This window comes from Quercus suber, unplaced genomic scaffold, assembly GCF_002906115.3.
Source record: "Quercus suber isolate HL8 unplaced genomic scaffold, Cork oak 2.0 scaffold_917, whole genome shotgun sequence".
In the NCBI taxonomy this organism is placed as follows: Eukaryota; Viridiplantae; Streptophyta; class Magnoliopsida; order Fagales; family Fagaceae; genus Quercus; species Quercus suber.
In genome coordinates, this window is record NW_027070340.1 from 1 (window position 1) to 144,179 (window position 144,179).

Here is a 144,179-nt window from a genome sequence, read left to right on the forward strand (position 1 = left end):
AAGGAAACTTTCCTTTTTTTTTTACAACAATAAAAGTCCTGCTTATAATAATACCTATCCAAAAAAAAAAAAAAAATTAAAATTAATACCATTTCACATCCCCAACTTGAAATATTCGAGAACAATATGTCACTTTATCCAGTGATGAAAAGTTTTCAATCTTCCAAGCCATAGTACGGTTAAGGGGGTCTTTTATCATAGTAAGAACCTCCCGCTTGGCATTGCGTTCATGAACAAAAAGCTCAGCACCAAATACGCAACAATCATTGACAAGATATCCTTGAGAAAGATAATCGAAACATTTAAGGGATAGAAATTTGTGAAAGCCCCATTCAGTCTTGATATCATGGAATCTTCTAATTACCCCATCGACATCTACACACACAAAAAAAGATGTGTTAGATTAATTTTTGAGAGAATTTAAAATTTAACATGGTATCAAAATAAAAAGTCCCAAATTTAAATTTTTCCTGTAACCTCCTCACATTCTATTTAAATTTTCACGTGTTGAGTCTCTACTCAATAGTAGCTCAGGTGTCTAACACGTGAATAAATTTGTCATCTCCTAATAGTTTAAGTTTTTGAGAAAATTGGTAATTTAACAATTTATACCAAAATACAATCATAAAAGATGAGTACGCATGTTTATGATTGTATTTTGGTATAAATTGGTATAAGTTGTTAAATTACCAATTTTCTCTAAAACTTAAACTATTAGGAGATGGTAAATTTATTTACGTGTTGGATATATATATATAAACTATGAGAAAGCAAACCTTGAATGGTCAAGAATTTGTCTTGTATTTGATCGAACAGGAACAATTTGAAGCTGACATAAATTTCCCAGCCAAGTGTGTACTTTTCGGTGTCAACAATTGCCAAGTAAATTGAGATGTGACCGCTTCCATTCATATTCTCGTTTCCTTTTGGATAAATAGACAACCTCCTGCAAAATAAAACTGACTATATTAGAAGTAAACATTTATGTTTGAATAGAAAAAATAAGAATTAGAATAATATTAGAGCCCACCATTTGTGTCCACTAACTTCAAAAACACCAGAGTCATACTTTTCCACCCCAGTATCACATAGTAAAGAGTATGACTGTATTTTAAGTAAGTAATGCGCTGGACGAAAATGTCTTTTTGTTCTTTTGATTGCTGCAAAGCCTGCAATACATTAGGAATATTTAAATACACTGTCTTATAACAATTGGGCAATGAGATATGGGTCAAGTTCGGCAACAATTTCAATCAAGCAGTGCTAAAGCATAATCATCATAGGTCAAAGAAATATTTAACAAAATAAATTAAGGCCAATGAAAATTAAAAAATGAATAAACCATATGTAATGATTGATGATACAGCATATTTCCTTTGTATCACCCATCATGACATGTTATTGTTTTCATCCTAAATTGGAACGTGTGGCTTTTCAAATATCATATTTTTCAAGATTTAATTGAATTTTTACAAATAAACAAAGTAAGTTAAATATATAGATCTTCTCAAAAAAAGAAGAAGTTAAATATATTGATGACTTTGTTTTTTGAAAGGAATAAATTGATGAATTAAGCTCATCCAAAGGCACACTTTGTATTTTCATTATTGCACTTAATTCATATTCTCAGCGCCAGCAAGACTCCTATCAAATTGTCCATAAAATTAATCACATAGATAAGAAAGCGATCTTACTATTGATCATGAATTGTAAACATAAAAGAAAAAATTAAGAAAAAAAATGATAAAAGTTTTATAATCACAAAATCAATTACTGAAGACATATTACATCCAGGGGCAGCACCAAGTGTAGTTCAGAGTGGTCACATGACCACCTTGACTTTAATATGTTTTTAATGTACCTTTAAAATTAATATGGGTTGTTGACCACCCTAAAAAAAATTGACCACCTTAAAAAAAAAAAAGCTTAAATACCTTAAATAACAATTTGAGTCCATTAAAATTAAATTCTTCCTCTTCAAAAAATTGCAAGAAATATTATGTTCGCAACATTTTCGTAACAAATCTTAAGTAGTAGGTTGTTACTGATAGACAAAAAAAAAAATTCAGTGGTATGTTCAAATTAAAATTAGTAAAAACTTACCATCTAAACTTTGTTGTGTAAGTTTTGCAAAAATATTGTGGACGTAGTACTTATCAAAAATTGTCCAAACAAACAAATTAGCCTAAAGGCCCAAATTAAATGTTTAATTGTGATTTTTTTTTAATTGTGTTTTCAAATGGCATATTTTAAGATTGCCATTTTTTTATTTAAAAATGCACACTTTTCAAGTAGTTAGTCTATTAGTACTTGATTTAGTCTTTAGCCAAATTTGTTGGATTTATGTGATATATTTTTTCAAAAAGATAATACATTTTGTTTATATTGTTACTTGTTTAGGCAATATGTTGGTAATTAAATGAGAGATTAGTATTTTAATAATTATTTAATCGTGTACATTGAAATAGATGTAGCTAATAATATTGATAGTGAAGTTATCATATCATATAATAATTTCAAAATATGAAAACTTCTGAAGAAAATTTTAAAACTTTATGTATTTGGGCTTTTTTTCTTTTTCTTTTTCTTTTTCTTTTTTGATGTTAACATATTCAAATTTTATTTTTATTAATTTAAGTTTTTTAATGACCACTCTAAAAAAAAATTCCTAGAGCAGCCACTTATTACATCTCTAACATTTTAAATTATTTATTTTTTTGTCCTCTTAGTCTATCCATGTTTGTAAAATATAGACATTATTTGTAATGTTGTTCTAATAACGTTATTTGTATTTTTTGAAAATACTTGTGAGTAAAAAAGTGTGTGGAAATACATATAATATTGTTTAAAAAGTGAAAACATGTGTTTAAACACATATACCAAACAAGCCCTAAGTTTTTTGGACTTTAAAATTATACATATAATATGTTATTAAATAGTAAATAACATTCATCAATCAAAATGAAATTTGACATGTTTGTTAATAATAAAGAAAACTTATAATTTTTATTTTTTTTTATTTTTATTTTTTTTTTGAGAAACAAGAAAACTTGTAATCTAATGGTGATAATTTAAAATATTAATATTAAATAATATAGCATTAAGGAAGAGTCATACCAAATATAAATATTTATATTTATATGCGGTGCAATACATATATACAAAATATTTATTAAATCAAATTGAACCGTTTTCATTAATAAGCCCATGTTAACTCCACATATTAAAGAAAATTAGGGGGATGGAAATCTTGATTAATAATTGTACAAGCATAGACATACTCTACAAAGAAAATGTATCGAATGTAGATCCCATTTGTTTTAGCAAAAACAAACAAACAAAAAAACAAAACAAAAAAAAAGGGAAAAGGAAAATTTTTCCTCATTTTTGGACATTTGAGATGGTTGAGAATTTCGGTTGAGAAACTTGATTAAACAAAAATAATTTTTTGGTGATCAAGAAACACACTATCTTTAAGGTTGATAATGCTGAAAATGTTTTACATGCCAAAAGGGGCTTAAAACGTTTTCAGCCTTAGGAGAATAGAACTTCCTTTCTCATGAATCTAAAACCCCCCTTATATCTTAAGAGAACATCTTGAAATCTTCAAAATGACCAAAACACCATGAAAGCATCTAAATTGAGAAATACTTCAAAAATTTGTAAATAATCAATATACCCCTAAAAACTTGAAAATGACTGAAATATCTTCTAAACCTTTAAAATAATTTCTTTTTAAAAATACCCCATAATAACCTCCAAAATGATAGAAATGGCCTCAAAATTTCTAAGATGACCAAAATATACTAAAAACCTTGCATAAAACATTTATAATGATTGAAATGCACACAAAACCTCTATAATGACCAAAATACCTTAGAAAAACTTCTAAAGTAACAAAAATACTCTCAAAACGTTCCCAATGTTTTCAAAATGACCAAAATACCCTTAAATGCTCACCTAAAACCTTTATAATGATCAAAATGCTCTCATAAGTTCTAAAATAGCCAAAATTCCACGGAAATATCTAATGTGATAAAAATACCCTCAAAATTTTAAAGACCAAAATATCTTAAAAACTTCTGCTATTATTGAAATGTCCTTAAAACCACCAACTAAAAAATATTGAAATGATGTAAATAGTAGCTCTTCAAAGCATTCAAATAACCATGATATGCCTCAAAATTATGGGCAAACGCCTTTAAAAGTTTTAAATTTTCCCAAAAAAAAATTTCAAATATTTTTTTTCCCGTTCTTTCTTTATTGGGAAAAAAAAGGTCGATAGTAGTTTCTTTTTAGTTGTTAGTTTTTCTTAATTTTTTTATTTTTTTATTTTTTTTTTGTAGCACACTTATTGTGCTTATTATTTTAATTTGCAATAATTTTATTTTGATTGTGTTTGTGTTTAGGTTGATTTTTATTCTACAGTAAACATTTTAAATTAATGTATAAAAATCTAGGAAAAATTTGATGTCGAAATAAACGAAGAGTTGTAGTTGAGATATCATTCCCTCTTCTTTTTTTTTTCTCAAGAGCAAGATTTGAAATAATATCCATTTGTTTGATGTGTTTGCATGGGGTTTAGAGAGTATGAAAAGCTTGATATTCCTTTATTATGAATATTTAAATTAAATAAATAAATAAGAAACAAAAATAATAGAGTAAACTAATAATCTTGGAAAGGGAAAGAGAACATATTAAGGTTATCGCTGAGCTTGGTTTCCTCCATGACTTCAAATTTTGGTGTTTACTGTCTAGAAATCACTTTCTTGAAAACTACAACCTAATTTGCATTATTTATAGGGTAATCAATAGGAATGTCCTCCACAACAATGCCATGGCACTTTACACACGAAACCATACGTGCGAATGTGATTCGTTCAAAGGAAAGAATAGACAAGGAATCAAGATGCAAAGAAAAAGAAGGATTGATGCCTATTTTGATTGGGTAGAAGAGGAGAATTGGAGAACTAGGTTTCCTTTTGGAATCAATGTACGAAGAAACCATGATAAAGACTTTTAGTAGTTTTTTCTTTTCCTCTTAGTAGGAGTTTTCTCTCTCACCTAGGGTGAGTTTTCTTAATGCTTTGCGTGGTTCTCTTTTTTCATTTTTTTCACTTTTCTTATTCATTTCACACTACTGCTTGCTAAGCCGTGGTACCCAACAAACTTTTTCTCCTTTCTTTTTCTTTACACACCGCTACTTGTTAAGCCGTAGTACCCTACAAACCTTTTTCTAGTTTTGATCCTTGGCTATTTCGACACTCACATGGACTCAGATTTCATTGAACGCTTGCACCACATAACCTTAACGGAGGATGAAGGGGAAGTTCTCACGGTTTGATCCACTCAGAGAGAAAAAATCCTAGAAGAATGCTCACTCAGTTTGATAGGAAGATTTCTCACATCTAGACCCTACAACCAAAGAGCGGCCAAATCACTACTAAGGTCGGTTTGGAAGTTTGGGAATGACCTGCGAATTGTGGACGTAGGGGATAGACTTTTCCAGTTCAAATTCACCATGTAAAGCCAGTTGAAGTGGGTCTTAAAGAATGGGCCATGGAGTTTTGATAATCAAATACTAGTACTTCGACGATGGGAAAGAGGCATGACAGCAAGGTCAGCTACCTTCACACACATCTCTTTCTGGGTTCAAGTGTGGGGGTTACCTTTTGATTTAATCCATGAAGAGGCAGGTTGGGACATAGCGAAAGGGCTAGGGAAGGTGATTGAGGTAGATAGTAAAGCTTTGGACTCAGAACAAGCTCGCTTCATCCGTATTCGCCTAGAAATACCCCTAGATAAACCCCTCCACAGAGGTAGTTATGTGGCAGACCCTGAAGGAGAACAGGTAAGAATTGGTTTCAAATATGAAAGACTGGTGGGTTTATGCTTCCAGTGTGAAAAGCTTGGCCATAAGATGAAAGAATGCTCACGACCAAGGGATGCATCCCTGGTTGAAAATCCATATGGAGAATGGCTAAAAGCAAGTTTTCGACGGAAAGACGATAACCAAAACAGGAGACCCCCACAGCACCAAAGGATGAATCCAAAGATAGGTAGGTCAAAGAAATATTTAAAAAAATAAATTAAGGGCAATGAAACTTAAAAAATCATTAAATAACATGTCATGATTGATGATACAACATATTTCCTTCGTATCACCCATCAATAAACAAACTAAGTTTTATTATTATTATTATTATTATTATTATTATTATTATTATTATTATTATATGAAAGGAATAAATTGATGAATTAAGTTCATCCAAAGGCACACTTTGTCTTTTCATTATTGCACTTAATTCATAGTCTCAACGCCACCAAGACTCCTATCAAATTGTCCAGAAAATTAATCTCATAGATTTGAAAGCGATTTTACTATTGAGCATGAATTGTAAACAAATACCTTCTCCAATTTTGGACATTTGAGGCGGTTGAGAAACTTGATGTCCAAACAAACAAAGAGCTATAGTTGAGATATCATTCCCTTTTTTTTTTTTTTTTTCTCAAGAGCAAGATTTGAAATAATATCCATTGTTTGATGTGTTTGCACGAGGTTTAGGGAGTATGAAAATCTTGATATTCTTTTATTATGAATATTCAAATTAAATAAATAAATAAGAAACAAAAATAACAGAGTAAACTAATAATCTTGGAAAGGGAAAGAGAACATACTAAGGCCATCGATGAGCTTGGCTACCTCCATGACTTCAGATTTTGGTGTTGACTATCTAGAAATCACTTTCTTGAAAACTACAACCTAATTTGCATTATTTATAGGGTAATCAATAGGAAAGTCCTCCACAACAATGCCATGACACTTTACACACGTAACCGTACATATGAATGTGATTGGTTCGAAGGAAAGAATAGACAAGGAATCAAGATGCAAGAAAAAAGAAGGATTGATGCCTATTTTGATTGGGTAGAAGAGGAGAATTGCAGAACTAGATTTCCTTTTGAGATTAAAGTACAAAGGAACCATGATAAAGACTTTAGTAAAAAGTAAACAACAACAAGAAAAAGTAAAGGAAAAAAAAAAAAAAAAAAAATGAATGAAGCCTTATTAAAGCTAAGGCAACCACCCCCATGACGTTTTTATGTAAAATGGCAAATTTAATTTCATTTATACTATATGAGTGGATCACAATATGAAAATTGCATATTGAATTATTATTTTTATTAAAATAAGTAAATAAATGTTTTAAGCATATATTATTATAAGAGCATTCTTATTGTGTTATGCAAAATAAATATAAATTCATTTTAGATGATGAATAATCATTCATTATGCACCGCTCTTCAAGTTTTTACATATTGCTACAATATAGATGATAATCATGATATTATACAACAACATATATATGATTTCTTCTATGTTTTTTACTCTCTCTCTCTCTCTCTCTCTCTCTCTCTCTCTCTCGTCAAATTACATTTATCACTGTTGTAGGATCATTGTTGTCATCGATCCTAGTGTTGGTGGGGTCAGTCATCATCATCCATTCTCGCACTCTCCCTCCTCCATCCTTTTCCTTATTTCATAGGCTCTACCTCTTAGATTTGGATTGTTGTGATAGTTGTCATGGTTGAGGTGGGTCATTGATGCTAATGTTGTTGGGTTTCGTTTTAGGTTTTGGTTCCAACAATTTTGGTATTTGTCGTGGCTAGAGAGGATAGTTAGTGTCAGTGTGGGTTTTTGCTAGGTCAAAGGTGGATTTGTTTTTGGATTTTGGGGCAATGGTGGGTTTGGCCGTGAGATTATGATGTTTTTTGGGTTCAATTATTATTTTTTTGTGTGAGTATAAAATATATTATTTTAATTGGATGAACTATAAAATAAAGAATAAAATGTATGATGTTTTGTTATAGCAGCTATATAAAATAGATAAAACGATATTTTTTGTTTTTTGTTTTTTTCGAGAATCAACGTAGTACCTTTTATTCAATGAATACTATCAAAGTTTGCAAAAACAAAAGAATGAAACTATGGTGGAACATCCTCCAACCACGCATTATAATCTGAAACATTTAAAGCAAAATGAGCTAAAACATGGGCAACCATATTACCCTCTCTCTTAATATGAGAATAGTGTAATTTACTAAAACATCTAGTCATAACAACACCAAACTATACCCTTTTTTTACATTTATCATCTTGAACTTTCATAATCCACGATTACTATCTTAAACTATAATTTATATTTCACTCTGCACCCTACCATCAATTGGGTTGTTAACTTGGATGGAAAAAGTATGTCACATGCAACTCACATGACCTTTGCATTGACACCACATAGAAAGACCGAATTAACCCATTTCAATCTATTAAATTGTATGAATCCAATGTAGTCTTATTCAGTTAAATTACTTATATAGAAAATTTAACGGATGTTCTAAGAGAATTTATTTAGAAAATATTTTTAGAAACTTTTTATAAGAAAAGAGAAAAAGTAACTTATTTTTTAACAACTTTTAATATTTTCCATAAAAACTATATCAAAACTTTCATAAAATAGTGCATTAACAAATGTACTAAAGACATCCATTAATAAGACCCTTACATAGTTCTAGAACATATCTTAATAGATTAGTTGCTAACAACCACACCAATCTATGCAATGTCTACACTCAGTTTCCCAAAAAAGCATAAGAAAAAAAATGTGCTTTGCTCAAAAGTTGGTGGCAACTTCTCTACTTTTTTCCTTGTTCCTACCTTGTACTTCTTCCTTCTTTTTCGTGCTTATTTATTCAGATGGGAAAAAAAATTAAAATAATAAATTGTATACAAAATGGCCCAATGGGCCTAAACTGTGTAAGTTGGTTTTTTTTCCACGAAACCTCACAAAGTAAAAGCATGGACAGCGGATCCAAGATATTAGCCGCGTTAAAACATGGCCAGCAGAACGACCCAAGATATTAGCCGCGTTAAAACATGGCCAGCAGAACGACGTCGTCGTTAGCTGATTTGATAAGCCGGCATGAACGACCCACACATAGACATGGCAAAACGGCCGGGTCGGGTCGGGTTCGGGTCGGGTCAATCGGGTTGCAGGTCGGGTCGGGTCGAGTTGACCCGTATTTTTCAAACAATTTTTTTTTTTCAATTACAAAAAGACTAATATCAAACTAAAAAGACTAAGTAAGAAGAGCAACTCACATTGAGAGTGCAAAAGATCTAGATTTATGTTCAACTTCAAACAGAAGCAAAACAACTACATCTTGATTTAATGCATGGAACTTAAGCTGTTAAGCACATATTTTTTCATATACAACTTACAAGCCTTCCACCGCCTTTGTCATCAAGTAACCAACTCAAAATTTCTGACAAGCATCTTTCTTTTTTCTTTTCTTTTTTTTTCTTTTTTTGATACCAAAAACAGGGAGTACAAAACAAATGACATTAAGAGTTCATATACAAAGCTGGATTCAACCAACACTGTTTCAAAGGCAGTAGAGTTGCCTGCTTAGCTACAATACTTATATGATTAACTAGCAAAGAGGGCACTAAGATCATTTTGTAGAGTAAGCCAACTTGAGCAAGAAAGTTAAGGTTAGCAAGCCTATTAGAATCCTACCAATCTCAAGCTCTCTTGCTGTTAAGGGTTGTAAAAAGTCCTCCACAATCACTTAAAAACAAAATTCTTTGGAAGTTATAAACAGTTGCAGTGAGACTAGCTTCCACCACAGCTTCCAAAAGGCACCTTGTTGCAGTCCTAGCTAAACAAAAAAAGTTAGATAACTTAGAAAGATAAACTAAACAAAAAAAGATTTAAAAATAAACATAACATATTAAGTAAAGAAGAATTACACCTCAATTTTAATCTACTCAACGTTGGTAGCAGATTCAGCACTGCAAATATTCATACTTGCAAATTGTAGCTCAAGTTGGCCAATTTCGTTAGCATCTTCATCTACAATACAATATTTTAATATAACTTAATGTACCATGAAAGCAAATCAATAAAGAATTAAAATTGTATAATTATGACTATAAAAAAAATTAAATTACCTTCAAATCCATATAGCCAACTTTTAGTACATAATGTAGCTTCCACATTATCAGGTAAAAGACGTGATCAATACGGAGTAAGAATTTTTTTCCCAATGCTAAAACTTGATTCAGAAGCAACAGTGGTTATCGGAATGCTCATGAGATCCCGTGCCATTAAAGAGAGCTCTGGAAACCGATTGTTATGCTGTTTCTACCAAGAGAGAACTTCCAACTTTGAATTTTCCTTTTTGTCAAGTCTAGGCTCTTCTAAATACAAGTCCAACTGAGATTTTTTTGTTTTGCTACCACGACCACTTTCATAATGATCAAATTCCTAATCATTAAAAAAAAATTGCAATGAAAAATAATACCACACAATATTACAATCTTTATTATTAAAAAAACATAACACAACATATACCAAACACAAAACAATTCACTTACATCATCTTCCTTATCTTCATCATCATCAGGATCATCCACAGCACCACTAGTATGACTAGAACTCCCAACACAAGATGAAACATTTTTAGTGGCCATAGGCTTGGGGCGTTCATATTCTGAAAAAAGCTTATATAATGTAGTCTCAATGCTCTCCACCTTCATTTCAGCAATGTGCTCAATTGGCTCTATTTTCAAATAAAGTCCACGTAATCCAACTTATACCTTGGATCAAGAACAATGGCACAAGCTAGCACCACACTATAACAATCCCAATATTTGTCAAATTTAACTTTCATCTGTCCTGCCATATTACTGATAAATGAATCTTGGCTCTCCATTTCTTCAAGTAAGAGCAATTCAATTCGAGACACTCCTTGAAAATATAGATTTGCTATAGGGTAATCAGTTCCAGAAAAAAGAGTTGTAATGTCATTGAAAGGTTTCAAAAACCGAGTTATCCTTTCAACTCTATTCCATTCATCCCTTGATGGACAATGCTTGAAATTAGCATCTTCCTCTGCTAAACGGTTCAACACAGAACGATATCTCATAGCACTGTCAATCATGTCATATGTTGCATTCCATCTTGTACACACATCTAAACGTAAACCCTTTGTTCTCTTCATACCAACTATCCTGGCACATTCATCAAATCTGCACATTCTACTCTCTGATCCTTTAAGATATTTCATAGTTTCTCGGATCTTAATCACCGAGTCATTTATTACTTTCAATCCTTCTTGAACAATAAGATTCAATATATGAGCACCACAACGCACATGGAAAAAGATACCATCACATAACAATAAACCCCCCTCATTAAGCTTTTGCTTTATGAAATCTTGGCAATTATCATTATTAGATGCATTATCTAAAGTAATGGAAAATATTTTCTTCTCAATACCTCATTCTTCCAAGAAACTTAAAATTTTCTCCGATAAAAGAGTTCCCGTGTGTGGAGGTGGCATATGACAAAAATTCAAGATGATGTTTTTTAATTTCCAATTCTCATCCACATAATGTGCCGTAAGACAAATATATCCCTCACTTGTAATAGAGGTCCATAAATCCGAAGTCAAACATATTCTACCAGGAATTGATTTCAACTTATTTTTAACATCATCTTTCTCATTCTTGTAAAGTTTTAGAACATCAGCTTTTGAAGTATTCCTAGAAATATGTTTAACATCTGAATTTAGATAGCTAAAAATTTTTCTAATGCCCTCATACTCAACAAAGCTAAATGGTAAATTATGTTTAATGATAGCCTCCGCTAACATCTCACGAAACTCTTGTTGAGTTATCTTGTTTTGTAACACACTAACACTACCCTCTTCTTCACCATCTTGTTTTACTTCTTTTCGTTTTAAGCATTTAAGAAGATGGCGATGCAAGTTTGATGTTCCATGATGACTATCCGCTAAAAACATTTTCCCACACCATTGACAAGTAACCTTACTTAACCCTTCTCCATCAATAGGCAATTTCACAAAGTCATTCCAAACTGTAGAAGTGTGTAGTTTTCCCTTTGTTTTTTTCCCTGAAACACTTTTTGGTTTCTTAAACTTTGATTTTGAATTAACTCTTAAAGATGGTGAAGGATTAGTAGAAGTATCCATAATTTCCGCATCATCATCACTTTCCAAATTTACAGCCGGAGAAGCCGCTGTACTCTAATTATCAAAGCAAAATATGTAATTAAAATTAAAATTCTAATCTATTTAAGACATCTAAAGAAACTGTAAACGGTAAACATAACTACATAAGACATTCATCCAAATGACACAGAGGCAGAGCAGAGGCAGAGGCAAAGGCAGAGTGCAACATGGATAAATCCATACCCTATTCCCCGCAATTGTATCAGGACATAGTTTAGTGCAAAGATGCTTACTAATACTTAAAATTACAAAAACATTGTATTAGATGTTTTTATTTTAGATTAAACCAATTTGATCCAACTTGTTTGACTTGACTTCTGGTTAGATAGATGGGAGTGATAAATATACTCTAGAAAGTTTGAAAAGGAACTCTTAAAATTTAATAGGCTTTGATATAAAAAGATTCAGAAGGTTTGGATTTGAAAAGAATTTCTGCATTCTAAACCTAACCGGTTACTACTCCTAGTCATGGCCAAATACCATTAGCAAAAAACAAGGTGTGACCACATTTTCCTTGCCAACATTAAACATTAAAACGAAAAAACATATATACACACACACGCATATGAATGACACAGCCATTCAACAATCAAACACACAAACAATTAAATATTTTTTAGCAGAGGCAGAGCAGTATACTATATTACTATATTATTATTGTTGCTAAATCATAAATTCATAATATTAAAAAATCAATCCAAAAAATAAAAATATTTAGGAATTGAAGAGAATGATGAGAAGGATTTAACTTACCTTCACCATAGTTGATGATTTGTGGTTGTGGTTGTGCTCTTCTTAAATGGGTCAGCAGCAGAGTAGTGTTGCCAGTGTAGGAGGGCAGAGGCCGAATGTGTGAAGACTGATTCACTGAAGAAGGGCAGAGGCTGCCAGGCCGGACTGAGAACTCTGGAGGCGCAAGAGATGAGAATTGAGAAGTAGAGGAAGTGAGGGTTTGTACCGTTTGTTACTTTCTTTGTATAATTGATTAATTCATTGTTTTGTGGCTTTGGACAATGTAGTGAATTGGAGTGGACTACAGCTAGCAGCCCATAAAACATTGAAATTGTGATAAAGCCTTCTGAGCACTTCTAAGCACTTGGCCGGTTGGCCTTTGACTAATTGACTTGCCCTTGGCCCCTTGTCACTTGTGTGTTGTGTTTGTAGACTACTAGACTTGTAGACTTGTAGTGACTTTACTGACTTTGTCTTGTCTTAGACTTAGTCTTAGTTGTCTACTGTCAAGATGGTTGTGCTTTATTAATTATTACTGGGTTTGATACTTTGTGCCTTATGTACAAAGTATCAAGACATAATTAAAATAAAAAAAAAATTTGGCCTTTTTTTTTAACGGGTCGGGTCACGGGTTATTCGGCTCGGGTCAGGTTTATCCGTAAAAAATCGGGTCGGGTCACGGGTCAACCCGTTTTTGTTTCGGGTCAAAAAAATTGGGTTCGGGTCGGGTCGGGTCAGAAAATTTTGACCCGTATTGCCATGTCTACCCACACATCGCTAGACGCGTTGGTTGACCGACGTGTTCCTTTTTGACACAAACATCAGCCGTCAAATCATCAAAAACGGACGTATTAGATCAGGTAGTAACCTTGAAGGAGACCCTACAAATTACAGTAAACTTCTCATTAGCCAATTGCTTTCACTACATCTTGCAGATAAATTTATCGTCTATTTTAGCAAAGAGAATAAATGACAGGTTGGGCTTGTTTGGATAAGCTATTTCAAAATGTGCGTTTTAAAAATGAGCGTTTTTAAAACGTGCGTTTTGAAAACTCCATTTTAAAAACCACAAATGAGTGTTTGGTAAAAATGTAAAAATCTGCGTTTTCTATTTTTAAAACCATATTAAGTGTTTGGATAAGCTGTTTTAAAAATAGCTGTTTTGAGTGTAAATTCCCAAAAAGGACTTAACTATTTTTTGAAGCTATTTTAAAAAGTGTATATTGTCATTTTTCTTGTGATTAGTGTTTTTTTTATTATTATTGAAAATATGTAATTAAGCTTAACAATTACATTAATAATAACAACAATAATGATGTTTTCATTGTTGAAATTCATGGAGAGAAATTTATCAAATTTAAAATATGAAAAATAAGTTATCAAGAAAAAGATATTAAACTGATTAGGAAAATAATTATATTAAAATGTTAATTGCCAACAATATCAATATTAGACAATCCATTATAATAATAAAAAAGTTCTTATCCGAAAAATTAAAAACCAAAACACCAAAACAGAAATGATAAAAATATTGTTTACAACCCGCAAATGGATCGAGCTATTTTGTCACGAACAAATTTCATCTCCTCATCCTGTATATTTTCAACGTTTGCCTGTCTGCTACTACCTTCTCCACTACTATTGCTTCTTGGTCTGTCCAAGCCATGTTCATCCCAATTGAATCCTTCATCTTCCCTATCATGTTTTCTAATGAAATTATGCAAAACACAAGTAGCAACTATAATGTTTCTTTGGTGCTTAATGTCATAAGGTGGCATTTGCTTCAAAATTTTCCATTTATTCTTCCACACTCCAAAAGTTCTCTCAATTGCACTTCTAAGTGATGAGTGAACATAATTAAACCTCTCTTCTATGTGATTCCCTCAAAGTAGCAACTATAATGTTTCTTTGGTGCTTAATGTCATAAGGTGGCATTTGCTTCAAAATTTTCCATTTATTCTTCCACACTCCAAAAGTTCTCTCAATTGCACTTCTAAGTGATGAGTGAACATAATTAAACCTCTCTTCTATGTGATTCCCTCGACCAGCTCGTCGAAAATCTGAAAGATGATACCTCTGTCCCTTATAAGGTGGCAAATATGCTTTCCTTAAGGGGTATCCAGCATCAACTAAATAATATTTTCCTAGTAAAAGAAAAAAAAAATGTAAGATGTACATAAATAATATCTTCCATACATATTTAATATATAAAAATTTTATATACCTGGTGGTGGTTTTGGAAAGTTGATAGATTGTCGATGGATAGCATCTAAAAAAATACGTGTATCATGTGCTGCACCCTCCCATCCAGCCATAACAAATGTGAAAAGTAAATCAAAATCGCATGCTGCCATCACATTAAAAGATGTCACGCCCTTTCTATTTACATGTAAAGTGATTCAATGTCACATGACAAACTAATAATAGTAAAGCATTTTTTATAGGTGTAATACATAATTGTCAATCAGTCAATATGAATTTCAAAAAGATGACTGACTTGCTATAAACTGAAAGTAGCTAAGGAAGCCTTTTTTATAAGTAGGGAAAGGTTTTATTAAAATCTGTAAAAAAAGGAAGATGCCTAACAATACACAAGCTGCGTACTGTATGGCAGCCTCAAGTACATTACAGCAATCAAATAAATCTTAGAAAGAGGAATGGGAATGGCAATGGAAGTACAGCCCTCCAAAGGACACCTGAACCCCCTTGGAGAAAGTCCCCATTTCAACACTCCAACAGCTCAATCATCCTATCAGGTATCACCCATTGCACCCCAAACAAACACAAAACGAGGGACCACAACTCCTTAGCAAATGCACAATGAAGCAACAAGTGGTCAAATTAAACATTTAAAATTGAAAGAAATGAGCACCAGGAAATTTCTATTGCAAGTCCAAGAGAAGGTACTGTTTACAAGAACCTTCACTTTAATTTCAAACATAACAGCGACCAACCGGTTATAGTTTTCATGTCAAACTCACCAATGAATCCAGAAAATACTCAAGGAAGTTATACTCCTCAATGAGTTCAGTGATAAGGAAAGCTCAATATCTTCAAAAGTTTCCAACCTTTGAAGTAGTCCTAACATCTCAGTCTTTTATTTGCAGGTATAAGGAAAACTTTTTCAGTCATAGTGCTGCAACTCACAAAACCTCAGTGTAAAAAGCTAGAGGGTGCATCACTAGCTGCTACACCAGTGCAGCTCAGCTTGCCTCACAGTGCAGCAGCTAGTGCACCAGGTGATGCAGCATCAACTGTCACACTAGTGCAGCACAACATGCCACCCAGTGCAGCAGCTCGTGCATCAGAGCTGCCCAGACATGCACTGGACCAAGCCAGACAAGAAAATCAGTTGCCAAATGATACAAGAACAAGTGAAACTCAGATTGAAGCTTCAAGTAGAAGTCCAGAGATCTTGCCTTGTGTTTTAGAGTATATATATAGTTGTATAGCTATTGAATCAATCAATGAAATCATAATTTTCAGCTTTCATCAAAATCAATTTCTCTTACTCAGTTCAGCTTGGAAGGTATTCAGTTCCTCAAAAGCCTTGGCAATTAATAAAACAATAAAATATTAAAAACATCTCTCTCTTCCATAAAACATTATTCAAAGGATAAAACATAAAACACCCTAAGTGCCAAAGTAGTGACCTCCCTAACAGCCACATTATTCAAATGATAAAACAATAAAACATTAAACATCTCTCTTCCATAAAACAAAAAACACCCTAATTGCCAAAGTAGTGCCCTCCTAACAATCTTGCCTCCTCTTGTAGAAACTTAAGTTGTAAATATGGTTCTTCCATCACTACAAACATCTCTCTTTTCTCTCGTTTTTGAAAAATACGTGTTGCCATGAGGTAGAGTTCGGAACCCTTCTCAATGCCATCTAAGGAGCACACGTGTTCCATGACATTACGAATAGTACTACTTGGTTCCACTGAAAAAGCTGAGTTCCTTAACTCCACAACATCACATATACGACTAAGCTGTTGTGTCAAATGTAATGTCGTTCCTCCTTTCTTCCCTTTGCTCTGTGTGGATGATGGTAAAACTCGCTTCTTTCCTTTCTTTTGTGTTGGGTTAGGTGGTTGTGTGAGGTTAGGAGTCTCGTCTTCATGGACGTCATCATCATCATTTGGAGAAGATGAGTCAGCAGAAGTATCACCTAACCCCTCCTTAGGTGTCTCAAGATCATCAGGTAACACACCTGAAGTGGGGGCCCTTGCTAAATCTCCTGTGGCCGCAATGTCCTTAAACATAATGTCTAATAAGTCAACATTTTCCAAACCTTTCTCTCGAAATTTTGCAGCTTCAGGAACCTCCTACAATTTTGAATATTTTCATAAATAACTCAAATAGCATGGTTTATCTACTAATAAAAAATATGCACAATGGGTTATACAAAACATACCATTAGTTTCCTCTCCCACCACTCATCAGTTGCAGCTATTGTTCCTTTGGCTGCATCCAATTCCAATCCAGTTTCACTTCCCTTCAACTTATTCCAAAGTACCCAATCTTTCTTCAAACTATCCCATTTATGCTTATACTTCGCCCTAGGATATTCCTTTCCAGTTTTCTTTTCAAAAGTTGCTATAATATTTGTCCAACCCTTTTTACTAAAGTGGGTATTAGGTCGATTACCCTTAAATACCTCATTCACACAAGCTTCGCAAAAGATAATTGTTACTCTTGATGGCCATTGAGCTCGAACATTTGAGCTACTTTGGGATGGCTTACCCATCAAAAAAAAATAAGTTTGTTACTATTAATGTTCAGCCAAATACAGCAAGTTCTACAACCAAACCCATGAGAAAATTGCATAGTGAGTAAGTTTCCTAGGTAAGTTCTACAGCCACAAAGAATCAAACAGTTTCAATATTAGAAATCACATCAAGTTCTTGTTCTGCTCCCAAGTCTTTGTAATATGCATGAATAGTTTAGGCTTATGCACAAACAATCTGCACAAACATTCATAAGTTTGTCCTCTAATGGATGTTCCAATTTTGATACACATGCATTGAAAGTTGAAACCACAAAATTCTCTTAAGTCACTAAAACTTGAAATTGAAATTCAGTAACAGAAGAAATTCATTTTGGAACTTATGCAGCATAAAGTTTCTAGTTACAAATATGTAATGGGATCAACTATTATAAAGAAAATAAGCAAGAATCTAATAGCTTTTAAATAAAACTATTTCATCAACTGAATCTTCCAAGATAAAGTGCAAGCAGTGTTCAATTACACTTCCATCACACTCATAATTTGGCCAAAGATCAAACCAGCAGTAGTGTTAAAAAACCCAGATTTGCAGCAAAGTAATACAGATTTATGCACTAAAATCAATTCTGAATAGTGTTTTAAAAAAAAAATAATAAGGAGTGTCGTGGCCCAGATTTGCAGCAAAGTAATCCAAAGGATAATAACAAGTCCAAGCATCAATTGGACATCTGCTCTAGCTTCTTGTACTTTCGTTGTAAACAACAAAATTATACCATAAAATTGGAAAAAAAAGATGCAGCTAAAGCTACTAGGTAGAGACAGAGAGACAGAGAAAGGTCTTACCAACAGCAACAACAAACAACAAATCTCTAAAACTCAAAATGCCAAAAGCCCAAATCTATGTCATAAATTCAAAGATGGGTAATGGAGAATAGTTACCTGGAATTGCGATGAAGAACGACGACACACGGAGCAGAGCAAACACGTTGAAGAGAGAACCAATCCTTGTGAAGCTGATGCTTTGAGGCAGAGGACTGAGGATATATATGGTGAAGGGAGAGGACTTGAGACGCAACGGTAAAGGGAGAGGACGGAGGCTAATTTTGGACTTCAGCAAAAAATTTTGGCGGAATCACGATTTGCAAATCGCGCGATATTGAAATCGCAGTGGGAAATTGCCTTTCCTGAAACGCGAAAATTTGCTGCTTCAAAAACGTAATCCCACAAATTTCGCCCAGCCAAACATATACTGATTTTTGCGATTTGATAAACGGGCGTTTAGCTCTCTCAATATGCCTAAACAAACGGGCTCTAATGTAACATACGTCAACGCATACACTCCTTTTAGGCCAACGAAAAAAGAATAAAAGAATGAATAGATTACCAAAATAAATAAATAAATAAATAAAGAATAAATAAATATAGTAAAATACTCAACTCCACACTTGTAGGTGGACAGATTAGATTTAGTGAAGGAAATTTTAGGAACATCTTGAGATAATACTCTCTTCTTACATTCAGAGTAAATTTTAATATAATAATAGTGTTTTAAACTGGATTTATAATACATTACATAACCAAAGTACAACTACAAAATAGCCTAATCTTTGTAGTTGTAGACTGACACTAGACACACGCAATCAATGTGACATAAACATCCTTATTTTCTTTTCTTTTTTTGAGTAAATAGTAATACTTATTAGAACACACACAAAACAAAATGGTCTAACATTTATATATATGTGACTGTCCATTCCAAGTCACTCTTCCTTAGGGTCTTAGAGCATAAATCTTGAAAGAAGCTACCCAACTCAAAATTCACATCAGATTAAGAAATATAGAGCTGGGTTCAAGTTTCACTTGATGTAACTCTAAAAAATATTGCACCACCCAATAACTTATTATTGAATTCATATTTTGAAAATTCAACCGTTGGATTACATTTTTTATATGTTCTTAATATGCATGCCAATTTTCATGCCAATCGGATGTAATTTACCATTTGATCTTTAAACTCATCTTTTATGCGTTATTTTAAACTACAAAAACTTGAATTAAAACAATTGATTGATGACATGACTATTAATCTTTTATTACTTTGAAATTTTGTAATCATGAAAAATATATGAAGATAATGTAATCTAATGGTAAATTTGTCAAAATTCACACTGAATTAAGAAATATAGGGTTAGGTTCAACTTATACCTGATGTAACTCTAAAAAATGTTTCACCATCCAATAACTTATTATTGAAATCATATTTTGAAAATCCAATCGTTGGATTACATGTTCTATATGTTCTTAACATGCATGCCGATTTTCATGTCAATCAAATGTAATTTACCATTTGATCTTTAAACTCACCTTTTATGCGTTATTTTAAACTACAAAAACTTGAATTTAAACAATTGATTAATGACGTGCCTATTAATCTTTGATCACCTTGAAAGCTTTTTTTTTTTTTTTTTTTTTTTTTTAGTTTTTAAAATTCAGAAAAATTTCTAGAGTTTTAAGACAAAATTAAGGAAAATTTACTATTCAAAGAAAATAATAATTTTTTACGGCCATATGTATGTTGGAAATCACCTTTTTTTGTGACAGATTTTCTTTACCGTCGCTAATACCTTCTTTTCTTAAGAAAATTTTAATTATTAACAATGACAAAATGTCAATCGCAAATAACAATGCAATATATAGTGATGGAAAATAACCGTCAAACACATGAAAAATAAGGGCATGCATTTCCCCCCTTTAAAAAAATTACAATTGACGATGGCTTAGGTTCACCGCAAATATTATTTACGGGAGGGATTCAATTCCATCACTAATACATTTTTTCTTTTAAAGCAAATTAACTATTTACGACGGTCAACTTGTTCATCACAAATACAAACTCAATTAGAAAAGAAAAAAAAAAATGCGATGGATAAATGTTGTCACAAATGTGAAAAGTAAGGGGGGAATTTTCCCTCCAAAATATTTTACCATTTTCGATGATTTCATGGCTATCGCTGACTCGTTAATACCCTCTTTTATATTTACAATGGAAGAATGTTTGTCACAAGTAATAACACCATAATTTTTTTTTTTTTTTTAATTTTTGACGCACAAAAGCCGTCACAAGTGTTAATAGTTTCGATGGTTTGTCTTTGATCATCGTAAATAATACTCTTTTTTATATTTACGATGGAAGAATATTTGTCGCAAATAATAACACCATAAAAATATATATTTTTTATATTTTCAACACATGAAAGCTGTCACAAGTGTTAATAGTTTCGACGGTTTTTCTTCGGTCATCGTAAATAATACCCTCTTTTATATTTATGACAGAAGAATGTTCGTTGCAAATAATAACACCATAAAAAATATATATTTTGTATTTTCGACGCGCAAAAGCCATCACAAGTATTAGTAATTCCGACGGTTTTATTCGGTTGTCATAAATAATACTTTATTAGCGATGAACATTTCTATGTCGTCGTCAAAAGTAAGGCGGGAACACTTCCCTCCAAAATAAATCATATTTTCGACAAAAATAATAGGCATTTTCGAAAAATTCATTTTGCCATCACAAATGTTTTAATATTTGGCGAGTATTTGCCGACGAAAGAGACTTGCCGTCGAAAAAGCTAGTTTTACCGATAGCTTTTTGTAGTCATCGAAAAAGTTTTGTCGCAAATAGCAATGTTTTTTGTAGTGATAATAACCTCCAAAATGATAGAAATTGCCTCAAAATTTCTAAGATAGCCAAAATATACTCAAAACCTTGCATAAAACATTTATAATGATTGAAATGCACATAAAACCTCAATAATGACCAAAATGCATTAGAAAAACTTCTGAAGTAACAAAAATGCTCTCAAAACGTTCCCAACATTTTCAAGATGACCAAAATACCCTTAAAACCTCACCTAAAACCTTTTATAATGATCAAAATGATCTCATAAGTTCTAAAATGGCCAAAATTCCACAAAAATATCTAATGTGATAAAAATACCCTCAAAATTTTAAAGACCAAAATATCTCAAAAATTTCTACATTATTGAAATGTCCTTAAAACCACCAACTAAAAAATATTTAAATGATAATTTGTAATAATTTTATTTTGATTGTGGTTGTGTTTAGGTTGATTTTTGTTCTACATTAAACATTTTAAATTGGTGTATTAATTTTTTTTAAATTAATGTATAAAAATCTAGGAAACATTTGATGTCGAAACAAACGAAGAGCTGTAATTGAAATATCATTCCCTTTTTTTTTTCTCAAGAGCAAGATTTGAAATAATATCCATTGTTTGATGTGTTTGCACGGGGTTTAATTAGGGAGTATGAAAATCTTGATATTCTNTATCGAAGACGATGCAAGGAAAAAGAAGGATTGATGCTATTTTGATTGGGTAGAAGAGGAAAATTGAAGAACTAGGTTTCCTTTTGGGATCAATGTACAAAGAAACCATGATAAAAACTTTAGTAAAAAGTAAACAACAACAAGAAAAAGTAAAGGAAAAAAAAAACAACAAACAAATGAATGAAACCTTATTAAAGCTAAGGCAACCACTGCCGTGACATTTTTATGTAAAAGGACAAATTTAATTTCATTTATACTATTCAAAAAATTACTCATCTTCCACATATGAGTGGATCACGATGTGAAAATTGCATATTGAATGATTATTTTTATTAAAATAAATAAATAAATGTTTTAAGCATATATTATTATAAGAGCATTCTTATTGGGTTATGCAAAATAAATATAAATTCATTTTAGATGATGAATAATCATTCATTATGCACCACTCTTCAAATTTTTACATATTGCTACAATATGGATGATATTATACAATAACATATATATGATTTCTTCTATGTTTTTTACTCTCTCTCTTTCTCTCTTTCTCTCTCTCTCATCAGATTACAACCATCGCTGTTGTAGGATTATTGTCGTCATCGATCCTAGTGTTGGTGGGGTCTGTCATCATCATCCACTCTCGCACTCTCCCTCCTCCCTCCTCTTCCTTATTTCATAGGCTCCACCTCTTAGATTGTTGTGACTGGGGTGGGTCATTGATGCTGGTGTTGTTGGGTTTCATTTTAGGTTGTGTAATTTCTCCTTTACACAACTATTCTTTAATAATATTAATTTGTTGACTTATGAGTAAAAAGTTGGTGGCAACTTCTCTACTTTTTTTTCCTTGTTTCTACCTTGTACTTCTTCCTTCTTTTTCATGCCTATTTATTCAGGTGGGAAAAAAAAATTGTATACCAAATGGGCCAACGGCCCTAAACTGTTTGAGTTGTTTTTTTGTCCACGAAACCTCACAAAGTAAAAAAATGTATGGATCCAAGATATTAGCGGCGTTAGAGCATGGACAGCAGAACGACGTCGTTGTCATCTAATTTGAGAAGCTGGCATGAACGACCCATATAAAGGTCGTCAATGGGCCAAGTCGGGCAGGTCCGGCTCATTTTTACTTGGTCAATGGGCACAATAGGCTGGGCATAATGGGCTATTAACTAGTTAATGGGCTGGGTCGGCCTGGGCCGAAAGAGAAAACCTTAGTCCATGACCCTGCCCATGGGCAATGCCCATTTTGTCTTTAGCAAGCTGGGCTATTGGGTCAGGCCTAATGGGTTACCCATAGGCTTGTGTTAGCCTATTATTTTATTATTTTTATAAGAAAAGAATCAATTTTTTATAAAGGAATAATCAATCTATTTTTTTAAAGGAAAGAATTAAAGATTTTAATATCTTAATTACAATTTTTTTTACAGTCGAATCTATTTAATTTTTTTATTTATTAAGGCTTTAAATAGTTTTTTATTTTTATCTTTAATAAAAAAAAATGTCAAATGGTTAATTCAAATCTGATAGACTATTAGAAAAATATATATTTAGTAAACTAAGTATATTTAGCAAACTAAGTTTAGCACAATTACTTTGGTTATCTTAGTGGTTAAGGGAGTTCTCTTAAGAAATTCTTCTATAATATCTCAAGATCAATCCTTCATACACTTCCTATATATTTTTGTTATGAATTATAAGTTATTAGGCCGGGCCAATGGGTTAGGCCAACAAGATGGGCAACGGGTTGGGCTACTAGGCTAGCCCACCGGGTACCCATGGGCATAAAAACTAGCCCACAGCCTGACCCACTGGGCTAGTGGGCTACCCATGGGCCTCAATAACAACAGGCCGGGCCGCCCATTAGCCCGGTGGGCCGTCGGGTTTCTGGGTCGGGCCATGGGCCGTGGGCTATTTGATGACCCTTAGACCCACATGTCACCAGACGCGTTGGTTGACCGACGTGCTCCTTTTTGACGCAAATATTAGCCGTCAGATCATCAGAAACAAACGTATTAGATCAGGCGGTAACCTCGAAGGAGACCCTACAAATTACAATAAAATTCTCATCAGCCAATTACATTCGCTTTATCTTGCAAATAAATTTATTGTCTATTTTAGTTTAGAGAATAAATTGCATATTGTTATTGACACAGTTACTAGTAGATAAAGAATAATTTTAGGTATGAGTTAAAATCAGAACTGGTAATAATTTATCACTAATAATTTATTAGGAAAATATTATAAAAATATCATGGATATATTACTTCCTTTTAGCATAGGAATTCAAGTCTATTTTAGGATAAAGAATACATGGCAATTTGTTACCGACGATTATTAGTGGATAAAAAATCATTTTTGTAGTGGGTTAAAATTAGAATTGGTAACTACTTACAACATATAATTGGATAGGAAAGTCTTTTTGTAAATTTTTTTTTTCTCTCTTTTAACATACCACAACTACTCGTATTTGCGCAAACACGGTAACAACATTTTGCACAATAAATCCTTAAGCTAAAGTCTATTTTTTGGGTTTATTAGACAACTTTTTGTTGGTTAAAAAAAAAAAGATAGAGAGGGCAACTAGTGTAACTTTCTTATCGAGGTGTGTCTATAGTAATACGCTAACCAATAGCTAATACCTCACATCATAGTCGCTGATGAGTTAGATGAACAACTTATTGGTAGTGTATAAAAAGTCACAATACACTCCCAGTGAAAAACTCAAAACCCATACTATATGAGCCATGTTGACTTAAGTCTTTACCACGAGGGGGGGAACCAAATGTCGGACAAAATAGGGTTTTTTTTTTTTTATCTCTCTCTCTCTCTCTCTCTCTCTCTCTCTCTCTCTCTCTCTCTCTCTCTCTCTCTCTCTCTCTCTCTCTCTCTCTCTCTCATCAGATTACAACCATCGTTGTTGTAGGATTATTGTCGTCATCGATCCTAGAGTTGGTGGGGTCGGTCATCATCATCCACTCTCGCACTCTCCCTCCTCCCTCCTCTTCCTTATTTCATAGGCTCCACCTCTTAGATTGTCGTGGCTGGGGTGGGTCATTGATGCTGGTGTTGTTGGGTTTCATTTTAGGTTGTGTAATTTCTCCTTTACACAACTATTCTTTAATAATATTAATTTGTTGACTTATTAGTAAAAAGTTGGTGGCAACTTCTCTACTTTATTTCCTTGTTTCTACCTTGTACTTCTTCCTTCTTTTTCATGCCTATTTATTCAGGTGGAAAAAAAAATTGTATACCAAATGGGCCAATAGGCCTAAACTGTTTGAGTTGTTTTTCTTTCCACGAAACCTCACAAAGTAAAAAAAATGTATGGATCCAAGATATTAGCCGCGTTAGAGCATGGACAGTAGAACGACGTCGTCGTCATCTAATTTGATAAGCTGGCATGAACGACCCACATGTCACCAGACGCGTTGGTTCACCGACGTGTTCCTTTTTGACGCAAACATCAGCCGTCAGATCATCAGAAACAAACGTATTAGATCAGGCGGTAACATCGAAGGAGACCCTGCAAATTACAATAAAATTCTCATCAGCCAATTACATTCGCTTTATCTTGCAAATAAATTTATCGTCTATTTTAGTTTAGAGAATAAATTGCATATTGTTATTGACACAGTTACTAGTGGATTGTTACAATTGCTTAAGAATTTCTACTTGTGTGGTTTCTGTGGCTGTCAATATTAGCAAAATTTGGAATTTGTTTATGAATAGGTATATAATCGTTGAGTTGTAAAATGTTTAGCAGACCGTGTTGTTGTTACACTCTAGTTTGTATGTAATAGCATGATTAGATGAGTTTAAGACTTCTTTTTAAGGTTTTTACTTGTCTCGAAAATTATTTTTCCTTTGATTAACAGGGAAAGATATATATGATATACAAGGTAATGGAAGAGGCATTGTAAAATTTCTTCAAATTTTGAAGTACTATACACTTTGAGATCAGTAATGCTAAGCGATCATTATTGAGCAACTATTTTTAATTATTGTTGTAAAACGTCCAAATTCGATTTTTGAATATTATTATTATTATTATTATTATTATTTATTATTATTTTTTTTTGGGTTGTGTGTGTGGAAGCCTATTCCTTGTAAAAAATAGTACTAGGTATAAAAGTGTTTGATGGGTTTGGGCTAAGAGGGAAGAATCATATAAGAATATGGAATGTATTTCTTCAAAGTGTAGTTCAATAGTTTTTGGAATTGAAAGGTACTCTCGTGTGAGATAATGTGAGTTAACGATTTTTCTATTGTTTGAGCAAGAGAACAGCAGGTATATTGGTGTTTTGGGCTTGTGATAAGTTTGTAAGTATGGAGTATTTGTTTTGGGATATGGGTTAGTTTGTGTTTATATGGATTACAAGCCCCTCTCGTAGGTGACGGCCAATCACTGGGCCCGGATGGCTAGGGCCTTCTTGTTGTACCTTCTAGGGGTGTACCTCTTTGCCAACAGAGGGCAAACGGTATCTTTGAGGTGGTTAGCCCTCTTCCGCAAGTTTAGGGAGGCTCGAGAGGCCAACTGGGGGCAGGCGTGTCTTGCCTATTTCTACTCCTCTTTGGATATGCTTAGCTGGGGGACTCTATGCCAGCTAGTGGGGCCTTGGAAGCTCTTTGAGGTTAGTTCCCTTTCCTTTTTCTTTTGTATCTCATGCATTTCCCACTCTTGCAATTATTTTCATCCATATGTCATTTAGGCTTAAAGAAAACTGTTCATCATGCTCTTGCAAACCACACCTATGCTTTTAGTTTGCAAACTATCATCTTGCAAATTGCTCACATTTGTACCTTGCAAACTGTATCTGATTTTCTTGCAAACTGTCATCTTGCAAACTATAACTACTTTTCTTGCAAAATATCATCTTGCAAACTGTCATCTTGCTGACTGTGCTTTCCTTTCTAGTGTTGGGCCATGCAATATAGTCTCATTGCTTGAGGAGCAGAGATAGATTTGAAGAGCTTCCCTTCAATTAGGGCTCATTTTAATGGGTTACCTTCCAATGAGGTTAGTTAGGGATTTAGTGCCTCTTTTATTTCCCTTACATGTTTCTTAGGGCATTTCTTCTAATCCTATGTGTTGTCACAAGTTATATGGAGCCCATGGGCCGACCTTCCCCCTTTTACGGACTTGAACTTGAAGAAGGATGCTCTTGTCGCATCCGGGATCAACCAGCCCTTCGAGGGTACTGGCTTGAGAGAACTCTACTTGACGAAGAGGGTATGCTGCTAGTTGGTGGGTGAGGATGCCCCACAAATTTTGATAGATCCTTCAACGTTTATGATTGTCCCACTTTCCATGAAGGATGCTGAGTACCAATTGTGGAGGAATGGCATTCCCTATGCCGAGCGGGTCACGGACGAGTTGGACTATGATGAGTTCAACAATAATACCCGCCTAATGCCCTTTCTCACTCTTGCGGTATATGTTCTTCCTCTTCTCATTTATAGCCATTTTTCCTTTGCATTGTTTCACATGATGATATTCAAATGGAATACTTATGTTAGGCTAGCCCTACTGCTGGTGCTCCTATTGACCCTCCTTATCTTCCTTGGACAATTTATGCCTACAGTCCTAATGGTTTTGCTCGTAAACATGTGGTGGGCCGCAACACAAATGTCATGGGTTACCCTTTCCCTGAGGGTACATGACCGGTGAGCTCCCTTCTACTCTTTGCCTTGTCTTTTCCTTTATCTCTCAATCACTTGTTCTAGCACTGTTTCTTTCTCAATTCAACCTACTATACAGGAGCACGAGGAGCTCATCTGGCTTACCAAGAACCTCAACCTGGAGGTGACCGAGTACTCTAGGCAGATGTATGGTCTTGGAGGTTTGGCCTACTCGGGTGACGGTGATGGTGATGATGGTGGTGGTGGTGGTGGTGGTGGTGGTGATTCAGAGACTACTCCCAGTTATTAGCCAAGGATGAGGCGTTTCTGATGATCCTGTAGACAGACAGATAGACAGACATAGACAACACTTTCTTTTTACTTTTTTTGCTTTTTTCTTTACTTTGGATTTGATTTGAGACATTGGGTTGTATTTTAAGAAAAATCTTTTACATTTTTGCTTGCTTTTTTTCCCTTTTTTTAAGGACATGTACTTAATTCATAACTCATGGGAATGATTGCATTTATTTCTTATACAATTTTACTTTTCTTGACCTTTGATGCTTGAAAATATGAGCTTAATTCTTCCTTGAATAGTCCCTTAGGTGGTAGGAATCACATGAGAAGTCTTGGGGAAGGAGTAACACTCCAAACAGGATTCGACTTTACCTTCTTCCCTGTGTATGCATACACAGGCCTGCATACGCAGGTGTTGATCGTGCATACATAGCCTTGACCCTGTGTATGCATAACATGGGCCAGAAAATCCTTGCCGCCTCATTTAAGTATAAAATAGCCGTTGGGGGCTTCTAAACCTTCACAAAATGTATTCTAAACTTAGACAACATCTCTCAAGGCCTTCCAGTAGCAGAATTATCTCCTTTAGAAGTTTTGGCATGGATGAAGAGGTTCCGCCCTAGTTTCAAAGATGCTCTTGTCCTTCTTGGCCTCTTTTGCATCTGTCCCTATCACCAAATCAAAATGGATGAGCTACTTCTTCATGCTACTGCCAAACTTTCAATTCTTACTTGGTATGTTTTCCAATTTAATGGTATGGAAATATGACCCACAATTAAAGAGTTTAGTGCGATCATGGGTGAACTCGATGTTAGCACTCTCATCCTTCCTACCATTAGTGAGGATTTTGCTGACTTGGTTGATGACCTTTTGGGGATTTCTTTGGTTGCGGCACAGCAATGGTATATGCTTAACAAGTTGAACATTCGCATGGTTTTTGCATACCTCTCTTGGTTGGCCATTCCTGTGGCTGGTAGGGCTAGTAAGGCACGCTCTCATTATCTCAATGCCTTCTATTTATGTCTTCTTGCGAGGTATTTCTTGGTGCATGAAACATATCGAGTAGATCAAAGGATGTGCTTGATGGTCAACAATCTAAATAAGGGAAGCCCCGTAGGCATGATCTTAGCTGAAACTCTTAATGGTTTGGATATTGTTCATAGGGAGGAAGCAACCTTCTTTGCAAGGAGTCCTCTCCTCCTTCAGGTATGATCCCTAATTTTTGCTTAGGCTCTCAACCTAGTGAGATTCCTCTAATTTTTGCATGGTGCTTTTCGGTTTTCAATCCATCGAGGCTCCTTATATCACCTTTGAATTATCATTTTTTGTATTTTATCTCTCCTTTTTCCTCTCATGCTTTCTTTTTCTTCCTTTTCTCTCTCTCTTTTTTTTTTTTTTTTAAAAAAAAAAAAAAAAAAAAAAAAAAAAAAAAAAAAAAAAAAAAAAAAAACCCTTTAGATATGGCTATATGAGAAGCTCGGATTGCTTCATCCTTCTATTGTCCCTCCTAGTCAATATCTCCCCAAGCATTATCATGACCGCAAGCTCAGAAACAATGAGATGGACCCCTTTAAGTTCACTAAATTCTTGAAGCGTCTTGCCACCTTTGATGTCTAATGGGTAGCGGAATGGTAGTGCATTACAACCATGGTCAACCACATCTTCAAAGACAACTATGTTCCTTTGGTTGGGCTTCTTCGTTGCTTTTTCTATTCCCTAGACCGCATTGCAAGGCAATTTGGAGACTGTCAAGGGGTTTCTAGTGATGATGGTGCCTTTCATATCTCGGTCTTCACTAAAAGGGTCTTGGGAAAGATCTGTGAAACTTGGTTGAAAAGGATGGTGGCTAGAGACATTTGTTTCACTCAGTTTCTCCATCCAACTTCAGGCTACAAAGCTTGGCTGACTGCTAGCATGAGATCAATTCATAGGGAAGAGAAGGATTACCAGAAGTCCAACATGAGGAAGATGGTCAACTAACTACCTTAATATGCTCCAAAGATTACTTTTCTGCACTTTATGGTTCTCATGTCTTTCTTTTGAGTTTAATAAAGGATTAGAACGTTCCAAATTCCCTATGAAAACAATTTATTATCTTTTAATTTGAGCAAAAAGAGAATCAATTATTTTATTATCTTTACTTATTGTCTTTATTTTTCTTTATTTTTTATTTTTTATTTTTTTTTATGTGCCATGTAATTTTTGGTAAAAACTATTAATTTATTATATGACAGTTTTTGGTAGTCCAAGTAAACAAAATGTTTTTGGTGAAAAACATTTATGGCAATTACTCTACTCTTTAGACTTTTATTTTTTATTTTTTATTTTTTTTGAATTCAACCGTTTAATTTCTTATTTAATAAACCGTTACCCATAGATTCTTCAATTTCCCCTTCCTTTATCAAGGTGATGCCTTTTAGGAATTAATCCTCACTAGGGGTGTCAATTCGGGTTAGCGTGTCGGGTTCGTGTCGTGTCGAGGTAGGGGTATTCGACTAAATGGCTCAACCCTAATCCGACCCATTTAATAATCGTGTCATAATCCTTCAACCCTAACCCGACCTGTTAATAAATCGGGTTGACCTGACCCAACCCATTTGACACGCTTAATAAACGAGTCGTGTTGGGTTGACACGAATGTAACACAACCCATTTCAACCTGCATAATATTAAATATAACATCTATCTAGAAATAATTATTTTGACATCCCAAAAAGCAGTGCATACACTTCAAGTCTTCAACCCACATTCAAAATAATATAATTCAACAAAAATATAACATTCATTTAGAAATAAGCTCTTTACACTCCAAAAGAAGTGCATACACTTTAACCCAAATTCAAAATAACAAAGTTTCACAAAATAAAATAACATAGTTCAACAAAAATATAATATTCTTGGAACTCGCCAAATGCTAAATATCAATATTAAAAGAATTTAAGCAAACAGTAGATTAATCCTGACTAGGACCACGATTATCATCCATAGATTCTTTGTTGATGTCTAAATTCATAACTTCTTCCACAAGCTCATCCAATTTCATTTGTGTAAGTTTTATGCCACCAAAAAAAAAAAAAAAAGTATTAGTAGTTCTAAGGTCTGTAAAGTTTCAATTTTCAATTATATCCCTTGTAAATTTTTGTAATTACTCACTTTTCTTTTTAAATTTAAAATATATGTTGGATATAAAAGGTATTTGACAAATCTAAAATAAAATAAATATTTATTTGTTATATGAGTTAAACTAGTTGTATTAAGTGGGTCATTTTAGGTTGACACAAATAAATTGGCGTGTCAAACGTGTCTATTGCGGGTTACGCGGGTTGACCCGTTTATGACCTGTTTCTTATCGTGTCGCTTTCGGGTCGACCCGTTTATGACCCAAACCCATTAAGGCTCAACCCTAACCCGAAAAAACCCGTGTCGGGTTCGTGTCGTGTTCGCGGGTTGGGTCGAACATTGACACCCCTAATCCTCACTACCCACAGTACATCTAATATTCAACCACAATTATTAGAAGTTTAGAACCAACCGTTGATATTATTTTCGTGAAAAAAATTTTTTTTTTTTTTTTTTTTTTTTTTTTTTTTTTTTTTTTTTTTTTTTTCCATTGATATTCTCCATAATGCTTTTCATTTTGATATAAATAGACCAAGCTCAAGTAGAAATTTAAAAGAGGCATTCTTGCAATTGAATATACATACCTTTTACCAAAAAAATACATACCTTCTTCAAATTCTCGTTTCTTTGGCCATCAAATTCTACGTGAAGTTGTTATGGAAACAAAAAATAGTGAAGGAGAGATGGTTTTTTATTAGGGTTAAGGAGGAGAACAAGTTCACGGTGGTGTGTGACAATGAGTTTCAGGTTCCATGTCAGAATGAATAGTAGGAATACATTGTATTTTTTTTTTTTTTGGGGTAAGTCCAACTTTGCTTCACATAGGATAGTCCAATTTTGTTTCCCTCTCTATTCCTATGCACTAACGTCAAACTTAAATGATCTACGTACTAACCTCTAAATAAGACTTTTTAGCTGCTTTAAGGCATCCATATTTGTCCATTGCAAAACTATTTTTTTATTTGGGAACAACAGTCATAAACTCATAATTATTATGGAAATACGAAATAAACCTGCCAAGATCAATTTGGTAACTATTATTTTAATTTTTTTCTTAAATACATTAAATAATTTACTATCAGTTTTATGCTACTCACACCCAAATTGACATGCCCTTAAATATCCACAATTAGCTACTTAAATTCCCATGTAAGGTATTCTCTCTCTATCTCAAATTGCTCTATCAAATATTGTTTGATCAGAAGGAGAAAATGGGCAAATGCCCCTTTCAAAAAAAAAAAATCCAGCATTTTGCCCCCCTTTCCCAAACTAATTTAGGAAATGTCCCTCTTTTAAAACTCGATTTTCTCAAAATTGAGTTATAAAAAATAAAAATTAAAAAAAAAAAAATTCTGGAGCCCTATAGTGACGTTTTAAGCAGCCTATAGTGATGTTTTAAGGACCTATAATGACGTTTTGTAACTCGATCACCATGATGTCGAGTTACATGCAAATTTTTTTTTTTTTTTTTTTTTTACCTATAACTCGATTTCATATATATCGAGTTACAAAACGCCACTATAGGTCTTTAAAACGTCACTATAGACTCCTTAAAAACGCCATTATAGGGCCTAAATCGATTTTGAGAAAATCGATTTTCAAAAGAGGGGCATTTCCTTATTAGTTTGAGAAAAATGGCAAAATGCTGGATTGTTTTTTTAGAAAGCGCAAAGACCAATTTTTTCCTTGATCAGGATGTAATAATTTTTTTTCTTAACTAAAATTTTGGTAATGCGAGGTGCAGATTCAAAGATTGATTTGGATTTGAATTTGAGATCTTTCATCTAAATATTGTTTTTTCTTTATTTATTAATGTACAGGTTATGTGATTAGGATTTGAGCATGATGATTCCCGCCAAATGAAGACAATTGGTGAAAGAGCCAGCACGCAAAAGACCAATTTGGTACAAATTAATGTCCTACTATTAAAAGAAGCAAGGGATGCTCCAAAAAAATTCAATCAAAACCCTTTAATTTCTTCTCTAATCTCTCTCTCACTCCAAAATTCATAATTTCGTCGCTTTGTATTTAAAGCTTTGAAGCTATTCTCTCTCTATTTTTACTCTTGATTCCAATTTGTAAATATCTAATATTGTTTGATTAAGACATAGTAATTTTCCTTTCTCATCTAAAATTTTGGTTCGTGTACATTCATTTTGTTAGGTGTAGATTCAGCGGTTGATTTTTAATTGAATTTTAATTCTTTCATCTAAATATTTAAAGTAATGTGTAGGTTGAATGATTGAGACTGATGATTTCCGCCAAAGGAAAACAATTAGTAAAAAGAACTTACTGACAAAAGGCTAATATTATATGAACGATCGAGATATTGAGTTGATATGTAATTTCCTAATGTTCAATTTTAAATATTATGCAAAAAAAGAAAAAAAAATTATGTATATTATATATATATATGTTGTGTGATTGAGCATAGCGAAACCGATTAAAGGAAAATAATTGTTGAAAAGAACCTGCCAACTTTATTTGTATCATGTTTTGCGGACAAAATTGCTAAATGCCCTTTTCTCCCAAACTAAGCAGCGTTTTGTCCCCTTTCCCAAACTAATTAGGGAAATGCCCCTCTTTTGAAAATCGATTTTCTCAAAATCGAGTTAGGCCTTATAGCGGTGTTTTTAAGGAGCCTATAGTGACGTTTTCAGGACCTATAGTGACATTTTGTAACTCGACTTCCATTAAATCGAGTTATAGGCAATTTTTTTAATTTTTTTTTACCTATAACTCGATTTCATATAAATCGAGTTACAAAACGCCACTATAGGTCCTAAAAACGTCACTATAGGCTCCTTAAAAACGCCGCTATAGGGCCTAACTCAATTTTGAGAAAATCGATTTTCAAAAGAGAGGCATTTCCCTAATTAGTTTGAAAAATAAGGCAAAACGCTGCTTAGTTTGTCCAAAAAGGGCATTTAGCAATTTTGTCCCATGTTTTGCGCTAAAAAAAACAATTCTTATTATTAAAGTCCAAATTTGATAATGATGAGATGTAAAATTCATGTTTTACATCATCCAATAAGTGATTTCCACATCAACTTTTACTTAAAACTCAATACATCTTACCACACAATAATATCTCAATCAACTCATAGTTAAGTTGAATTTTTAAATAGGTATTAAAATTGATTGAGTGTGGTTGTATCTATTCTTTAATATGTAATATGACAATATGGCATGTTGGCATTGGGTAGTAAAACTTGGGTTTTACACCACATCCTTGTAGAATTTAATCTCTTATTATTATGGCATCAACATTGATCAAAACTAATATTTGTAGCACAAGAAAAAATAAAAGTAAATTTTATTATATAGCAGTATTGACTACTATGCATTATACAATTGAGTGGGAAGACCACTAAGTATCACCAATCTAGTCTTTTAAGTGCACTTAATAATATCGTCGCCAACCTGGAAGTCTCTGTGTCTGACCCGGGAGTTGTAGTGCTTGGCCATGCGGTCCTGGTACCATGCGAGCCTTTGTTCTGCCGCTGTCCTGACTTCGTCCACCAGATCGAGCTGTAGTCGTATGGCCTCGTCATTTTTCCTTTCATCATGGTTGTGCACCCTGTAGCTCGTGAGGACGACTTTGGCTGGATGACTGCTTCACTCCCGTATGTTAGTCGAAATGGTGTTTCTCCTGTTGGCGTCCGTGCCGTAGTCCTGTAGGCCCAAAGTATACTCGGCAACTCTTCAGCCCATATACCTTTGCCCCCTCGAGCCGAGTCTTGATAATCTTCAGCAAGGATCGGTTCGTGACTTCGACCTGTCCGTTGGCCTGAGGGTGGGCAGGGGAGGAGTAGTGGTTCCGTATTTCAATTGCGAGCAGAAGTCTCGGAAGGAGTCGTTGTCGAATTGCTTCCTGTTGTCCGAGACTAGGACTCTAGGGATGCCAAATCTGCATATGATACATCGCCAGACAAAGTTCCGTACGTTCTTTTCCGTAATGGTGGCCAGGGCTTCAGCTTCCACCCACTTTGTAAAGTAGTCGATGTTCACAACTAGAAACTTCAGTTGTCGTATTGCCGTAGGGAACGGCCCCATGATGTCCAGTCCCCATTGAGCGAACGGCCATGCACCGTCATTGGGTGAGTTCTTCGGGTGGTTGTCTGATGACGTTGCTGAACCTTTGGCACTTGTCGTAGGGCTTTTACATAAGCCTCGGCATCCTTCTGCATGGTTGGCCAAAAGTACCCCGTTCGCACTAGCTTGTGCACTAATGACCTCGACCCTGAGTGGTTTCTGTAGATTCACTCGTGCACCTCTCTCATGACGTAGTCTACTTCTTCAGGACCTAAGCATCGTAGGTAGGGCGGGAGAAACCCCTTTTGTACAAGACATTTCTTATCAGAACGAACCTCGCTGCTTGGACCTTCATTTTCTTGCAGCTTCCTTTCCGTCTGGCAATATGCCTTTCTTTAAGTAAGAAACTAACAGCGCAATCCAGTCGCTTTCGGGACCAAGCTCGTGTATCTCCACCGAATTTATAAGTGGAGAGAATGAACGAAGGAGAGTACCTTACCAAGGTGGCATATGTTCGGCCGAAGTGGCTTTGGCTAGGCGATCAGCTTGCTCATTTCCCCCCCGGGGATCTGTATAATTTCGGCCTTTAGTTGTTTACCCTTCTCCTGGCTTGGTCCAGATACATCTTCATTCTTCACCTTTACACTCATATTCCCATTTATCTGGTTGACACCGACTTGAGAGTCACAGTATATGACCACTCTTTCGGCTCCTGCAGCTTTGGCGAGGTCAAGCCCTGCTATCAGAGCTTCGTACTCCGCCTCGTTGTTGGTGGTAGGGAACTCAAGGCGGACCATACACTTGACCGTGTCTCCTTCGGTGACGTAGTACGATGCCAGCCCCCCCAACTTGCCTGTTGGAGGATCCGTCCACATGTATGCTCCATTGAGGAGATTCTTCTGCCCCCTGTCCTCGCCATTTGTAAACTCAGCTATGAAGTCTGCAACGACCTGTCCTTTAATGGCGGTTCACGGGCGGTACTGGATGTTAAACTCGCTTAACTCTATAGCCCACAGTGCCAATCGTCCTGCAGCTTTAGGTACTCATCGCCTGTCGTAAAGGCTTGTCAGTTAGGACGATCATCCTGTAGGCTTGAAAGTACGGCTTGAGTTTGCGTGCTGCCGTAACTAGTGCAAATGCGAGCTTTTCCATAGGCGGATATCTTTCTTTGCTCTGCGTAGTGTCCGGCTGGTGTAATAGACGGGCTTCTGCACTCTTTCTTCTTCTTAATCAAGGCGACGCTGACGGCAGCTGAGAGACAGCAAATAGAGAAAAAGTTCTCCCTGGCTGCGAGGGACTCAGCAGTGGTGGGGAAGAGAGATAAATTTTCAATTTTTAAACGCTTGTTGGCATTCGGCGGTCCACTCGAAAGATCTTTTTAGTGTGCGAAAGAAGGGCAGGCATTTGTCCGTTGCCCTTGATACAAACCTATTAGTGCTGCTATCTTGCCGTTGAGGCTTTGCACTTCCTTCACATTTTTTGGTGGTGCCATCTCCACTATAGCCCGGATTTTGTTCGGGTTGGCTTCGATGCCCCTCTGTGACACCATGAATCCTAGGAATTTTCCTGCCGTCACCCTGAAGGTGCACTTTCCCGGATTAAGCTTCATGTTGTAAGACCAAAGAGTATTGAATGTCTCTTCGAGGTCCTTCAAGTGATCTTCCTCCCTTCGGCTCTTCACCAGCATGTCATCAACATAGACTTGGACATTCCTCCTAATCTGCTATGCGAACATCTTGTTCATGAGCCTTTGATACGTCGCGCCCACGTTTTGAGACCAAATGGCATTACTTTGTAACAGAAGAGGCCTTAGCTGGTTACGAACGATGTTTTCTCTTGATCAGCTTCGTGCATCTGGATTTGGTTGTAATCGGAGAAAGCGTCCACGAAACTTAACAGCTGGTGTTGAGCTGTAGAGTCTACTAGAGTGTCGACCCTTGGGAGGGGATAGCTGTCTTTTGGGCATGCTTTATTTAGGTCGATGAAGTCTATGCACATCCTCCACTTCCCGCTAGCCTTCCTGATCATCACTACGTTCGCTAGCCAATCGGGTAGTAAACTTCCCTAATAAAGTTCGCCTCCTGTAGCTTGCGGACTTCTTCAGCTATGGCCTGATCTCGTTCTGGGGCAAACACCCGCTTCTTCTACCGGACGGGTAGAAAGGAGGGTGACACATTCAGCTTATGCACCATGACAGAAGGGTCTATTCCCGACATGTCCTCGTGACTCTAGGCGAATACGTTCCGATTCTCTTTGAGGAAGGCTGTAAGTGCTCATCGAACCATGGGACTTGCAAGGGTCCCAATCTTTGTCGTTTGGTCAAGTCTGGAATCGTCAAGGGGTATTTCTTCAAGCTTCTCGACAAGCTCCGTCGCACTTCGATGTTCTTCTATGCTCATGGCCTGGAGGTGATCATCCATTTCCATCATAGCCACGTAGCATTCGCGTGCGGCCATCTGATTTCCACGTATTTCTCCCACTCCGTATTCGGTGGGGAACTTGATCATTAAATGATAAGTCGAGGTCGCCGCCTTCCATGAATTGAGGGTGGGTCGCCCTAAGATAGCATTGTAAGTGACGAGCAGTCGACCACGAGGAACGTCACATCCTTCGTGATCTGTTGAGTATAGTTGCCTACCGTTACAGACAATGTGATCGCGCCCAGGGGAAACACCCTTGTTCCTCCGAACCCGACGAGTGGGGCATTCGTCAGAATTAGTCGTTCCTGTCGATTCTCATCTGCTGGCATGCTGGGTAGTACAGGATATCTGCCGAGCTGCCATTGTCGACCAACACACGTGCAAATTGTAGTCCCTACTTGTAGGCTAATAACAAGCGCATCATCGTGCGGATGTGAAGGCGTCGCGCATCCTCTTCTGAGAACCCGATGATAGGACTTTCTCTTCGTGCCATTTTTTGTATTGAACCTATCAGCTGGACGTTCTGGACCATCCTGAGGTATGTCTTCCGAGCCTTTTGGGATGACCCGATAGCCGTTCCTCCTACAATCATTCTTATGTCGCCAATGGGAGGTCTAGGACGGTCATTATCCCATTGGGGGGCTGTTCTTGAGGTGGTGGATCCATTCTTTCCTTGCTTACAAACTTCTGTAATTTCCCTTGTCTTATGAGGGCCTCAATTTGCTACTTTAAGTCGTAACAATCGACTGTGTCATGGCCGTGATCTCGTGGAAGCCGCAGTATCTGTCTTTGGAACGCTTGCTAGGATCTCCCTTCAGCTTTCCAGGAAAGGTCGGTGCCCCCTCGTCCTTGATTTGCATTAGGACTTGATCTATTGGGGCGGTTAGCGGGGTGAAGCTTGTGAACCTTCCCCCCGAGGGTTTAGAACGCCTTTCATCTCTTCGATCTCTTGTCCTCGGCCTCTTTCGCCCTTGGTCTTGTCGTGCCTCTTCTTGCCTCTCCCTTTTTCTTGGCTTTTCTTCCCGGCCTATGGCACATCTTCAACATTCATGTACTTGGTGGCCCTGTAGAGTACTTCCGACATTGTCTTGGGGTCGTTTTTGTATAGTGAAAACAAAAACTTACCCTTTCGCAACCCATTTGTGAAGGCTGCTACAAGTATTTTGTCATCGACCTCGTAGATCGATAGCGCTTCCGTATTGAAGCGTGTTACGTAGGATCTCAGCGTCTCGTCCTCTCGTTGCTTGATGCTCATCAAGCATGCCATGAACTTCTTGTACCTGTGTCCCAATAAAGTGTGTAGTGAACTGAGCGCTTAGCTCCTTGAAAGTGCTGATGGAGTTCGGCGTTAGTCGGCTGAACCATACCCTTGTTGGGCCCTTCAACCTTGTAGGGAAGGCCCTATACATGATTTCGTTCGCTACCCCTGAAGGTGCATTAGAGTCTTGAAGGTCTCCAGGTGATCCAGTGGGTCCTTCACTCCGTCGTAACTGTCTATATGCGACATGCAAATTTATGTGGTAGGGGGAAGGAATTGACAGCTGCAGTAAATGGTGAGTCGGTGCGATTTACCAGATCGTCAAGGTCGCTGGACACCCGTCCCTTGAGGGCGTTCATCATGACCTCCATTTGCTCCTTTATTAGCTGTATCTCTGTGGCAATGTGTGGTTGAGTTGCATCTGTGAGGGATGGCATGCTCAGATTCTGTTGCTCCAGCCTACTTGGAGCGTTACTGCCTTCCTGTCTTCTCGTTCTCTTCTAACAGCGCTGGTGCCTTCTTGGTCCTGCTCTTGAGTGCCGTGACCTACATTTTCTGGTGTAGCTGTTCCTCTAGATCGTGGTTCTGCTTGGTAAGGCGCTCTACAACGGCAGCCAAGGTCTGCACCTGCCTTTTCGAGAACCGCTGCTCAGGTTTGTCTCCCTAAACGTTGTTCGTTGTTGCCATCGAGCGAGTCAGCACCATGTAACTCTTTTGTCCGGAAAGCGTTTTCTATGGCTCAGAAAATATCCTCACGTTTCCCACAGACGGCGCCAACTGATGATGCTGAAAATATCACCAATGAGCTGCACAAGCTTGTACCCTCGAAACGACACCTGCACAACAAAAAGGAAAAGACCTAACAGAGAGCACCGGTGTGGTGCCGGCCAAATACTCTCCGAAGGTCAAGTTAGAACTTGTTACCACTCTAGAGTGCTAGAGAGGGGTCAATTATGCGTACCTTGATTTGTGAGGGTATTGGGGCTTTTATAGTAGTACAGAGTTGACCTCTCTACCTGAGAGTAGAAGTCTTTTCCTTATAGGAATCCTTATGAGCGTAGATTGCGGAATCCTTTCTTATAGGACTCTAACATTGAACGTGGAATGCAAGTCATCTTTTGTTAATTTATGCGTGGGGGCCAAGTCATGGTTTTGTTAGAACCGTCAGCCTCAGATCCGTCAGTCTACTTCATGCCCTTCAGCCATGAAGGGTCGTCACCTTTCGGGTCTTCAACTTTCGTCATAACTATACCCGTCAGCATAAGCCGAAGGCTCAAAGGACAGGTTAGCTTTAATAATTTATACTCATCATTTTTTTTTTTTTTTTTTTTTTTTGCCGTCAGTTCCCCCTATGTGTTTCTTTTGCAGAGATGTACGCAGCTAAACAACGGATAAGGGATGCTGTTACCCGTCAGAAGGAGGAGAAAAAAGTAAAGGGGGAGATGACATCCTCGTCTGCCCCCCAGACCGTCACAAGGGGTTCCTTGAAAAGGAAACCCGACGGGGATGTCAACCATCCTCTGAAAAAGGCGGCCATCACTTCTGGGAATGAGCCCCCCGAGAAGTCAACCCCCAAGTCAGGTCATGGGGCAGGGAAGGGTGTGATGACTTCTTCTGGTCCCGTCTTGGAGGGGCCCCGTTGCCTGTTGATGCATAAGGACTTTGCCGTTGAAGCAGTAGAATCGCTTATAAAACCGACAGACATAGATCCTTGCGCTCTGTTGGGGACGGAGGAACTGGGGGCGTCAGCTGTGTTTGACTTCACACGGGTAAGCCGTCTCTCTTAACTGGCTTTTCCTTCTCTTTCCTATTTAGTGACTAACGATTGTATTTTTTCTAGGCCTTGGTTCGCGTAAAGGCGCTCCAAGACCGATGCGTAGCCAAGGAGGGTGTCGTCACTTGCATTAACAAACATAATGCTAATATGCAAAATCAGCAGGCTCAGTACAAGGAGGCCATGCGTGTTCTTAACGTCGAGCTGAAGGAAGTAAGGCAGAAGCTAGAAGAGGCGGGTCGTCAGAAGGATGAGTTAGAGAAAGAGTTGACGACTCTTCGTGATCAGGTGGAGAGAGCAGGGGCTGACGCGGTTGAGAAATTCAAGGCCTCAGACTCTTTCATTGATTCCTGTGGTGGATACTACGGCATGGGATTCGATGACTGTCTTAGACAAGTAGCGTCAGCCTTCCCTGAGCTGGACTTATCGGGGATCACCCTGGATGACGCCCCGCCAATGACGCCTGCTAATGACGTTGTCACTGTTGGTGATGATGACCCAGAGGATTCCCCCCCATATGGAGATAGTGGGGTTGTTTTGGCCCAGCCTGCTGCGAATCCTCCCGTCAACACATCAGTGGAGATCCTTGTCGTAGAAGACCCTCCTGTACCCGAGAAGTGAAAAGGTTTCAAGTGACGCTCCTTCCCAGCCGCAGTTTTTCTTTTTGCAACTATTGTATTTTGTTTCAAACAATGTTTTTAAGTGCCCCCTTGGTTTTTGGGGCTTTTATTTGAAATTAATTTACTTTTGCTTATGATATTTAGCACCTGTCGTTTTTGATTATGTATGTATGGTTATCTGCTCGAGTGCCTCATGTTTTGGTAAACTTAATTTATTTTCTTAGCTACAGGCTGAGGTCATCAGCCTTGCTGTAATTTAATGTGTTTATGACTTCGTCAGCTTTAATACAGCCGTTGCCCTCTTGCTAGGGGATTTTTAGCTGTTCTTTTGTTCGATGCTGGGCGTGTCTAGTTGTAGGTTATGATTTGAAAGAACGAAATCATGATTATGGACCCATTTAGTTTAGTGGCACCATCAGCTTTACCAAGCCGTCGGTTTCGACTTTACTTTGAGTTTTCTAGTGGAACCGTCTGCTTAATAAAGCCGTCAGTATTTGACCATTTTTATGGGTAGACGATCATTTTGGTGAGCCCGTCATTTTTATTGACTCCGTCTATTTTATGGGTCAAATAGGCTTGTCCTTTTCGTGGGCTAGTAATTTGTTGCTTGTAGGAGTTTTAACAAAATTCTATTATCCCGAGACAAGGTCGTCTACCTTATGGACTTAACCAGGTTTTGATTACCTTTTGAGATGAGGTCACTTATGTGGGACTGTCAGCTTTGTAGCTTTTGTCTATATTATGGATTTCAACCATTTTTTTATTAGATCATCCTTTTAATAGCTCCGTTCATCTTGTGGATTTGGCTAATTCGTCAGTCTTTTACCAGACCATCAGCTTAATAGCTTTTGTCCCTCTTGTGGACCTGGCCAGTCTTTTATTAGACTGTCAGCCTTATAGATTCGTCCACTTTGTGGACTTGGCCAACTTGTCAGTCTTTTATTAGACTGCCAGCCTTATAGATTCGTCCACTTTGTGAATTCGTAAATAGAAATTTCAGTAGTTCTGAATAAACTCCTCTTATTACCACACACTTATAAAAAGTAGTCTAAAAACAAAACCTGCCCTCTTGGGCTTATTGTAGCAAAAGCCAAAGTAAAAACCTGCCCCTTGGGCTTATTGTAGCGAATACTTAAAGTAAAATAATAAATCTGAGGAGTATAACTGAAATTTGCTGCGGTAAACTATAAATAAAAAGGGGGGGGGGGTGTTGTCTTTCACGTTGTCATCTCTACTGGTAGTATTTTTGCAAGTGTTCGGCATTCCAGGGATATGGTAACCTTCGTCCGTCTAGTGTCTCCAGATGGTAGGTGCCCTTCCTCTGCCACGCCGTGACTCGGTAAGGTCCTTCCCAATTTAGGCCGAGTTTTCCTTGGGTTGGGTCTCTTACTGCACCCATAACTTTCCTTAGAACGAGGTCGCCAACCTGGAAGTCTCTGTGTCTGACCCGGGAGTTGTAGTGCTTGGCCATGCGGTCCTGGTACCATGCGAGCCTTTGTTCTGCCGCTGTCCTGACTTCGTCCACCAGATCGAGCTGTAGTCGTATGGCCTCGTCATTTTTCCTTTCATCATGGTTGTGCACCCTGTAGCTCGTGAGGACGACTTTGGCTGGGATGACTGCTTCACTCCCGTATGTTAGTCGAAATGGTGTTTCTCCTGTTGGCGTCCGTGCCGTAGTCCTGTAGGCCCAAAGTATACTCGGCAACTCTTCAGCCCATATACCCTTTGCCCCCTCGAGCCGAGTCTTGATAATCTTCAGCAAGGATCGGTTCGTGACTTCGACCTGTCCGTTGGCCTGAGGGTGGGCAGGGGAGGAGTAGTGGTTCCGTATTTCCAATTGCGAGCAGAAGTCTCGGAAGGAGTCGTTGTCGAATTGCTTCCTGTTGTCCGAGACTAGGACTCTAGGGATGCCAAATCTGCATATGATACATCGCCAGACAAAGTTCCGTACGTTCTTTTCCGTAATGGTGGCCAGGGCTTCAGCTTCCACCCACTTTGTAAAGTAGTCGATGTTCACAACTAGAAACTTCAGTTGTCGTATTGCCGTAGGGAACGGCCCCATGATGTCCAGTCCCCATTGAGCGAACGGCCATGGCACCGTCATTGGGGTGAGTTCTTCGGGTGGTTGTCTGATGACGTTGCTGAACCTTTGGCACTTGTCGTAGGCTTTTACATAAGCCTCGGCATCCTTCTGCATGGTTGGCCAAAAGTACCCCGTTCGCACTAGCTTGTGCACTAATGACCTCGACCCTGAGTGGTTTCTGTAGATTCACTCGTGCACCTCTCTCATGACGTAGTCTACTTCTTCAGGACCTAAGCATCGTAGGTAGGGCGGGAGAAACCCCTTTTGTACAAGACATTTCTTATCAGAACGAACCTCGCTGCTTGGACCTTCAGTTTTCTTGCAGCTTCCTTTCCGTCTGGCAATATGCCTTTCTTTAAGTAAGAAACTAACAGCGCAATCCAGTCGCTTTCGGGACCAAGCTCGTGTATCTCCACCGAATTTATAAGTGGAGAGAATTGAACGAAGGAGAGTACCTTACCAAGGGTGGCCATATGTTCGGCCGAAGTGGCTTTGGCTAGGCGATCAGCTTGCTCATTTTCCCCCCGGGGGATCTGTATAATTTCGGCCTTTAGTTCGTTTACCCTTCTCCTGGCTTGGTCCAGATACATCTTCATTCTTTCACCTTTACACTCATATTCCCCATTTATCTGGTTGACCACGACTTGAGAGTCACAGTATATGACCACTCTTTCGGCTCCTGCAGCTTTGGCGAGGTCAAGCCCTGCTATCAGAGCTTCGTACTCCGCCTCGTTGTTGGTGGTAGGGAACTCAAGGCGGACCATACACTTGACCGTGTCTCCTTCGGGTGACTGTAGTACGATGCCAGCCCCCCCAACTTGCCTGTTGGAGGATCCGTCCACATGTATGCTCCATTGAGGAGATTCTTCTGCCCCCCTGTCCTCGCCATTTGTAAACTCAGCTATGAAGTCTGCAACGACCTGTCCTTTAATGGCGGTTCACGGGCGGTACTGGATGTTAAACTCGCTTAACTCTATAGCCCACAGTGCCAATCGTCCTGCAGCTTTAGGGTTACTCATCGCCTGTCGTAAAGGCTTGTCAGTTAGGACGATCATCCTGTAGGCTTGAAAGTACGGCTTGAGTTTGCGTGCTGCCGTAACTAGTGCAAATGCGAGCTTTTCCATAGGCGGATATCTTTCTTTGGCTCTGCGTAGTGTCCGGCTGGTGTAATAGACGGGCTTCTGCACTCTTTCTTCTTCTCTAATCAAGGCGACGCTGACGGCAGCTGGAGAGACAGCAAGATAGAGAAAAAGTTCCTCCCCTGGCTGCGAGGGACTCAGCAGTGGTGGGGAAGAGAGATAAATTTTCAATTCTTTAAACGCTTGTTGGCATTCGGCGGTCCACTCGAAAGATCTTTTTAGTGTGCGAAAGAAGGGCAGGCATTTGTCCGTTGCCCTTGATACAAACCTATTTAGTGCTGCTATCTTGCCGTTGAGGCTTTGCACTTCCTTCACATTTTTTGGTGGTGCCATCTCCACTATAGCCCGGATTTTGTTCGGGTTGGCTTCGATGCCCCTCTGTGACACCATGAATCCTAGGAATTTTCCTGCCGTCACCCTGAAGGTGCACTTTCCCGGATTAAGCTTCATGTTGTAAGACCAAAGAGTATTGAATGTCTCTTCGAGGTCCTTCAAGTGATCTTCCTCCCTTCGGCTCTTCACCAGCATGTCATCAACATAGACTTGGACATTCCTCCTAATCTGCTATGCGAACATCTTGTTCATGAGCCTTTGATACGTCGCGCCCACGTTTTTGAGACCAAATGGCATTACTTTGTAACAGAAGAGGCCTTAGCTGGTTACGAACGATGTTTTCTCTTGATCAGCTTCGTGCATCTGGATTTGGTTGTAATCGGAGAAAGCGTCCACGAAACTTAACAGCTGGTGTTGAGCTGTAGAGTCTACTAGAGTGTCGACCCTTGGGAGGGGATAGCTGTCTTTTGGGCATGCTTTATTTAGGTCGATGAAGTCTATGCACATCCTCCACTTCCCGCTAGCCTTCCTGATCATCACTACGTTCGCTAGCCAATCGGGTAGTAAACTTCCCTAATAAAGTTCGCCTCCTGTAGCTTGCGGACTTCTTCAGCTATGGCCTGATCTCGTTCTGGGGCAAACACCCGCTTCTTCTACCGGACGGGTAGAAAGGAGGGTGACACATTCAGCTTATGCACCATGACAGAAGGGTCTATTCCCGACATGTCCTCGTGACTCTAGGCGAATACGTTCCGATTCTCTTTGAGGAAGGCTGTAAGTGCTCATCGAACCATGGGACTTGCAAGGGTCCCAATCTTTGTCGTTTGGTCAAGTCTGGAATCGTCAAGGGGTATTTCTTCAAGCTTCTCGACAAGCTCCGTCGCACTTCGATGTTCTTCTATGCTCATGGCCTGGAGGTGATCATCCATTTCCATCATAGCCACGTAGCATTCGCGTGCGGCCATCTGATTTCCACGTATTTCTCCCACTCCGTATTCGGTGGGGAACTTGATCATTAAATGATAAGTCGAGGTCGCCGCCTTCCATGAATTGAGGGTGGGTCGCCCTAAGATAGCATTGTAAGTGGACGAGCAGTCGACCACGAGGAACGTCACATCCTTCGTGATCTGTTGAGTATAGTTGCCTACCGTTACAGACAATGTGATCGCGCCCAGGGGAAACACCCTTGTTCCTCCGAACCCGACGAGTGGGGCATTCGTCAGAATTAGTCGTTCCCTGTCGATTCTCATCTGCTGGCATGCTGGGTAGTACAGGATATCTGCCGAGCTGCCATTGTCGACCAACACACGGTGCAAATTGTAGTCCCCTACTTGTAGGCTAATAACAAGCGCATCATCGTGCGGATGGTGAAGGCGTCGCGCATCCTCTTCTGAGAACCCGATGATAGGACTTTCTCTTCGTGCCATTTTTTGTATTGAACCTATCAGCTGGACGTTCTGGACCATCCTGAGGTATGTCTTCCGAGCCTTTTTGGATGACCCGATAGCCGTTCCTCCTACAATCATTCTTATGTCGCCAATGGGAGGTCTAGGACGGTCATTATCCCATTGGGGGGGCTGTTCTTGAGGTGGTGGATCCATTCTTTCCTTGCTTACAAACTTCTGTAATTTCCCTTGTCTTATGAGGGCCTCAATTTGCTACTTTAAGTCGTAACAATCGACTGTGTCATGGCCGTGATCTCGGTGGAAGCCGCAGTATCTGTCTTTGGAACGCTTGCTAGGATCTCCCTTCAGCTTTCCAGGAAAGGTCGGTGCCCCCTCGTCCTTGATTTGCATTAGGACTTGATCTATTGGGGCGGTTAGCGGGGTGAAGCTTGTGAACCTTCCCCCCGAGGGTTTAGAACGCCTTTCATCTCTTCGATCTCTTGTCCTCGGCCTCTTTCGCCCTTGGTCTTGTCGTGCCTCTTCTTGCCTCTCCCTTTTTCTTGGCTTTTCTTCCCGGGCCTATGGCACATCTTCAACATTCATGTACTTGGTGGCCCTGTAGAGTACTTCCGACATTGTCTTGGGGTCGTTTTTGTATAGTGAAAACAAAAACTTACCCTTTCGCAACCCATTTGTGAAGGCTGCTACAAGTATTTTGTCATCGACCTCGTAGATCGATAGCGCTTCCGTATTGAAGCGTGTTACGTAGGATCTCAGCGTCTCGTCCTCTCGTTGCTTGATGCTCATCAAGCATGCCATGAACTTCTTGTACCTGTGTCCCCAATAAAGTGTGTAGTGAACTGAGCGCTTAGCTCCTTGAAAGTGCTGATGGAGTTCGGCGTTAGTCGGCTGAACCATACCCTTGTTGGGCCCTTCAACCTTGTAGGGAAGGCCCTATACATGATTTCGTTCGCTACCCCCTGAAGGTGCATTAGAGTCTTGAAGGTCTCCAGGTGATCCAGTGGGTCCTTCACTCCGTCGTAACTGTCTATATGCGACATGCAAAATTTATGTGGTAGGGGGAAGGAATTGACAGCTGCAGTAAATGGTGAGTCGGTGCGATTTACCAGATCGTCAAGGTCGCTGGACACCCGTCCCTTGAGGGCGTTCATCATGACCTCCATTTGCTCCTTTATTAGCTGTATCTCTGTGGCAATGTGTGGTTGAGTTGCATCTGTGAGGGATGGCATGCTCAGATTCTGTTGCTCCAGCCTACTTGGAGCGTTACTGCCTTCCTGTCTTTCTCGTTCTCTTCTAACAGCGCTGGTGCCTTCTTGGTCCTGCTCTTGAGTGCCGTGACCTACATTTTCTGGTGTAGCTGTTCCTCTAGATCGTGGTTCTGCTTGGTAAGGCGCTCTACAACGGCAGCCAAGGTCTGCACCTGCCTTTTCGAGAACCGCTGCTCAGGTTTCGTCTCCCTAAACGTTGTTCGTTGTTGCCATCGAGCGAGTCAGCACCATGTAACTCTTTTGTCCGGAAAGCGTTTTCTATGGCTCAGAAAATATCCTCACGTTTCCCACAGACGGCGCCAACTGATGATGCTGAAAATATCACCAATGAGCTGCACAATGCTTGTACCCTCGAAACGACACCTGCACAACAAAAAGGAAAAGACCTAACAGAGAGCACCGGTGTGGTGCCGGCCAAATACTCTCCGAAGGTCAAGTTAGAACTTGTTACCACTCTAGAGTGCTAGAGAGGGGTCAATTATGCGTACCTTGATTTGTGAGGGTATTGGGGCTTTTATAGTAGTACAGAGTTGACCTCTCTACCTGAGAGTAGAAGTCTTTTCCTTATAGGAATCCTTATGAGCGTAGATTGCGGAATCCTTTTCTTATAGGACTCTAACATTGAACGTGGAATGCAAGTCATCTTTTGTTAATTTATGCGTGGGGGCCAAGTCATGGTTTTGTTAGAACCGTCAGCCTCAGATCCGTCAGTCTACTTCATGCCCTTCAGCCATGAAGGGTCGTCACCTTTCGGGTCTTCAACTTTCGTCATAACTATACCCGTCAGCATAAGCCGAAGGCTCAAAGGACAGGTTAGCTTTAATAATTTATACTCATCAATCTCAATCAACTCATAGTTAAGTTGAATTTTTAAATGGGTATTAAAATTGATTAAGTGTGGTTGTGTCTATTCTTTAATATGTAATATGACGATATGACATGTTGGCATTGGGTAGTAAAACTTGGGTTTTACACCACATCCTTGTAGAATTTAATCTCTTATTATTATGGCATCAACATTGATCAAAACTAATATTTGTAGCACAAGAAAAAATAAAAGTAAATTTTATTGTATAGCAATATTGACTACTATGCATTATACAATTGAGTGGGAAGACCACTAAGTATCACCAATCTAGTCTTTTTTAAGTGCACTTAATAATATCTCGCATTCTAACATTTACAACTTATCTTTTCAAGGGCAATATTGACTACTATGCGTTATACGATTGAGTGGGAAGGCCACCGAGCATCACTAATCTGGTCTTCAAGTTCACTTAATAATTTCTCGCATTCTAACATTTACAACTTACCTTTTCAAGGGCAATCAAGTTTAGCTTCTTCTTACAGGAAAAAAAAAGTTTAGCTACAAATTAAAAAGAGGATTACACGAAATAATAATAAAAAAATTATTTATATAATAATAGATGATACTATTTAAAATAATTAATTTAAAAAAAAATTATGTCTACTTATAATATTTACAAATTTATAAATTATTAAAAAAAAAAAAATGAACCATGTGAAGCATGGGTAATGACTAGTATTGTCGATTTGGTAGCCATAATAAACCAATTGCCAATAAATTGCTTGTTAGGGCATGACATTTGGCGTACCCTTTCACTGATGATATACTTCGATATATCGTAGAGTTCAATTATACATATTGTGGAGCTCTTCAAAAAATAAGAAGATAAAAAATCATCTCATTTATATATAGTCCTGGTTTTATATTTGGTGTAAATGCACTTTTAGTTCCTACATTTTGAAGTTTTTCCATTTTAGTCCCTACATTTTATTTTTTCCACTTTTAGTCCCTAAAACCAATTTACGCCGTTCACTTTAGTCCTTCAAGCCCCATTCCATCACCAATTATCAGGGAAACTAACAGGATCTATAAATTTTTTTTTTTTTTTTTTTTTACGCACTGGTGAATAAAATAAGGGAATAAGGAAGAAATCAGATGAAAGCTCATCAATAACTCACGTGAAGCACTTTTAGTGCACTTACCTACCTCTGGCGCGCAGGTAATGACCTTTCCCAAATCAGACTTAAATCCCTAGCTCTCTGCCTCTGCCTCAAAGCCAATAGCCATCATCATCAACCTAAAGAAAATTCCACTTCTCTCTCAAACCACCATCATCATCAACCATCTCAAGATCTTCAACAATTTCGAAGTCTTTGATTAGATGGAAGCAAGCTCTTCAACCAGTTCAAGCTTAAGGAGGAGAGCTCCATTTAGGTGCTACTGTGATGAAAAACTAGTGTTAGTCATTTCGTGGACATCGGACAACCTTGGCAGAAGGTTTTATGGCTGTCCAAACTACTGGGTATTTCAATATTTGAGTATGTTTTTTAATTAATCATGTTTTTTCTACTAGGTAGCTCAAGCTTTGTTATTGATGTTATTCTATTTTAGTGAGATGGGGTTTTCTTCCTCTTCTTTGTTTTTGTTTTTTTTTTTTGTTTTTTTTTTTTTCCAATGTCTATTATTTTCTGAGAAAACTAGGGAAAATCATAGTGAGATGGGGTTTTCTTCCTCTTCTTTGTTTTTGTTTTTTTTTTTTGTTTTTTTTTTTTTCCAATGTCTATTATTTTCTGAGAAAACTAGGGAAAATCTAGGAAAATTGATTTTGAATCATGGGGTTTTCGTGTTTTTATTTTTATTTCATTGGGGTTAAGAGAAAGGGAGGAGGGACTTTCTGCATTTAGTTCGTTTTCCTGGGTTTGGAAGCAATAATTTTGGGTTTTTTTTTTCTTGTTTTACTAAGCTATTTGGTGGTGTAAAAAATGCTGCTAGTAGTTTTTGACACCTTGTTCAAGAGGTAGGATTTGTGCATATATTGATGCATGCAAATAGAGTGCAGGGTGAACATATGAACACATAAGGTTATTGTTCAATTGTGACATGCATTATGTGAGCATATGAGATTAAGTCTCTGGTTTATTGACTGCATTCACTTGTGAGTTGTTATGCATGCATATGGCTTGGGTTTGCGAAATTAAAACTCAATTTGTTGACTGGGGAATATTTTCCTTTTGTTGGTTGGGTTAGTTTATTGATCTTCAATGTTAATGTTTTCTTAAAAATTGGATTGCTGTGGTTATATATAAACAACAATGTTTTTTCAATTTCATATTAATTATACAGTCCTTATTGGTCATTAAGTAGCTTGATGGATGAAGAAATTGGTTTGCATTTCAGGTTGGGCGAAAGTGTAAATTCTTCCAATGGCGTGATGATGAGATATGTGAACGTGGTAAGGTGCTCATCCCAGAGCAAAGGCAACGGATTATCAGACTAGAGGCCGAGGTTGCAAGATGCTACAGGAGAGAGAAGTTTTACAATGTGGCTTTGGCATTCTTATTGGTGATATGTGGGATTTGTCTCATTAATTGTATGGGTAGTTAGATAGGTAGTGGAAGTTTGATTAGGCTGGGAAGTGTGGAAGTGTTTATGTTTGGTTAGGTGGGTGGTGGAAGTGTATGTTTGGTTAGCATGTTACATAGATGGGGGAGTTTCAATATCCTGTAATTGCTAATGCAAAGGGCTGGCAGTGTGTATATTTTTTGGTTGGGCAATTAGCATGGAAACACCTGCTGTTTTTTTTTTTTTTTTTTTGGGTACCATTCCTGGAATGAAATGAATACCCCTGTTTTCTAACTGTGTTGTTCAATGGTAAAATATTAATAATGATCCATTCTCTCCTTTGTAACTTTTTTGCCACATTGAATGATTTGGAATTTTTGTGTGCTTAACATTTGTTTTGTATTCATCAATGTGGGGCTGCTGAAATGTGTTTATGAACTGTATTCATACTGGTTTCAGTTTAATAAAAAATAAAAAGTTAAATAAACAATTTGAAAAAAGAGATGTGAATATGAAATTTTATAGTAAGTCTCAATTTCAAAGTCAAAAAGAGTAAATGATGACAATTTAGGGCATGTTGGCACAGACAGGCTACTTAAAAGTTCAAAAATTCCTTTAGACATAGAGGTGAGTTTCCATGTGTTACCAATGTTAAATGATTGTCTTCTGCACCCTTCTTGGCATTCGGATTTATATAAATCTTATTAAACCAGGGACTATAGTGATATTATTAACAATGTACAAACTTCTAATTTCTTAATTGGTCTAAAATTATGTAGACTTTTTAGTCATATTATTCCCTCTTATGCAGTTCAGTCACATCTTAAAAAAGATCTATTAAACATGTCCAACTTTGCATGTAATTGAGGTTTACTTAAAAGATCTACTTAAAATATCTATTAGGCATGACTGAGTCAGCTTTGCAGCTAACTCAATTAATTCCCATATAATATTACCCCACACGTTAGGCATGACTCAGATCAAAAGGGATCTCACTGAATCCTTTGAAGTGTATTGTTTACACACACTAGCCAATCTACAGCATATTGACAAATTGACAACAAAAATCCCAGTCAACAAAAAACCAAATTTGAACCAAACTTTTTGAGCTTGATTGACAGATTGACAAAGGCACAGATTGACAAAGGCACACTATCTACTGCAATACAAATTTCTGCATCAACACACAGCTGCAATACACATTTTTGCTGCAATACAAATTTTTGTAAATTTCTGCTGCAATCCAGATTTCTACAATACAAATTGCTGCTGCAAATTTCTGATGCAATAGAAATTTCTGCAATATTTCTGCTGCAATACACATTTCTGCTGCAATACAAATTTCTGCTGCAAATTTCTGCAATATTTTTGCTACAATACATATTTCTGCCATACAAATTTCTGCAATAAAAATTTCTACTTCAAATTTCTGCTGCAATAGAAATTTCTGGTCCTGGTAGCTGCAATACAAATTTCTGCTGCAAATAAAATATGCTCACAAGTCACAAGTCAGAAATTAGTCAAATAGTCAAAGTACAAAAGATGAGTCATAACTCAACTTTATATCAAATCAATACAAACACTTCCAGCAACACTACACGGTCAGACTTATTATGGCACTGTGCACAGCTCGGACTAGGCACAATGTTGCGTCGGTGAAGATTAACCAATGTTGGCAGTGCATTGTTACACATTCTCCACACAAAATGCCTTATTTTGTTGGGTACCCGAAGTTGCCAGATGCTTTTCCAGAATTTTTTCTGGCTGTCCGGATTTGAACTACCTGCACTAGAAGAGATATCACAGGAAACCAACATTTTATAGGCACTACAAGTTGTAAACATACCAGATGGCGTGTGTGCCCAAGTAATGTGATCATCAGGGCATCGAGAGCTCAACGGAATACCCAGGATAATGTCAAGTTCATGGGGCATAAATAGTTGCTGCACAACCTCTGTTCTCTAGGCTACCCTTTCTAGATCAATCAAAAAGCTAACTTTCACATCCGGGGCCATAGAAGGGAGTGGTGAAATGACTGAACAGTTTTCACGTCCAGGCAGCCACCTATCCTTCTTAACTCGCACTGCCTCACCTGTCCCTATACGCCACACCATTCCTTTTCGAATCATGTCTCGAGCACCAATAATACTCTTCCATGCATAAGACCCTGAACTTAAATCTTTTGCATCTAATATGGAACAATCCGGACAGAACCGAGCCTTAAAGACTCGATGGCAAAGAGAGTCAATATTATTGATCAATCTCTATACTTGTTTAGCCAATAAAGCATCATTAAATTTTACAATCTCTTTGAAGCCCATACCACCCACTTCTTTGGCTTCACATAACCGCTCCCATCTTACCCAATGAGTCTTTCGATGCTCTCCACTATACCCCCACCAAAATTTGCGGATCATGCTTTCCAATTCCCTTACAAGCCCCTTAGGGAGTTTAAAGCAGCACATGGTATAAGTCAGGATCACCTGAATTACTAATTTAATCAACACTTCCCTACCCGCTTGAGACAATAGTTTTTCTTTCCACCCTTGGAGCTTTTTTCACACCCTCTCTTTGATGTAAATGAAGCTTTGTTTTTTTGCCCTTCCCACCAATGCCGGCAACCCCAAATATTTCTCAAATTGGCAGATAGCTGGGACACCCAAAACTTGTTGAATCAGGACCCGAACCTTATGAGGAGTGTTCGAACTAAAAAATAAATTAGTTTTCTCCCAGTTAATTTTCTGACCTAAACCCCTCTCATAAATAGCCAGAATTTCAAGAATTTTCTGGCACTCCGCTTCCTTAGCACTGCAAAACAACACACTATCATCTGCAAAGAATAAATGAGAGACTTTTGGTCCATTCCTACATATAGCCACACCCCTAATATACCCTTTCACCTCAGCTTTATTCAAAAGACTTTGTAAATCCATGGCACACATAAGAAAAAGATAGGGTGACAGCTAATCTCCTTGACGTAAACCACGACTAGGTATGATATTACACACAAGTTGACCATTCAGAAGAACAGAATAGGAAACTGTGCTAATACAAGACATAATAAGAGACACCATCCTTTCCCCAAGCCCAAGGTGCCTCATAGCTTGCTCCAAGAGTTCCCATTCAACCCTGTCATAAGCCTTACTCATATCAAGCTTAAGCGCCATCTGACCCACCTTCCCATTGGTTTTTCTTTTAAGATAGTGAAGAGTTTCAAAGGCCACAAGTACATTGTCCGAAATAAGTCTACCCGATAAAAAAGCACTTTGAGTTTCCGGAATAGCACTAGCAAGGAATTTTTTCAAACGATTCACCAACACCTTAGAAATCAATTTATAGACCACATTACACAAACTAATGGGGCGAAAATCAGCAACTTTCTTTGGGTGTTTTACTTTCAGGATTAAAGCAATAAAAGTGGAATTTAATGACTCAGGTACCACACCGGAATTAAGAGCATTAAGAACCACAGATGTTACATCTCTACCCACAATATGCCAAAATGACTTATAAAAAATAGAGGACATACCATCAGGTCCAGGAGCAGTAAGAGGGGCCATTTGATCCAGAGCAAGCCTAACCTCACTAGCTTGGAAGTCACAGCTTAACAAACCAGCATCCTCCTTAGATATGGCCGAGTGAATGCCACTCAAAATCTCCTCAAAACCTGAAGGGTTGGATGTGGTATAGATGTCCCTAAAATAATGCTCAATGATGCCTCCCATTCGGCCCTCATCCTCCCTCCACACCCCATCATTATCCTCCAAGCCAGCAATAAAGTTTCGACAATTCCTTTGGTTAGCCCGACAATGGAAGAACCGAGAGTTGCTATCACCTTCCTTGAGCCAAGCATTCCGGGACCGCTGCTTCCACATGCATTCTTCCCTATTTTTCAGCCTTTGAATCTCTTCCCTCAACATGTAGATTCTCCTTGGGTTGGTTCTATAACTACCACCTTCTTCTGCTGCCTGTAATTCTTTAAGCTTCTTCTGTAAAGAGTTTCGAACATGCCCAAAACAATTTTTGTCCCACACATTCAGATTAAGTTGACAAGCCACAATCTTTTGCTGGAAACCCCAAACCGATTCAGACACAACTCGTTCACCCCAAGCATCTTTAATCACTAATTCACAGGAACGATCTTTTAACCACATTGCTTCAAACTGGAACGGTTTGCCCCTCCTATAAAATCACTTAAACTCAAAATCTGGACAAAGCAATAGCGGTTTATGATCAGAGTGGAAAGCATCTAAATGGTGAATACGGGTAGTAGGGAACTGCAAAATCCAGTCAATGGTAGCTACACCTCTATTCAGCCGGATCCAAGTATTTTGATCACCCAGCCTACGATTACACCAGGTAAAAGGGTAACCATTGAAACCAAGATCCTTCAGTCTACAATAGTCCAATGCATCCCTGAAACTTTGCATCTGGCGCTCTGGCCTATCCAACCATCCCATTTTCTCATCCGCAAACAAAATTTCATTGAAATCCCCCATACAAACCCAAGGCAAAGCTGAACGGTAACTCAAATCTCGAAGTAAAGACCAGGAGTTTTCCCGGCTGGCAGTGTCAAGGTCTCCATAGAAACCTGTGAAACGCCAAGCGTCATTCACTCCATGGTTAATAAAAGCATCAATGTGACGATTAGAAGAAGACTGAACATCCACATCAAGATCGGATTTCCAGTACAAAGCAAGACCACCACCTGAATTAATACGAGGAATAAAGAAAAGATTAGTAAATTGAATCTGTCTACCAACTCTTTCCAAAATAGATTTCTCAGCTTTGGTTTCCATTAAGAAAACCAATTTGGGATCTTTTGTAGTCACTAGGGCAACTACTTCATCCTCTGTCTGTGGGTTCCCAAGCCCACGATAGTTTCAGCTAAGGCAACTCATTGTGCACGGTGGTGCTGGACCCCAGCAACTACCTTTGAATTTTTGTCCTCCTCCTGACTACCACCTTCCATGCATTGCTTCTTCCCCTCTATCAGTTCATCTATTTCCATGTCCATACCACGTTTTCCAAAATTATTTTTTAATTCCTCCAAAATGGTCCCACACCCCACTTCAGGCCCTTGCACAGCGTTCCCCACCTCACGTGCTAATCTTTTCCACCCTCTTGTAGATTGAGGTGTAGGCTTAGAAGTGACAAAATTATCACCCAATAAACTCGGCTGAACATCACACAATACATGAGTGCCTTTAGCTGTGTGCTTTTCCCCAGTATCTTGGTGATCCGTGTCTTCCTCAATGGATAAGTTCACAATATTCCTCTCCAATCTCACTGATTGTTCTTCCAAATGCACCCTACAGTTGCTGGTTGCCATGCTCTCACTATCTGAAGTTCTTGCACACCCATCCTCCTCGGTTATGGGTGCTACAGGTTTGGCCACTACTTCTTCCTTTTCTCCCTTGTACTCCCTCTATTGCATAAAACCCGAACCAGTAAAGGAGTTTGTTTGTGAAGCCATCCCTCCCCTAGTGCCGAGACCATGGGCTTGTCGTTGCTTTTGTTTTGCCCATGGAGCTTGGCTATGTGCAGCTCCTGAAATCACAGTCACTGTCTTCCTAGTAGCTCTGACTGCATCTACCCTAAGCCAATCACCATATTGCTGATCTTCCCTTTTCAACCAGCCCATACTACGCAACCAAACCTCACAATCTCGCTCCCCATGGCCAACTCTCCCACACCAATAACAGAATTTTGGAAGTCGCTCAAATTTTAAGCCCACCCAACCCACAAGTTTACCTTCATTCCATAGCTTGCAACACCTAGGCAATGGCCGTGAAATATCAAGCTTAATCCTCACCCTTAAGAACTCAGCCACTGTTCCGTCGTTCTCGGAGTCTGCCACCTACAACACTATGCCCAACCTATTTCCAATCGATTCTCCGGTCTCCTGAGTAACAAGGTTCAGTGGTATATTATGGATTTGCATCCAAAAGGTGGTGGATGAATAATCAAGCAGTAGTGCCAATTCAGCATCAATAGTCCTCTGAAAAACCACCAAATTTCTATCATACGACCAAGGTTCATATTCAAGTACACGTTCCAGATCAAGGATATCTTCAAACTTAAATAGTAAAATATTATCCCCAATGTCCTGAAGCTTAAGTTCTCCAATAGGTTTCCACAGAGGTTTAAAAGTGCGAGCCACGACATCCACGTTCAGCACTCGCTTTGTGAGGAACTTACCTACCAACCTCTGAACAACCAACTCCTTTTGTCTTAAAACCTCAGCCCCACGTTCTTCCTCCCCTGACAGAGAAAACCTTGCCCACATCTCGTCTAAACCAGCCATAATGCCTCTTCTAACCCAAACCACAGCCCCACCATGTAACTATACTCACACAGCCGTCCATCCTACCAGTCTCCATGGAGTCTGAAGGGTGATAATAACCTAGACTAGGCTAGGTACGTTATTCTACAGGCAACGTGTTCAAGGAAAAACCCTAAACCCTAGCCGACCAGAGAAACTATGTCTAAATACATGAGATAAAAACACATTTTATTGATATCAAATTTGATGTGTATGATAAATATTGAAAGAATATTTGATTTAAAAATTTAATATAAAGATACTAAGAGATTTAATTTTCACAAAATTAATACTAGATATAACTTGAGTCAAAGCGTCTACCAATTTTGAGTATGATAAAATATTAAATCTATAATAAATTATGAAATAGTATTGCATTGAAATAAAGTTATATCATATAAAAGATGAACTTAACTTTTATAAATGCACACTTATTAGTTATTATGTACTACTAAGATGATTTAGAGCATACATATGTACATTCATTATATATATATATATATATATGTATGTATGTATGTATGTATGCACACACACATAATATATATATATATGTGTGTGTGTGTGTGTATGCACACACACATTTATATACATACATGTGTGTATTTATGTATATAAATTGCTAGCTAAAGAACGAATTTCCTTCATTGTTGATTTGGTAGCCATAATAAACCAATTACCTATAAATTGCTTGTTAGGGCATGACATTTGGCTTACCCTTTCACTAATGATATACTTCCATATACATCGTGGAGTTCAATTATACGTATTGTGGAGCTCTTAAAAAAAATAAGAAGATAAAAAATCATCTCATTTATATATATTGTTAGGTTCTAAGACTTTAGGAACTAATGTATTAGAACTTCAATTTGTATTATGTTGGTAAACCATGATTAAAACTTAGAGTCTAGAATTAGGCTGCTCAAAGTGTATTTATTTGTAAAGTTGGAATCAAGTGCACTACAGGATTTACTATGTAAATATGTAAGGCTCGATCGCCCTCAAGATCTCACAAGATATTCACATATACTTAGGGTTATCAAGAATCAAGATTATGTCAAAAGCTTGATGATCATTTCAGTTGCTGCATAAAGAGTGTCGGGGGCGGTTTTTTGCGTGTAGCCACGTGTCTTCTACTGGAAGTGTGACTTTGCTAAGCCCGAATTTGTTTTAGGGAGTTCAACCTGGAACTCAACATTGGGCCGCATAGACCAATGGCTTTCGGTGTATCTTTAAGCCTACAAAATAAATAAAGCCTAAAGTCTTAGAATCATGATAATGTTTGAAATAAATAAATAAATATGCTTGGCATGATAGCTTGGATTAAATGGTAAGTTGATACGTCATTATTATGTATATTACGTGATGTCCAATAGTCCATATCCAGCTGTCACTCATGGTTCATGTTTAACATAATAAGGTATGTCCGGCAATGGATCATGTCCTAATAAGGCATGCATCCAACAATGATTTATGTCCAAGTAATATACATCCAACAATGGTTTATGTCCAAGTAATATATGTCCATTGGTGGTATATGTCTGAATAATATGTCCAACTATGGTAGATTAATTTATTAATATATATTATCATTAATGAAATATTAGTGTGATCATGTTTATTAAATAGCGAGATGATATTAAAGTAACTTGCATCCAGCGGTAAGATAATAGTGAGTTAACATATACTTAATAATGTAACTTCAAAGATGGAGAAAAGTATTGACTTATCTTTTATGTTTCTGAGTCCTGCTATATAGCAACACTTCATTCTTTATACGATTTGTGGCTCGAGTTGTATGGCGTTAATGAGCTAATAACCTTCATATTTTGTAGCTCCAACTGTATAACATTAGTGGACTTAATATTTCAGCAACATGAGAAAATGAGTCCAACAGCATAATAACATTAATCGGGTGGTATAATGATAATGAATAAAAGATACTTAATAATATAAATTTGAAGACAAAACTATAATGACTTATCTTCATATTTTGCAGCTCCAGCCGTATCACATCAGCAGACTTAACATTTCAGTAGCATGATGAAGTGAATCCTTTCGTGGTGACTTCATGTTTGAAAGGGAAAATGGGTGCAACTGGAGGGAGAGAAAGCATGTCCAGCCGTATGCATTAGTTGGTTAAGTTTGTCCCCTTAATCATGCACTTAAATGATCTTCCTCATGTAATGCTCTTTTAGTTTTTAGTCAAGTATGAGTTATATTGTCTTTCATAAGAAGGGCTTTTAATTTCACAAGTTTGTGCCTTTCACAAGAATAGCTTTAAGTATTAGAAATGTATGTCTTCAATGAGAATGACTTCAATATGAAGTCTTTGTGCCTTTTAAGAGAAAGGCCTTAGTATTGATGTTCATATGTCTTCCATGAGAAAGGGCTTTTGTAATGTATTCTTGGAAGAGTGTTTGATATGTTTTAGGATGTGTGGAGATGGTAAGAAGTATATATATTTTGTGAGATATGGTGTTTGTAATATGTATAGGAATTATATGTGGATACTTTGTTGGACATGGATCTTGTATATGCGTACTTTGTGAGACATGGAATTTAAAGATGTATGAGAAGTATGTATGGGTATTTTGTTGGGAATGTGTTTGTAAAATATATGGAAGTATGAGATAGATAATATGAAGGTTAAATGTAGTAAAGGCTGCTGCTAGAGTTGTTTCTTGTATTATGACATTGGTTATGTTGCTTTCTAAGAAGAGAGGTATTGTAAGAGAAATAGAGAAAGAGATGGAGATGTGTTTTTGGGTAGCAAAATGATGATACTTCAAAATAATGGAGTGTGGGAAGGATGGGTAATGGTGTTGTAATATGTATGTGGTGTTGTTATCTATGAAGAAAGATTTTGTAAGAGAGATGGAGAAGTATGAAAATGTGTATGTGGCAGCCAAATGAAGTTTAAGAATAAATGGTGAGAGAGGGATCCCCCATGGTGTGTGGCTTGGTCCTCTCTATATAGAGCCAAGCATGTAACTAGATTAGAACTAGTTGAAGGGAAACTTAGCAAATAAGGAAAAATCTTTGACAAATTAAGTGGTCTTTTGTTTTTTGGCCAAAAGAAGAAAGTTTGAGACTTAATGGTGCTGTCACAACTGTTAGCTGTCAAATGATGCCATCTGAATGACATCTTTTGCTTGGAGGGAAAAATATTTGGCATTAAATTCATGGCTTGGCTAAAAATGGTAAGATAATCTTTATGAGATCCTTCTATTTCTGGTACCACAGCTGGAGCCACTATAGAATGTGCTGAAGCTGTGGCAGCTTCTGCAAAAGCTGTTTCTGCAGAAGCTATTTCTACTTTTGCTGGAGCTGCTTGCAGCTTCTGCTGAAGCTGTTTGCAACTTCTGCTAGAGCTGTTGTTAGTGTTTTTGGCTAATTTTCCTTTTTTGGAAAATTATGTGTTTAGTCCATATAAAATTTTGGTAAGTAATAGACTAGTTGGTTGATATTTAATGAAGTTTTAGAGATGTAATTATGGTCTTTTTGTATTTTAACCAAATCTTGGAGAGTAAGGAGAGTATTTTAATGCTAGATATGAGATATTAATATATATTTAGCCATGTGCTTGGAATTGATTTAGATGATAATAATATAATTTATATGAAATACTATAATTACATTTTTAAACTTATATTATATGATGAACATTAATTTTTATGTAAAGAACATGGGGAGTTTTGTCATTTTAAGTGTTATGTGATATGAGAGGCTTACCAAATGTTACCTATTGCACACCAACTTGTCAGAGCTTAAGGAATTGGGGAAGACATGCCAAGCAATATGCTTTCCCTTATCAACTTTGAATCACTAGAGCTTTACTGAACATACTTCTTGGCCCTCCAAACCACGACTCTCAAAATTCCCCCGATGAGACTCATAAGTTTGGATCATGAGCCAAAAAATGAGATGATGTGCTATGAGCTTGAACCATGGGCTTTGACACCTTTTTGTATAAATATGGGTTCTTTTGGGCTTTAAAAGAGATTTTTTTCAAAATCCATGATAGTGTTGACATGGTGCGGGTCGCCAATGAAATGAAGCCATGAGATGTGAAAAATTTGTCCTTAACAAAGAGCTTAAAGAAAAGCACAAGTGGGAGTTCTTGTGGTTGTTGTGAATCCAAGAAAGAAGTAGTCCGTAGACTCGGAGCTGTCACATGGTCGTGGTAGTAAGTTTCCTACTCGAGGTAGCAATAAGATGTTAGTGGTCTAAGTCGCTATTGTGTAAACTTCAATTCTTTCATAGTGGATCTATTTTACCTTGAGGATAACTAGGTTAAATCCTCCCCAGATATTTTACAGGTTTGGTTTTCCTAGGTTATCGTATCATTGTGTTATTTATTTTCCACACTGTTCAATGATATGATTTATATGTGTTAACCTAGATTTACATAATTTACCTAAGTTAATCACTTGGCTAAATAACTAGATTAATCTAGTTGTGTTTAAGGGGTCTAAAAATGCACAAGTGGTATTAGAGCGAGTTAGCTCTAGTGTTTGGATCCTTTGATCTAAGAGTTGATCATTGACCCTTGCTGTCATAGAAAACAGTCACTGTCATATTATCCCACCTCACTTTGATGGGAATAATTATGCTTATTGAAAAGTAAGGATGAAAGTATTCTTGAAATCTATTGATGATAGAGTTTGGAATTCCGTTGAATATGGATGGGAGAAGTCCACTACTCCTGTTAGTGAGTGGCAAACTTTTCATAAAGAAGCAGCTGCTTTTAATAGCAAAGCCATAAATACTATTTTTAATGTTGTTTCTATGGAGAAATTCAGGAAAATCTCTAATGTTGAGGTTACTCATACTGCTTGGAATATTCTCCAAACTGTGCATGAAGGCACAAAGGCAGTTAAGATTAACAAACTGCAACAGTTAACTACTAGGTTTGAAAGTATTAGAATGTTTGATGATGAAAGTTTTGATGAATTCTATGCTAAACTGAATGATATTGTTAACTCTGCTTATAATTTGGGTTAAATCTATATGATCAACCTAAAATTGTTAGTAAGATTCTTAGATCTTTGACTGAGGACTTTAGACCCAAAGTGACTGCCATCACTGAAGTAAGGACATGAACTCCATCCCTGTTGATGAACTTGTAGGATCTCTTCAATCCTACGAGTTAGACCTACCTAAGACAAGTAAATCCAAATCAATGGCTCTTAAGTCTGTTGATGATGTTGATGTGAATGGATTTGATGATGAGCTCTCTACTATAGAGATTGTCTATCTTGCCAAGAACTTTAGAAACTTTCTTAGGAACAACAAGAAAAGGGCAAGAGGTAAAAATAATGCTGAACCTAGAAATTTTAGGAGGAATGATCCCACTAAGGTGAATAACATTGAAAAACCTAAAGAGAAAGTAGGTCAACCTTCTAATAATTCTATAGGTCAACAATATTTTGGTTGTCAAGGGTATAGTCATGTGAAATCAAAATGTCCTACACTCTTGAGGTCTAAGGGTAAGGCTATGGCTGTAACCCTTAGTGATGATGAAATTTCTGACAATGAGTCTGGTAGTGATGAGGATGGAAACTTCATTGCTTTCACAGCTACTGCTGCAGTTGATGAAAGTGTTGTTGTTAAAGAGAACCCTTCTGATGGGGAACTCTCTGAGAATGTAGATTTGCAAGAAGCCTACAATAAGCTTTGCAAAGTTGCTATAAAGGATGCTATGAGTGTTGATTTAGGCTTAAAGAAAATTGCATCTCTTGAACTTGATAAGAAAATTTTGCTTTTGAAACTGTTTAATGCTAACGAATTGTTAAATAATGTGAAGATTGAGGACATGCTTTTGCTTGATAAAGTTAAGAATTTGGAACTTGAATTATCTGTTGCTAGAGAACAAACAAATAGGTCTGCTAGTTCCAAACTTGATCACATGCTGAGTGTTCAAAAGTCTCCCTCAGACAAAACTGGTTTAGGTTTTATAGAAAGCATCTATGTGCCTGAAACTCATTCCACAAATTTTGTTTCTTCTTCTGAGCCTCCAGTGAGTGAGATTTTCAAACCGACAGAAGTTACACCTCCTAGAAAGATTAGGGTTGATCTTCAAGAGTCTAAACCTAAGACTCCTAACCCTCCTAAGGGCAAGTTGCATGATATGCCTGCTAGGGTTTGTCATTTTTGTGGAAAGTTTGGGCACATTCAACCAAACTATTTCAAGTTATAAGCTGCTAAGGGAGCAAACAAACCAAAAGTACCTGTGCCTCAAGCACAAGATCCTATGGTACTTATTGGTCAGTTGGGCTTTAAACCTTTATTCCAATCCTGGAGTTGCTCAGCATTCTAATATGAATAATAACTCCAATCCAAGAGTTGCATCTAAAATGTTTTGGATGCAAAAGGCTCGATCTAATTAAGTCTTTCTAAGATAGTCTTTGTGACCATTCTTCTTTGATTGTTTTTTTGTTTTCATTTTTTTTCTAGGATTTGCATTGCATAACATTCATGCATTTCATTCTAAGTTATTTTTGTTATTCCTTTTCAAAAATAAATAAAAATAAAATAAAATAAGAGGGAAAAGGGAAGCAAAATGTGTTTTGCATTATTATCATGGATTTGAAATCAAGTTTGGTCATATCATCTTTACATAACATGTTTATGTACCTTGTTTAGCTTGGATGAACTTATTTATTGCACTTTACTAGTTTGAGCTTTGTATTGCATGTTGTGTGGGAAGATATTTACAGTTTTTGATTACTTTATCTTGATCTTGAAGTTATATGTTTTTGTTTGTTGGACTTGAACTTATTGAGAAATACATAAATAACCATCTCACCACTGTTTACTAGCCAATCATGAACACCTTAGTGCATATCATAAGATTTTGTGCTCGAGAAAGTGTAGCACATGCATAAAAAGAACACAAGATGTAGCCTCGGATTAAATGCTAAAATTGGTGTGTACATTATTGGGCTATAATAACTTCACAATTAAATAAAATTGTTGTGTACACTATCCTGACTATTTTAATAAGTTTAAAATCAAATAAAATTAGTGTGTACATTATGAGACAAATCAAGAAACTTACATGATTGCAGGCTTTTATTCTAGGAGATGTGAGATTTACATGATGTAACTTTTTAGGTGGTAGTCTCTTTCAAACTTATGTGATGAATTTTGTAGAAAGTGTGATGGATCACTATTTACTTATCACCTCACATGTATCTCATGTTCTTGCTAGTTACACACACTACACAAGTTACTCTTTGCTAAACTTGGTACATTATATTGTGTGTGATCTTATTATGGCTATCCAAGATTAAAAGTTTCTTGATCTTAATGCAAAATGTGTTTAATGTTTGAGATTTGAGGACAATTTGATTGAAAATTTTGTTTTTGGAAGAACTGGGTTAAACTCAAGGGTTTTTGGATTACTTTTTGATTGTTCAAAATGTGTGTAAAACACCTATGAACGTTTAAACCCTCAATTTACAAATTACCAACACAAGCTTATTATAAAACAATGTATATGAGGAATATGAAAATAAGCTAGAATAGAATTGGTAAAACAATCTAAACCAAAATTAATCACAACCACAGTAGTAATTAAAAGGCAAAGATTAAGGGAAGAGAGATGCAAACACAAAGACAATACAGCGATGTGTTATCGAAGAGGAAACCAAAGTCCTCAGCGTAAAACTTCTTTACCGCCCTCCAAGCAGTCAATAATCCACTAGAGAATAAAGTTAGGATACATGAATAGCAGAGGACCCTCCAAGCCTAATCTACCCAGTGCACCTAAGCCCTCCAAACTTCTTGCTCCAACAGGGTTAATGCAGAACCTTGTCTTCTCTAGCTTACCGGATCCCTCAATCGCCCATTGCATCAACCAAAATGAATTGGTCCCTTCTTAATTGCTTCCCTAGCACCAAAACACCTCTCACAAATATGGGTATGATGAGATAAGGATTTGGCTAATATACCTCTCCAGGACGTATCAATAGAGAGGGTGAGAGTAGAGGAATTTGAAGAATCAAAAGATGAAAATTGTGGATGAGTCAATCATGTTTTTCTCTAGAGTTTCTCTCTCAAAATTCTCTCTAGAAACTCTCTACAATACATGGGAATAAGGGTCTATATATAGTAGGGTATGTATGGAATGCGAAGAGTCAATTCTGTAACAAACAGGGTGTTCTGGCAACTCGACCTCACGACTAGAACGAGTCATGAGCTAACAGACTGGAAGTTTTGTCGTGTAGTGCAACAGCTGGTGTGACTCTTCAGCTCCCCTGCATGATTCACACGTGTGCCATCTTTGGCAACTCGCCAATCGCGAGATCCAGTTGCGAGGCCCTTCTTGAGTGCACACTCTTGAGCTTTTCTTCACACTCTCACACACACTACCCTTACATGATTCTCACCTAAATACAGGATTTCTAAATGCTGAATTACAAGCAAATTTGGCACGGAATAAAGCCAACAAAATGATTGAATAAATTCAACTTTACACTTTTCATCTCATACTCATGCATTTTATTCATAAAATATTTTGCTTTGAGAAGTTTCTGCATTAAAATGCTTTGTTTTTCAAAAATTTGATTTTTCCAAATTTTCGATCTATCAAACCTGTTGCTCGACCGATCGAAATTGCAATTAAAAATTTGGTTTGAATTTGCCTGGCTCAATTGATGCTCGATTGCTATTGGATCAATCGAATGTAATTTTTGATCGATCGAATCTATTTTTCGATCAATCAAAAATCGTTCAAATAGTTTTTTTTTTAAACTTAAGTTTTTCATGTGTTCTTCACTATTCAAAACTTTTCAAAAGGCACTTTCTCTCTCTCTTTGACCAGTCTAGATTCAAAACGAATTTTTTGTCATTTTCCCTCAATTTCTTTCAAGGGTTTTTGTCGTCATACACCGGTAAGACCCTTTTACCCTTCCTTTTTCAATTATTTTCATGTTTCATGCTTTTTTTTTTCTTGCATTTTAGGGAGAAATTTGAACCTATGAAAATTTGGGGTTTTTGTTGTTTTCAATCTTTTCTTTCAAAATTAATCAATGGGTTTTTGTTGTTGGATGATAATAAACTGATCTTTGTTGATTAATTTGATCAATTTGATGAATTGGGAAAAATTGGATTTTCTAGGGCTTGAAACTACCCGAATTGGGGTTTTTGTTTAATTGAACATTAATTGATGAAATTGGCTTGTTTGATTGATTGATTTGGTGATTATGTTCTATTATCTACCTTGTGTAATGATCAATTGGTCAATTTGTTGGGATTTTTGAAAGTGGGTTTTCAAAATTTGGGGTTTTTTTTATATAAACTCTATGCTCAAGCCAAATTCTGTGTTTTTAAAGTACAATTGAACCATTCTCACTGCATTAGAATATGCATCATGTGTTGATATTGTTCATGCATCATATAAATTGTTATTTCCTATATTGTTTTTGCTCTAACTGTGTCTGATGCAGTCTGCCCTTGGGTTTTTCTTTTGTTTTGTCTTTTGTCTTTTTTCTATCTATCCTTTTTGCTCTTTAGCATCATGGTTAGGAAGACTAAAGCCCATTGGACCTTCACTTATTCTTCTACTCCTTCTTTTGATAGTAAGAGGTTTCTGAGTGAGAAAAACCAAGAAATTTATGAGAAGCTGAACATTCTTAGGAATGTGTGGGCTAAACGTAAGGTAGTTTTAGATGAGCTTGATCCGGAGATTAGGAGAAACTTTGAGCATAGGGGCTGGTAGCCTTTGTTGGATGTTGACCATCCTCCTCCGGCTACCTTGATTAGAGGGTTCTACTCGAACCTCTCTATTTACTCCAATGATTCCAACACTCAATTTGTGAAAAGTTGGATAAGGAGTGGAGAGTACACCATTGCTCCTACAATAGTGGCATCTGCTCTTGGGGTGCCTAAGGTCCAGCATCCCGTTTATCCTTATGATGAGTCTCATTCCATAGATGACATTATATCATATCTTACTGGATCTTCTATCCAGTGGGGTTCTGATCCTTGGATCACCTTTCACGAGTTGACCGAGATTTATTATCTCTTTTCCGGATTTTTTGCCATTCTATCTGGCTCATTTCTCATTTGGATACTATTCCTATCGAGAGATGTGCATTTTTGTATGCTCTTGTCACTAACGCTCCTATGAGTTTTCCTCATCTTTTCATTCATTCCTTGGTTAAGGTTCATAGGAGTAGTTCTACTGCACATGGTCTCTTCTTTCCTGTTTTTATTCGTTGTATTTTGTTGCATTTAGGATTAGAGGATTTTCCTACTTCTGAGCCTGTACATATCATATCTCCCATAGGTGCCACCTTCCTTAGGCAGAGGGCTGCTCAGATGCGAGCTAGCTCTAAACACCCTAAAGTAGAGTCTTCCTCTGGTGCACCTCCTCCTCCTCCTCCTCCTTCTTCAAGTGATCTGACTGCAAATGCATATGTTGATCCGACTACTGTTGCTCCTCCACCTTCTGCTTCGGATGTTTTTAGCATTCGTCATTCTTTGGACACTGTCATAATCGTTCAGGCAGCTCATGGTTAGCTTTTGGTGGACGTGCTTACCGAGCTTCAGGCCTTAAGAGCAGATTTGGCGAGCATAAGACGGTCACCTCCACCACCTCCTTTTGATGATGAGTGATTGTCCTTTGGTAGTTCGTCACAAAAAGGGGGAGTACATATGGATGGAGATAGGGGAAGATTATTATTAATTTTTTTTTTTTTTTTGGAGTTTTGGAGCTGTAGATTGTATCTAGGTGCTTCACTTAGTACTTATTTTGGCTCATTATGTATCTATTTTTGATGTCTTTATTTTTATGAGTTGTATATGATATGGGGAGACATTGTTTCTTGTTTGCTACATTGTTTATTGATTTATATTTATGAGGTTATTCATGATATATGTCTTGTAGTTTATGTTATATGAAATCAAGAATTTATTCTGTTTTACTTGTACTTTCCACACATGCGTTTATGTGTTTGTTAAGTGTTACAGGAATATACAGGTTGATTTAGTCGTGCTGTTGTCTACACTTGCAACTGATAGATAGTAGTTAGATTGAATTTGTTTTTGTTGGGCAATGTTATTATAATGAGCTGTTTTTTTGTAAACTTTGAGCATTTTGTTTATTTTGTGTTTTGTCACGAATTGCCAAAGGGAGAGTTTGTTAGGTTCTAAGACTCTAGGAACTAATATATTAGAACTTTAATTTGTATTATGTTGGCAAACCATGATCAAAACTTAGAGTCTAGAATTAGGCTGCTCAAAGTGTATTTATTTGTAAAGTTGGAATCAAGTGTACTGCAGGATTTACTATGTAAATCTGTAAGGCTCGATCGATCGAAAATTAGACTCGATCGATCGAAGCTCGTGTAGATTGTTTTTCTGCAGAATTTTCCAACTCAGCCCAAGCCCGTATGACGTGTAGGGTTTTATGTTTTGTCTTAAGTATAAAAGGAAAAACCCTAACCATGTTTTGTAGTAGTTGTTTATGCTATGTATGTGAATCTCTTGTGAAATCTCGAGGTGTTTGATTTCACATATACTTAGGGTTATCAAGAATCAAGATTATGTCAAGAGCATGATGATCGTTTCAATTGCTGCATAAAGAGCTTAAAGAAAAACACAAGTGGGAGTACTTGTGGTTGCTGTGAATCCAAGAAAGAAGTACTCCGTGGACTCGTAGCTGTCACGTGGTCGTGATAATAAGTTTCCTACTCGAGGTAGTAATAGGATGTTAGTGGTCTAAGTCGCTATTGTGTAAACTTCAATTCTTTCATAGTGGACCTGTTTTACCTTGAGGATAGTTAGGTTAAATCCTCCCTAGGTTTTTTACCGGTTTGGTTTTCCTGAGTTATCATATCGTTGTGTTATTTATTTTTTGCACTGTTCAATGATATGATTTATATGTGTTAACCTAGATTTGCATAATTTACCTAAGTTAATCACTAGGTTAATCTAGTTGTGTTTAAAGGGTTTAAAAACGCATATATATAGATTAGGTTTTATATTTTTTGCGATATAAAAATGTATTATTGATTAATTTTTTATTGAGTTATTGCATAATTTATTGATTGAATAGTAAAACACATTTGATTGATATAAATTTTCATGTGTATAATAAATATTGAAAGACTATTTGATTTAAAATTTTAATATAAAGATACTAAGAGATTTAATTTTAACAAAATTAATAACGGGTATAACTTAGGGCTGTCCAGATTCATCCGAGTACCCGACCCACCCGAAGAACCAACTTAATCCGACCCAAAACCGGCCGATCCGACTACTCCGGCATGTCGACGGCGGGTCTTCATCACCAGAAACCGATTCCTTCAGGTCCGGTTTCTGTTTTCCTCCCTTAAAACCCAAAAAACCCGAATTGACCGAAAGATTTCCAGATTCCGGCCAAAATTTCCAAAATCTGGCGAAAAAACCCAGATTTCGGTAAAAAATTTCCAAAATCTGGCTAAAAGAACCTAGATTCCAGTGATATTTTTCTAGATTCCAACGCTATTTCCCTTAGATCCGGTGAGATTTTGACCGAATCTGGCAAAATCTCATCGAATTCGATGAGATTTTCGCCGTATCTGGCAAAATCTCATCGAATCCGATGAGATTTTTGCTGGATCTGTGTTTTTTCCACCATTTTCTCACCGTCCTGAATCCGACTGACTTGCCCGCCACCCGTAAATGTTCTGAACCACCCAACCCGATTACTCCGGCGAGTCGGCGACACGTGCCTTTTTTCTCCACCCGATTCCGGCGGGTCGATTCCAGGTTGGGCACAAACTAGACCCGGACCGATCCATGGACAGCCCTAGTATAACTTGAGTCAAAGTGTATACCAATTATGATAATGATAAAATATTAAATCTATAATAACTTAGGAAATAGTATTACATTGAAATAAAGTTATATCATATAAAAGATGAACTTAACTTTTGTGAATAGACACTTATTAGTTATTACGTACTACTAAGATGATTTAGAGCATACATACATACATGTATGCATACATACATAATTACATAATATATATATATATGCACGCGCGCACACACACACACATATATATATACATACCTATGTGTATTTATGTATATAAAGCGCATGCGCGCATGTGAGCGCACACACAAGCTTCAAAATAAAGAAGACAAATTTAAACTTTTTTAATATTGACATCTTTGCAATTACAATAATAATAATAATCCCATAACCTCCCCAGAAGCAATTCCGGGATAAAGAAGTATTTTTACAATATTTAAAGTATAGTTTTTGCTATATTTTCTTAGACAACCATTTTAGGGAATCACTTAACATTAGACATAACTTTTATTTCTCCTTCTACAATTAAAGCATCATTCATGAGAAGTCCCTTGGATGCATCTAGGAGATCCTTAAGAGGCATAAAGTGTGAGAAACCCCATTCATTCGAAGAGGTAGTGAACCAATGTTTTCCTGTAAGAAACAAAACAAAACAAAAAAATTGAGACAAAACTTACACAGGAACAAAACAAGGTGAAAGAGAATGGGAGGCACGTGTGTGCGCACACACACATATAAGCATACATACCTGTTTTTTCCACGTGATTTTCATTGTTAATTTGGTCCTTTATACGTATCTTGAATTCTGCAAAAAATTTGTGCTCAGGTAGAGCACAATCAACACAATCACAACATAAGAGGAAGAGAGATATCACTTTCATTTCTCCATTATAAATTCCTTTCACTACAAAAAAAATGCCTATTAGCGACCAAGAATTTATGACGGACCCAAAAAGCCCTCTCAAAAAATCTTGTTTGCGATGGCAAAATAAAGCCCTCGCAAATACTTGATAAAATGTGAAATATTTGTGACCAACAAAAAAAGCTGTCGCAATTATGTGTTATAGCCGTCACAAATGCTAATATTNGCTGAAACTTGTGTCGAAACAACAAAGAGCTATAGTTGAGATATCATTCCTCTTTTTTTTTTTTTCTCAAGAGCAAGATTTGAAATAATATCCATTTGTTTGATGTGTTTGCAGGGTTTAGGGAGTATGAAAACTTGATATTCTTTTATTATGAATATTAAATTAAATAAATAAATAAGAAACAAAAATAAAGAGTAAACTAATAATCTTGGAAAGGGAAAGAGAACATATAAGGATCGTGAGCTTGGTTCTTCCATGACTTTAATTTTGTTTACTTCTAGAAATCACTTTCTTGAAAACTACAACCTAATTTGCATTATTTATAGGGTAATCAATAGGAAAGTCCTCCACAACAATGCCTGGCACTTTACACACGAACCGTACATGTGAATGTGATTGGTTCGAAGGAAAGAATAGACAAGGAATCAAGATGCAAGAAAGAAAGAAGGATTGATGCCTATTTGATTGGGTAGAAGAGGAGAATTGCAGAACTAGGTTTCCTTTTGAGATTAAAGTACAAAGGAACCATGATAAAGACTTTAGTAAAAAGTAAACAACAACAAGAAAAAGTAAAGGAAAAAAAAAAAAAAAAAACAACAAACAAATGAATGAAGCCTTATTAAAGCTAAGGCAACCACACCCATGACGTTTTTATGTAAAATGACAAATTTAATTTCATTTATACCATATGAGTGGATCACAATATGAAAATTGCATATTGAATTATTATTTTTATAAAATAAGTAAATAAATTTTTTAAGCATATATTATTATAAGAGCATTCTTATTGGGTTATGCAAAATAAATATAAATTCATTTTAGATGATGAATAATCATTCATTATGCACTGCTCTTCAAATTTTACATATTGCTACAATATAGATGATAATCATGATATTATACAACAACATATATATGATTTCTTCTATGTTTTTCACTCTCTCTCTCTCTCTCTCTCTCTCTCTCTCTGCCGTTAAATTACAACCATCACTGTTGTAGGATCATTGTTGTCATCGATCCTAGTGTTGGTGGGGTCAGTCATCAATCATCCATTCTCGCACTCTCTCTCCTCCTTCCTCTTCCTTATTTCATAGGCTCTACCTCTTAGATTTGGATTGTTGTGATAGTTGTCATGGCTGGGGTGGGTCATTGATGCTAATGTTATTGGGTTTTGTTTTAGGTTTTGGTTCCAACAATTTTGGTATTTGTCGTGGCTAGAGAGGATAGTTAGTGTCAGTGTGGGTTTTTGCTAGGTCAAAGGTGGATTTGTTTTTGGATTTTGGGGCAATGGTGGGTTTGGCCGTGAGATGATGATGTTTTTTGGGTACAATTATTATTTTTTTGTGTGAGTATAAAATATATTATTTTAATTGGATGAACTATAAAATAAAGAATAAAATGTATGATGTTTTGTTATAGCAGCTATATAAAATAGATAAAATGATTTTTTTTTTTTTTTTTTTTTGAGAATCAACGTAGTACCTTTTATTTAATGAATACCATCAAAGTTTGCAAAAACACAAGAATGAAACTGTGGTGGAACATCCTCCAACCACGCACTATAATCTGAAACATTTAAAGCAAAATGAGCTAAAACATGAGCAACCATATTACCATCTCTCTTAATATGAGAATAGTGTAATTTACTAAAACATCTAGCCATAACAACACCAAACTATACCCTTTTTTTACATTTATCATCTTGAACTTTCATAATCCACGATTACTATCTTAAACTATAATTTGTATTTCACTCTGCACCCTACCATCAATTGGGTTGTTAACTTGGATGGAAAAAGTATGTCACATGCAACACACATGACCTTTGCATTGACACCACATAAAAGGACCGAATTAGCCCACTTCAATCTTTTAAATTGTATGAACCCAATGTAGTCTTATTCAGTTAAATTACTTATAGAGAAAAGTTAACGGATGCTGTAAGAGAATTTATTTATAAAATATTTTTAGAAACTTTTGGAATATAAAAGAGAAAAAGTAACTTATTTTTAACAACTTTTAATATTTTCCATAAAAACTATATCAAAACTTTCATAAAATAGTGCATTAACAAATGTACTAAATGCATCCATTAATAAAACCCTTACATAGATCTTGAACATATCTTAATAGATTAGTTGCTAACAACCACACCAATCTATGCAATGTACACTCGGTTTCCCAAAAAAGCATAAGAAAAAAAATGTGCTTTGCTCAAAAGTTGGTGGCTACTTCTCTACTTTTTTCCTTGTTCCTAGTTCCTACCTTGTACTTCTTCCTTCTTTTTCGTGCTTATTTATTCAGATGGGAAAAAAAATTAAAATAATAAATTGTATACAAAATGGCCCAATGGGCCTAAACTGTGTAAGTTGTTTTTTTTTTCCACGAAACCTCACAAAGTAAAAGCATGGACAGCGGATCCAAGATATTAGCCGCGTTAAAACATGGACAGCAGAACGACGTCGTCGTCAGCTGATTTGATAAGCCGGCATGAACGACCCACACATCACCAGACGCGTTGGTTGACCGACGTGTTCCTTTTTGACACAAACATCAGCCGTCAGATCATCAAAAACGGACGTATTAGATCAGGCAGTAACCTTGAAGGAGACCCTACAAATTACAGTAAACTTCTCATTAGCCAATTGCTTTCACTTTATCTTGCAGATAAATTTACCGTCTATTTTAGTATAGAGAATAAATGACAGGTTGTTATTGACGCGGTTACTAATACATAAAAGAATAATTTTACTTATCAAAAAAAAAAAAAATTTTAGATATAGGTTAAAATTAAAACTGGTAATAAGTTATCACCAAAAATTTGTTAGGAATGTATTATAAAAATACCATGGATATATAATTTCTTTTTAGTATAAGAATTCACATATATTTTAGGATAAAGAATATGTAGCAATTTGTTACTAATGATTATTAGTGGGTAAAAATATCATTTTAGTGGTATGTTAAAATCAAAATTAGTAACTAATTATAACTTATAATTTGTTAAAAAAGTGTTGTAAAAATGTTTTTTTTTTTTTTTCTCTTTTAACCTGCCATAACTACCAGTATTTGCACAACACACGGTAACAACATTTTGCACAATAAATCCTTAAGCTAAAGACTGTTATTTTTGGGTTTATTAGACAGCTATTTTTTGGTAAAAAAAATAAATAGATAAAATGGTAACTAGTATAACTTTCCTATCTAGGCATGATTATAGTAACACCATAATCGTTAGCTTATACCGCACACTACAGTGAAAACTCAAACCCCATACTATGAGTCATATTGACCTAAGTCCTTACCATGAGGGGAACCAAATGTTGGACAAAATTTGGCCCTTATGCTCTTTAGGGGGTGTTTGGTTTGTGTTTTCAAACAACCATTTTTAGTTTTCAAATAACATTTCACGCATTTTTACACATTTTTTCATCTCCACATAATTTCACAAATGATAATTTTCAGTTTTTAAACTCATCTACCAAACGGCCTTTAGCCTCTCAGATGCTCACACACGTGTGGCCCCCACTCAAACACACCACCACAATTCCACACCAATCACAGCACAGTAACACAAGACCAATCTCCCTACCGTCCTAAATTTCCCTTCCCAAGCGGAAAAGCTATTTCCACACCAATAAAAAAGCGCTTTTGGCAGTGAGGGGAGTGACCAATCAAAAAGAGGCAGGGAAGAGCCTCACATCTAGGGATGGCAATTTTTGCCCGACCCGCGGGTACCCGGCCCGGTCCGACCCTAATGGGCCGGGTTTTACCCGGTCCGATTAGGAATAGGGTCGGGTATGGGTTTTTAAAAAAAAACCCGAACCGGGTCCGGGTCGGGTCCGGGTTTTATTAAAAAAATCCGAAACCCGACCCGAGACCCGGCCCGAAACCCGACCCGTTAAAAAACCCGGAACCCTAAATTACGAAAATACCCTCCATATATATATAAACCTAATCTAACCCTAATCCCTAATCCAGTTATCCCTCTCCCTCATATCTTTTCTTCAGCCTCCCTCGCCTCCCTCCCTCATTTCAGCCTCCCTCCGTCCCTCGCCTCCCTCGCCTCCCTCCCTCCCTCAGCTCAGTCAGTCCCTCACTTCGACGTTTCAACGCTTCGACGCTCCCTCAGTCCCTCGCCTCAGCTCAGTCACGCCTCCGGCCTCATTTCGCCTCACTCCCTCACTCCGATCCGACGCTCCGACGCTCAGTCCCATCCCTATTTCAGCTCTGTCAAAGCTCAGTCCCATCCCTATTTCCGATCAGGTGCTTCTCACGCTGCTGCTGCTGCTACTTCCTCCATAAACTTGCTGGTACCCTCTTAATCTATTTCCCCAACACCCCTCTGCCTGTGCCTTGTTTCTCATTTCATATTTAACGGGAATCCAATTATGGGTTTCATTTTCATGCCTTTCTTTTAATTGTTTTCGTCATTTTTTTTTTTTTTTAAGGAATTGATTTGTCCAAGAACTAGGCTAGTAGTATAACTCCAATCATATTGACTTGGAATTTCTTTGTGAAAGAGTAAGAGATTTCTTTGGAAATGAGCAATTTCATTTCAAAAGAACGGTTATACAGTCAGTTCAAAAACTCAAACCAAATAGGATTGAATTCTATTAAGATAAGCAATTTCGTATCTTATTGAACAAGAACTCCTTAGGTACCTTTTTTATTTTTTTAAATCAACTCTTTAGGTACTTTTTTTTTTTTTTGGGGCGAAAACTCTAAAGGTACTGTGGTCTCCTAATCCCCTGTTGTCCTTAGGCTGTATCTACTATGGGACCTTAGCTTAGCTTAGTTTACTGTCAACTTTAGCGTTGCTGCAGTGCTGATACTAGTGTACTCTGTTGCTTGCTGCTATACTAATGCTGATGTGCCTGGAATTGAGCTTAGCCTAGTTGAGCTTAGATTTCTATAGTCTGCCTCAATTTCAATTTTTAAAATAATAATAATTACATGTACTTTCTTTTTTGTATCACTCTAATCAGATTGAATGATTTGGTAGTCAAATTTGCTTACTATGTTAGTCCTAGCCTAGGAATCTAGGGAGACCCTTTTCACATCAAGCTTAGAAGTTTTAAATACATGCTTGAAATAAGTAATATAAGAAGACATGGATGCTTTTTTTTTATCAATTTTTTCATCTATATTATTCAATAACACCTGTGCATACATTAACTGATTTATCTTATTAAAAATCCAAGTGAAATTGCACAGAGTCTTGACCACTTCATGCAAAAACATGTTGAAGGTAAGACATAATCCAGGTCCTCCCTGTTTAAACCCCATATAAGCATTGAGTTATTCTTGATCTCATCTATGAATTTGAAAGGGGATTTGATTGGAAGCGGATGAGAGGACTGCAATGAAAAAAATTAAAAGTTAAAGGATTGAATTGAGAGTTTGATGCAAAGATAGAGAGTGCAATTTGTAATTTAGCCAAAAATTTAAAACAATAACAAATTCCTGTACTTGATCTTATGCTCTCTTACTATATGTGGTTTGACAATCTATGTCTTTCTTTCATAAAAATGTTTCACAATCTGTAAAAATGTGTTTGTTGGATATTTATAAAAATGTTTCATAAAAATTATATGTTGGATATTTATATATTTATATATATATATATAAATATATATAAATTGTGGATCTGCAATACACTGTTGTTGTAGGTTCTTCAACTATATCTGGAGATAGTACATTTCAATCAATTCTTGATGATGGGGAGCCAAATGAAGATGATGGGAGTTGTGCCACAATTGATGGGAGTTGTATCACAATTGATGAAGATTAAACATTTTGTAATAATTTAGTAGTTTTTTTTAATTTCTTAGACTTGTTGGATTAATTTGTTGGTTTGTAATTATTCTAAACTTGTGGGATATATTTTGTAGCTTTTTAATTTCTTGGACTCGTTGGACTTTTGATACTTATTTCTTGGATTTGTAGGATTTATTTTATTTTTATGTTTAGACGGTGATTTTAGTTATGATTTTGTTGATTAATAATTAAATGGTTATCTTAGCTTGGTAATTTATTGATTTAAAATCTTAGTTATAATTTATTGAATTATGATTATGATATTAGTTATAATTTATTGATTTATAGATTTGTAATTAACAGGTGATTTATTGATTTATGATTAGTAGTTTATGATTGATTTGGACTGATTTGGTAATTGGGCCATGTAGGCAATATGCTGGCAAAAATAAATTTGGACTGATTTCAGTGATTTGGCTAATAAATTATAGGCTTAATGAATTGGACTGAATGCAGGCTTAGTTTCGGCAAAAAAAATCTGGGCTTAATTTTTTTTTTTTTTTTTTTTTTTTTTGAGGTTGGGCCACGAATTGGGCCCAATCTTAAACGGGGCCCGTGGGGCCCGCGGGGCCCGGCTGGGGCGGGTCCGGGGCCCGGAAAAAAACCCGGTACCCTAAACGGACCGGGTCTGGGTTACGGGCTTTGCCCCGCGGGTCGGGTTCGGGTATGAAAAAACCCGGCCCGAACCCGACCCGTTGCCATTCCTACTCACATCTCTGGCAATAGCAATTCCCATTCCTTAAAGAGCAAGGAGATCCCAACGATAAAAATTGAGTCCTTATTTCTTCTTCTTTCTCTACAACATCAAAAATCTCAGAGGAGAGACACAAAGAGTTCATACAAATACAAAACTCTCTCTCTCTCTCTCTCTCTCTCTCTAAAGCTCTTAAGGTACTTTCTCTCTCTAAACTTTTGATCTGTAAAGCTTAGATCTTTCGCATCTATATGTTAGATTCTTATGAAATTAGGGTTTTTATTAAATTTTTTTTTTTGGTGGCATTGAAAAAATTGGGCGTACCCTTTTGGTCAATATGAAGCTAATTGTGATTCAATTAACAAATTGATTAAAATTTATGTAAATTTATAAAGAAAAGTTTATTTTCGTGTTGCATATTGAAATTTGTATAAGCATTAGTTAAAGCTGCGGTTTTGATGTTTATTCTATATAGAAAACAAGCTGCAATTTTAAAAATCAAATAGGGTTTTTTTTTTTTTTACTTTTTATTGTTTCTCTCTATAGGGCTTGTTGTTTATGTTTGATGAAGATGTTATTTTGTTTGAATTTTTTTTCCTTGTGGATTGTTACAATTGCTTAAGAATTTGTACTTGTGTTTTTCTGTGGCTGTTAATATTAGCAAAATTTGGAATTTGTTTATGAATAGGTACATAATCGTTGAGTTGTGAAATGTTTAGCAGACCGTGTTGTTGTTACACTTGAGTTTGTATGTAATAGCATGATTAGATGAGTTTAAGACTTCTTTTTCAGGTTTTTACTTGTCTCGAAAATTATTTTTCCTTTGATTGACTAGAAAAGATATGATATACAAGGTAATGGAAGAGGCATTGTAAAATTTCTTCAAATTTTGAAATACGATACACTTTGAGATCAGTAATGCCTAAACGATCATTATTGAGCAACTATTTTTAATTATTGTTGTGAAATGTCTCAAATTTGTATTTTGAATATTATTATTATTTGGGTTTTGTGTGTGGAAAGCCTATTCCTTGTAAAAAAAAATAGTAATAGGTGTAAAGGGTTTGATGGGTTTGGGCTAAGAGGGAAGAATCTTATAAGAATATGGAATGTATTTCTTTAAAGAGTAGTTCGGTAGTTTTTGGGATTGAAAAGTACTCTCGTGTGAGATAATGTGAGTTAACAAACTTTCTATTATAGGTTAAAATAAAATAATAAAATATCATACTAGAACCAACCACAACTAAAAATAAAGGTATTGTGAAAAAAGAAGTGCTACATCTACAATATTTTTCACAACACTTTCATAACAAATCATAGGTGGTAAATTGTTATTAGTTCTAATTTAAACCTACCAATGTAGCAAAGTTTTTTTCTCACCAATAACAACCTGTAGCAACCTACTAATTATTATTTGTTATGAAAATGTCATAGACATAGCATTTTTTGTGTGAAAATGTTAAGATATCTTGTTGTCGTCATAATATTTTCAAAACTACTAATATGTCAATTCTTTACAAGTTAAAATAAAATATAACAAAATTATAAAAGTATTATGATAATGTTGTGTCATTCTGTTGTGTTTTTTTTTTTTTTTTTTTAAATTGTTGATTGATTCGCTTTGTTAAGCTAAAATTTACTATTTCACATACAATTTTCTTGAGTTGACTTTTTGTATTTTTTTTTTCTTTCATTGCACACCATTTTAAGTAAAACTACGTAATTTTACACATAAAAACAAAAACAAAAACTTAAAGGAAAAAAAAATTTCATCCTTTATGTTTGGGGTAGTTTACAATTCCTCCTTAAATTTTCAAATTAAGTAATTTTTCCCTGAATATTTTGGAAGAAAACAAATATGTCATATTGCTATTCTCTCAGTTAAATCCTAATAAAAAATTATGATTTTTAAAATATTTTATTGTATAATGTCTAAATTACTCCCGCTAAATTTTAAAATTCTAAAAAAAATTATAACTATTGCTACAACTATTTATATGGTAGGTTGTAATTGATAAAGAAAAAATAATAAGTTCATATGAAAGTAACAAGTTGCTAATCATAATCTGCTACGTAAAATAATCATAGAATTACGACTTTTTATTCTGTACTAAATTACTCTCCAACAATTGGTTTCCAGGTACTCAGAAGTAATTTAATTCTATATTACTATTCCTGTGTCCTAACATCTATCTAACCATGCAAACTCCCAAGTCATAACCATAAAAATCATAGTATTCTCTCTTCAAAGCCATATCTTCCAAACATTACTATTGATACATATACTGTCCATATGGAACAAAAACCTCGCATAGCTATTCTACCAAGTCCAGGGATGGGGCATCTCGTCCCTTTTATTGAGTTTGCCAAACTACTCGTTCTTCACCACAACTTCCACATCACATGTATCATTCCCGTATTTGGTTCTCCATCTAAAGCCATGAAAGAAGTCCTCGAAGCCTTGCCCACAAGCATAGACAATGTCTTTCTTCCACCAGTGAACTCTGAGGGCCTCGAAAGCTTACCACTCGGAGTCCAAATTGCTGTCACCATGACTCGTTCACTGCCATCATGACTCGTTCACTGCCATCTCTTCCAGAAGTGTTAAAGTCTTCTCGAGTTACTGCTTTGGTCGTTGATATCTTTGGGATGGATGCACTACATGTTGTTAATTAAGGAACTAAACATCCCACCTTACGTTTATTTCACGTCAAATGCTTTTACGTTGTTATTGCTTTTGCATTTGACAAAGATAGATGAGACAATTTCATGCGAGTATAGAGACCTACAAGAACCATTGAAACTCCCTGGGTGCATACCTATTCACGATAGAGATCTTCCAGAATCAATTCAAGATCGAACAAGTGAATTTTACGAAATGTTTCTTCTCAGCGAAATGGGCTGCGATTAGCTGAGGGTATTATCCTCAATACTTTCATGGATTTGGGAGAAAGTGCTATAAAAGCATTGTTAGAAGAACATAAAAATCTCTCACTTTATCCAATTGAACCCATTGTTCAAACTGGTTCAACTTCAAGCAATCAGGTTGAAGGGTCAGACTGCTTAAGATGGTTGGATAATCAGCCACATGGCTCTGTCCTATTTGTTTTGTTTTGGAAGTCGTGGGACCCTCTCATATGAACAAACCAATGAGCTCGCCCTTGGATTAGAATTGACTGGGCATAAGTTTTTATGGGTTTTAAGAAGCCCGAATAATAAATCTGATGTTGCATGCCTTGGAGACCAAACCCTTGAAAACAACCCTCTTGCTTTCTTACCAAAAAGGTTGGTAGAGAGGACTAAAGGGAAAGGTCTACAAGCCCAAGTGCTTAGCCATGGGCCTTGGACTAAAGTCTCACAATATCACCAACAAATACAAAATCATTTAATGGTAAGTTGTATTTGTTGGTGATATTGTGCACATTAATAGTATTCCAACCCGATCTCCGTAAGTTTTTTCTTTATTTTACTAATATTTGTTAACAAAAGTCATTACAAAATATAAAGAGTGGAGATATTTTTTTTTTTTTTTTTGAGAAACAAAAATAGAGGAAAGTTGAAAACCAATCACACTTGATGATCTAAATCATTCTTTCACATCGCAAGGAAGTTACAACAATTTAATATTAATTACTAGATTATTATAATAATGATGCTAGTGAATTATAAAAGTTAAAGTTTTACTTGGATAATGAAGCTATTTAACAAGCTATAATAATGTATGTTTATTAAAATCTTAAGTTAATAAGGAAAAAATTATCATTATTAGCAACGCTTTTATTGTTATTATTGATAATTTGATAGTAATATATCAACGACGAAACTAAAAAACTTTTCTTGATAAAGTATTTGCAACAATATTAGAGCATTCTTATCAAGGATGTTATAATGCTAAAATGCTATATTTGACATCCAAAACACCAAAATACCTTATACATCAAACATGCCAAAATTAAAACTAAATATTAATTTTTTAATCCCCACCCACACGTGCCAAGTCCATCTGCATTTTCTCACTCACACAAGCTGCCTCTTCTTCCTTTTCTTTTCTAGTTCAGACTCAACTTTAGTCTCCAGCGACCACAACTGCCGTTGTTTCTCGCTGCTCACTCAACTTTCATTGTTGCCCATCACCAACCACGATTCCTTGGCTGGAGGAGTCGACTAGCTCTAGTGACTATTTGTGGTCATCGCGACATTGCGCTGTTGTTGCTTGTCTACGATTTACTCCCAAGTCTAGTTGGTTTTTATCCAGCGATGCACGACGGCCCAATGGAGCTCCTTGCTGTAACCCCAACCCTCGTGTGTTTCTGGATCTCCACTCTTGGGTACCAATTTGATTTGATGTAATTTAACTTGATCCTCTTGTGTCTCTGGTTTGTTAGTGACTTAATCCTCTGTTTGGGTATTGAGGTCTCATGATCTAAAGAAGACATCATTTTATCACAAAGAAATTAAGTATGTGTTGGATATTTTGAAAGAAATTGGCTTGTGAATTGTGGAGGTTTTGGGTTGTGGTGGGTTGTGAGTTTGTTTTGCGAGTTTGTGGGTAGTGTTTGATGGTTGTAGTGGGTTGTTTCAATGGGTGGCAGTGGGGTGTGGGTTGTGGTGGGGTTGTTTGGGCTTGTTGCAGTGGGTTGTAGTGGCAGTTGGTAGTGGTAGTAGATTGTGGTGGCTGGTAGAGCAGTCGGAGAGGATGAGAAAGGTGAATTGGGTTTTTAAAAAAAAAAAAATAATTAGGTTGTTTATATTATTTTAATGTGTAATGTGTTAAAATAGAAGTTTTGATGTTGGGTGTATTTAAAAGTGAGATGTTAAAATGAATAAAGTGACATTTTGAGATGTTAAATGCTATATTTTTTAGCATTCTTGATGTGAATGTTCTTAGCAAAGACAAATGTCTGTACTAATGTCATGAAAGTGGACATTTAAAGCATATCAACGACGACTTTCAGTTGTTGCTAGCTAAAAACCAAATTTCCTACACTGATGATAAACCAATTGCCTATAAATTGCTTGTTAGGGCATGACATTTGGCTTACCCTTTCACTGATGATATACTTCCATACATATCATGGAGTTCAATTATACATATTGTGGAGCTCTTAAAAAATAAGAAGATAAAAAATCATCTCATTTATATATAGTTCGGGTTTTATATTTTTTGCTTTATAATAATGTATTATTTTATAATTTATTGATTGAATAGCAAAACACATTTTGATTGGTATCAAATTTGATGTGTGATAAATATTGAAAGAATATTTGATCTAAAATTTTAATATAAAGATACTGATTAATTTTAACAAAATTAATACCAAGGATAACTTGAGTCAAAGCGTATATCAATTATGAGTATGATAAAATATTAAATCTATAATAACTTATTATGAAATAGTATTACATTGAAATAAAATTATATCATATAAAAGATGAACTTAACTTTTATAAATACACACTTATTAGTTACTACGTACTACTGAGATGATCTAGCATTCTCATCAAGAGTGTTATAAATGCAAAAATGTTATTTTTAGCATTTATAATCACAAAAACCTAATTCATCAAAGATGCCATATGCTAAACAATTTGACATGTTGCTGCAATGAACTTTCATTTTTGAGAGCACATTGTAGCAAGATGTTATAAACTTATAATTTCTTAAAAGAGAGAGAGAGAGAGAGTAAAAAAATGAATAAAAAATAATAAAGAAAGAATATTTAAATGAAATGGTAAAAAAATAGAAATTTTGAAGTTAGGGGTATTGTAAAGTGATGTGTTAAACAATTTGACATGTTGCTGCAATGAACTTTCATTTTTGAGAGCGCATTGTAGCAAGATGTTATAAACTTATAATTTCTTAAGAGAGAGAGAGAGAGAGAGAGAGAGAGAGAGAGAGAGAGAGAGAGAGAGAGAGAGAGAGAGAGAGAGAAAAAAATAAAAAATGAATAAAAATAATAAAGAAAGAATATTTAAATGAAATGGTAAAAAAATAGAAATTTTGAAGTTAGGGGTATTGTAAAGTGATGTGTTAAATGCTATAAAGTTAGGTTTTTAAATACTAAATGCTAAAATTTTTAGAACTCTTGGTGAGAATGCTCTTAGAACATACCTACATTACATACATATATGCATACACACATAATTACACAATATGCGCGCGCGCACACACACACACACACATACATATATGTATGTGTGTGTCTATGTGCGCATGTGAGTGCATGCGCAAGCTTCAAAATAAAGATGACAAATTTAAATTTTTTTAATATTGACATCTTTGCAATTACAATAATAATAATCCCATAGCCTCCCCAAATGCAATTCCGGGATAAAGAAGTATTTTTACAATATCTAAAGTATAGTTTTTGCTATAATTTCTTAGACAACCATTTTAGGGAATCACTTAACATTAGACATAACTATTATTTCTCCTTCTATAATTAAAGCATCATTCATAAGAAGTCCCTTGGATGCATCTAGGAGATCCTTACGAGGCATAAAGTGTGAGAAACCCCATTCATTTGAACAGGCAGTGAACCAATGTTTTTCTGTAAGAAACAAAACAAAACAAAAAAATTGAGACAAAAATTACACAGGAACAAAACAAGGTGAAAGAGAACAGGAGGCACGTGTGTGTGCACACTCACATATAAGCATACATACCTGTTTTTTCCACGTGATTTTCATTGTTAATTTGGTCCTTTATACGTATCTTGAATTTTGCAAAAAATTTGTGCTCAGGTGGAACACAATCACCACAATCACAACATAAGAGGAAGAGAGATATCTCTTTCATTTCTCCATTATAAATTCCTTTGGGGTAAAACAGTAACTTCCTGCATGGATTCAATAAAAAGAGTCAAACAATAGGTTCTAAGTTTCAAAAAGGAAACTTTCCTTTTTTTTTTTTTTACAACAATAAAAGTCCTGCTTATAATAATACCTATCAAAAAAAATTTTAAAAAAAAATTAATACCATTTCACATCCCCAACTTGAAATATTCGAGAACAATATGTCACTTTATCCAGTGATGAAAAGTTTTCAATCTTCCAAGCCATAGTACAGTTAAGGGGCTCTTTTATCATAGTAAGNTTCTGGAATTCAATTAATTTCAACTTGAGCAGTTGTTCTAGCATTTCTGGCATATCGGTATCTAGGAAAGGATACACCTTTTGTTCCCATTCTTTAAGTGATGAGCGTCGTGTCTCACGCTGTTGGCTACCTCAGGCCTCTTCTCATTGGCCTTTACATTTCTTGTTGAAATTTTGATTGGGGCAAGGTTGACATTCATTGAGTCTTTGACATTACTTTTCGGATTCCTGTCATTTTTCCTTATTTCCGTCTTTCTTTCCTTTCCTCAGGTACGAGAGGCTTTGTATTTCCATGGCTAGAGATACTCAATTCCATGTCATGCACACGAGTTGCTAACTCCTCAAATGTTCGGGGCTTTATCCTTGAAGGATGTAAAGAAGTCCCCAATGCATGCCTTGGATGCACATCTCTACAGCAGATATTTCAGAAAGTCTATCTTGCAATCTAGACTCAAAGAACGCCACCGATTGATATAATCAACGACGGGCTCATCTTTCCACTGTTTGGTATTGGTAAGCTCCATCATGCTTACTGTGCGCCGTGTGCTATAGAATCGGTTGAGAAACTCTCTTTCAAGTTGTTCCTAACTATCGATTGACTCAGGTTCTAAGTCTGTATACCAATCAAAGGCATTTCCTTTCAGCGAACGAACAAACTGCTTTACAAAGAGGCCTCCTTGAGTCCCTGCATTCTCACACGTTTCTACAAAGTGAGCCACGTGTTGCTTAGGGTTTCCTTTGCCATCAAATTGTAAGAACTTGGGGGGTTGATACCCATTTGGCATCCTCATATTATCGATGCGCTTTGTATAGGGCTTCGAATATATAAGAGAACTTGTAGAAGAACCTCCATATTGTGCTCGAATGGTGTTCGTTATCATGTCCTGTAATTGTTGGACAGATATCGAAGCCATTGAGGTGGAATGTCCGTGTTGAGAAGTGCCTTCACCTCCTTTTCCCTTATCACCTTTAGCATTTTCTCCTTTCAAGGTAAAGCCTGGTGGGCGCTCAGGGCCATGACTTGATTCACCCGAATCTTCTACCTCCAGTTTGTTCATTAGGGTTGCAATTTTGACGTCCTTTTCTTCAAGTGATTTTGTGAGGAGGGTGATCCTTTGTTCCATTTCAGCCATCTTTTCTTCCATGGTAGAGGTGTTAGTCATCATTACTGGCATGACTTCTAGATATGATGGAGAAAATGATGAAATAGGATGAGTCAAAGGTACTGTATTCCTTAAGTTTCTCATCACAGGTGAAGAGTTGATAGAAAAGGTCTTTGTTGGGGATGATTCATTACTGCTCTCCAAATCTTTCGAGAGATATGAATCTTTAGTGGTAGCTTTCCTATTTGCAAGAAAGTCCAGAGAGATGACAGTAGGAGGTTGGCTTTCTTTGGTTGGTTGGGGTTGAAGTTGATCAAGAGCTTTGGATCGACTGCGAGTGATTGGGCCAACGTAATCCTCAGCATTGAAGCATCCACTACTGATTTTCGGGCATTCTTGCTAGAGGCCATTGAAGCTGGTAGCAAAATGATGTCGAATTTCTTTTCCTTTGAAGGAGAAAGAGATGAGAGGCAGAGAGGTCCACTGGGCGTGCCAGAATATGTAGACGACTAAATTTCTCGGTTTGAAATAAATCAAACAAGTAAAATAGTTTCACAAATGCGAATTTGTATTGATAATTGTGTGGTACAATTCTCTCTGATTACAAAAGAGTGATCCTCTGATTCGATCTCCTTGCAAGACTTATTTGATTTGGATTTGTAGTAATGTGATTGACTTGAACACAAAATATCCTTCAATTTGGTTGAGGGATGGATCGAAGATTGTTGAAACAGAATTACAATGAATCTCTGGCTATGAGCTTGTTAGAAATTCTTTGTTCTTCACGTTCTTCGTATGTTCTTCGTGTTTTGGTGCGTTCTTCGTGTTCTTGGTGCGTTCTTCGTCTTCGAAGGTTTGTGGTGGAAGTTCTTCGGTGCTTTAGAGGCTTGAATCCGTAGAGCTTCGTTGATTTGTGATTTGTTGATGTTTTTCGGACACTTTAGGCTTGATTCCCGTAGACTTTTGGATCTAGGCGGATGATTTCTCTTCGAATGTTCTTCGTATTCGAAGTGAAGTTCTTGAAGTTCTTGGAGGCTTTAGAGCTTGGTTCCGGCAGAGCTTCTGGACTTCTGAATCTTCTCTGATGCTGCTTGTGCTTCAGATGGCTTGATGTGTGTCCTCCTAAATGTCTTAGGAAGGCTTCTATTTATAGGAGTTTTTGGGGTGGATGAGCGACACGTGGCGGAGTCTGATTGGTGACACATGTCACAGTCTGATTGGTCCGCTTATGTCATCGCTTACACGTGCGAGGTTGCTTGGGTCATCGCTTACACGTGCGAGGTTGCTTGGGTCATCGCTTACACGTGCGAGGTTGCTTGGGTCATCGCTTACACGTACGAGGCTGCTTGTGTCATCGCTTGCACGAGCCGATGCATGATTGGTTCTTGCATGACACTTGGCAAATTTCTATTGGCTTCTGAATGGCAATAGTAAAACCTAGCAGCAGTATGTGGCGCTTTGTAATTGGCTGTATTTTGTGGTCTTGGTAGTGTGACGTGTCAGCTTGTGATAGGTCGGGAATTTTCCCTCTCTACACTCACCACCGACGTCTTGATTCACAGCTCACATCTCTCCAAACTCAGATGGACGAAATTCAACGGAAGCTAGAAGGGGATGACTAGCTATTCCATGACAAAAAGGGGGAGATGATGTCATTGATAGGGGGAGTATGGAGATAGGGGGAGAAGAAGTCAACAGTTTACTTGTTTTTGTGTTGAAAACCTTGATACTATGCTTTATTTAAGTTTTAGTTTCAGATGTTTCTTTAGTGTTACTCTCTATGCTTTGTAGCGTACTTTGCATGTACCCATGTTGCTTTTGTAAGCTTTAAGGGTTGTTTTGTTTCATTACATGTTATTTGTAGGCTTTTATGGCTTGTGCCATGTATTTGCAATACTTTGCTTATGCAGCCTTTATGCTTGTGCTATTGATGTTTAATGTCATAGTTTTACTTCACTACAACACTCTTGTGCCCTAGTAGGATTGTTCCTAGATGCAAATTCTTCTAGTATTTTGCATTGGTTGAGTGTTTGATGTGCAAATGGTACTCTTCATATGAGCCTATCATTCTGCATATCCAGATGTTCATTCCTTGTGTGAATGAGCAGAGTAATTGCTTGTGTATAGTGATTACTCGTTTGATCTTGCCATAATTTAGTGTTCCTATTTCATTCTGCTTGATCATGTGCTTATTGCTCCATATGCTTTTCAAGTTTTCTGCATACAATGATGATATTTTGTTGTTATGTTTCAGGAGTTACTTGTTCATATGTTTCAAGAGCTTATCAGAATCTAGAATTAGGTGTGAGTGAGTTTTGCCTGTGTTCCCAAACTCACGTTTAAGTCTAGAGTCTGTTTTAGGGTTTTGTCACGGAATAGCCAAAGGGGGAGATTGTAAAGTTGTGATTTACAACTATGTGTTTTGTTGGCTTTTATTTCGTGCCAAATTTGATTGTAATTTCTATCAATCGTTTTTACCCTGTATTTGTTGTGGGAATTGTTGTAAGGGGTGTGTGATAGAAAGTGTGTGAAGACTCAAGCAATCTGGATGCTGATGGAATCTCGCGGGTGTCTCGCGACTAAGCTTCCCGCGAAGTGAAGCATGTGCCCTGCACATGCTGGAATGCGAAGAGTCGCTACAGATGGAGACAGCTGTCTCTCGCGAGTATCTCGCGGGTAAGGCCTTCCCGCGAGACATGCTGTTCTGCCAGCCTGTACTGACTGACTCACACATTTTGCACCTATCCTATATAAACCCCCATTACCCACAAATGTTGAGGAATGCTTCAGAGAGAAAACCCTAGCCAAACACATTTGCAATTAGAGATTGTCATCCCCACCTTTCTCTATACACTTGCTTGCTTGTGGTATCTCCTCAACCCTTCCCTCTCTATTTTCCACACCATTGAGAGGTTGATAGCCCAAACACTTACCACACCTTTTGAGAGTGTTGTGTGACGTTTTGGTGCTGCTGGGAAGCATTGGAAGAAGCCTTGAATGGCAGATGCAACATGGAGCTTGTTGCGGGATCCGGATAACTAAGACAAGACACGGTTCCGAGAAGCCTTGTTGGAGTAGGAGCTTGGAGGGCTTAGGTACATCGGGTAGATTAGGCTTGGAGGGTCTCTTGCTTACTCATGTATCCCAACTGATTGTCTAGTGGATCGATTTCCGCTTGGAGGGCATTTTTTTTTTTTTTTTTTTGTAGCACACTTATTGTGCTTATTATTTTAATTTGCAATAATTTTATTTTGATTGTGTTTGTGTTTAGGTTGATTTTTGTTCTACAGTAAACATTTTAAATTAATGTATAAAAATCTAGGAAAAATTTGATGTTGAAATAAACGAAGAGTTGTAGTTGAGATATCATTCCCTCTTCTTTTTTTTTTCTCAAGAGCAAGATTTGAAATAATATCCATTTGTTTGATGTGTTTGCATGGGGTTTAGAGAGTATGAAAAGCTTGATATTCCTTTATTATGAATATTTAAATTAAATAAATAAATAAGAAACAAAAATAATAGAGTAAACTAATAATCTTGGAAAGGGAAAGAGAACATATTAAGGTTATCGCTGAGCTTGGTTTCCTCCATGACTTCAAATTTTGGTGTTTACTGTCTAGAAATCACTTTCTTGAAAACTACAACCTAATTTGCATTATTTATAGGGTAATCAATAGGAATGTCCTCCACAACAATGCCTTGGCACTTTACACACGAAACCGTACGTGCGAATGTGATTGGTTCGAAGGAAAGAATAGACAAGGAATCAAGATGCAAAGAAAAAGAAGGATTGATGCCTATTTTGGAGAACTAGGTTTCCTTTTGGAATCAATGTACGAAGAAACCATGATAAAGACTTTTAGTAGTTTTTTCTTTTCCTCTTGGTAGGAGTTTTCTCTCTCACCTAGGGTGAGTTTTCTTTATGCTTTGCGTGGTTCTCTTTTTTCATTTTTTTCGCTTTTCTTATTCATTTCACACTACTGCTTGCTAAGCCGTGGTACCCAACAAACTTTTTCTCCTTTCTTTTTCTTTACACACCGCTGCTTGTTAAGCCGTAGTACCCTACAAACCTTTTTCTAGTTTTGATCCTTGGCTGTTTCGACACTCACATGGACTCAGATTTCATTGAATGCTTGCACCACATAACCTTAACGGAGGATGAAGGGGAAGTTCTCACGGTTTGATCCACTCAGAGAGAAAAATTCCTGGAAGAATGCTCACTCAGTTTGATAGGAAGATTTCTCACATCTAGACCCTACAACCAAAGAGCGGCCAAATCACTATTGAGGTCGGTTTGGAAGTTTGGGAATGACCTGCGGATTGTGGACGTAGGGGATAGACTTTTCCAGTTCAAATTCACCATGTAAAGCCAGTTGAAGTGGGTCTTAAATAATGGGCCATGGAGTTTTGATAATCAAATACTAGTACTTCGACGATGGGAGAGAGGCATGATAGCAAGGTCAGCTACCTTCACACATATCTCTTTCTGGGTTCAAGTGTGGGGGTTACCTTTTGATTTAATCCATGAAGATGCAGGTTGGGACATAGCGAAAGGGCTAGGGAAGGTGATTGAGGTAGATAGTAAAGCTTTGGACTCAGAACAAGCTCGCTTCATCCGTATTCGCCTGGAAATACCCCTGGATAAACCCCTCCATAGAGGTAGTTATGTGGCAGACCCTGAAGGAGAACAGGTAAGAATTGGTTTCAAATATGAAAGACTGGTGGGTTTATGCTTCCAGTGTGAAAAGCTTGGCCATAAGATGAAAGAATGCTCACGACCAAGGGATGCATCCCTGGTTGAAAATCCATATGGAGAATGGCTAAAAGTAGGTTTTCGACGGAAAGACGATAACCCAAACAGGAGACCCCCATAGCGCCAGAGGATGAATTCGGAGATAGGTAGGTCAAAGAAATATTTAAAAAAATAAATTAAGGGCAATGAAACTTAAAAAATCATTAAATAACATGTCATGATTGATGATACAACATATTTCCTTCGTATCACCCATCAATAAACAAACTAAGTTTTTTATTTTATTTTATTTTATTTTATTATTATTATTATATGAAAGGAATAAATTGATGAATTAAGTTCATCCGAAGGCACACTTTGTCTTTTCATTATTGCACTTAATTCATAGTCTCAACGCCACCAAGACTCCTATCAAATTGTCTAGAAAATTAATCTCATAGATTTGAAAGCGATTTTACTATTGAGCATGAATTGTAAACAAATACCTTCTCCAATTTTGGACATTTGAGGCGGTTGAGAAACTTGATGTCGAAACAAACAAAGAGCTATAGTTGAGATATCATTCCTTTTTTTTTTTTTCTCAAGAGCAAGATTTGAAATAATATCCATTGTTTGATGTGTTTGCACGAGGTTTAGGGAGTATGAAAATCTTGATATTCTTTTATTATGAATATTCAAATTAAATAAATAAATAAGAAACAAAAATAACAGAGTAAACTAATAATCTTGGAAAGGGAAAGAGAACATACTAAGGCCATCGATGAGCTTGGCTTCTTCCATGACTTTAGATTTTGGTGTTTACTATCTAGAAATCACTTTCTTGAAAACTACAACCTAATTTGCATTATTTATAGGGTAATCAATAGGAAAGTCCTCCACAACAATGCCATGGCACTTTACACACGTAACCGTACATGTGAATGTGATTGGTTCGAAGGAAAGAATAGACAAGGAATCAAGATGCAAGGAAAAAGAAGGATTGATGCCTATTTTGATTGGGTAGAAGAGGAGAATTGCAGAACTAGGTTTCCTTTTGAGATTAAAGTACAAAGGAACCATGATAAAGACTTTAGTAAAAAGTAAACAACAACAAGAAAAAGTAAAGGAAAAAAAAAAAAAAAAACAACAACAAACAAATGAATGAAGCCTTATTAAAGCTAAGGCAACCACACCCATGACGTTTTTATGTAAAATGACAAATTTAATTTCATTTATACCATATGAGTGGATCACAATATGAAAATTGCATATTGAATTATTATTTTTATTAAAATAAGTAAATAAATTTTTTAAGCATATATTATTATAAGAGCATTCTTATTGGGTTATGCAAAATAAATATAAATTCATTTTAGATGATGAATAATCATTCATTATGCACTGCTCTTCAAATTTTTACATATTGCTACAATATAGATGATAATCATGATATTATACAACAACATATATATGATTTCTTCTATGTTTTTCACTCTCTCTCTCTCTCTCTCTCTCTCTCTCTCTGCCGTTAAATTACAACCATCACTGTTGTAGGATCATTGTTGTCATCGATCCTAGTGTTGGTGGGGTCAGTCATCAATCATCCATTCTCGCACTCTCTCTCCTCCTTCCTCTTCCTTATTTCATAGGCTCTACCTCTTAGATTTGGATTGTTGTGATAGTTGTCATGGCTGGGGTGGGTCATTGATGCTAATGTTATTGGGTTTTGTTTTAGGTTTTGGTTCCAACAATTTTGGTATTTGTCGTGGCTAGAGAGGATAGTTAGTGTCAGTGTGGGTTTTTGCTAGGTCAAAGGTGGATTTGTTTTTGGATTTTGGGGCAATGGTGGGTTTGGCCGTGAGATGATGATGTTTTTTGGGTACAATTATTATTTTTTTGTGTGAGTATAAAATATATTATTTTAATTGGATGAACTATAAAATAAAGAATAAAATGTATGATGTTTTGTTATAGCAGCTATATAAAATAGATAAAATGATTTTTTTTTTTTTTTTTTTTTTTTTGAGAATCAACGTAGTACCTTTTATTTAATGAATACCATCAAAGTTTGCAAAAACACAAGAATGAAACTGTGGTGGAACATCCTCCAACCACGCACTATAATCTGAAACATTTAAAGCAAAATGAGCTAAAACATGAGCAACCATATTACCATCTCTCTTAATATGAGAATAGTGTAATTTACTAAAACATCTAGCCATAACAACACCAAACTATACCCTTTTTTTACATTTATCATCTTGAACTTTCATAATCCACGATTACTATCTTAAACTATAATTTGTATTTCACTCTGCACCCTACCATCAATTGGGTTGTTAACTTGGATGGAAAAAGTATGTCACATGCAACATCTCTCTCTCTCTCTCTCTCTCTCTCTCTCTCTCTCTCTCTCTGCCATCAAATTACAACCATCACTGTTGTAGGATCATTGTTGTCATCGATCCTAGTGTTGGTGGGGTCAGTCATCATCATCCATTCTCGCACTCTCCCTCCTCCTTCCTCTTCCTTATTTCATAGGCTCTACCTCTTAGATTTGGATTGTTGTGAGAGTTGTCATGGCTGGGGTGGGTCATTGATGTTGATGTTGTTGGGTTTCGTTTTAGGTTTTGGTTCCAACAATTTTGGTATTTGTCATGGCTAGAGAGGATAGTTAGTGTCAATGTGGGTTTTTGCTAGGTCAAAGGTGGATTTGTTTTTGGATTTTCGGGCAATGGTGGGTTTGGCCGTGAGATGATGATGTTTTTTGGGTTCAATTACTATTTTATTGTTTGAGTATAAAATATATTATTTTAATTGGATGAATTGTAAAATAAAGAATAAAATGTATGATGTTTTGTTATAGCAGCTATATAAAATAGATAAAACGATTTTTTTTTTTTTGGGAGAATCAACGTAGTACCTTTTATTCAATGAATACCATCAAAGTTTGCAAAAACACAAGAATGAAACTATGGTGGAACATCCTCCAATCACGTACTATAATCTGAAACATTTAAAGCAAAATGAGCTAAAACATGAGCAATCATATTACCCTCTCTCTTAATATGAAAATAGTGAAATTTACTAAAACATCTAGCCATAACAACACCAAACTATACCCTTTTTTTTTTTACATTTATCATCTTGAACTTTCATAATCCATGATTACTATCTTAAACTATAATTTGTATTTCACTATGCACCCTACCATCAATTGGGTTGTTAACTTGGATGGAAAAAGTATGTCACATGCAACTCACATGACCTTTGCATTGGCACCACATAAAAAGACCGAATTAGCCCACTTCAATCTTTTAAATTGTATGAACCCAATATAGTCTTATTCAGTTAAATTACTTGTAGAGAAAAGTTAATAGATGCTCTAAGAGAATTTATTTAGAAAATATTTTTAGAAACTTTTTATAAGAAAAGAGAAAAAGTAACGTATTTTTAACAATTTTTAATATTTTCCATAAAAACTATATCAAAACTTTCATAAAATAGGGCATTAACAAATATACTAAAAACATCTATTAATAAGACCCTTACATAGTTCTAGAACATATCTTAATAGATTAGTTGCTAACAACCACACCAATCTTATACAGTGTCTACACTCAGCTTCCCAAAAAAGCATAAGAAAAAAAAAGTGATTTGCTCAAAAGTTGGTGGCAACTTCTCTACTTTTTTCCTTGTTCCTACCTCGTACTTCTTCCTTCTTTTTCGTGCTTATTTATTCAGGTGGGAAAAAAAAACTAAAATAATAAATTGTATACAAAATGGCCCAATGGACCTAAACTGTGTGAGTTGTTTTTATTTCCACGAAACCTCACAAAGTAAAAGCATGGATAGCGGATCCAAGATATTAGCCGCGTTAAAGCATGGACAGCAGAACGACGTCGTCGTCAGCTGATTTGATAAGCCAGCATGAACGACCCACACATCACCAGACGCGTTGGTTGACCGACGTGTTCCTTTTTGACACAAACATCAGCCGTCAGATCATCAAAAACAGACGTATTAGATCAGGCAGTAACCTTGAAGGAGACCCTACAAATTACAATAAACTTCTCACCAGCCAATTGCTTTCATTTTATCTTGCAGATAAATTTACCGTCTATTTTAGTATAAAGAATAAATGACATGTTGTTACTTACGCGGTTGCTAGTAGATAAAAAAATAACTTTAAGTATGGGTTAAAATCAAAACTGGTAATAATTTATCACAAATAATTTGTTAAGAAAGAATTATAAAAATATCATGGACATATAACTTCTTTTTAGTATAAGAATTCACGTCCATTTTAGGATAAAAAATATGTAGCAATTTGTTACTGATAGTTATTAGTGGGTAAAAATATCATTTTAGTGGTAGGTTAAAATCAAAATTAGTAACTAATTATAACTTATAATTTGTTAAAAAAGTGTTGTAAAAATGTTTTTTTTTTCTCTCTTTTAACATACCATAACTACTAGTATTTGCACAAACACGGTAACAACATTTTGCACAATAAATCTTTAAGCTAAAGTCTATCATTTTTTGGTTTATTAGACAACTTTCTTTTGGTAAAAAAAAAAAAAAAAATAGATAAGGGGACAACTGGTATAACTTTTCTATCCAAGCATGACTATAATAACACCCAAATCGTTTGCTTATACCACGCCACAGTCATTGATAAGTTGGATGAACAACTTACCTATAGGGTATAACAACACGTTCTCAGTGAAAAACTGAAACCCCATATTATGAGCCATATTGACCTTAAGTCCTTACCATGAGGGAACCAAGTGTCGGACAAAATTTGGCCCTTGTGCTTTAGGGGGTGTTTGGTTTGTGTTTTCAAACAACAATTTTCAGTTTTTAAACATTATTTTATGTATTTTCACACACTTTTTTACCCACACGTATTTTCATAAATATTTTTAAATAATAATTTTCAATTTTTAAACACATGTACCAAACGTGCTTTTAACCTCTCAGAAGCTCACACACGTGTGGCCCCCACTCAAACGCACCACCACAATTCCACACCAATCACAGCACAGTAACACAAGACCAATTTCACTACCGTCCTAAATTTCCCTTCCCAAGCGGAAAAGCTATTTCCACACCAATAAAAAAGCGCTTTGGGCAGTGAGGAGAGTGACCAATCAAAAAGAGGCAGGCAAGAGCCTCACATCTCTGGCAATAGCAATTCTCATTCCTTAAAGAACAAGGAGATCCCAACTATAAAAATTGAGTCTTTATTTTTTCTTCTTTCTCTACAACATCAAAAATCTCAGAGGAGAGACACAAAGAGTTCATACAAATACAAAACTCTCTCTCTCTCTCTCTCTCTCTCTCTCTCTCTAAAGCTCTTAAGGTACTTTCTCTCTCTAAACTTTTGATCTGTAAAGCTTAGATCTTTCGCATCTATATGTTAGATTCTTATGAAATTAGGGTTTTTATTTATTTATTTTTTTGTGGCATTGAAAAAATTGGGTGTACCCTTTTGATCAACATGAAGCTAATTGTGATTCAATTAACAAATTGATTAAAATTTATGTAAATTTATAAAGAAAAGTTTATTTTCGTGTTGCATATTGAAATTTGTATAAGCATTAGTTAAAGCTGCGGTTTTGATGTTCATTCTATATAGAAAACAAGATGCAATTTTAAAAATCAAATTGGGTTTTTTTTTTTTTTTTTAAAAAATTTACAACACCCTTGACCCAAAAAAATGAAAAATATCAAAGTCTCTATAGGGCTTGTTATTTATGTTTGATGAAGATGTTATTTTGTTTGAATTTTTTTTTTCCTTGTGGATTGTTACAATTGCTTAAGAATTTGTACTTGTGTTTTTCTGTGGCTGTCAATATTAGCAAAATTTGGAATTTGTTTATGAATAGGTATATAATCGTTGAGTTGTGAAATATTTAGCAGACCGTGTTGTTGTTACACTCAAGTTTGTATCTAATAGCATGATTAGATGAGTTTAAGACTTCTTTTTCAGGTTTTTACGAGTCTCGAAAATTATTTTTCCTTTGACTAGAAAAGATATGATATACAAGGTAATGGAAGAGGCATTGTAAAATTTCTTCAAATTTTGAAATACTTTAATTATTGTTGTGAAACGTCTCAAATTTGTATTTTGAATATTATTATCATTTGGGTTTTTTGTGTGGAAAGCCTATTCCTTGTAAAAAAAAAAAAGTAGTAATAGGTGTAAAGGGTTTGATGAGTTTGGGCTAAGAGGGAAGAATCTTATAAGAATATGGAATGTATTTCTTCAAAGAGTAGTTCGGTAATTTTTGGGATTGAAAGGTACTCTCGTGTGAGATAATGTGAGTTAACAAATTTTCTATTGTTTGAGTAAGGGAAAACTAGGTATATCAGTGTTTTGGGCTTGTGATAGTGTAAGTTTGTAAGTATTGATAATTTGTTTTGGGATTTGGATTAGTTTGTGTTTATAAGAGGATCTGTGTGTTTGTACTTTTTTTTTTGATAAGTTAATGAATCTTATTTTAAGGTGTGCGCTTGGTTTGTGAGAACTAGTTATGTGGCCATGGATGTAGGCATGGAGTAGGCCTAATCATGTTAAATATTATTGTTTTACTTCTGCTTCCTTAGGACACTGCCTTTGTGCTTTGGTTCCTTGTGTACTTTTGGTCTTATTCAATAAGTTTTATTTACTTGTCAAAAAAATATATATATTATCTTTATTTCATGTTTTTTTTGTTGTTTGTGTTAATACGCTTCTGTTAGCCTCAAATTTGAACAAACAAGTACTAGAGCTTCTAATATGCCAATAAATTGGTATCAAAGTTCAAGGTTGATCCTTGTGTGGATTTTGAAAATATTTTTGTATAATTTTGCAATTTATTCCTTATAAGCACGTGTGTTTGGCTTTAGAAAGCTTGTTTAGGTTAAGGTGGTTCTGTAGCCCAAAAAAAACAAAAAAATGGGAGAAGAAAATGAAAAGATTGCTTGGTGAAATTTGAGTCAAAGTGGAGATTTGTTGGAAATCGTCTTGATTTCCTACTTTGGTTTGGTTTTGGTTTAATTGGTAATGAAGGAAAATATATTCCTAGCTAAAAAAGTAATTTGATATTCCTTGTTCACAAAGGAATAGTTATTGAAGTGTTATATATTATCAACATTATAAAGATATGGTGGCTTTGGACCAAAAGATCATTTCATATTGGAAAAGGAGAAGACTCTTAGTTTGTTAGTTTTTTGGGTTGAAAGATAGTTGTGTGTGTGAGTTGATAATTTGTCTATTGTTTGAATGAGAGAGCAAGATTGGGTGTATTGGGGTTTTGGGCTTATAAGAGTGTCAAATTTGTGAGTTAGTGTTGATGATGCAGTGAGAAGAACTTAGATATGGCATGGAAAAAGGGTTTAAGAAGAAATTTTTAACAGTAAAGCAAGATTAAAAAATAGGATTGAACTTGGAATTCTAAAACATCCGTATTGTGATTTAAAACTCAAATTTAAAACTGCATGGAGTAGATAAGAAAAGACTGCCACAATGACTCAAAAGAGGTTATTTTTAATAGCTTTTAGGAACCCTAGAATCCTGATCCATCTTAAACACAACAATTAAATTGTAATCATCCAACTTCATTCACTTTTTAAATTACTTAAAGACAACAATGAATAAAACATAGCATAAAGAAATAAAATACAATGGATTAATGGGCCATTTTTTTTACCTTAGGCTTGAAACTTGCCTACATCAGTTTTCCCTGGGTTTACTTATCAAAAAAAAAAGGTTTTCCCTGGGTTGAATAAACTCGCCTTCCAGTTTGGCTTCAATTTTCAATGATCTATTGGAGTTACAAATTATATTTTCCTTCTTTTCTTTCTCTGTAGTGTTAAGTACAGCAAGGAATGGCTCATTGGCCTCAATATGCCAATAAGATCTTGTGCATTACAAGCTTGAGAAACTTTCTTCAGTTCGTAACATGAGCAAGTTATGTAAAACAAATTACCATTATCTAGAATTATACAACTTCATTCTAAAAATTGGATCAATGTCATCCTTGAACTTCTTGAATCTTGTCGAGTTAAGTCCCATTCCATAATTTTATTTCCAAACACAATTAAATACTGTCTTTACCATTGAAAAAAAAAAAAAAAATCTCATGATTAAACATTATTGTGTTTTTCTGTGGCTGTTAATATTAGCAAAATTTGGAATTTGTTTATGAATAGGTACATAATCGTTGAGTTGTGAAATGTTTAGCAGACCGTGTTGTTGTTACACTTGAGTTTGTATGTAATAGCATGATTAGATGAGTTTAAGACTTCTTTTTCAGGTTTTTACTTGTCTCGAAAATTATTTTTCCTTTGATTGACTAGAAAAGATATGATATACAAGGTAATGGAAGAGGCATTGTAAAATTTCTTCAAATTTTGAAATACGATACACTTTGAGATCAGTAATGCCTAGACGATCATTATTGAGCAACTATTTTTAATTATTGTTGTGAAACGTCTCAAATTTGTATTTTGAATATTATTATTATTTGGGTTTTGTGTGTGGAAAGCCTATTCCTTGTAAAAAAAAATAGTAAGAGGTGTAAAGGGTTTGATGGGTTTGGGCTAAGAGGGAAGAATCTTATAAGAATATGGAATGTATTTCTTCAAAGAGTAGTTCGGTAGTTTTTGGGATTGAAAAGTACTCTCGTGTGAGATAATGTGAGTTAACAAACTTTCTATTGTTTGAGTCAGAGAACACTAGGTATATTGGTGTTTTGGGCTTGTGATAGTGTAAGTTTGTAAGTATTGATAATTTGTTTTGGGATTCGGATTAGTTTGTGTTTATAAGAGGATCTGTGTGTGTTTGTATTTCTTTTTTGATAAGTTAATGAGTCTTATTTTAAGGTGTGAGCTTGGTTTGTGAGAACTAGCCATGTGGCCATGGATGTAGGCATGGAGTAGGCCTAATCATGTTATATATTATTGTTTTACTGCTGCTTCCTTAGGTTCGTTGTTTACTTTTGGTCTTATTCAATGAGTTTTATTTACTTGTCAAAAAAAGTATATATTATCTTAATTTCATGTTTTTATTTGTTGTTTGTGTTAATACGCTTCTGTTAGCCTCAAATTTGAACAGATAAGTACTAGAGCTTCTAATATCTCAATAAATTGGTATCAAAGTTCAAGGTTGATCCTTGTGTGGTTTTTGAAAATATTTTTGTATGATTTTGCAATTTATTCCTTATAAGCATGTGTGTTTGGCTTTAGAAAGCTTGTTTAGGTTAAGGTGGTTCTGTAGCCCCCCCCCCAAAAAAAAAAAAAAAGGGAGAAGAAGATGAAAAGATTGCTTGATAAAATTTGAGTCAAAGTGGAGATTTGTTGGAAATCGTCTTGATTTCCTACTTTGGTTTGGTTTTGGTTTAATTGGTAATGAAGGAAAATATATGCCTAGCTAAAAAAGTAATTTGATATTCCTTGTCCACAAAGGAATAGTTATTGAAGTGTTATATATCAACAACATTATAAAGATATGGTGGCTTTGGACCAAAAGATCATTTCATATTGGAAAAGGAGAAGACTCTTAGTTTGTTAGTTTTTTGGGTTGAAAGATAGTTGTGTGTGTGAGTTGATAATTTGTCTATTGTTTGAATGAGAGAGCAAGATTGGGTGTATTGGGGTTTTGGGCTTATAAGAGTGTCAAATTTGTGAGTTAGTATTGATGATGCAGTGAGAAGAACTTAGATATGGCGTAGAAAAAGGGTTTAAGAAGAAATTTTTAACAGTAAATCAAGATTAAAAAATAGGATTGAACTTGGAATGCTAAAACATCAATATTGTGATTCAAAACTCAAATTTAAAATTGCATGGAGTAGATAAGAAAAGACTGCTACAATGACTCAAAAGAGGTTATTTTTAATAGCTTTTAGGAACCCTAGAATCCTGATCCATCTTAAACATAACAATTAAATTGTAATCATCCAACTTCATTCACTTTTTAAATTACTTAAAGACAACAATGAATAAAACATAGCATAAAGAAATAAAATACATTGGATTAATGCGCCATTTTTTTTTTTTTTTTTACCTTAGGCTTGAAACTTGCCTACATCAGTTTTCTCTGGGTTGGATAAACTCACCTTCCAGTTTGGCTTCAATTTTCAATGATCTATTGGAGTTCCAAATTACATTTTCCTTCTTTTCTTTCTCTGTAGTGTTAAGTACAGCAAGGAATAGCTCATTGGCCTCAATATGCCAATAAGAACTTGTGCATAACAAGCTTGAGAAACTTTCTTCAGTTTGTAACATGAGCAGGTTATGTAAAACAAATTACCATTATCTGTAATTATACAACTTCATTCTAAAAATTGGATCAACGTCATCCTTGAACTTCTTGAATCTTGTCGAGTTAAGTCCCATTCCATAATTTTATTTCCAAACACAATCAAATATTGTGTCTTTAACATTGAGAAAAAAAAAAAAAAAAATTCTCATGATTAAACATTATGCTGAGAGAAGTCTTATTAAAAATCACATCTTTCCAAGTGAAAGTATATGTCTGAAGTCTTTAACCAAAATTTATTTCTAGAGTATTTTAAAAAGACATTTAGTAAGTTGTTGGATAGTTGGGATAGTTGGATAGTTTGAAAATAAGCTTACTTCTATCTTTGTCTCATGTTCAGCAAATGAGCTACCAAAAACTATGAGATGCCAAAACTCACTCAATATTTGAATATTTCTTGAGCTCTTTAAGCTTGTTGATCCTGGAGATTAATGTTTTAGAGTTCTAACTTCAATCCACTTTTCTTCTCTTAGTTGTAATCATGTTTTATTGCTCAAAATTACTTATCAAAAAAAAAAAAAAAATGTTTATTGCTCAAAATTTCTTTTTATACCCCTCTTCTACACCTTAACTAAGTTCTCATTGCATCAATTGGTATCAAAGCAAGAATATTAGATCTAAGCCACAAAATTCAGATTCAAGTCAAATGTTGCAACTTTCAGCTATGGTTGGTTGTGGTAGGGGTCGTGGAGGTGGAGGTGGAGGAAATCATAGCTAGTAGACAAAGATGACTGAGATCAGGCATATAGTTAATGATTTATTGTGAGTTGTACAAGCTTTTTAGTGGTGGGAACTAGCAGGAAATCATATGGAGATTTTGGAAGGCAACCACTACCAATTGGACATATAGGAAGGTGGTTTCAAGGATGAGAATGATTATATAAAAGACGAAACGTCCTTTCATGATGTTGGACCCATTGAACATTCGGCACAGGTGTGGCATGAGGTGGTTGCCTTCCTCCATAACATAAACAAATAATGATTTTTTTTTGTTTTTTGGGTAACTTGAATTCTCCTACTCATTTGGGAGAGCTGATTTTCATTGATTTATTGGGCTTAAAAATATAAGTTGGGCAGAAGTACAGTTTTAATTAGTAAAAGTAAAGTTTTAAAAATTTGTAAATAAGTTAAATAAGCTAAGTTAGAAAAACAAGTTGATTCTCAACAAAAAAAAAAAAAACAAAAAGTTGGAAACTAGTTCTAACAAACAAGCCCTTTAGTTATAATTTTATGCTTGATTGTGCATGTTTTTCCCATTATGCATGTTTGCATTTACTTAGTTATGCAATGTTACTACCAACTAGTGTCCTTGTGTTTTATATATTTTACAATTGTAGATTATGCAAAAAGATTTTGGAATTTTGTATTGTCCTTTATAGATTTGTGGTGTTCAATTTTTGGAGTTCCCCTGTTTTTTTGAGTAATCAGAGGTTTTAAAGTGCTTCAATCATGTTTGGACGTGGTCCGAAGAAAAGTGACAGCACTAAGTACTATGAGATTCTTGGTGTTTCAAAAAGTGCGAGTCAAGATGAACTGAAGAAGGCATATAAAAAAGCTGCAATCAAGAATCATCCCGACAAAGGTGGAGATCCTGAGAAGGTGGGTCCTCAAAGACTATACTGAGATGCATACATACATATATAGCTGCATATAAATGGGTATGTAGATGCATATACACTCTCTCACACACACTAGAAATTCTACATGTTCTTATGCAAATCATATAAATGATATTGGTGGACATGAGGATATAAGCATTATACCTGTTGAAGCCATGCGTTACTTTATTCCAGAGTTTCTTTTACTTCTTTTTAACACTACTCTACTGACATCCTGAGTCAGTTCAAGGAACTAGCCCATGCCTATGACGTTCTCTGCGATCCAGAGAAGAGAGAAATTTATGACCAATATGGTGAAGATGCTCTCAAGGAGGGAATGGGAGGCGGTGGCCCAGCCCATAATCCATTTGATATATTTGAGTCATTTTTCGGTGGAGGAGCCTTTGGTGGTAAGATTGCACATCTGGCCTTTCACTTTAAATAACTTAGTTATAAACTTATAATCAACATTTTAACTGGTATTCTGATTCAGGAGGCAGCAGCTCACGAGGAAGGAGGAAGAAACATGGTGAGGATGTGGTGCATACTCTGAAGGTTTCTTTGGAGGACCTATACAATGGCACAAGCAAGAAACTCTCCCTTTCAAGGAATGCTCTGTGCCAAAAATGTAAAGGGTATTTCACCTATCTTAGCTTATTATATTTTCCTTTGAATTGTTATAAAGGAGTGTTCACTTAATTTTTTTATGGTTCTTTGCTCCTCTTGTTGTAAAATTATTGCTGAAGTTATTTCTTCCCTCTCTCATTGTCTTGTTTCCTAAAAGTTTTTTTTTTTTTTAACTTGCCATTGCCAATATAAAAAATATGTGAGTATTGTTGTTTCTTCAATGTGTTGGATCTTGGCCCTCCTTCTCCATCCCTGCTTCACTTAAATGTTTATAGATATCAGAATACCTATAAATGGCAGTAGCTGGGACTCCTTCCCTAATGTCCCCAATTAACATGAAAGCATGTTTAAGGTAGATATATTGATGAAAGAAATGGCTCTCAATGGAGAAAACTATATGACTGTGAGGTCTAATTCCATCCCTAAATTTTCAGGAAAGGTTCAAAGAGTGGAGTATCTGGGAGATGTTATGGTTGCCAAGGTACAGGAATGAAAATCACAACCCGACAGATTGGATTGGGAATGATTCAACAGATGCAACATGTCTGTCCTGAATGCAGAGGCACAGGTACTTAACTGAGACACTTATGCTCCATAGTTCTGATGTTGGATTATACAGTTTTTAATTCTGGAAAGCACCTCTCTTTAATACAGGTGAGGTTATCAGTGATAGAGATAAATGCCCACAATGCAAAGGAAATAAGGTTACTCAGGAAAAGAAGGTGCTGGAGGTGCATGTTGAGAAAGGGATGCAACATGGCCAGAAGATTACATTTGAGGGACAAGCCGATGAAGCTGTAAGTGAAATTACATTTGGTATTGACTTCAGGGTTTTGGCCATTTTTTATTCTCCAGTCCTGGCTATAGATTACAAAGGGGCAGCTTTTATGGCATTGGCTGGTGTATTTCTTGTGAAACAACAGTAGTCCATATTTAAGTGTTGACTTAACTTTGCTCTTATTTCTTGTTGTTTATAGCCTGATACTATCACGGGAGACATTGTTTTTGTATTGCAACTGAAGGAGCACCCCAAGTTCAAGCGGAAGTTTGATGATCTTTATGTAGAGCACACCCTCAATTTAACAGAGGCTCTTTGTGGGTTTCAATTTGCTCTTACCCATCTTGATGGCAGACAGCTTCTGATCAAATCAAATCCCGGGGAGATCGTTAAGCCTGGTATTACTCAGTGACTTCCATGATTCAATTTCTTGCCACCGTAACTTTCTTAGTTCCTTTATTTACATATTAAAAAAAAAAAAAATAGTTCTTTTATTAATCGATTATGCTTAAATATAGGTCAATCCAAAGCAATCAACGATGAGGGAATGCCACATCACCAGAGGCCGTTTATGAGGGGCCGGCTTTACATTAACTTTAATGTGGAATTCCCAGACTCTGGAATTATTTCCCCGGAACAATGCCAGACTTTAGAAACATTACTACCCCCAAGGGCAAGCAAGCACTTGACAGACATGGAGCTGGACGATTGTGAGGAGACAACTTTGCATGACGTTAACATTGAGGATGAGATGAGACGTAAGAAGCAGCAACAGCAATTCCAAGAGGCATATGATGATGAAGACGATGAGCCATCAATGCCGAGAGTGCAGTGTGCACAGCAGTAATGCAATTCCATCTTGTTTGGTCACTAATAGCTTGCGTTATGAAATTATAACTACGTTCCTGATTCTCTTATAGTAAGCTTCCAGACCCATTTGTTGTGTTATTTATTTTAGCCAGTGTGGCAATATTTTTGTAGTTAAGTTTAGATATGTCATCTCAATCCAAGTTCAAATGGTTTATTTAATATATATATATATATATATATGGATGCGCATTCAGTACCTAAAATTGTTCAGCCCAATGAAGGAATGCTTTTTCATTGCAATTATTACCAAAAATGGGGGAAAATGGGCCTTTGTCCTTAATTTACAAATTGTGCAATGAAATGTCTCAGTTTTGAAACTATTTACTAAAATGTTATTATTTTTGAAATTCAGTTTTAACAAAATTGAGTTATTGGTTGAACTTGACATTAGCAATGTTGAGTTCTATGTATATTATGCAGCTTAAATTTTTTTGAAAATTTAAGTGAAACTTAATATTACTAATGTCGAGTTTCACTTAAAAATATACATAGAACTCGATTTTAAAGAAATCTAGTTTTACACCGAACTCAATTTTGCTAAAATCAAATTTAAAAAATAGGAGCATTGGGTTAAATTGTATCAGAACAAAGGGTTTTTTTTTTTTTTTTTTTTTTTGGGCATAGTTTTTAAATTATGGACAAATGTCTATTTCTCTCCTATTTTGAAACTATTTAGTAAAAATGTTTGTTTTTAAAACTCGACTTTAACAATGTCGAATTCTATACATATTTTGTCACTTCAATTTTTTTGAAAATTTAAGTGGAACTCAACATTAGCAATGTTGAGTTCCACTTAAAATATACGTAGAACTTGATTTTTAGGATATTAAGTTTTACACAGAACTCGATTTTATTATAATCAATTTTAAAAAATAGAGGCATTTTGTTAAATAGTTTTAAAATAAGAGCATTTTGCTATATACTTTGTAAATTATGGACAAAGGCTTATTTTTCCCACAAAAAATGATTCAGCCCAATACCTTCAGATTAATTGTGTTACCTGAGGTAAGATGTGAATATTCCAATAGACGTGGCAAAGATTTTGTAATTTTAAAGCAGTGGTGTTTTTGCCTTGTAATGGTAATTCATAAAAATAATCTTTAATTTCTTTTTTCTAGTAAAAAAAAAATATTACACTACTTTTTAAATTAAGTTTTATTAAAGTTTGTTAGCAAAAACAAAACAAATAAATACATTAAAGATAGAGCAAAATACAACTTACCCACATGTGATTTGACCGAGATTTAAGTTGCCTACTTATGGTTTGAAATTTGACATTGTACCCACTTGAGATTAGCACAATTAGAGTTCCATAACCCATTTCTATTAAAAACAAAGCTAAATAAGTAATTTTCCTTCACTTTTATATCTATCTCTTCCAAAAAACACAAAATTTATGAAAATACAAGATCAAATAAGATAAAAAATAACTTAGCGAAACATTTGCATCATAGGATTTTAAACTATAAGTAGATAATTTATATTTTAGTCAAACTTCAAGTGGATAAAGTGTCAAATTTCAAACTACAGGTAGGCAACTTAAATTTTGGTTAAACTATATGTGGATAAGTTGTAATTTATCCTTAAAGATATATTCGGGTAATCATTCAAGTGATGCTGCATCATTCCACCATTAGTCACATTTCACCATTAATTCACCTTTTTTTTTTTTTGAAAAGTAATTTATTAATTAATAAGTATAAAAAATTAAAAGTAAGATTAATAAACTTTTATTAAGAATGAAAATTCACCTGCACCAGACCAGATCGATTCTCAACAGAAATTCCTTTTCCATCATAGAATCAATGATCCTTCCCTCGAGCCAACACCCTCCACCTCCTCAAGGCCTACACTTCTATTTTGTTTTGAATGAAAATAATTTCTACCATACTTAACCTTGAAATATATTTCTGTAGTTATTAAGGATGCGAAAGCAGGCCTTGAAAAGCAGTACCAATTGTTTTCTTTATGGTCCAATGGGATCTGCCTAGCCCAAAAACAAAAGGAGATCTTTAAATGATAGAATGAAACGATGGAATCCCTTACACTAGCCCAAAAAACAAAGGGATCTTGAAAAGCAGTACCCATGGGCTAATAGTTGTGCTGTCAAATGGATAATAAGTTGGTGACCTCACATGCTTATAAACTATGGGTGCTTCATTAAGTGAAAATATTGAAAGGATTATTTTTTTTTTTATATTAAAAAAATACTTGGAAATATATACGTTAATGTTCTGCTAATCCAACAATTTGAATCCCTCCCCTCCGAACCATCAAACACTTGCCAATTGAACTACAAAACTCTTGACATATAGAAACGATTTAATGGTTGTGAAAAGCGAACATAATATATACAAATGTTTTTTTTTTTTTTTTTTTTTCAAGTTACAAATGTTATTGGAATAAATATATTAATATTAATAGTAGAGGGACCAAATTGATAAGAACCCCAAGGCAAGAGGGTGTAACTAGTATTTTAACAATTCTATCTTAAAAAATATATTTTTTTCTTAAACACGAACTTATGTCATTAATAAATTTTGACTAAATTAAAATAGTGATTTTTGTTTTTCCTTTTCTTTTTAATTACATTTAATATGTGTATGTCTTCGTGCCTGTATGTATGTTTATATGCTGATTAATGCATATGGAAATAAATGTATATGTTTAAAGTTAATTACAATATACAGAGTCTATGTGGCCTAAAAATAACCATGACGAATTTACAAACCAAATCGGTTCAAACTTGCCAAAATCCACATTGATGAGATACCCGGGTGGTGGGCCCTTGGTCTTGTTAAAAATTGATCTGGTAACAGCTTGGCAAAAACTATGCCTATTCATCACTAACGCTTTCAGAAATACAAATTATTGTCCCCATATGAGCGTTTCACTTTATACTCTACTAATATATGTTCTGTTTTAAGTAATACAAGTACTATTTTGGCATGTTGTTTTCGCCTTAGGACGTTAGGTTTTAGCCCTATTAGCCCAATTTTAGTAATGTCTCTCTCGGACTGCACTGGAGAATCCTTTTTTTTTTTTTTTTTCTAACATGAGTTTTATTTGGTTAGATATCCCCTGTGATGTGAGGTCACTATTACATATTCTGTACTTTTCCCCCAATTGATTCCTAGCACTCATAATTCATAGCCATAAGCCAATGGCCCCCTCACAATAGTAATAAATATGTCATAGACAATGAAGCAGTAGGGTATAGAGAGTCAAAGAACAACTGCACCATAAAACAACAACAATCACAAACATACAAGAGCAAGAAGACAAAGCAAATTTAAGCAGCCCACCTGCTACATCAGAAAGACAATAAAAACCCACAACCAAATTTGAGCGGCCCACCTGCTACATCAGCCCACCTGCAAACAGAACCGTACAAATTTAGCCACATTTTATATACACGTATATGACAAAAATCGCGCAATTTATGTATTAAATCAGTATTCTTGGTGATGTAAATTTGACATCACAATGATGTAGTGGTTGAGGGAAGAACTTCCTCAATCTTTGGTTTGTTATCATGTCACATTTAATTCTTATTTCAAAGACTTGTTAACATGTCACATATGAGAGCAACTTTCCAAAAAACAAAACAAAAAATTAAAAAAAAAAAAAAAAAAATTCATGGTGTAGGTCAAGCACCATGAAACATTTTCCTTCCCAATCATTTATAGCACAACAATCCAATAATTTTAATGAGGATCTAAATTTTCAAAGAATGTTTGTTTTGGAGATGATATTTGAGATATTTTTATATAATTTTTATAAATTGATATATATCACTAATAATAAAAAATGTAATTTGGTTAAACATCATTTATTATGTTATTGAAGTGATATGCCAATCATAATCGTTCCTATGTTGGTTTGTAAATATTTTATAATAAAATTATTAGTAACTTTAAAATATCTTCTTCAAAGGTGCTACAACTAAATATATATTGAGAATCATGTTACAACTATATTTAATTAATTAATTTGACTCTTTTTTGCTAATATTAAATTTTATAATTTCTACATTGACCGAATGATTACATTTTTTTTTTTTTGGATTGAAAAATGAATGATTACATATCTGATATTGTGTCAACATCCAAAGAATGCAAAACTAATGCAAAAAGGTTACCGATAAAGATATTTTATAAGGCAACAAACTGAGTGTAGAAGAAATTCAAGTCTCTAATTAAATAATTGTTTTTTTTTTTCAAATTTATTCTACGTCTACATGACTTCGTCCTAATCAACAGGTGCGTTTAGAATTATAAGAAGTCATTATAATTCAATTTGCCGTGGTACAATGCATTTTCTTTTGGGACCAACAAAGTATATGTAGAGAACCTTTCATGCTATTATAGTGCGTATTCCCATCTTAGTGTTATACAGAAATGTCCACTACAACGTATATGCTACAATTGTAGGGCATTCTAATACATGAACTCTCTCTAAACGCTTGATTTTTTTTTTCGTTACCAGCAATAGTGGAGGCCAAGTGACATGTGATGTGGAGTAAAAGAGATGTCAAAGAAACGAATCTTTTTTTTTTTTAATTCAGAATAAACTCATTGATTTAACGTCACGTGACAGTAATAAATAATGCAATATATACCACTAAAGGTTGGATGGAATTATTATCGTAAGCACAATACATTCGTTAAAGTGTCAATACTAAAAACGCTCACCTCCTATCATGCATTATATAAAACAATATGAGCACTACTCTTAGAGATCGTTTGGCCAGCGCGTTGGGCGTTGCGCGTTTACGTTTTCAGCTCTTTTTTTTCTTTTTTTTTTTTCATTTCATGCGTTTCTAGCTTTCCCAGCCACTTTTTTACTGTAGCAACACTGTTGCGGATACTGTTCATTGAACAGTAGCCGCAACATGTGACTTTTTCACACAACTTTTACTGTTTATGGACCCACAAATTTCACTTTTTAGCAACTTTTTTATTAAAAATGGGTCTCACAGTACTATTTACACATTTAAAAATTATTTACTACAATGTTTTTCAGTTTTCAGCTGTATCTAAACGGACCCTTAATACCAAACCACACCCGTCCGAAATATCATAGAAACGAACTAGTTTCATAATTCGTTTTCTGCAATAATTTTGTGTGTGTGTGTGTTTTTTTTTTCCCTTGCCCCAGTATAAAAACTACAGTATGGAACAGAGTGCAGAGGTTGTGCATCCTGTACGGACAGATCTATGAAAACTGAAAAAAGGATCTATGAAAAGTGAAAACACTCGCTTTTGGACCACGGAAGAGGTGGTTTGTCGTACGGACAGACTAGAATAGATTTACCTTTGTGGCCAAAATATGGAAGGAATAAATAAAAACAATTAACCATTCAAAAACAAGAAATATAATAAAATTTAAAACAAAATTAGTATATGAAATCTAAAAGTAGTATCTATTCAACATTTTGTTTGCGGAGAGAATTTTTTTTTTTTTGGTTGGTTATAAGGGATTTGTTATTGTTTTATTAGGGATTTTGATTGGAAGGGGCCACTGACCACAGGTGTGAGTTAGATAACCATTTTAATATTTGGGATTTTTGGGCCAACTTCAATTTTGAGAAGGGTTGATTTTCAACATTGGGGGTCGAGTTTGAATTTTTTTATTTAAACCCAGACTCTAAAATTTTATTTATTAATATATATTATTAAAAAGATTTAAAATTTCAAGGTGGCATTGTCTCATAGTCCTTCTGTAGTTTTGCCTCTGGTTGGTAAAATGGTGTTACACTCAATTTTAGGAAAGACATTCCCAGATTTATACCCTAGCACACTCCTTGGAAGGAGTGCATTAAGGCTTCATTTAGAGTGAGGGAATAGAATAGAATAGAAATGAATGAAAAGAATTATTTTAGAATATTATTCTCCTAGCTTTTTTTATTTGGAAGTTTTAATGGATTTTTTTTTTTAAATGGTCTTTCATTTTATTGCGAAACACATTTTTGACCATAGTTATGGTGGTTGTAAGTCAAAAATTGTAGTTGGCTTTCCCATGGTACACATAAAAATCATATTTATTATCTCATGGCTCCATTCTTAGGATTATTAATGATAGGGTTGAAGTCAAAGTTGTTGCTTAATAACTTATTTTACCGAAGCCGTATAGATCCCTCACTTGAGTTATCTCTATTTTGTGAGGCCATTTAGACCTAGTAGGAATTGGCTCCTTAACAAATCAGGTTACCATAATCATGTATAAGTAAGATTACCATGATCCATCTCCTCCCTTTTGCTTTTTATTTAGCCAAAAAAAAAATCTCAAAGTTTTTTTAAGTTTAAGAAAAGCACATAACTCTTTGATCATTATAATTTTGCTAAAATACTATTTACACACGAAAAAGTTTAAGGTTACTTCTAAAATCAATGCCTTAATTAGGAAATTTTTTATAATCTTACACTATCGAGTATTGCAACATTGTCAATATATCCCCTTTGTCAACATCCTTTAAAATCTTGCTATTAACCCACCAGGAAACAACATCATTTTGGATTAGGGAAAAAAAAAAAATTCTCTTTTTAGGCAGGCTAATGGTGAAAATGTGAAAACGTATAATGACAAGGACGCGTTAATATTGTTAAAATTGTTGAGCATGTAAATAATAAGTTTTCAAAGTTGAGTGATTGGGTTGAAAGACCCTAAATTTCAAGAGTGTAAATGCATTTGAGCTTTATAATTTTCATTTTCTTACTCTTTTGGGATTCATAGCACGAATGCATCATGGACCACATGTATCATATGTCCTTTGATTGAAAAATAAATAAATAAATAAATAAAACTCCATTTTTCACAAGTTTGACTTATATCCTATAGTTTTTTAACTGGAATATCGTTTTATTTTAATGAGAAACTTTTTATGATAGAATGATATGATAGTGAGTTTTAATTTTTACATTTTGTTTAGTTAGTAGATTATATGACAATTTCTCATTAAAGTAATAAAAAAATTCAATTAAAAAAATACTAAAAGTAAGCTGAAATAACTTTCCTTAGGCTCTGTTTGGGAGTTCATAAGAGAATAGAATGTAATGGAATAGAATGATCATAAGAGAATGGAAATGAATGGAATGTATTTAAGAAAGGGAAAAGAATGAAATGAAATGAAATTAAGTAACCTTGATTGGATGTTTTAAAATAAAAGAATGAAAATGAATGGAATGTAAATAATCTTGTTTGAGAGCAACATAGAGGGAATAGAATGGAATGGAATCATTTTATGACAATATTATTATTAGACCCCTATTTTAAAATAAAGAGTTGAATATATAGGAGTATTTTGGGAGTTTTAGTAAAAAAATCATTAAATCTAATTTCATTCTCTCCCATTCTTGGGGGAATGAAAATTTGAGATTTTAAGAGCATAGAAAGGAATGAGTATTTCCTCCTACCCATTCCATTCCCTCCCACTTAAACTCCTAAATAAGGGAATAAGCTTTTCATAAAAAATAAATAAATAAATAAAAACAATTATAGGAAAATTTATTACAAAATCTATTTAGATCATTTTTTTTTTTGGGATTTAAAATACCGTTAAATTCCATTTTAATTGGTGATTGAGTTCAAATGTATTAAGAAACAATTTTATTTATTTATTTATTTATTTCAATTTTGAATCTTAGTGTGTTTTTTTTTTCTTGAAATGTAATTATTTTTCTTATTTCATGCTTTGGCCTTCAAAGATGAAATTCTAATTTCATTCCGCATGGTACAATAGTTTCAGGCAATGTAGCAATAATCCCAAGTAGAGATAGCAAAATTCCTCTCTCACATGACCCATCCTACCACGTGCAGGATTTTTCTACCCAAGGACTTGACAAGGCAGGAATGATTTTGCTCGCCCCGCCCCAAAAGTGTACATATATGTTTTTATTTAATATACATTTAAATAATTTATATACATAAGTTCATCTTTCTAATATCTATCCTATTTATAATTTTATATATATATTTTTTACTTATTCTATAATATGCCCTAAAACACACTTCCTTTCTCTCCCATTCTTATAACTGTTCTTCCTTTTTTTTTTTCTTTTTTTCTTTTTTTCCATTCATTTTAGCTCATTAATGTTGAATTCATCTCATTAGAGATAGAAAAATTCCTCCAATTCACGCTGACTTGTCCCATTCCCATTTCAGAACAAGAATGAGACACCTCTAATTTGACATTGTCACGCCCTATTGTCATCCCTATTAAAGGTGGACTAACATGAATAATAGAAAATTAGCTTGATTCATAAACCTTGCATTCTTCACTTGAGTACGAATAGGGCCAGCACTAGGCTTAGGCCAATTAGGCCGTCGCATAGGGCCCAGTACTAGAGAAAGACACCCAAATTTTGGGCCCAAAAATGATTTATTTATTTTTTAAAATATTTTTTTGGAGATTAGAAGAAAAAAAAATTAGTTTTCCCTCTACTTTTAAGAAGTTCTAAAGAATTGAATAATGCTAGAAATAAGGCAACTTTAAATACATAGGTGTTACAAATATGTGTCACTAATAACAAGAAGTAATTCATATAAGAAAACAGTAGAAATAATATAAATTTTACTTCATAGCCTTTACAAATTGATGTGAATATTAATATGATTTCTAGACTTCAACAACATATTAAATGTATTTTTAAATTACTTTTTGTGATTGGTGATATATCTTTGTAAGTTTCATATTGTAAAATTTATAATATCCCTATTATTCATTAAAATACTTGTTTATTATATCATCTTAAAGTGCCATTGATCATATTCGTTGCTACATCATTTGTAAATTTCGTGTAGTAAAATTATTATAGCTCTAGCATTTTTAATTCCACCAAAAAAAATATATTTAAAAATAAAAAGAATGATTTTTTTTAAACTACAATATTAAACATCGATTATTATTTAAATGATAACAAAAATTTTCTATTTAAATATATTACCTTAGGCCTCCAAATTTGTTGAGCCGGCTTGAGTATGAACCAACCATTTTGTTTTGGACTAACTTTGAGGAGTACTAAACTACTTTGAAAAGAAATAATGTCATGCCACAATTATTGTGATATACACGAACATGATATCCTCCTTTCCTGTAAAACGAGTCACTTTTTGACTATTGAAATATTGTACGAATAGGGCTGGCACTAGGCCTAGGCCAATTAGGTCGTCGCCTAGGGCCCTATACTAGAGAAAGAACCCCAAATTTTAGGCCAAAAAATTATTTATTTATTTTTTAAAATATTTTTTGGAGATTTTGAAGAAGAAGAAAAATTAGTTTCCCCTCTTGAATAATGCTAGAGATAAGGCAACTTTAAATACATAGGTGTTACAAATATATGTGTCACTAATAACAAGAAGTAATTCAGATTGGAAAACACTAGAAATAATATAAAATTTACTTCATAGCCTTTACAAATTGATGTGAATATTAATATGATTTGTAGACTTCAACAACCTATTAAATGTATTTTTAAATTACTTTTTGTGATTGGTAATATATCTTTGTAAGTTTCATATTGTAAAATTTATAATATCCCTATTATTCATTAAAATACTTGTTTATTATATCATCTTAAAGTGTCATTGATCATATTCATTGCTACATCGTTTGTAAGTTTCTTGTAGTAAAATTATTATAGCTCTAGCATTTTTAATTCCACCAAAAATATATATATATATATATTAAAAAATAAAAAGAATGATTTTTTAAAAAAAAAAACTACAATATTAAAATAGCTCTAGCATTTTTAATTCCACCAAAAATATATATATATATATATTAAAAAATAAAAAGAATGATTTTTTAAAAAAAAAAACTACAATATTAAACACCGATTATTATTTAAATGATAACAAAAATGCTCCATTTAAATATATTACCTTAGACCCCCAAATTTGTTGAGTCGGCCTGCATACGAACCAACCATTTTGTTTTGGACTGACTCTGAAGAGTACTAAACTACTTTGGAAAGAAATAAGGTCATGCCACAATTATTGTGATAATTTGGTATCACATCACAATAATTGTGATATACAAGAACATGATATCCTCATTTCCTATAAAACGAGTCACTTTTTGACTATTGAAATATTATACAAATAGGGCTGGCACTAGGTCTAGGCCAATTAGGCTATCGACTAGGGCCTCGTACTAGAAAAAGACCCTCAAATTTTGGGCCAAAAAATGATTTTTTTTTTATTTTTAAAATATTTTTTTTGAGATGTAGAATATTAAAAAAAAAAAAAAAAAAAGTAGTTTCCCCTCTACTTTTAAGAAGTTCTAAAGAATTGAGTAATGGTAGAGATAAGACAACTTTAAATACATAGGTGTTACAAATATATGTGTCACTAATAACAAGAAGTAATTCAAATAGTAAAACACTAGAAATAATATAAATTTTACTTCATAGCATTTACAAATTGATGTGAATATTAATATGATTTGTAGACTTCAACAGCCTATTAAATGTATTTTTAAATTACTTTTTGTAATTGGTGATATATCTTTGTAAGCTTCATATTGTAAAATTTATAATATCCATATTATTCATTAAAATACTTGTTTATTATATCATCTTAAAGTGTCATTGATCACATTCATTGCTACATCGTTTGTAAGTTTTTTGTATTAAAATTATTATAGCTCTAGCATTTTTAATTCCACCCAAAAAAAAAAATTAAAAAATAAAAAGAATGAATTTTTTTTTTTAAAATTACAATATTAAACATCAATTATTATTTAAATGATAACAAAAATGCTCCATTTAAATATATTACCTTAGGCCTCCAAATTTGTTGAGCTGGCCTGAGTATGAACCAATCATTTTGTTTTGGATTGACTCTAAGGGGTACTAAACTACTTTGGAAAGAAATAATGTCATGCCACAATTATTGTGATAATTTGTGTAAGGACAAGTTTTGCAGCCTAAGCTCAAAATGTAAGGGATGTCGACTCAGTGAGCCCAATATAATAAATTTGTAGAGAGTGGGTCAAAGAACTAGGCCCTAATGAATTTAACAATGGCTAGTGTGAATTCAAAAGATGACCAAGCAAGAACAAGGAACAAAGAACTGAATGAATTCACTATCCGAGGAGGTAAATCTCCATATAGATCAATTAAACTGATTACAAATGTCACTTTGATTGCTATAGTATTCTTTCTCTCTTTTTTCCGATCCCCCTCTCATGGATGGTCTCTTACATTATATAAATCCCCTTTGACCATCTTGATCTTATACTTGTTGAACCTTTGAACCCTTACTTGAGTGTCTGTCCCATCAGTCACACCCTTTGGCTTTCTGTGAGTTGTGGTAGTCAAGGCAGTACTGTTCAGGGGTCTTCTCTACATAAATACGGCCAAAAAAGTAGCTGTAGTACATTTAATGCAGTAGTAGCAGTTTTCCCTTAGATATTTTTGGGTTTCCTTCCTTCTCGTATGTTCATGAGGCCCGTCCCTATCATTGGAGCTTCTTGGAAGGTCACTCTAATCGCTGGAATACATATATACTTGAGCTGCATTCATCATATTCGAGGAAAAGTTTCTTCTCAGACCATCTTTCATTCATTCTTTACTTGTGAGACTCTAAACTAAAATCTTTCATAACTATTTATTCCTCCTCAGACCATTCATGTTCTCGGCCAATGCCCAAAGCCCAATATACGATTTGGGCCCTTAAGCCTACAATTTGGTATCACAATAATTGTGATATACAAGAACATGATATCCTCATTTAATTTCCTGTAAAACGAGTCACTTTTTGACTATTGAATTATTGTACTAGGAGAATCCTATTCTTTCTTTTGTTTTTTATGGGATTTAACTTCTTCTTTTTTTAAATAAAGTAAGGCTGTATCCAAATTATATACATGCGCGACTGTATCTGTTTTAGTACGTACACTAGATATATCACTGCAAGATAAATACTACATTAACTTTGCAAGGTCAATTTAAAAAAAAAAAAAAAAAAAAAAAAAAAAAAAAAAAAAAAAAAAAACGTTCAAGGCCTAGTACATCATGACTTTTGACATGTCTTTTATTTCTCGATCCCATGGAAAGATTTTAATTGGTTTTGTGTAGTTCCCACAAAAATCTTCGACAAGAATCGTCAAATTTACTTCTTCAAAATCCTAATCTACCAATCAATATTCTATATACTTTTGGCCCATTTGGTAGTAATATTGCATTTTAGTTTTCAAAATAATGTGAAAATTGTGATTTAAAAAATGTACTAAAAACATGTGTTTTGAGTACTTATAAGCAAAAAAAAAAAAAAAACATATGTTTTGCACCATGTTTCTATAACATTTTTACAAAACCAGAAACACACAATTTAGTGTTTGGTATGTGTACATGTTTTCAATAAAAAAATGTGTAATTTGTTTTACATAAACAGTGGATTAATTAAGTATTATTTATTCAAAAAGGGAAAGAGAACTCTCATGCATAAGACCAACTAACGGTGCTCTCTCTGCTTCCTCTTTATCCTATCTACAATCCACAACCAAAAAACAGCATGAATTTTGCTTAAGTACTTCAAAGTGGCATCCAAATTAATAACTTTCCTAATGATTTTGATAAATGTATGCAAGTAAGTCATGTCACATATAGATTTCTTTGGCTTTATTATTTTTAAGAAACAACCCTACACACAAGAAAGAGGGAATATGGTTATAATATAAAAGCATACTAAAAACTCAACTAAAAAACCTTAGTAACTTTTAAAAGAAGGCGGGGCAAATTATACTATATACAAAACACTCCTTAAATGGGCTTCATTGTTTTAAAAGTGATATTAATGATACTACAGGTTTTATTGAATACATTTTATAAACTAATGTATCAACTTTTAAATACAATACAATATATATATATATATATTAAAAATTGTATTTATTATATTATTAATGTGACACTAAGGCCCTGTCTAGTTCACATCTCACCCATATCTCGTAATTCATATCTCAATTTTCATAACTTACAATTCATAACTTATTATCACAACACTTAATTCCTTAACTCAACTCCAATTTCTGTTTGGCACTTGATATTTTCTTAGGTATTGGTTTGTAAAAAGCAAAGTATAACTCAATTGGTGGGGCCCTTGGGATAGTTCCATTCTCTCTAGTAAAGGAGCAAATAGCTAGTTCCTAAATAAATAAATAAAATAGGAGCAAATAGTTGTTGGGGGCCCTGGAGTAATAAATACCGTCTGACTTGATAAGACAATTCATCACATGTGGGTTCCATTTTGTGTGTGTCATTGCGATTTTGCACTTAATTTTTTAAAATCAAAAAACTCACAAAACTTGTTTTCACATCTCATCACTCATTCTCACTTTTTTTAGTATTGAGTGATGAGAATTGAGAATAAAAATTAAGCCAAACAAGAAAATTATTGGTGAGGCCCACAAATTTTGAATAATGAGTGATCGGAATTGAAAATTGAGTAACGAAAATGACTAAACCGAACACCCCCTAATTATCTTCGTTGTCACATCATTTTATAAACTTTCTATAATAAAATTTGACAATAGTTTTAATTTTTTTCCCCCCTATTTTAAGTTATTTTTTGCTTAGTGATACTTTATGACAAAGAAACATACGAGGGGGATGATGTATTGGAGCTTGCCATCACAGTACATGTAGCATCTGGTTTAATCGTAATGCAATACAGCTCGAAAAGTCCAGCCAAAACGCTAGCATGATTATCTAGAAGGCGAGAATTTTGCTTGATGAGTTCCAGGTGGCCAATTTTCAATTATCTCAGCTTGTGGTGGAAGATAGTGGGTAGCGGATATGTCCTAAACCTCCTTGGTACAAGATTAACACTGATGCAGTAGTTTTTGAGTAGCAGCAAGCTATCGGGGTGGGTGTTGTGATTCATGATCATGAGGGACAGGTTGTAGCAGCATTAAGTAAAAAATTGTGGTATCCTTTGGGCCCCTAAGGCCGAAGCTAAGGCTTTGGAGGAGGCTATTGAATTTGCATGGGATGTTGCTATACATAATGCTCATTTTGAATACGATTCACTAGTGGTTACTGATGCTATGCGAGAACTGTGCTGCCCACCAGTTGTCGTCAGTAATATCGTTTCTGGCATATAGCAAGATTTGCGCACTGTGCAAGTATTGCACATGAGGTGAATAGGAAATAAACCAGTTCATTTGTTAGCTCAATATACTAGAAATTTAGAGTCTTATGTAACTTGGGTAGAGGAAAATCCAATTATCATTAAGTTGGCTAGCTCACAATGTATTGAATTTATCTTCATCTGAATAAAATTACATGTCTTTTCATAATTAAAAAAAAAAAAAAAAATATATATATATATATATATATATACAAGGGAAGTAAGACGCAAATGACTATGTAAACAAAATCCCCATCGAAATAAGAGTTAATTATCTCATTAGTTTCGTGACAAATTCTATTATTTTATTTAGAATTGAAACAAAATCCCCACGGACTAATATTATTTTATTTAGAATTGAAATGGTAACATTTGTTGATTTTTAGTTTTTTAATTTATCAATTTATTTTTCGTGACAAATTCTTCTTGTCAAATCTTGCAATGCATCTTCCTTTTTTTTTTTTTTTTTTTAGATTAAAATATATATATATATATATATATATTGTTTGATTAGTCTGTACTACATACAGGTGCGTATTAGGAGCTACTTTTGATTGTAGGAGACTTGAGTTTCATCGACTAATTGGGCAGGCAAATTTTTTGTAATGGATCAAACATGTTGTAGAGAAAAAAATTCCGAACCAACTTGAAGGATATTTGGTGTTTGAAATTTGAATCAAGATTACATTTCTACCATTCCTAAATCAACAAATCTCTCAAGAAAATCAAATCAGAAGATCATTCTTTTATAATTATGGAAAATTGTGTCACTTATTTATCAACACAAATTCATATTTGTAAAACTATTTTACTTATTTGATTTTTGAAACTTGAAATTTAGTGTTTACGCATGTTTTTGAGAAATTCAGCCATTACAATGCAGCCACTCTTAAGTCTTAACTAAAATGATAGACATGGCCTGACAAGCCAACTATAGGGAGTTAATATATGATACAAGTGCAAGATGGTAACTTCATCGTCAACACTTGTCAGCTAGGAAGAAGACCGGTACATGTAGCTAGCATGCAAATCAGCTCGGTGTGCCGTTTATTGTGGTTGATCTAGATAAACCCCCCAAAAGGCAGATTCGGAGGTCAAATAAGTAAGTTTTGCACTTATTACACTTACGCCCAATAACCTACTTAGCATTTGATGCGATGCTGGCTGTCCTCTAGATGAGAGTCTCGACTATTCTGAAAGAATGCTCAGTCTGGCAAAATGAACAGGGGCTTGTCACATTCGCAAAATGTAGCATGGGAGGGCATTGATGAATTCCCAAGACCAAGCACGTGCCCATTTGGGTATAAATATCCTTTTCAACTTTCCTAGATATATGTGTGCAACTCTAAACCCTAGCAAGTAATGCTAGGAACATACTCATTCTTATATCCAAATTCACACACTATTTGTATGTCAACTCTTGATTGAATTTTAGTATTTTGATATGGATCTACTACATGTACTTAAAAATTTTAAAATACAATTAAGAGATAACACATAAACATGTTGTGAAAACGTGGAAAATGACGTGTCAGTGTTAACTCCAACCCAAGCATTTCTTACTCAGTTATTGGCCTTCCACTGTAGTTACCTAATCTTCAGAGTACTTATCAGTTATCACCATTCACTGCTCCTGCGCGCATGCAGCAGTGCCGTGTTTACTGTGTCTGTGTCTGTGTCTGTGTGCAGGAATCTGTGAGACCGATCTGAGAGCTTCCATCAAACACCCTTCTCTATAATTTATCCCACACACCAACAATAATGACACACTGCAAATTTGATTATATTGCTTGAAAAAGTTCGTCATATGATATCTACAAACTTTAATGTCCCAATTTATCGGACATATTGCTTGAATAAATTGTGCTACCAACTTTGAAACACTGTTAATAAATCTTAGCAACTTCAACAACTTGGCTGTATAATTGAGTCAAATGCTCATATTGTCATAGATTTCGTAAATATATTAGGGCTTAGTTTTCTAGCACTAATTCCTATGTAATTGTTTGTGGTTGATACATGATCACCTACAAAATCTTAAGTGGTATCAACGTTCATTAAATATGTGACTAACGGGGTTTTGTGTACACATGATAACTCAACAACGGCCAAATATGCAAATTTTGAGTGATTACATATTGCAAATACAATTTGGAGTCCAAATACATTGTTTCCGTAAATAGTTTGAAGAAAGGCATTGATATGAATAAGCCCCATTAAGCAAAATCACAAATCAACCTTAAAAAATTATCAAAATAACTAGAATAGAGAAACTCAAATATATGTCTGAAATTTGTTGAAGATATTGGCAATTAGACAGAGGAGATTAGCAACAAAAAATAATAATAATTAGAAAGAGGAGAAAATAAAGAGAAGTGAGAGAGAAAAGAAACAGGAAGCACAACGAAATCAAGATAAGCCCTTAGCAGTTGTGGCACTCCAAACCGTTGCAGCCTCTAGATATCACTAAGCTCACCATGTGACTCATTATACATAAACCTTACAAACAGATGTGGCAATTAATGTGATTGGCAAGTTTTAACTACGTCATAGCTAAATTATGAATAGTCTCTTTCTAATACTTGTAGTGTTACTCTTTTTCGTATAACGTATCTTGAAAGATATTAGACCTACCTTCGTTGAATCGTAAGTCAAAGAACTTATGAGCAAAGACATCTCAACCTCCGCCACTAATCGTGGATAGAGACTGGCTTAAAGTTAGAGATGCATCCATGCATGCACAATAAAAAAATTAAAATATTACTAGTCAGTTCAACGAATAATCGGGACTGCCATAATTACTAGAGGTTGCTTTTAGATTTCATGCAAAATGAAGATGGCTTTTAACTTAATTTACTCATAAATCAAAATAGAGACTAGACTTTATCTACATTTGGAAATTCCGTGTGTGCGTGCTCTTTGTTCCTAAAATTTATTAGAACCCAAAAGGTTGATGACAATTTATACATGCGAGTTAACTATTTGATGATTTGCAAAGACAATGTTTTGTTTTTTTAGATAAGGTAAGTGGCGATGATGGGATTCAATTTTTTTTAAATAGATAATTTAAAACTTTGCGGTGTGATTTGAATCACAAATATTGAACATCACAAAAGATGTCATTATTAGGTTCTAAATGTTTAGAACAATTGGCAAATCATGAATACAAACTTGTCCAGATATAGATCCTAGAGTCTATAGGTATTATTAGATAATGCTCAAGGTGATACAAAAAGCTCTCTTATGTCTTCTACCGGTATTATTTCTTGAAAAATTTCAAGATCCGGTATTGTAGAAGTTGTTGCCTTCTCTAGTCATCAAATATGCTGATAATCTAAACCTTCAAGAGTAATATAAAAGTCATAAATAGGAGAGTTTGTGTTTTTTGTCACAAGTGTGGGTGCTTGTGTTGCAAAGGCTAAAATAAGTAGTCCATGGACTCAGAACTATCATGAGGTTGTGGTAGTAAGTTTTCTACTCAAGGTAATAATAGGATGTTAGTGGTTTAAATTCTATTGTAAAAATTTCAATTTTTTCATAGTAAATCTGTTTTTTACCTTGAGGATAGTTAGATTAAATCCTCCCCAGGTTTTTTACCAGTTAGGTTTTCTTGGATCATCATATCGTGGTGTAGTGTACTTTATATTTCCGTTTTATTTGCATAATATGATATTATTGTGTTAACCTAAAACTGAAGAATTTATTTAAGTAATCACTTTGCTAAATTGTTGGTTAAACAACTTGTGTTAAGGGGTCTAAAAATGAACAGTCACTATTATTAAGCTATCACTTAAACTCCTTGAAAAGATAATGTGAGAGCAATCTATTATATATTAAACCGAAAATGTTTCACTTTTAGTTAATCTCATAATATTTTATCACATAGATTTTGAGATCTCATAATTTACACACCATTATTCTAATATACATTAATTAAATTTAAATTTCATTCTATATTTAAACCCTCTTTTAGAAACAGATGTGACGATCCATGTAATTGGCGGGTTTCAACTACGTTATCGCTAAATTCCAAATAGTCTCTTTCTAATACTATTAGTGTTACTCTTTTTCGTATAACTTATCCTGAAAGATATTAGGCCTACCTTCGTTGAATCGTAAGTAAAAGAATTTATGAGCGATGACATCTCAACCTCCGCCACTAAACTAATCGTGGATAGAGACTGGCTTAAAGTTAGAGATGCATCCAGGCATGCACAATAAAACAAATTAAAATATTGCTAGTCAGTTCAACGAATAATCGGGACTACCGCGATTACTAGAGAATGCTTTTAGATTTCGTGCAAAATGAAGATGGCTTTTAACTTAATTTACTCATAAATCATAATAGAGACTAGACTTTATCTACATTTGGAAATTCCGTGTGTGCGTGCTCTTTGTTCCTAAAATCTGTTAGAACCCAAAAGGTTGATGACAATTTATACATGCGAGTTAACTATTTGATGATTTGCAAAGACAATGTTTTGTTTTTTTAGATAATGTAAGTGTAGATGATAGGATTCAATTTTTTTTAATAGATAATTTAAGAGGTTGCGGTGTCACTTGAATCACAAATATTGAACATCACAAAAGATGTCACTACTATTAAGCTATCACTTAAACTCCTTGAAAAGATAATATGAGAGCAATCCATTATATATTAAACCGAAAATGTTTGACTTTTAGTTAATCTCATAATATTTTATCACATAAAATTTTGAGATCTCATAATTTTACACACCATTATTCTAAAATACATTAATTAAATTTAAATTTCATTCTATATTTAAACCCTCTATTAGAATCTTAAGATGTCTTATTTTCTTTTATTGGTAAAATATGTAGCTACATATACAAACACAATCATAATAAATTTCTAATGATAGAATATTAGTTTCATATGTAAACATAATCTTGATAAATGCTTAGTAGTAACTATTATAATTATCAATTTTATATTTAGACCTGAAAAAAAAAAAAAAAAAAAAAAATTAGTAGTAACTATTATAATTATCAATTTTATATTTAGACCTGAAAAAAAAAAAAAAAAAAAAAGATGAGAAATTACATTAGAGTAAAACTATTTGTGTATTGCACGAATTATGGACTAGTTATATACTAATAGAAAATTATTGATACGACTAATTAATCAGTTTAGCTGAAATCTAGTGACAAAGTATTAGGTGTGATTACAATGATTTTAGATTAGCTTTTCACTGAAAGACTTATTTGCATATTTGTTGAATGTTGATAAAAAAAATATAATTGTAATTCAAAAAATTGGCAACCCAACTCAAGCCATCAACTCCTAAAATTCTACTCAACCCTCATTAGGGTTGTTTTGGTGGATCAGTGGGTTAGCTACTTGCCCCTAATGAAGACATAAACAACCACTAAGCCAGCCCGTTGGAGTTACCCTTTTCTATTTTTGGAAATTAATCTAAAACTTTTGACAATGATTATCTTCATATTGTGCCTTAAAAGTACTTGACTAAATTTTGTAAGACTAACCCTAATTCATCAATCAAAAGTCTATGGAGACGACAAGATCTCAATATTTTTACACTACCTTTATTTTAAGTTGTGATAGAGGTGTAATTTATTTTGTTTAAACTTATATAGTAAGCTGATACGTCAATTTTATGAAAGTATTGTAAGATTTTATTGTAACTATACAAGAAGTCTTTTATCAATATAAATTAAACCATCCTTATATATACATGTCTACTTCTTAAGCTATCCTTAACTCTAGCTCATGCATGGTTGCTCTCAATAAAGCACCTTGATTTCACATATAAGCGATGTTGAAAAGGAAAGAGCAAGGCAGCTTAATATTGAAAATTTGTTGTCAAACTATAGTACGTAATTGCATATGAAATCTTAATTAACTGGTTTGCTTTCCCCACCCAAAAAAAAAAAAAAAAAAACACCTTACTAGATTGCATTATTGTTAGTAATATTCTCATTTCTAGTTTCCAAGAAAGGATCTCCTAGAGTTGGGAGTTGGGACACGAGAGCTCCTACCATTTAAGGTAAATATGCAAGAAGTAACCTCAATCATGCATTATGAAATGACTCAATGGAGGAAGGTTTTGGACTTCTACAACAAAAATAGAGCTTAGATTTCTGAATCTGTAGGATCAGTTGTAGGTGAAATGACACATTCACAAGTCATCCAGGTAGCTTAATTACCGCTTTCCGATTCTTACACTAAGACAGTAGTAAGTAGTTACCTATGGTTTTTCATGGTCATCTTTTAATCCAAAATTTTAAAAAATTGTACTATTTTTTTAATCAAAATAATATACAAATTTACTTTCTTGTAAGATAAAAACGGGATAAACTTCTTAAAAGATGTAAATGAAGATCTAGCTACTGATCGAAATGGGAAAGGAATAAAGGAATATTTACTGGAATCATCGTTTGAATCGTTTCATGAAAATTTCATGCATGCAATCACAAAGTCATGATATATCAGATCGGCCTTCAAATGATCATGTCGGTACGAAACTATGCATGAAATTATGCACGATTATCCATTTAGTTTAATATTATTTTGGATTGGTTTTCATTGATGTGTATGTCCGATTGTCCACTAAATTTCTCAGTGCATGCATGAATGACAGAATGGAAGGTTGTGCCCAACATCATAAGCCCTGGACGAGGCTCTAATATATATATATATATATATATATAAGAACACTTCAGAATTAGAACGCATAAACTATTTCTCAATCAGTAATTCATCCAAAAAAGAAATTAGCAAACTTCTGTTAAAATAATATTAAAACATTAAGGATAATTAAAGAGAAGGTGAGACAAAGAAATAACATAGGGGACTTACATTCAAAATATAAAGTCCTTTCACCAATATATTTATTTGTCTTAAATTGTACCATTGATGTGCTTGTTTGTGCAATGTAATACAGCACAAATAACATAAACTAAAAATCATTGTAACACCATAACAAAATCGTAGTAACACATGGTATTTAGGGATTTCCTTTTGTATTCTAGCATTCCATCCTCAAAATACGGCTTGTATTCAATGCATTTTTGCATTGAATACGACATGATTTAGACACATGTCTGCATTATAGCATGTTCAATGCAAAAGAGGCATGGAACACAAGCTTCACCCTTCTCCTCAAACTGAAATGGAATCTTGAAGCAAATTAAGTTTGGAAGAAATTTGTCTCAACCGAAAAAACATAAATTGGATGTAAAATGGAACACAAATTATGAATGTGAGAGATATCAGCAGCCATCGAAGAAGTCAGTAGTAAAACATGTAGATATATACAGCACCAGGGGTAGTCAGCTAGACCAATGCATGAGGCACGTGGGCAACATGCCAACATGTACGAGCTGTGTTGTATAAATTGTCTATTGGCAGACGAAATTATATGATTCGTGACTTTAAAGAGCAGTAGATATAAGCGAATCTATAGAGGCTAGTATAATATAGCCTAGACAGTGCAAATTATTCGTAACACATCGCTTATCAATGCATAATGTTCTTTGACTCATTGGTACTCAGGACGGTGCATACTTTTTTTTTTTAAGTAATGTGAGATAATTACTATTTTTATAAGAACCAATCATAAGAATCATTTATCAATGCAATTGTTTTTTGACTCATCAGTACTTAGGAAGGCGCATACTCTTTTTAAGTAATGTTAGATAATTACTATTTTTATAAAAACCAAACACTCGAATCATTTATTAATGCATATTGTTCTTTGACTCATTGGTACTCAGGATGGTGCATACTTTTTTTAAGTAATGTGGTATAATTATTATTTTTATAAGAACCAAACACACAAAGAAACGAGATTTTAACACAAACACACAACAGATTTCAGTCAAAATAGAAAAACAAATGAGAGTTTTAAAAGCCAAGGGCCATGGGCCCCCTGTCCCTCCTTCCGCTAGTGCTAATAGGTGCACTGTTTGTAAGCGTGGACGCTGAGAATGAGGCCATGTTATGGCATGTGAGGATGAAATTCCTAGTAAGGAAGAATATTACTGTAGATGACGCAATAAAAATGGAGTTGGCTGAGGGATGGTGAGAAGATTGACCTAATAGCTTGGAAAGATGCTAACCATGATAGCATCCCTTTGAAAATTATGAATGATGTTCGGTCAATGCCCATAAAAGTAAAAATTCCGAAGAGGGTGTGTGTTTGTTTTTCAAAAAATGAAAGAAAAAAAAATGGTAATTTTCCCACATATATTACTTGAACTAGAGCTAAAATGTGTTATATGTAATATAATTTATCTTACTTTTTCTTAAAAGTTACCATAACTTTTTTAGTGGGATTTATACTTTGTAGTATTCTTTTGTGTTAGAATCTCATTCCATTTTCTTTGTGTGTATTTGTTACTCAAAAATAAATAAATAAATAAATAAAAACTATTTGGATAGGAAGAAAAGTTAAAACTTAAATTAACCACATGCATTTAGTCAAGAACCATGCAAAATTTTCAGATTGAATCCGGTGCCCTAAAACATGTTTTTAGCAATTTGCATTTTAGTTTTACACCAATTGCTATTTAATAAATTAATATATATATATATATATATATATAAACCCTCACACCCGGTGTTCTAACACTATTGAGATTTTTGCATTTTGTTACCGTAACATCTATAAATAGATGTCCATTGTAGCAATATCTATATCTTAAATAGTAAATACTATTACTTTATTTTATTTTACCCCCAAATATTTTAATCTCACAAAAAGAATAGAGTATAAGAATAGAATATGAAATGTAAGGTGTATTAATTGTTAAAGTAGTAATATAAAATAGAATTAAAAAAATATTTAATTAAAGTGGTAAGAAATTAAAGTAGAGTATACAATGTATGGTGTATGGTGTATTGTTGAACTGGTATTACAAAATAGATAAAGTAATTTTTTGTCAAATTTTTTTGAATTTCCAAATGTAAATGCTCAAATAAGTCATGCCAAATTGGAGGTGTATTATAACTATATTCTCTGCTCATCTCCTTTTTAGAATGGAAAAAAAAAAATCCATGCAAGATGGATTGGAGGTATATATTTTAGTCTCCACCTCAATATTGTAACAAGGTAGAGAATAAAAAGAAGGGGGAGGGGGTCCAAAAATGGACACATAAAAAAGAAAGCAAATATTTTGAGTATGGTAATAAAACATTACCCAAAAAAAATTATAAATATGTTATGTTTAGAATGATACATAGAAATAATTTAAATATATAAAATAATATCTTGGTATGCAATAGCACGATACAAGATGGGATAGGGTGAACAAAACCTAGTAATATAAAATCTTAGAGAGACTCTAATTAAGGCCTAGATATTAAGGCATGGGACGTCTTGAAAGCTTAATTTATCAACCTTCTTTTTTAGATTTTTTCCATGTGGGACTTAGATCTACTCATGTGTACGCGATGTACACAACAATTTTCACATGCCTAACTCACCTAAAATCCTTTGAACTTTAAGCTTCACCTATTTGCCGTACAATGCGTAATTGATGAGTGAACCCGGTACTGAAAAAGACGCTAGACAAAACATTGTGCGCTTTCGGTCCTCCATTTCTTTTCTTTCATACATAGGACTAAAGGCGTACAAAATATGCAGCTTTCCTGTAACAAGTATTGTCGATTTCATTGCTATTTTCCTAGCTTACTGGAACCAGATTGTGTCCGGCCACTTAAGTGAGTGACATTAAATACTCCATAATTTCTGCAACAATTACAATTAAGAATGAGAAAATGAAAACTTTGATTGTTCTAATATTTGCTATATGAAATAGCCGTTTGCTTAGAAAAAGATGTTGAACTAAGCATAGGATTGTAATTAAACAAGTTAAGCTGTGCTGAGTTCTGGCTTTTTTGGAGTTTAATTAGCTAGCTTGATCAATGTTATTCAAAGTCGAGCCGGGGTTCAGATTCTTCAGAATTCAAGTTTGAGCTCGATGCAAGCTCTGAACAAACTCAAGCTCAAGTTTCATGTGGTATTATATTAATAAGCGACCGAAGTCCAGCTTCATTTTTTAGTTCAAGCTCATACACGATTTTTACGATTAGGGTCACATACACACATGAGCACACAAAAACGATGTTCAAAAATATCTAAGCATGGTATTCATCATCGATATATACTTTGTTCGCTACTAATAGAGCTTGTTTATTAAATGAATCAAAAAATGGTATGCTAGAGTTGTTTATTAAACGAATTCAAATTCTCATAAATACAATTAATTAGAAAAAATCCGTACTCCTACAGCTTAAACCATGCATTTAAGATAAAGATAAGGTAAGAGCCTATAGCTAACCTGTTTGGATGCATTATTACTATTTTTAGGGATGTACAATCAATATATAAGACAATATAAAAGGACTAAATAATACAAATTAAGATCAAGTTAGGATGCATTATTACTATTTTTAGGGATGTACAATCAATAAGACAACATAAAAGTAATAAATAATACAAAGATCGCTTTTTTAAAGCAGTGGGATGCAACTCTAACATCGTCAAAAAAAGAAATGTTGGCAGAAGTGAATTATGTTAGCTCCATAGTTATAGTTTGGCAAACGGTAAACAAAATATGTGTTTTTTAGTGTCTTTGAAGTCTACTTGATGTTCAATACTTGTGCCCTCAATTGTTCAAGAAGAATTGAAGGTTCTATAATCATGACATAGTCGATCAATCGATAAATCGACACATAGACTACTTAAGTCAATCGATCAAGAATCGTGTTCTCGAAACCCAAATTAAGCCTAATCAACCATCCAATATTTAGGGTTTCGTGACCTCAATTCTAAAGTATAAAAGCACGCTCAGTGGATGACTAACCAACTTTTGGAGAGATGTGTTTTGTGGTAGGCTCTAAAAGTTTAGAACAATTGGCAAACCATGAACAGAAACTTGTCTAGATATAAATTTTAGAATCTATAGGATTTATTAGACAATACTCAATGTGCTACAAGTCAGAATACAAGAAAAAGGAAACTGTAGGTTCAAGAAATTTGAAACATTCCAGGTTCGATCAATCGAGAAGGCTTAACCGATCAAGATGCGTTTCTGCAAAATTTAATTAAAGCCCATCAGCCCATTAAGCCCATTAAGTGATTACGGTTTCAAATCTAATTCTCCTAATATTTAAAGGAAACCCTAATACACATTTTAAAGAGACTTTGGAGGTGCTCTTGTGAGATCTAAAAGGTATTGTGTCTTCTCTTTTCAAAGTCACTATTAGAATTTCATCTACACATTATTTGAATTGGTAGATCTGAAATTGCTACTACAAGATCATACATAACTGATAATCTAAAGTTTTGAATGGGATCTTAAAATCACAAATGTGGGTGTTTGTGTTCAACAAATTTAGATAGAAGAATCCGTAAATTTGGAATTATGTGTGGTTTCATGAGTAATTACTACAATATATAAATAGCTTTAGATTAAGTGAAAAATATATTGTAAAACTTTTATTCTATCATAATGAATTTATTGTCTAGAGAATAGTTTAGATTAAATCATCCACATGTTTTTTACCTTGAAATTGGAATGTTTCATTGGTTAACCTGAGTCATGATATAATTGTTTGTGTTTAACCTAGATCTAAATAATATGCCTAAGTAACAATTTGGTCAATTAATTAAATTAAACAATCCGAGTTTATAGGAGTCTAAACTAAATAACATTTTGTACCCCAGGTTCATGTAGTCAGGTTCTCTCAAAGTATCACCGAACATTAAATATTCAAGTTTTTATGATCAAGGTAAAGTTGTTGCACTCAAAACACAAATTTGATGCTACGAAGAATCTTCAAGAGGGTTCTTAGTCGCAAATGGAGTGTTCTTGTTGAATAGAGAACATGGTAGAAGAGTACAAGGATTCCAATCTACATGTAGTTACCTCAATAATAACTACATGAGATAGAAGTAAAGCTAGAGTTAATTCTATTTATATAAATTTCAATTTTATTTATTTAGTAGATTAATTTTTTCCTTAGAGGTTGCCAATAAATCGTTGTAGAGTTTTCCCCTACTAGAGTATTCTTTTTATAACCATATCGCATGTCTCTTTTAATTCCTACATTGCTTATTTATTTACTCATGATTTATTAATTATAAACTCACAACATAATTGATTAGTCTAGTCAAATTAGCTTGAAATTAGTTAATTTGCGACAAATGCGGTCTAAATTTTCCAGCAAACTATCTCAACCATCCAATATATATGCCACTTTATAAGTTGCAATTTGAAGACTTTCAGAAATGTTTTTATTTTTTTAAAGGATTGCTTCATTTGTATTTCCATTTCCACGGAGTTAAATCTGGCAAGGGCCCACTGTCATGTGCACCATGTGTGCCACGGCGACGTATATATACTCTATATTTTGCCATCTCATTCGATCCTCGTATACCTTAAAAAATTGAACAGCTGGTGATTAATTAGTAGATTTTATTATAAGAAAATTATTTATATTATCTATATATTTATCACTTGTATAGACTGATTATATACTGATTAGTAGGTTTCGTATAGGGAATATCTAATTGTTGTTCATGTGTTTTGATGTTACATCCATTGTCTTCATCTGTGAATATTCAATCTTACCCAAAGATAAATAAATAAAAATGTTCATCCCTACAAACCAAAACCCAAGAAGTTTCTATAAAAAAATATATGAAACTTCATCATGCTTCTAACGGATTCTATATCATCAGTCATATTCCAAATGGTTGTTTTACTTAATACACCTACTATTAAAACAAATTGGAAGGTCTAATATAATTTTTTCTATGTTCAATGAACCAAAAAGAAAAAAAGAAATAGAAGGGATTAAATTTTGAAGGACTAAATGACAAGGTTCTAGCAGAATCCAGATTGATCAGGTTGAAACACAGGCTCAAGTTGAAGCTGACATATCAATAAGCTCTGGTATACCCAAGTTTGATTATATGGGACTCTATGCTATGGTACCAGGGCACCAAAGACTCACATACAAATACAACAATACAATTCTAAAATCAAATAATACGGACCCTCAAATCAACGGTGTGAATGAATAATAGAGATGACCCTCCCCTAGGGCCCTTGCTAAAGACATTCACGTGAAATCCGTGGGGTTTAAATGAAGAAACATGGCCTATTGCACCAAAGTCTCACAACGCAAGGGGGTCACTAATTTGAGCCCAAATATAATGAAATATATATTTATAAACAATACACATGAAAAATGAAAAAATGAAACACGGTTTGTCATTAAATTAAGAATGGTACATGGCTGACGAAAAAAGACCAAAGGTAGGACCCAACTAAGAAATGGGTGTAAAAATATAATCTCAAAGCATGAATTATTCGATTCTCACATGGGAAAACAAATTAGATGAACTGTAGTCTTCCTTGTGTGTCAATGGACCCAAAGGCCTTCTTTATGTTCTTTTCCTTTCTTTTCTTTTCTTTTCTTTATATAATATTCCCAATTTCTTTTAATTGAGGATTATTAAAGCCCCAACACAAACACCTCAATTTTTATATGTACCAATCACTCACATAGTTTCTCTATCTCTACTGCACAGCTCTTGAAGAACCTCTATCATCATGGAACACCATATCAACCTAGAGAGTGATGCTCATGACAACTTGCTCAGCTCATCTTCTTCCTCTACCTCTACATCCTCTTCCTCCTCTTCTTCAACAACAAAAAACAATTCATGTACCAACAACCAAAACACAAAACACTCTCTAAGAGGATCAAAAAGAGCACAAGAGTCCAACGAAAGTGAGCATAGAAAGCAGCCTAGAACTACTAAAGATGACAGTGATGGCAAGCACCCCACATACAGAGGAGTAAGAATGCGCAATTGGGGCAAATGGGTGTCTGAAATCAGGGAGCCAAGGAAGAAATCAAGAATATGGCTTGGTACATACCCTACAGCTGTAATGGCAGCTCGAGCTCATGATGTAGCTGCTCTTGCAATCAAAGGTAGCTCAGCTTATCTCAATTTCCCTGAATTGGCTCAAGAGCTTCCCAGGCCAGACAGCAAGTCTCCGAAGGACATACAAGCCGCGGCTGCCAAGGCGGCTGCAGCCACAATCTTGGAGCCTAAACAGTGTGAGCATGGAGCCGAAGCCAAAGCCGAGTTGAGCCAAGCCGAGCATCTTCAACCTGGCTTGGATTCATCAACAATTTTATCCATGGACAATACACAAGATTCAACATTTTCACCTTCAACTGATGATGATGATACACTGTTTGACCTACCGGATCTTTTCGTCGATGGCAGGGATCGAAGTGACAATGGATTTTGCTATTATTCATCATCATGGCAGCTGTGTGCAGCTGATACTGGGTTTCGGCTTGAAGAACCATATTTATGGGAGTACTACTAGCTAGAGAATGTACTTTTTGTCAGCAACACCATTTATGTCACTGCATTCTCTAGACAGCAAGAGAAACCCAGCTGGGAAATAGTTGGCATTTGAGCATTTTCCAGATGGATTGGTTTCAAGTCTAGCTATTTTGGCTCAAATTTTGATTATGCAAAGACTGGAAAAAGAGTGTAAATTTTACATCTCTTGTTTGCGTGCATTTGCCCATAAAAGAGAGGGCTTAAATCTTTCATTCCACTGTAATATATCAGCATAAGTACAAATAATAAATGGGAATTTAATCTATGAGTGCAATTAGGATTACTATCCCATGTAATTCTTTATTTATGGAGGGTTTTTTGTTCGCGTCTGGATGAAGTTATTTTTATTAGTTTATTTTGTTTTTATATAAAGTGTAAAAACACAACTATACTTAAAAAAAGTAATATTTTAAAAAGCTACACATATTAGTAAAAATAAACTCATTTGGCTATTAAAAATAGAAAATAAACTCATTCAAACAAAACTTTTGGAGTCCTACTATAGATTTTTTGCCCACCCCACCTTTTTTTTGGGGTGGGGGGAGCCATTTGGGGTAAATGAAACTGATTTACAAAGTAAACCAGCTTGCTAGATTTAGATCCCATCGTTTTGATGAAACTTTAGTACAATTGACCCCTAAAGTGACCATTCTTGATAAATTTAGATACCCTCAGATTTGAACTTCCTTTTCTTTTCCTTTCTTTTCTTTTCTTTTCTTTTTAGTTGGAAAGACACCTCGAGCATGAAATGCATCCTAGTGTAATAATTTCTACACAAAATCTTTCCCTTTATTATGTTGCAAAATAGAAAGATAACAGTGTGTCACATACATTTCGAACATGGTGGAATATCTTTTGCCTATTTCACTTTTTCCTCCATGATTAAGCAGAAGAAAAATAACTATGATTCCAAAGCTGCAGAGTGACACTTATGTAGGTACCCAAACTTGGTGACAAAATCATCAAACCATAGAACTTTTGGCAAAAAAGAAAGATAATGCATCTCTTCAGTGGGTTTAATTTTCCCAAAGAAAAGGTCAAATATGCTCCCAATAGACCTTTTATTTTAATAGAGAAAGATAGTTGTAGCCCAATAGACTTATGTAAAGCCACTATGTATTAGTGATAAGTGATGTCATCATCATTATCTTCCCCATATTCAATTTCTCTATCATTTTTGCCACGTGTCGTTTTCCCATTTACTAGAACAAAAGATAATTGATTCTTTTGAATTAAAAAAAAAAAAAAATCTTTTGTCCCTCTTATAACTCTTGCATACATTAAGAAGCTATAGTTATTGACCCACTAGATATCTAATTGTTAAGCTCAGTTTGTGAATTGGAACCAAAATTAATGGGGGTTGCAGTTTTCACCAATTTGTGCAAAATGGTGAAGAATGTGACACGAGTAAAGACAAAAAAAAGAACAATGTTTTGGAATCTGACAACTGTATGGGGGTCAAAATCAAAATAAGCATTCAACAAGCTTTCGAAAATTTTTTTTATGTGCTTGACAATTAACTAAAAGGTTGTTAAAATGTTAATCATATTGATAATGATACTAGAGACAAACTTTGAGTGCTGTGACTAATTATTGGAGGTATGTTTTTATCTTTTTTATGTTAGTCAATCAATCACGTCATGATAGAGAGGTTTCAGGTTGAGAGCTTTACAGTTTCTTGTACAAGACGTACTTAATTAGAACTATTTATGTGCTTGACAACTAAAAGGGCGTTAAATTTTAATCACATTGATTATGACATTAGAGAATAGAGATAAACTTTGAATGCCGTGACTAATTAATTATTAGACATGTTTTAATCTTTTGTTAGTCCATCAATGACAAGACATCATGATAGAAGCTTCAGGTTGAGGGCTTTAGTTTCTTGTAAGAGACGTGTACTGTTTTTTGTTGGTAGAAAAGGAACTGCATTATCAAAAAAAAAAGAACAACAAAAGGGTTAGGACAATGCCTAACCATTCAAGTCAGAATCAAAAATACCTAACAAGTTTACAGGCCGACTATCAATCAATATAAAATCGATCGCTATTGGCATCCATTCTGGTTAACCCATTAGCATGTCTATAATTAGCTTCACGAAAATAATGGTTAATGCAAATTTGGGAAAGTTGGAAAACCAAAAATCTACAATCATCTACTAGAAGAAACAACATTATTTGAGTAATTAGAAACAACAATATAAAATCAATCACTATTGGCATCCATTCTGGTTAACCCATTAACACATTTATAATTAGCTTCACGAAAATAATGGTTAATGCAAATTTGGAAAAGTTGGAAAACCAAAAATCTACAATCATCTACTAGAAGAAACAACATTATTTGAGTAATTAGGATTAGCTATCAACTCGATTTCTATAGCGGTTAAATGGAGGCTTTGACACTTGAGAAGGCCATCACGCAACGCCCACTGTTCAACTAGTTAAGAAACTAGTTGCTGTACAAGAAGTACTCAGTAGTCAGTGGTATTTACATGTGGGCATTACATTTATGGTTGATTTGTCAACGAAATCTCAGACAACGCACATGTACAATTTTTACACTCTTCTTCCTCTTGCCTTAATTTCTTAGTTTTCATGTGTTTGTTAGACTCAAGTGATTATCTATACGCTCAAGCAAGAAAGTGTGTAGAGGTATAGGACGGTCCTATGAGAAGTTTAGTAGCTTTAACTTCTCTCAAATGCCATAATTGTAGTTAGTTAAAAAAAATAAAAATAAAAACCCTCAAATGCTACCATTTCAATATAGAAAATTATAGTAGTGCTGTCATATATATTCACCATGCGAGCTCTGCTGTTGGTTGAAGTAGTATAATCCCACATTGAATACTAATAAAAAGAACGAATTGTTAATATAACATAATTAGGCTTATATGCATAAGATTAAGTAGTGTTCATATATATTATATTAACTACTCAATTGGACAAAAAAAAAAATCTATTAGTATCTTAATCCAATAATAATAAAGAGCAATTCCTACACAATTATTGGAAGTCTTCAATTTTTCTTGTAGTTAATTGGATTATTTGGATTGAATCATTGTGTGAAAATAAGTATTTGTAAAATGGAGAAACGCTTTTAATTTCCTATTTTGTATTTTTAACATTTAAAAGCTTTATATAAATTTAGTTATCGAACAAGTGTAACAATTTCAAAGTATTTTAAAACTATAATTTGTAAGAAAATAATAACTTTTTAAGTAAAATTCTATTGCTAAAACTTTGTAACTAAAGCTCCACTACAACAATCCAAAATGAGACCTTACACTCTTTTGACATGGTTTGACTCAATTTCAAAATCTTTTTTTTTTCAAGATAAAATACTTGAATCCTATTATTCAAATATAATAAAGAGTGAACTTTGAAATGATTTCCACCATATGGTATAGTTATGATATTCATGTGTAAGTGGTAAATTTTTTGTTTTCTAGTAATAGAAAGAGTATAGTTGATTTTAAATTGCTGAGTTGAAAGTTGAAACCCATTAATCTAAATATATTATTTAGGTGATATTGCAATGTTCCAAATTAGGAACTCACATGGAAGACTACTTTTTCATGTCTATTTTGTGTGAGAAAACTCATATTTAAGGCTAAACAGAATATATGCCAATTAAGTAATCTTAATTATTAAAAAGCAATTATTTTTTTTTCTTCACCAAATAATAATTATATAACAAATATTTTGGGAATAACCACACTATAATTGCACGAGATTTTGATGGGAGAAATCTCTGAACTGATAATTGATTCTTTTTTCCTTTTTCTTTTTCTTTTTTGAAGAGCTGATAATTGATTCATGATCTCTATTATATCTTGAATGCTGATATATATATATATATATATATATATATATATATCAAAGACACTATTATTTGTACACATGAACAAGACAATCTTGGTCGTTGGCTTTATATGATGATTATGATCTGTCAACTTTAACCTTAAATGATATAACACCGTGTCCCAGACTCCTAGCATGGCCGAATGCAAGACGTGGACACTAACTTTACACACACATGAATATCTAACTGTATGAGGTTGATATATCATATATGTTTAGTTTCACCAATCAACAACTAAATTATCAACCTTCAGGTTGTAATATAATATGAAAATCAGAATAATTTTTTAATTGAGGTTCATGACGAATATCCAGTTATTTCCTAATGTTCATTTTTCATTTTCTTCTTTCTTTTACTTTTTCTTTACTTCTTTTTATGAATAAAAAATGGGGTTTTTGATATAGACTTATCAACCCAACGTCATCTAACAATAATAGATAAGGACAAAGTTTAGCAACACAACTGGTTGTAGCCTAAATTTATAACATTACTCAGTCAAATAAACATTACTACATATTTTGAAAATCTAACCATTGAATTACATGATTTTTACGCTCTTAATACACGTGTCAAATTTTGTGTCAATCAGATATTATTTACTATATAATTTATAAGTTTATATGTTATGCATAATTTTAAATTACAAAATCTTGCCATTTAAATAATTTATTGATGACATAAATGTTGATCTTTAATTTTCTAGAAATTTTGCAAGCATGGATGATATAAGAAAAAGATATGATCCAATGATGGATTTATCAAAATTCACATCCAATAAAAAGATATTGAGTAAGGTTGTAACCTTAGACTACAATAAATTTGGTAGCTAAACTTTGTCCAATAGATAATAGTAATATAATGTTTATTATTGGGGTACCGGTCTTGATGGAACTATCATCGTAGACACAACACATTTGTTGAAGTGTCACTATTTAAACTGCTCAACTTCTAACAAATATCATGTGAAATAATACGAGAACTCTGACCACAAAGCCACACTCGGGATAGTTCTTTTTTCTTTCTCATGGCTGTATAAGAACCTTGTTATAGTGAGGGTTTGGATACAGAGGCACGGCGCGTTTCCTTTCTGCGTTTTCTCTTTTTTTTTTTTTTTTTTTCCTGCCGCAGCTATTGACTTTGGGAGACAAAATTACTGTGCGTGCACTGTTCACGCACTGTTCACGTACTGTTCATGCAATATTTAATATTAAAAGTGGGTCCCACAATACTATTCACACATTTAAAAATTATTTTGCTACAGTATTTTCAGCAACAATCAGTTTTTATCAACTTTCAGCAAATTTTTTTTTTTTTTTTTCCTGCCGCAGCTATTGACTTTGGGAGACAAAATTACTGTGCGTGCACTGTTCACGCACTGTTCACGTACTGTTCATGCAATATTTAATATTAAAAGTGGGTCCCACAATACTATTCACACATTTAAAAATTATTTTGCTACAGTATTTTCAGCAACAATCAGTTTTTATCAACTTTCAGCAATAATAAGTGCTATCCAAACGGACCCATAAGGTCAGCTGGGAACTATTAGTTAGACGTGGAAAAGAGCAAAGAATCCAATGTCATTTTTTTTTTCTTTTTTACTTTGGAAGATCAAAGAAATGCATGAATTGCTTTTGCTCTAATCATGAGATACTTTGTATGCTTTTGATGCATGTCTCTCCCTTTTATATTTGAGAGATCTAGAGAGATCCCCATATATATAATATATAAAGTATAATAATGCTTCCCAACATGACAATCTTTAAGCACTTATATATGAAATTCACCACGTGAATTAAAAACCTGATCTGGTGATTCGAAGGTAAGATTTGATACAGTTGCCTGGGTTATCAACGAGTTAACTCTAGTTGATAGGGGTGTTGATGGGTTGTTTGGGTTCAAAGTTCGAAGTTGAGAGAGAGAGAGAGATAAATGATCTACTTGTGAGTTTTATTGCCAGTAAATCGTATATTGTCAATATTGATTATTATTGGCAAAAAGCACATTTTCGTCCATACATTTTCACACGATTTCCATTTTGGTCCCTAACTTTTTTTTTTTTACCGCTTTTAGTCCCTATCCTGAAAAACGCCTATCGTTTTAGTCCCTGCCGTTACATCAGAGACGGAAAATGCTGACGTGGCAAACGGATGGCACTGTTGACTGACGTGGCCATTAAAATAATAATAAAAAATATTATTTGGTATTAAAAAAATTTACCCAAACAATTACCCAAAAAACCCAGATACCCAACAAGCAAAACAACTACAAAAACTCAAAAAAAAAATAAAAAAATAAAAAAATAAAAACATAGAGACAGCCATAATAAAAACCTGAGCTTGGTTGGCTTGGGTTTGTGCTTGTTAACGAGCGGCTTCTTCACATCGTCAGCTGGGTAGAACTTGGGAGCTTTGGCAGCCGGAGCAGGAGCCTTGGGCTGAGCGTCGTGGCAAGGGAAAACGCCGCCGTTTTTGGCCTTGATAGCCCAGAGGCCTCGCTTGTGGTACATCTTGGACCTGGAGTACTTGCCGACCCCGCGAACCAGATCTGGGTTCCGGCTAACCTTTGGGGTCCTCTGCTTTGGTGCCATTGGAATTGAGTTGGGTGGCTGTGGGTTAATGTTTAGGTGGCTGGGTTGGTGTTTGGGTTGGCCGGATCTGTGTTTAGGTGGCCGGAAATGGTGGTTTGGTGGCTGCGGGTTAGTGTTTAGGTGGCTGGGTTGGTGTTTGGGTTGGCCGGATCTGTGTTTGGATGGCCGGAAATGGTGGATTGGTGTTTGGGTGGCTGTGGGTTGGTGTTTAGGGGGCTAGGTTGCTGTGGGTTGGTGTTAGGTGGCTGGGTTGGTGTTTGAGTTGGCCGGATCTGTGTTTGGATGGCCGGAAATGGTGGTTTGGTGTTTGGGTGGCTGTGGGTTGGTGTTTAGGGGGCTAGGTTGCTGTGGGTTGGTGTTTAGGTGGCTGGGTTGGTGTTTGGCCGGAAATGGTGGTTTGGTGTTGGTGTTCTTAGTGTTCTTCTTCAAGATACTTTTTGATCTTAATTCATATAAATTTTTATTTTTATTTTTGTTTTGATTTTTTTACTTAGTTAAAATTAATAAATTAATTTTTAAGTTTTTTTAATACCAAATAATATTTTTTATTATTATTTTAATGGCCACGTCAGCCAACAGTGTCATCCGTTTGCCACGTCAGCATTTTCCGTCTCTGATGTAACGGCAGGGACTAAAACAATAGGCGTTTTCCAGGATAGGGACTAAAAGCGGTAAAAAAAAAAAGTTAGGGACCAAAATGAAAATCGTGTGAAAATGTAGGGACGAAAATGTGCTTTTCGCCATTATTATTCAAATAATTTCTAACTCTAAAATTTTTCATATCACTATAAAACTTTGGCCTCCCTTAAAAAGTTTTCTATTGCATACATTTCCAATATAAATGGAAAATTATTAACTATTAATTTTAAAAGAGCGTCTTTTTTTTAAATCAACTTTTTTTTTCTTTTTTTCTTTTTTGCTAAACAAAAAAAAATCATCTTAAAACAGATAGAAGTATTAAAAAAATCTTTTAGTTATATAATTTATATAATATTTATAAAAAAAATAGAGGATATTATATGCTCATTCAAGGGTGGCCAAAAAAAAAAAAAAAAAACTTATTCATTTTTTTATTTATTTAAAAAGAGTACGAGGGAGGGAGTCAAAGTCAGGGGACCATGTGTAGGTCAAATATGAAACATGGTGGAGGACTGAGTAATTTTTAAAATAAGAGGGAGGTCTTTATATATTTCAATAAAATCTGGGAAAGGTTCAACTGTTTTTCCCTAATAAAATAATAATAATATATAATACAAACAGAAGGGAATCAGGGAAAATAAAAAACTACAATTCTACTATGGTGAGAAAATGTGAAGAGATGTCTGAGTACCATTAAATGATTAAGGTCAACGACCAAAGTTCGTTTCTATGCCTGAGATGAAATTGTTCTACTTCATTGAAGTGATCTGATCTATGATCCACAGGTAGCCAAATCTATTTGAAAAATGTTGATTATTGAGGAATAAAATCCTTTGCATATATATTATATATGTTTCATTTTCATTTTCTTAATCGTCAAGAACACAATAAGGTTGGTTGGTTGGTAATAAGACTTTGTTTTCTTCATTTATTTTCTCAGTTCTTGGACAACATACGTACAGTTGGGGTTAACCCTTCCCTTTCTTTTATTATATTCTAGGCTCAAATTTAAGATTTGAGACTCTACCTTACAGTTTGCCAAAGACCCAAACCAAGTAATCATTAGCTTTTTATTTCATTCATATAAATAAAACCATAGTTTTGAATGTTGGGCAGATCCTTTAGAATTTTCTTGTTTTGGTATTTTCATGAAGGATTTTTATGAAGTTTATTAATTCAATTTTTCAGGTCCTTGACAAGTTGAATTAATAAATTTGTGAGGTCCTAAAGAGTCCTTGACATTCATCATTCATGTTAGCAAAAATTTTAATTCAATGATTAATTAGTTTTTTTTTTTTTTTTGAGAAACAATAATTAATTAGTTGATAGATCTGAAATTGCAATAATAAATAATGATTAGATAATTTCATTAAACCTCCATCCTTGTGATATAATTGAGTCATCATTGAATAAAATTATGAAAAGAGTTGTTATGAAAGATGTTGGTGTAACATTTTCTTCATTCTTTTTATTTTATAAAAAAAATTAACATTTCACAATCATTTTGTTATCAAAATAATGATGATTGAATCAGTTGGTCCAATGACCAGCTCCAACTTTTAGGAAACTGGTGATCATGAAGTTGCAAAGCGATAGCCAATTTAATTTTAGTTGTTTAGCCCTTAAGGCAATTTGTAGTATCAGTCTTGGCATTTATAATATTAATTAAAGGTTTTTTTTTTTTTTAATCACTTGACATGACAATAGCTAGGGAAAAAAAAAATACTAAAAATAGGCTAACAAACATTCAGAGCATATTGAAGATTTTGCTAGACCAGCAGGCGTTCAGGAATATATGGTAATCATGGGAATCTAGTTTTGAACCTAGACCTAGCTATATAGTAGAAGTTTCAAATCCTAGGGGAAGAAAGAGAACATTTCAAAGAATGTTTTTAAAAGGTTTAGACTTGGTTCAAATTTTTGAATAAAAATCGTTACACACATTCTAACATGTACACTACTACACATATATCTTTTGAATTGAAATTATGAGTTGAAAACATGATTTCTGTTTTGAGATTCTATTTTCAACTCATGATATTAGTCTAAAAAATATGTGCATATATAACAATATATGTATAACAAGTCGAGTGTAACAAACACTACTCTAAATTTTTTAAGTCCTAAAAGAAACAAACCCGATGAGTTTAAGCCTAGAAAAACCCTATAACAAGTTATCAATCCCTCTTTTCTTTTTCTTTTCCTTTTTTTTTTTGTTAGAAATAGTTTACTACTTGGAGAATCGATTGGATTCTTGTATCACATCAATATTAATGAATTCATACTTTTGCTTGTGACTGTATTTGTTATTAAAGTAAGCACTAGAGTAAGATGCACGAATCCACTGTGTCTAATATACATTGCATATATAAAATCACAAACGTTTATTATGTTGTGGTGTATATTTTCAAGCAGACCCAACTAAACTTCACATACGAGGAGAAAAAAAACTATTAGCTTGTTCTGAAATTTTTTTTTTTCATTTTTAAGTAAGAAAAAGAACAAAATTGTGTAAATCTTAACTTTACATTTTTTTTTTTTCAAAATTGTTTTTGAATTGGAGAAAAACAAAACAAAAACGATTAAAAAGTATGACATGATTGCAATTTCATATAAAGGACAATTATTTTGGATGGTTCCTTCTATTCGTGGGGCTGTGCTGTACGCCCTGAATTTTCGTTTTCAGAACTTTTGTGAAAATAGAAAATATATCCCAACATACCCGTGCATGAAATTCCACCGCTTGTCTCTCCTTTTAGGTTAAATTATTGTAGATCAAATCCCAGTTTTTGAAGCCACCACTAGGAGTTGAGTTTACTGAAAGTTGCCAATGGCTCATTAGACTGAAAGGCTATACTGCTCTTCATTGTCCCTATCGGTTGTTGTTGAACATGTGTGGCAATTCTATTACCAAGAACCAAGTACCAACTCCTCTAGTTAATTTCTCTCTCATTTAGGTGATTTTAGCTTGTACTGTTTCTTTTTAATTTGTGCCAGAGGCAAAATAAATTGTAGTAATATTTTCATAATAAGTTTTACTGTGTCAATTATTCATAAGTCAAAATAAAATATTTAGGAGTATGCATCAACCCAACCCAACGCTTCAGATTAGTTTTCTTGAATTGGTGGGTTGGGTTCGGTTGAAATTTTATTTTGAGTCTTGGGTTGAGTCGGGTACGGGTTGATAATTTTTTTAACTCATTTGACACAACCCGACTCACCATGTACATATATTTATTTTATTACTTTTATTTTATTTTTTTAGTTTGATTGATTTTTGTATTTTGAGAATTAGTTTTGATAAATTTGAAAATTTAGAATAATTGATGAAAGCCTAATTTTTTACTAGACATAAAACATGTATGTGCAACCCACCAACACAACCCGACCCATGTGGGCTGGGTTGGGAATTTATCAACCCGATAAGGTCAAGTTGAGTTGAAAAAATTGCTAGATTCAAGTTACACTTAATGTAATTATAAGTTATGTTACACCATGCAATATTTTTTTTTTAGTAGATGCTAATTTTAACAAATCTACTGTTAGATTAGGTTTTCTTCTTAAACTTTAATTTTTGTATTTAAAATTATGCATAAAAGATGAGTTTTAAGACCAAATAGTATATAGCATTTAATTGGCATGAAACTTGGTATGCGTGTTGTTTTTTTTTTTTTTTTAATTTAAACTCTCAAATACTTTCGATATAGACTATTTACTAATTATTTTTTTTTTAATCTACAGTTCCACCACTTTAATGCCCCTAAATAGGTTATAAGTTTGTGTTGAACCTAGCAAATTGGTATGTGTGAAGAACTTAAAGAGTATATAATTCAACTCCAAAATTGGGATTTTCTAAATACTAATTCAATAAAAAATTATTTGATGGTGTAATATAAATTAAAGTTACAATAAGCAAAACTTAAGAAATATTATTCAATTTTTCAACAAAGAAAATATTCAATTTAATTAAAAATATTTAATTAAAGTGAGGATTTTCAGTATTTTTTAATAATAAAAATATTATTAATTAAAAATATTT

The 144,179-nt window shown here is 34.8% G+C and overlaps 4 protein-coding genes and 3 long non-coding RNA genes across 10 annotated transcripts; 3 read left to right on the forward strand and 4 right to left on the reverse strand.

Moving 5' to 3' along the window:
• Positions 1-89: 89 nt before the first annotated feature.
• LOC112017315 (MATH domain and coiled-coil domain-containing protein At2g05420) lies at positions 90-91,158 on the reverse strand (the record flags this gene model as incomplete). Its single annotated transcript, XM_065768278.1, is given in 4 exon segments — positions 90-375; positions 777-946; positions 1,031-1,169; positions 91,086-91,158. Coding segments are annotated over 4 exon segments (626 nt in total), but the record flags the coding sequence as incomplete, so codon positions are not given.
• Positions 9,204-13,136, reverse strand: LOC111987665 (uncharacterized). Of its 2 annotated transcripts, XR_010626911.1 has the most exons (5): positions 12,850-13,136; positions 10,439-12,111; positions 10,013-10,328; positions 9,814-9,914; positions 9,204-9,720 (listed from the first exon to the last, which is right to left on the reverse strand). It is a non-coding gene; the product is annotated as an uncharacterized LOC111987665 (long non-coding RNA). The 2 variants fall into 2 exon arrangements; XR_002880321.2 differs by lacking the exon at positions 10,439-12,111 and having other exon boundaries at positions 12,850-13,119.
• On the reverse strand, positions 16,403-17,577 carry LOC111987661 (L10-interacting MYB domain-containing protein). The gene is made up of 2 exons (XM_065768268.1): positions 17,245-17,577; positions 16,403-17,155 (listed from the first exon to the last, which is right to left on the reverse strand). The coding sequence occupies exons 1-2, from the start codon at positions 17,575-17,577 to the stop codon at positions 16,559-16,561; spliced, it is 930 nt and encodes a 309-aa protein (XP_065624340.1). The 3' UTR covers positions 16,403-16,558.
• On the forward strand, positions 74,864-76,904 carry LOC136065292 (uncharacterized). The gene is made up of 2 exons (XR_010626913.1): positions 74,864-75,184; positions 76,544-76,904. It is a non-coding gene; the product is annotated as an uncharacterized LOC136065292 (long non-coding RNA).
• Positions 77,460-104,653, forward strand: LOC111993021 (dnaJ protein homolog). Of its 3 annotated transcripts, none has more exons than XM_065768276.1 (8): positions 77,460-77,582; positions 102,050-102,220; positions 102,464-102,629; positions 102,713-102,854; positions 103,281-103,414; positions 103,501-103,643; positions 103,824-104,022; positions 104,143-104,653. In XM_065768276.1, the coding sequence occupies exons 2-8, from the start codon at positions 102,071-102,073 to the stop codon at positions 104,469-104,471; spliced, it is 1,263 nt and encodes a 420-aa protein (XP_065624348.1). In that variant the 5' UTR covers positions 77,460-77,582; positions 102,050-102,070; the 3' UTR covers positions 104,472-104,653. The 3 variants fall into 3 exon arrangements, with proteins under 3 accessions (XP_065624348.1, XP_065624349.1, XP_065624347.1); XM_065768277.1 differs by lacking the exon at positions 77,460-77,582 and adding an exon at positions 95,538-95,680 and having other exon boundaries at positions 102,025-102,220; XM_065768275.1 differs by lacking the exon at positions 77,460-77,582 and adding an exon at positions 95,539-95,680.
• On the reverse strand, positions 83,633-84,474 carry LOC136065291 (uncharacterized). The gene is made up of 3 exons (XR_010626912.1): positions 84,365-84,474; positions 84,052-84,224; positions 83,633-83,936 (listed from the first exon to the last, which is right to left on the reverse strand). It is a non-coding gene; the product is annotated as an uncharacterized LOC136065291 (long non-coding RNA).
• Positions 104,654-132,144: 27,491 nt separating the features above from the next.
• Positions 132,145-133,336, forward strand: LOC111993022 (ethylene-responsive transcription factor ERF034). Its single transcript, XM_024024868.2, has one exon. It carries the CDS (start codon positions 132,236-132,238, stop codon positions 133,025-133,027), a length of 792 nt encoding a protein of 263 aa, XP_023880636.1. The 5' UTR covers positions 132,145-132,235; the 3' UTR covers positions 133,028-133,336.
• The last annotated feature ends 10,843 nt before the right edge of the window (positions 133,337-144,179 follow it).

Coding starts and splice junctions, on each gene's coding strand:
- LOC111987661 (XM_065768268.1), bottom strand. CDS start 17,577: ATGGGTAAGCCATCCCAAAGTAGCTCAAATGTTCGAGCTCAATGGCCA. Junction 17,156..17,244: donor GGTGGGAGAGGAAACTAATG/GTATGTTTTGTA, acceptor TCAAAATTGTAG/GAGGTTCCTGAAGCTGCAAA.
- LOC111993021 (XM_065768276.1), top strand. CDS start 102,071: ATGTTTGGACGTGGTCCGAAGAAAAGTGACAGCACTAAGTACTATGAG. Junction 102,855..103,280: donor CTGTGCCAAAAATGTAAAGG/GTATTTCACCTA, acceptor CTAAATTTTCAG/GAAAGGTTCAAAGAGTGGAG. Junction 104,023..104,142: donor CGGGGAGATCGTTAAGCCTG/GTATTACTCAGT, acceptor GCTTAAATATAG/GTCAATCCAAAGCAATCAAC.
- LOC111993022 (XM_024024868.2), top strand. CDS start 132,236: ATGGAACACCATATCAACCTAGAGAGTGATGCTCATGACAACTTGCTC.